We start from the raw sequence: 144,179 nt of genomic DNA on the forward strand, positions 1-144,179 counted from the left end.
TTACCCGATCCATGGTGGAGGAACACACAGTGATGGGAAAAAAAAAAAAAAAAAAAGACTATATAATGAAGTTCATGCACATATAGCGCCTGTTGTGAATTTGCTCTGAGACAATATGAACAGTGTCATCGTGCAACTTGCATGTTTCCAGGGGGTCAAGTGTTGGAAATTCTATTCAGCATGTACCATCCTGCCTGGTTTTAAAATTAAACCTAATTATTCCTCCTTTTTCTGATTTTAATTTAACTCTGAAGGTAATATGAATCAATGAAACAGGATTTGATGGATTATAGGTGAACATTGCAGATCCTGTTGTGGGACTTTAGCTTAGTTGGCTTGACGACTTTTACTTTAACTACCATTTGTATCAGCACATTTACACTACAGAGATCTGTGGTGGTATTGAACATTTATTCTTTTTTGTCTGCGCTCCCTTCGATTAAGACTTTTCTTGGTATCAATCAAGGCCTCATCAAAAGAGACGACTGGATGAATGTTGGGACAGACGACACGTCTTCTCATTGTCTTTAAGATCACATCTGGGCTGCTGCATACAGACCCGCGGTGGACACACCTTGTGAAAGCAATGTTCTTCCTGCCGCTCAGATGTCGTCACCACCTCCAATGACTCCTCTGAAGAAAATCTCTTCATCTCAATGTTTTCTCTGACGACAAACACGGCAGTCGTCTTCCTACTCGGCTTCAACTTTCCTGATTTCCTGGAGTCCATCTTCCCTTAGTTTCTTCTTTGTCGTCCAAAAATTCTCCTCTTATCCTTTCTCTTTATCTCACCTTTTCCGTCATTGTCTTCACTGTTTTTAAAACTCACAGGCTGAATGTTTCCTCCTGACTCTCCTGAGGTGAAGGCGCTTCTCCAAACACCAAAACAGCTGAGATCCATCAGAGTGTGAAGCTCAGGTCAGCTCACAGGTGTGCCAACGGGCCGTGATTGGCTCAGTGGACAAATCAGAAGCAACGACTCATTGACACGTTGGTAAAAAGGGCCGTGTCGGTTCCTTCACATCTTTAAAAAACAAAATGTGGCCTGACTGTCAGTCGCATTACTACGGTGCTCAGGGAGTCTCATTGAAACTGTCGTTAACGTGGTTCAGGTGTAGAAAATGTAGATATTTAATATACTTGTGATGGACTCCATTAAAAACTCCCTTGCACATATTTTCATCATTGACTTAAACGGGTTTATGTAAAGATATCCTAAGATTTCTCAATGCAATGTGAGAAACATAAAGTATTGGTTTCTTAACTCGGAGGGACAGATTTGATTGGAAGAGACAATTATAATTGTGTATTTATATAATTTAAATGTAATCAACATGTCCAATCTCAGAAATTCATAGTCTGTAGGTTCAAAAGGTTTAAAATGATTGTTTCTCTCTGTGTGTTTGTCCTGTTATGACCTGGTGGCCTTTCCATTATTCACAATGTCTTCAACTCGGTGTCGCTCAACATGTCCTTTCTTGCCTGAAACTTTTACTTTGAAAAGTCTGGTAAACGTGCCTCTGTGTGTTTTCATTACAGAAAAATGAGGAAGCTTTTCACTTTCAGAACCGACAATTAAAACCTCAGTCAGAGCCGCATAGTATGTTTTTCAGGCATAAAAATGCATATCTGTTTGTTGTGACTGCGAGAGTAAAAATGTGTCTTTCTGTCTATGTGAAGCGGCCATTGTTATGTGGAGTGCACTTAACTTTAAAACATGCTCTTGTATTCATGTATTTCAATGAAGGTAAAGTTCAATCCTCAAACGTTTCTATAGCAGTTTATCTGCAAATTTAAATAACTACAATAATCCACATATTCACAAATATAAAATGTCTGTTTGTTAGTTTTAGTAAAACCGTGAATTTCCAAACAGATGCTTCAAATATGCCTATTTGTCCATGTGCCACGCCTTCCCGCTGTTTTGTGGCCCCTTCTTTCATACCTGAGAGAAAATGACTGATGTGGGAGGGGTTTGTCAGCGATTACGGTTCACCTGCTGCTGCACCTTTTAGCTAAAAGCTCACACACACGAACGAATGCATACACACACCAATTAACTTCAAATTCCTGATTTTTCTTTTTTTATATATGTGGGGGAGCTTGAACACCTTAACAAAACCCACACATGCACAAAAAAGAACATACAACCTCGACACATAAATACCTCAAAGCCTGGATTTGGAAAAAGTTTGTATCACTCTACTGAGTGGAAATTCCCCTTTATGAGAAAATTGTCATCCATCCCACACCTCACTGGTCAAACTGGAATAAAAAGGTGTGTTGAACTGAAAATGCATAATTATTACTTCTATTACTAATAAAAGGGTTTGTGCATGACCATCCAAGTTTGTCTGGTTCGAGATTTTATAACACGTTGGATTCTCACGGATAGGTTGAGGTTTTCTTTCCTCATTGGAAGACAAACTTATCTCTTTCCTGCTCATCACCATGAAGCTGATCCCTTTTTCAATCCTCTGGATATTCTACAACTCAGGTACCTTCTCTGATTCATGGAATTTTGTCTACTAGACAGCTTTGATTCAAAATGTATATCAGATGTGATCATATTCGGAAAATGTAGCTGCAGTCATGTAGAGAAAATTCTTCGTTTTCTTCAAGAACACATTCAAGTGTGATTAATCTGAGAAAAAGAGATTTATATTCTATATTATATTAGTACTGTAGCTGTAACAATGTTGTGTTAGAAATTGTTTGTTCGCAGTATAAGCGGCCATTCAAAATTTAAAAAATGTGAAAGTTGGGTAAACTGTCCTTTGAAAGTACGCATGTATGTAATACATGTTATTGGCTTTATGATAGTTTCAAACTGCTTTTTTTCTTCCTTGCAGCTGGAGCGCTCAATTGTTCAGTCTGTGCAAATACGCAGTGCACATCCCAGGACTCTGTTGAATGTTCCTCAGAGACCATGTGCATAACCGCTGCCATTCAAAGTAATTTTTTCATATTTTTTTTAATTGATTGACAGATTTTTTCTGAGGTTATGGGCAGTGTTGGGCAAGTTACTTCCAAAATGTTATATATTATATATTATTAGTTACTGTCATTGAAAGTAATTTGTTACATTACAGTATTATTGACTTTTATGTTACTTTCAGCAAAATAAACATGTTACAAAAGTAACAGTAACCTATCGCTATTTGCGATAATGTAGTAATACAACATACTTTAATGTAACTAATTCCTTTCCAATGACAATAACTTATATTATGTATTACATACTTGAAGTAACTTGCCCTACACTGCACTCCAGACATTATTCTTGCTCGTCCTTCTGGCCGTATCATGAAGGGATGTGCATCATCGGCTCTGTGCACGAACGTCGGCAGTCAGGCCTTTTCCATCGACAAGGCCTCATCAAGTACACTTGTCTCCAGCCGGTGTTGTGACACTGACAACTGCAACTCTGAAAATCTACCTGGTGTGTACAAAAGATGGTCGCATATTTATGATAAAAATAAATCAATGCTTTTCATGAGATTAAGCAATATTTTCTCTCCAAGTACCTGCCACACCGGCGGCAAACGGTCGGGAGTGTTTCTTGTGTAACCCGGAAACCAGTGACTGCTTTCCTATTGTGACCTGTCAAGGAGTAGAGGACCGCTGTTTCGAAGGAATTGGTGAGTTATATTGTTGAGGGGAAAAAAAAAAGCAGAAGTTATCAGAACAACATTCCAAAAGTTGAAGAATTTAAAGGATGACGCCAAATCAACAATAATTGCAGGTCAAAAGTTCTTGAAAAAAAATATATATATATACTTTTTTTTTTTTTTTTTTTTTTTAACAGTTGGAATTCACAGTGATAAATAAGTTCATTACTATTTTTTTTTTTTTTAAATAAGTGAAAGGGGACCAACTTTTTTTTCCGTCAGTACATCGTAGAAAATCTGATTTTTGTTTTACTTTTACAAAAGTGAAGATGAATCAGTAATATACATTATACGGTACTAAGCAATTTGGGCAAACTACATTAATATCAAGGTAGGCAATTCAGAAACATTAACATTGGCATCACAGACAAAATCTTTAGTAGCTTTGATATCAATTGTTCATTTTAATTGACAAGATTATGAGTGGAATATAAATATCAACATCTTGTTCAAAGCACACATCTATATATTGTCATCACAAGAGTCAGACAAGGTTGACTTTTTCCAAGCAAATTAGGTCAAGTTGTTAGGGAGCATCATTCATTTCTCTAGATTAAGAGGTCTTTTTTAAATGTTCCATATCTGTGAAACTAAAACAAAAACGACTACTTCATTATCTATGTAATAGAATAACATACTTTTTACTCACACATCTGAAGTCGGTTTTTTTAGATGATTCTTTCAAAAGAACTTCAAGATATTTCCTGAAATATGTGAGGTAAAATGTGAAAAGAAACGAAATCACTGAACCAATTTTTTTTTTCATCCACAGTGGGATCTTTTCCAGTCCGGGGCTGTATTTCTGCAAACTTGTGTGCAACTGCTGCCAGACTGGGCACAGTACCATTTATAGAAGAAGACCTTACTGGATTAACCTGTTGCAATGGCAATTTATGTAATGATGGGCCCGCAACTACAACAATGACAAACATAACTACGTCACAGATGACAACTACAACAACAGCACCGACCACAACTACAACCTCACCGACCACAACAACAATAACTACTGCAACAACGGAACCGACCACAATTACATTAACTCCAACAAACACAACTGCTGTGTCACCGACATTAATTACAATAAACACAACTGCTCAGTCCTCAACATTAACTACAACAAACACAACTACTGTGTCACCGACATTAACTCCAACAAACACAACTGCTGTGTCACCGACATTAACTCCAACAAACACAACTGCTGTGTCACCGACATTAACTACAACAAACACAACTGCTGTGTCACCGACATTAATTACAATAAACACAACTGCTCAGTCCTCAACATTAACTCCAACAAACACAACTGCTGTGTCACTGACATTAACTACAACAAACACAACTGCTGAGTCATCAGCATTAACTACAATAAACACAACTGCTCAGTCTTCAACATTAACTACAACAAACACAACTGCTGTGTCATCGACATTAACTACAACAAACACAACTGCTGAGTCATCAACATTAACTACAACAAACACAACTGCTGAGTCATCGACATTAACTCCAACAAACACAACTGCTGAGTCATCGACATTAACTCCAACAAACACAACTGCTGAGTCATCGACATTAACTACAACAAACACAACTGCTGAGTCATCGACATTAACTCCAACAAACACAACTGCTGAGTCATCGACATTAACTCCAACAAACACAACTGCTGAGTCATCGACATTAATTCCAACAAACACAACTGCTGAGTCATTGACATTAACTCCAACAAGCATAACTGGTGAGTCATCAACATTAACTCCAACAAACACAACTGCTGAGTCATCGACATTAACTACAACAAACACAACTGCTGAGTCATCAACATTAACTACAACAAACACAACTGCTGAGTCATCGACATTAACTCCAACAAACACAACTGCTGAGTCATTGACATTAACTCCAACAAACACAACTGCTGAGTCATCGACATTAACTCCAACAAACACAACTGCTGAGTCATCGACATTAATTCCAACAAACACAACTGCTGAGTCATTGACATTAACTCCAACAAGCATAACTGGTGAGTCATCAACATTAACTCCAACAAACACAACTGCTGAGTCATCGACATTAACTACAACAAACACAACTGCTGAGTCATCAACATTAACTACAACAAACACAACTGCTGAGTCATCGACATTAACTCCAACAAACACAACTGCTGAGTCATTGACATTAACTCCAACAAACACAACTGCTGAGTCATCGACATTAACTCCAACAAACACAACTGCTGAGTCATCGACATTAATTCCAACAAACACAACTGCTGAGTCATTGACATTAACTCCAACTAGCATAACTGGTGAGTCATCGACATTAACTCCAACAAACACAACTACTGAGTCATCGACATTAACTCCAACAAACACAACTGCTGAGTCATCGACATTAACTCCAGCAAACACAACTGCTGAGTCATCGACATTAACTCCAACAAACACAACTGCTGAGTCATTGACATTAACTACAACAAACACAACTGCTGAGTCATCGACATTAACTACAACAAGCATAACTGGTGAGTCACCGATCACGACTGCAGTAATAAACACAACATCTAGAGCATCAACTACTTTCCCCCTAAATTAGAAAGTACAGTGATTGTTTGTGTTTGACAATAGAAAGAAAGAAAGAAAGAAAGAAAGAAAGAAAGAAAGAAAGAAAGAAAGAAAGAAAGAAAGAAAGAAACATCTTGTATATAAATACTTATTAGAGGAATTGATGAGAAAAATATGTTTATTATTCTATTAGTACTTATGAATTACAAACAAACAAACAAGCAAACAAACAAAAAACTCTTCAGACAAAAGCCTTTAACACTGAGGTGTCTTGTGATGTTTCTAAATCCCTACAGATCCAAATGCAGTTGTACATTTGGGCCTACGAATGAGGGTAACCTGTCGAGACACAAATGAAGAAAACATCTTTCTTGCAGTGACAAGGGTATGGAAAACAATCTTTTTTCTCTTTCTTTCTTTCTTTCTTTCTTTCTTTCTTTCGTTCTTTCGTTCTTTCGCTATGATATGATGAAGTTAACAATAGAAATATATGTAATGTCTGTGTTTCATCTCAATTTAGTTTCTTGAAGAGGAACTCTTGAAAGGGATGGTCCACACGGTCAGACTGACAAAAATGGATAAAGTTGAATTTGAAAACTGACAAATAAAAATGAAGGAGTAGCTGAGGCGGTGGCCGCGGCAGTGCAGTGTCTCTGAATGATGTGGGAATGAATGTAAAAAGCCAAATCCGGGAAGTGTGTTTGTTAAAAGGTCAAAGAACTTAAGTACTTCCCTTTTTCTCAAGTGAATCTGATTTGCTGAAAGATCATTAAGGGTTGCTTATGTGTAGAAATGTAATTTGCCAGGATGTCATATTCAGGAATTTTCTGTCTCACTTTGAACCTTTTAATCCTTTAAGGCCCCCCGGGTCACCTAAAGGTCTATTTGAAATCCCAAGTTTTTAACAAAAGCCCCACTATTTGGCATCATTTCACTACGACGACCTGGATCCTTAGAAAAGTTTGTCAACCTGAATACAATGCTCTCGGCTCACATATTTAGAAGCAATATTAATACCCCACAATTTTAACCGGGTTTTGGATCTTTAGCATTTTTTAATCATGTATCATAATAATCATAATACAGTCTTCATTCATTTGAACGTTCATGAAAGTTTTGGTTTTTTTTAATATGCCGACATCTGCTGGACAGATTTTGTCATAGCATTCTCAATAAGAGCAAGTGACTTGATTTAGATTTTTTTAAATGGGTTATCGATAGATAGATGGATAGATAGATAGATAGATAGATAGATAGATAGATAGATAGATAGATAGATAGATAGATAGATAGATGGATAGATGGATAGATGGATAGATGGATAGATGGATAGATGGATAGATGGATGGATGGATGGATGGATGGATGGATGGATGGATGGATGGATGGATGGATGGATGGATGGATAGATAGATAGATAGATAGATAGATAGATAGACAGATAGATAGACAGACAGACAGACAGACAGACAGACAGACAGACAGACAGACAGACATAGACATAGACATAGACATATACAGAGAAAGCCTGGAGCTCAAGCAACCAACACTGAAACACAGACAAACCGGAAAACAAGACACACAAAACAAGCACAATATAAACCAGTCACCAGGTGTTTTTCTTTTGACGTCCGTTAATACGTGGTTTTTTCTGTGGGCAGACTTCAGGTCACATGACTCCTGAGTTAATCCCTGGCATGAAAAAACAAAGCAAAACCATGCGGATTACGTTCGACGGAAATTGCCATTGTATACATATTCAAATTGCAACGCAGAGGAAATCTCCAGAAACATTTGCTTGTTATGAATAAGCATATAAGAAGTGTCTGGAGTATCTTCATAGGAAAGCTGCATTTTCTGAGCCTGGTTCTGTATGTTTCTTCCCATTAAAAGACAGTTTTTCCTTTCTACCGTCACTTATGCTTGTTGATGTTTAGTTGTTGTGTTGGACTCGGTTTGTATTTGGTGATCTAAAAATAAAAGTGAATTGAAATAACAAAACCAGGAGAAGAACCAGTATGTTTAGTGAACATGCTTTTGCTTAATTACAGTACACCACATTTAGCTTGAGGCAGTGTGACAGGAATGTGTGAGCGTTGACTCAGCCTTAAGAAAATCCGCAGTTCACTGACTGAGTCCCGGTTGCTCACTTTCAAGAAGCAGCATTCCTCCAGCCGACGACAGGAACGTTTCACCCTTTAAGTTCTTGCTCTATACACCGCTCTCGGTGGACGTGGCAGACTTCACTGGACCGAGGAGGACATCTTCATCGCTGTCAATGACACCAACCTCATCCTCACCGCAGGCCTCATAATGAGCTGAATGACGATGTTGCTCTTCGTGGAACAACTTCGTGTTCAGGCACTCCTCGAACAGTAAACATGAGCGCGCTGAAAATGTCAGGGACATGTCGACCCATTTCAACATTGGATGAGAAGAAATATCTTGAGACTCAGTCGAGCATAAGTCCTGTTCTGTTCCCCTGTCACGATAGCAACAACTCGTCACTGAAGACATTGGGATACGTAGCTTTATGCTGAAGTGGGGAACAGGACAAACAAGTGATGTCATTGAAATATATTAAATTACAATGTGTGCAGACAGCGCTTCAAGATTACATCCATGATGGGTTTTTTTTATGTTGCAATATCATTCTTTCTCTTTATCTATTCGTTGTAACGCTTAAATATGGGAACAATGTGGAATGACTGAGTTTAACAAAGTACTAATTGAAAAGATGTGTTAATTTGTATCCAGGGTATTCCATTCTTCACTTATAACTATGTGGTAGTACAGGTAAGGCAGCGCCATTAATGAAATCTGTTGTTGCATGGAAAGTACCGCACACCTTATCGTGGAAGAGACGGAGGCGTGTCTGTCCGGGAATACTGTAAACGTGAGAACAATTGGCAGCTCATTCCCGGCAGACGAAATCAAAACTGAAGCGAAAGCTGAGCGGCAGTGCGAACTTGTTCATCACCATGAAGCTGATTCTTCTGTCGACTCTCCTCTGGGCCCTCACAGCTTCAGGTAATTTGATTTATTCATTCAACGCAATGTGGTTGGAGGTGTCTGATTACAAATCACCCTTGCAGATGCACTATGATTTCTTGCATGAGTAGAACAAATGAGGGTAATCTGAGAGAAACACAAAGCTGAGTGTGAAGACGGGGAGCAATCCGAAAATGCAGCCGAATTAGTAAAACAAGCAGTATTTTTTTTACAACTATGAGCTTTTACATGCAGTTCTTTTGGGTATGGGTTTTTTTCTTTCCTGAAGTAGTTTCCTGGTGTTACAGAACATCAAACCATTGGCTTTGGAGTTTGAAAAAACAATTTGTTTGACTGATCGTTTTGGTTTTTTTTCTTCTCACAGTTGGAGCACTTCAGTGTCTAAACTGCAATGATACCCAGTGCTCAACGTCTGTCACGTGTTCCTCCGAGACCATGTGTATCACAACTTCTTCTCTAAGTAATCATTTCAGTATCTAATACAGTTTTATTACAATATGTTATTTTTACATATGCAATATAAAATGATGTGTTGCTTGCATGCATGGCAAAAAAAAAATCAACAAAAAAACAAAACAATTAATAACTTCATTTTTACTCTGCAGCCATGTTTGGAGTGACTCCATCAGAACAAATCTTCAGAGGTTGTGCGTCGCCGTCTCTGTGTCCAGCCACTGGGAACCAAACATTTTCATCCAACGTGGGTTTTTTCAGTGTACTTGTATCTGCCCGGTGCTGCGACACTGACGACTGCAACTCAGAAGCTCTGCCAAGTATGTACACGTGGACGGAATGCATATTTCAAAGTGCAAGAATGATCGTCTAAAATATTGTAAAATCTTTTTTTTTCTTTTTTTCGTTTTCAGCGCCGATCAATCAGACCATTAATGGAAGAGTGTGTTTTGTTTGCTTGCCAGGCCAGCCCTGCTCCTTTCTACTACCTTGTGAAGGAGTGGAGGACAGGTGCTTTAATGGGATCGGTAATCACCATTATCACTCTCACTGTTTGTCGATCTGAAATATATCAAACTAACACTCAAATCACTTCGTGGTGTAAAGTAACAACCAATGTTTGAGTAGAAAATTAGGCTCTTTTTTTATTTAATAACTGTCTTCTTACTCATGTTTACTCATCATTTTTTTCCACTTTGGAAAATCTTATCTTCAGAACTGTAACAAATATAAAGATGCTTTTAGTTATGAAAGATTAATAGATAAATTGTGATCGAATTTGAAATTATTTGATACCTGCTATATCTTTTTTTTTTTTTAAAGAAAATCTCAAATAGCTTTTCCATAATAACATAAAATGTGTCCTCCATCCATTAGAGTAGAATAAATTACTTTAGATTAAATGGGCTCAGGTTAGAATGTATTGGTTAACATTGTGGTGCGTCATATTTGAGTAGATCAGGTTGAATTAGATGGAAGACAGTGAGATGACTGCAGTGTGAGCAGCTCACTGCTGGACATTCAGGCTACACCACACGTTTTCATTACAAGTCATGTTATTCTTAAAAGAAAAATATTGCTGGAAAATAGGTTTTTAAATGCTTTGAAACTAAACAAATGACTTCTCTTTTCTTTCCACAGTGTCAAATGGTTTTAGCAACATTACAGTTGCTGGCTGTGTTTCTCAAAGCATCTGTGACGCGATACCAGATGACGCAAATCTACAATTTTTCCAAAACATTGGGGGTTTTATCAGTGGAATGACCTGTTATGAGGCCGATAGGTGTACTGATGTGACTACTACTGTGGCCCCAATGTCAGCAATGAGACCTTCTACCAATATGACATCTACTACCCCAACAAATGTTGACATTGGTAAGATGAGATGAGATAAACTATCTTCAGTGTGACTCAAGTGATATCATCTGAGAAAAAAAACCCACATTTTAATGCACCCATATGAAGGATTTGTCAAATACCAACAAAGTATATTCAAATTATATTATTCAAATATATCTCACCATTGAAAACCACTGGAAAATAGACATCAGCAATGGCTTTTTACCCTACTCTTTCTCGGTTTGCTGGTGTCACACTGTATGTCATACAAATTTGGCCACTCTGAAAGTATTTCAAGGATTTCAGTAAATCCAGAACTAGTTAAAAAAAACAAAAAATCCCGATATCAACTCAGATCAACAGGATGAGTATAAGTCAAGTTATTCTACCTGCACAGCACTGACACATCTTACTTACTAAAAAAAACCAAATAAGTGAATTACAGACTGATGACACATAAAACAATGGTCTAATCGAATCAGGTTTTTTTTTTTTTATTATTATCATTTGCTATCTTTGCCTAAATGATTCCAATCCTTTGTGTTTCAGGGTTGATCAATCCGACACCTAATGGTCAGAGCTGTTTCTTTTGTAGCCCTGAAGGAAACTGCTCTGGAATCCTTCCATGTGAAGGAGAGGAGGACATGTGTTTTAGTGGAATGGGTAAGACTTTTCATCACGTTTTTCCTTATTTTTCTTGAATGAAGAATACGTCTGGAAAAAAGGTTTTTATTACTTTGAAACTAAAATTATTTTTCTGTTTCTTCCACAGTGGTAAATGGTTCCAGCAACGTTACAATCGCTGGCTGTGTTTCTCAAAGCATCTGTGACGCGATATCAGAAATACCAGAGCGACCATTTTTCCAAAACATTGGGAATTTTAGCAATGGACCGACCTGCTGTGAGGGCGATAGGTGTAATGATGTGACTCCTACTGTGACCCCAATTTCAACAATATCTTCTACAAATATGACATCTACTGTCCAAACGTCAACTCCTGAGATGTCACCAGGTAAGATAAGATAAACTATGTTCTGTCTGACTCCACTGACATCACAAGAGAACAAATAAGTTTTACTTACTTACTTACTTACTTACCAAAACAAGAGAAATATGTGAATTGCAGACTGATGACACAAAACAATGATCTTATAGAATCAGGTTTTTTTTTAATCATTATCATTTGCCGTCTTTGCCTAAATGATTCCAATCCTTTGTGTTTCAGGGTTGTTCAATCCGACACCTAATGGTCAGAGCTGTTTCTTTTGTACCCCTGAAGGAAACTGCTCTGGAATCCTTCCATGTGAAGGAGAGGAGGACATGTGTTTTAGTGGAATCGGTAAGACTTTATATCATGTTTTTCTCACCGTCTTTTGTCGATCTAAATTATGTCAAATAAATTCCCAGATTGGAAATCACTCTGTGGTGTAAAGTAACAGTGGATTTTTGAATAGAAAATGTTTTTTTTTTATTAATACATACATACAAAAATGGTTTTAATTATAAAAATAATCAAAATATTGTGTTCAAATTTAGAGAAATCATTTGAACCCTCCTTTAATTCTTTTTTTTGTATAAAAAGAAAAAATACATTCAAATTGCTTTCCATATAGACAACAAAATGGGATTTCTATCCATTAGAGTAGATTAAATCAGATCACATTAGATTTGATTAATTGAGCTCAGGTTAGAATGTACTGGTTAACATTGTGGTGCGTCATATTCGAGTAGATCAGGTAGTATTGGATAGTAGAAAGTCATTTGACTGCAGTGTGAGCAGCTCCCTGCTGGACATTCATGTACATTACTTTACAACACTCAGGTTTTTCATGACAAGTCATGTTTTTCTTGAATGGGGAATACTTATGGGGGGGAAAAAAAGGTTTTAAATACATTGAAACTGAACATATGTTTTGGTTTTTTTTCTTCCACAGTGGTAAATGGTTTTGACGATATTACAGTTGCTGGCTGTGTTTCTCAAAGCATCTGTGACGCTAGATCAGAAGTGGCAAATCTATCATTTCTACAAAACATTGGGAATTTTAGCAATGGACCGACCTGTTGTGAGAGCGATAGGTGTAATGATGTGACTCCTACTGTGACCCCAACTTCACCAAGATCTTCTACAAATATGACATCTACTACACCAACTTCAACTACCATGTCACCAGGTGAGATAAGATAAACTATGTTCTGTCTGACTCCACTGACATCACAAGAGAACAAATAAGTTTTACTTACTTACTTACCCAAACAAGAGAAATATGTGAATTGCAGACTGATGACACATAAAACAATGATCTGATAGAATCTGAGTTGTTTTTTGTTTCTTTTATTATAATCATTTGCTATCTTTGCCTAAATGATTCCAATCCTTTGTGTTTCAGGGTTGACCAATCCGACACCTAATGGTCAGAGCTGTTTCTTTTGTACCCCTGAAGGAAACTGCTCTGGAATCCTTCTATGTGAAGGAGAGGAGAACATGTGTTTTAGTGGAATCGGTAAAACTTTTTATCATGTTTTTCTCACCGTCTTTTGTTAATCTAAATTATGTCAAATAAATATACATACATACATACATACATACATACATACATACATACATACATACATACATACAAAAATGGTTTTGTTTATAAAATGTATCAAAATATTGTGTTCATATTTAGAGAAATCATTCAAACCCTCCTTTATTTTTTATCTTTTTTGTAAAATATATATATACATATTTGAGTAGATCAGGTAGTATTGGATAGAAGAAAGTCATCTGACTGCAGTGTGAGCAGCTCCCTGCTGGACATTCATGTACATTACTCGACAACACTCAGGTTTTTCATGACAAGTCATGTTTTTCTTGAATGAAGAATACGTCTGGAAAAAAGGTTTTTTATCACTTTGAAACTAAAATGATTTTTCTGTTTCTTCCACAGTGGTAAATGGTTCCAGCAACACTCCAGTTGCTGGCTGTGTTTCTCAAAGCAACTGTAACGCGATACCAGAAATATCAGAACAACAATTTTTCCAAAACTTTGGGGATTTTAGCAATGGACCGACCTGTTGTGAGGGCGATAGGTGTAATGATGTGACTCCTACTGTGGCCCCAACTTCACCAAGATCTTCTACATATATGACATCTACTACACCAACTTCAACTCCTGAGGTGTCAACAAGTAAGATGAGATAAACTATGTTCTGTCTGACTCCACTGACATCACAAGAGAACAAACAGACCGACCTGTTGTGAGGGCGATTGGTGTAATCGTATGAATACAACAACTACTGTGCCCTCACCTGAAACAATTACACCCCCTACATCACCCACTTCTACTTCACCAGGTGCGATAAAATTTGATGAACTACAATTTTTGACTGATTCAACCGATATTACCAGCAGATATTATGTCAGCGCATCAAGAATCTTATAATTCTAAATGCTTACAAGAACCAAAACTTATTAACTGCTCTTATCTTTTTTTTTTTTTTTAACATAAAGAACATACACTGCTCATATACTCCAAAACCAGAGAAAACGATGAGTGAAAGATTTCACCTCGAAGCAAACCTCGATAGCCGCGGCAGCTACAAATGGTCATTCAGAATGTTTGTGTTTGTGTCGTTTGTTATTTGTGTCCTAAAAGACTGTTAAAGAGATTCTGCTTGGGCGATCTGCTCCCCAGAATAAGTAAAGCGTTTATTTTCAGGCCCGATGTTCACATTCGATCAACATCTGGGCCTACGGATAAGGATCAGCGCCTTTCGGGGGATCAGAAATACAACTATCATTGAAGCTGTGAGAAAGGTATGTACAACAAAATACGGCGATTGATGAAGTCAACAGAAGGAAAAACTTTGCATCTCTGTGTTCAATCTCACTTCAGTATTTGCAAGAGAACGTTCTGAACGGGACAGACCATACAATCGACGTGATATCAATTAAAGAAGATGGGTCCACCTCATAGAAGAACCATGTTAAAAGGATCCAGGATGTGAACTTGATCATGGAATGTAACACGACACAGAAGAAAAATATATAGATATATGCTTAAACTGTGAACAATGAAGAAGAAGAAGAAGAAGAAGAAGAAGAAGAAGAAGAAGAAGAAGTGTAATTTACAAGCATTGTAGATATTAAAACATGACTTTTATTACACATAATTCCATTTTTTTTTTATCTTGTACATGCAGAGGTGCTTGTGTATAAAAGGTTTATCATGAGTAAATTCTTTTTTTTTTTTCAATATGTTGCTGCCATCAAATATTTTCCTGGACCAGGAAATAATGTAAAATGTATCAGCCGAAATGTTGTTTGTGTTCTTTTGGGAATAAAATATGAGCACATGAGATTTGCATCCTGATTTTATACACAATTTAGCACAACGTCCCAACTCTTTGACATGTGAGTGTATCTGACTGGTGGCAAGTCCCCACACAGGGAACTTCTGTCCGCAATTACCTGGGTTGTAAATTGAACAAATTGAACACGTGCATGTAAACACATTTTTCGGACTTACTTTTGACGAAGAGCTCAGTTGGAAGCCGCATATAAATAAATATCCTGAAGTCAAAATTAGCAACAAAAAAAATTAATATTGGCATAATGTGTAAAATCAGATCAGTATTCAATCAAAATTCACTCAACTTATTATATAACTCTCACTCTCCCATATCCAAGTTATAGTGTGGAAATATGGGGAAATAATGTGTTGATATTAATAATTATATATTTTTTATTTTATTTTACTTCAGAAGAAGGCCATTAGACTCATAAATCAAGCTGATTATTATGATTATGATCTACACCTCCAGGCCAGATCACTGAAGAAGAAAGGGTCTCTATAGTTGCTAAGTCAGCAAACTAGTCCTCCTGCAACATCCACTTAGCCAACGAACGCTAATAATGCTATAAACCACTTCAAAGTTCCAAGTTATAGCAGGACAAACTTCTAGATGAAACATCTCTATATGTAACCTTACCAAAGGAGCCATATCACACAACCTTTCAACACTTTTACATGGTTCTTAATTTTTCAAAGAACATTGTATTCAAAGCTTTTTGCCCCAAATTCAGCTTGTCCTTGATTTTCATCCAGTTGAATATTTGAGCATTGGAGCCTCATTCAGAATCTGCTGGTTTTCAGGGAGCTGGACTGTCTCCGCCCCACATGCCCATCTTGGGAAGAGGAGGAAGTGCTTCCTCTCCTGGTGCCATGTGCTATTGTTTACATTCTGCTAAGTTATGGAGAAACACTGTTCAACCTAACCAATAAGAACCAGAATGTGAGCCAGAAGGAGAGGCTCCTGTGAAGAAGTTGTGAAGATGCACTTATCTAACTATGTGCATGCCACACTGAGATCAGATAATTTAAGGATCCTCTACTAATGATCATAATTAGTAGTAGACAGGAGAATATCCTGAACCTCCATTTAATGATAGAAATAAATAAAAAGGTCTCACCTCACAATTATCAAGCCCATACACACACCTACAGTCTCTATCAGCACAAGTTTGCAGTCATGAACAATACCTCACAATAAGTGACTAACCAGCCTGCTGCTTCGAAAAGTAATATGAAGGCATATAAATCTGAATATTTTACTTACAGTTCCCACACTGGCTTTATTAGAAGTTTTGCAGGGAATCCAGGGTTGTTCTGGCCATGTTGTGCCCGAGCAGGTGTTCCAGGGTGTTAACGGAGAACTCCTCCGCAGGACTGCAACCTAAATTGTAAGCATGGTGCACAGGATTCCTATAAAACTTTGGGAAGTCATGTTGTAGATCCCCATTAAAAAAAAAAATTCATCCACTGGGTAAAAATCCACTCCTCTGCTCGTTGATACAATCAATAACTGTGTATCTGGTGTGTTTTCGCTGGTATCTTTCTACCACTGAAGGTAAACACCTGCAGTTGTCACCAGGTGAAAACAAACATCATGCTGCTTGTGGGCGGGTCACAGGGTTCGGGTCAATCTGGATGGGGGTTGGCTAAAAGCCTGGGTGACGATACCATAAGGGTTTACTGTCGGGAAAAAAAGCATTAGAAAGTGAATTTTGCATGATGTGGCCCTTTTAACATTCACTATTAGGTTCCTCTGCCCTGTCAAGCAAATACAACAAATGACCGGCAGCAGTGGTATACAAAACACTTTCTTTTGCTCTTCACAATAAAACTAAATAAAATGCATCGAAAGCGTTTTATTATTTACTTGTATTCCTTTACGTATATTCAGCTACTTTAGCAGATTTAAACCATTTTTAAAACAAATGAACATGAATTTTAACCATATTTACATAATATACTTTATTTATTTGTTCTTTTGACCTTTTTAAACTGTAACATACCTTATGAACTTTATAAATACAGTAACATATTTGTCTGGGTTACCAATGTCATTCTTTTTCTTCATTGATTCTTTGGTACGCTCAAATTCTGGAACAATGCGGGATGATTTCATTTTCAAAAAGTACTAATTGAAAAGATGTGTTAATTTGTATCCAGGGAATTCCATTCTTCACTTATCATGATGTGGTAGTACAGGTAAGGCAGCGCCATTAATGAAATCTATTGTTGCATGGAAAGTCCCACACACCTTATTGTCAAAGAGGCGGAGGTGTAACCTGAACACACCAGACTCTGCAATAGGAATAACCTAATTACATGACCTGTTTTTTTTTCAACTTTTCATTTGTTTGTATTCTGTTCTTGTACTACCTGCATTACTGTCCACTTCCTGTTGTAACAATTAAAATGTCCCCCATTGTGGGACAAAACATTCTTATCTTATTGGATATTTTAAGACTTAAAAGGTAGCATAGACTTTTTAAAAAAAATTCTTAGCTTTATTTTACTTGGACACACAAGGTGGAAGGATATTGAATTATTCAAGAGGAAGGTTGTTGTTCAAACTGCGGTAATTCTAACTTAAGTAATGGAAACAAACCAAACGAGAAGTGAAGTGAATGAGTTTATTTTCATGAAACTCAGAGGATTAAAAAAATAAATAAAAACAGACACAGGAGCCACTTTATTTTCACAACACTTTAATAACATGATTGTCTGCGGTCATCCGGAGCTGAAACGTCTCGTCATGCCGGACGTCCTCCGAGTAAAACTTAAGACTGCTCAGCCGGAGGATAAAAATAAATACAAAGAGTTCAGTTGGTCAGCAGGTGGCGCTGGCTGCAGGTCAACAGGTGAGGCAGGAAGTAGGAGGCCGCACCGTCGTCAGGTATGAGCTCCAGAAACTCTGCTGGGCTCATCTCCATGGCAACCACCACCAGCGTCTCTGTGGACGCGTAAAACACACAGTAAAGAAATTGTCATACGACTTCCTGATGCTCCCATTTTCATTAGGAACGATTTACTATTTTCATCATATTCAGTTTGTATCCAAAGAGTATTTATTCTTTATTTCTCATTTGCAATAATAAATATTAGATGCACATTATGTCGTCACCAACTTAGAAATAAGATACTGGAGCTTTTATCTGTTTATGAGTTGTACAGTTTTCCTTCATTACGCTTGAGGTTTGAAATCACATTAAAAACGAAGATTTTGAAGGTGAAATACGGGAAACTACAACACGAAGTATGGAACATGTTCATACCTTTGAGAGCAGCTAATAAGATGCTGTTATCCGGGGAAGCTCTAGTGCGGTTACAAAGCTCTGGGAGCAGCTTCTGCCACCATAAAGCCTGAAAAATGTGTCAAGGAAAGAGGATTAAACACAAAAACACGCAAACTCGTCGTAGTGCAAGAGACACATACAAACCAATTTAATCATGAGTGGGTCTGACCGGTAAAATAGGAGCTTAATAGCGGCTTAATACACATTTTTTGCACAACAGCACAAGTAATTTATAACATAAAGCTAATTTTAACAATTCTCCCTGAAGGTAAAAAAAAGTAAAATGTCTAAAAAATACTTTAATACTGATGCTTCTTCTTCTTATGTTACTTTTAATTGATAATTTTAGGTTCATGTTGTCATAGTAATTTCTACACTTTGCAGTGTCAGTGACGGATCCTCCGTGGGCCATTATTTTTGACCTCCCGCATTCAAATTGTCCACAGTGAGGTTTGAAGAACCCACCATGTGCTGGTCTTGCAACTGGTGATTGGCGAACGCGATGATGGCCTGAGGACACCGGTCCAGCAGCTTCTCGATGCTCCGGCCGTACTGCCCCCTCCTGGTGGTGCAGAGGAGGTGCAGGCTGAAGCCCCAGATGGTTTCCTCCGACAGGCGCTCCAACAGCGGCGAGACGGACCCCACAGCGAGCGACGGACCACACAGCAGAGACTGGAATTGAAGAATCGATGCCAATAAAGACACTTCACAGTACAACACCAATCACAATTCCCCAAACGTCGGGATGCTGTTTTAAATGTAAAAGAACAAAAGGTGCAATCTGGAAAACTCAGACACCTGAAGTATATACTGTTAACATAAAATATCAACCTGCCAGGTGTTGAAAAAGACACTCTTTACCATTGATTGGAAAATATTAGCTCAATTTGACGGTAATCCTCTGGGAGGTGAGGAAACCAGCAGCTGAGACTTGAAGCCAGTAACCAGTAAGAGAGCGCACAAGTAAAAAGGTATAAAAACACACATTCAAAGCAGAAAATAAAGTGTCAACGACGCACATGACGAGGACACCTGAAAACAAACCTGTAGTTTGTGCAGCGCCTCCTGGTGTTGCGGGCTGGCAGTGTGAGCAGCACTGAGAACAGTGAGCCACGGGTACAGGGCGCCGTAGTGAGAACACGAGTTGATCTGACACACACAAAATTGAGAAACTGTTTAATGCATTCTGTTTCCAACACCTCCTGTCAGCTGGAATGAGTCACTAATCTTAACTTGGTAAAGTATAGAGGTTGGTATCGAGGTTATATGATGATCGTTTGTTACCGCCTTCTGTGTTTAAATGCATTTTTTTCTTTTAATTTTTAGATGCCGACACATTCCTGTCCTCAGTCACTTGAGCTGACCTCAGTGGACTCAGAGTGAAGGCAGGTCACATCCCAGACAGATTACATTAACCCATTAACCCCCCCCCCACTTATCACTTGTTGCAGTTTCAATTCTTTTTTTTATGTATTGCTCAAAATCACATTTGAACTCTCTGCAGTCTTTTAGTCCAGAACAAATAACCGTGCTCTGCTTTGCCTCACCATATCGTCGGCGCTCTTCAGTGACCTGCGTTTTGGAGCGGCGTGAGTGAGACCGGACGGCGTCTCCGAGTTGGTCAGCCGGTCGATGTAAACAGACGACAGGCGGAACAGCAGCTCCTGGATGACGGCTTCCTGCGAGGACGCCATGAGCATCGCCTCCCAGAAATCCACCTGTAAGCTGTTCGCGCAGCTCAGCTCCTGTACATGCACACACACGCACACACACTTGTTTCGAAAGTGGGTCTGATAAACACGATCTCTACTGAAACCCGCCACGACATTCACACACCTTGAATATGTGATCCGCCTGCTCCAGCTGGACTTTGTTGTTCTCGTGTAAAGCCACCATCGCCGCCACCAGCAGGCCCGGCTGGGACTTCGCCAGCTGCCGGGACAAAGCTGTGGGACGGACATGCGTGTTGGGACCCCCTCCCCCGCCGTGCAGGAGCAGCCTCGGCTCCTCGATAAAGCCGTACACGAGCATCATCTGAACAGTGAGGAGACGTCCGGTCAGCCACCATCATCTCCTCCACACACTCTTTTTTTATAATACAATCAGTAATAAAGGTTCATGTGTGGTAAGAGTGAGTTTATACACACTACAGCTTCAGAAATATTGGTATTTAATACATGAAATGTGTTTATATTGTTGGACAAATGTAAATTTGCTGGGGTTTTTTTTTATACACTTTGAAATAAATGACCATTATTAGTAATGCCGAACAAACGGCGCACTCACCTCGGCGTGTCTCTCCATCAGCTGCGTGTACTGCGGCAGGTCGTCCAAGCGCAGCATCATGGTTGCCATGGCAATCGTCATGGGCACCGACACGCCGGCCGTGTCCTCCAGGCGTTGCAAGATCTGCAGCGTCCGGCCGGCGCTGGCGCGGGACATGCAGGGGCTGGCGCACACGCCGACGAGCATCGAGGGCTCCGATTGGCTGAAAATGTGGATGACCTCATCAGCCGCTTCCTGCAGGTGCGCAAAAGTCGTGTGTGGGATTATTTGGGATTCATCCATCAAATGAACCAGGTAATCACATTTTTCTTCAAGCTCAGGAAAGGATCAAAAGTTAAACCACATTGTCACGAGTTGTGATGTTTTTTTGGTACCTGACTGAGAATGTGATCCGTTTCTTCCAGCAGGAAGTGCTTCAGGTAAAACAGGAAGCCGGGTCCGTAGGAGTGAGGGCTGCTTGGATGTGGGCGGTTCCTAGACATGATCTCTGTGACGGACAGGCCGGACATCCTGTAGTAGGGCAGAGCCAGGTGGCAGTCCTTCTGACTGCCCCTGGCGGAGTGAAACGAAAGAGGAGGGAGCTGAAACACACGGCTTATACCGGAGCAGATGTTATTTTCAGTCTGACTGAGAGACCAAATTACATGAACAGTGAGTTAAGTGAGTAACAGACATGCAGGTTCAAACCGGTTCGTGGAAAAACTCTGTTGAGAGTGACGACGTCTTCCACGTCAACCAGTTGCACTTTGTAAATTTTCTTAAAATGCTACGTTAAGCGACACAAAAGACGACAACGTCGAAATGGGAAGCAATCCGATGTACCGTTTACATGGACTCTGGTCAGATTATTACCTTCTCCAATCAGAGAGCCAATCGATATAGACAGGAGTGTTTAAAAGAAGCCATTTTAATCAGATCTCTGTGTTTAATCAAATCCCTTATGGTCCATGTTTCTGCAGCTTCAGTTCATAATTCTCACTTTAAACTGACCTGAGAAAACCACACAGACACTTGTTGCTCTCTTTTGATCAGTTTAATTTTAATTATTGCCATGGTATGAATGTTTAGTGTTGCGGTGATGCCTCAGATTACATTCTGATTACTTCATTAGCCGTTTTATTCCAAATGAGGCACGGTGAGATCATTTATCAAACTCGAATCATGGAATGGACAAATCTAGTAAAGCTGTGATTTTCTGCATCAACTTTCCACTTGAGGCGATGATTACAAAGCCGTTTCTCATACATTCCTGAAGGCCTTTCTCCTGCCAGTGTTGTCCACAGACTGTGACAGGCAGTGTGACAGTGATGGAGCTGCAAAGCTTAAAACATTGCTATCGATAAAGGCTTAACATTATCAAGAAAATATGACATGTTTTTAATTATTTTTGGATTAATGCAACTAGTTGACTGTTTGTTTGTTACCTGCTGAAACTGTCTCCCAGCAGGGCGCAGTTCTGCCGGAAGGCTTCATCCAGTTCTTCTCCGTCCGTCTCCGCAGAAGCGTTTTTATCTGCCGGTCCGTCGGCGGCCCCCTGCGGTGACGCTGCGGCTTCCCCTCTGCTGTCCCGCTGCCGTTTGGACGTCTGAAGTAAGGAGGCCCGCAGCAGGAGGTGAGCTTCGCTGAGGAGGTGTCGGTGGCTATGAGCCTGCGGGTTGGTCTCCAGGTAGCGCTGACTGTATTCATCCTGACACAGAATGTAGCGAGATACATGCAGATTCAAGACACTGAAGATAAAACTGATTCCAGTACAGTGAGTTTCATTGAGCGTGTCCTGTTACCATCTCCTGGTAGAGAGTGAGGGGGGAGACGGTGTCCACCACATAGATGTTCCACCCGTGTCCCACTGAACTGGTTTCCTTGGCAGAGGACGTCGTCCACTTCCTGCCCCTGAGGTCGGCACGTTGCACAGGGAGGTAAACGACAACAGCCCAGTTGGAGAAATGGCCACAGCTCTTTATTTCCAGGAAGTGGAAACGGTTTCATACAAGACGATAACAGTTTACTGGGCTTTGCTGAACGTTTCCAATAAAGCCAGTGATAAAGATGTTCAGTGTAATCCTGAGTGCGACAGGGTCGTTATATTTCTGAACATTAACTTCTTGACAGGTAAAAACAGCAGCTGTGAAATTATAAACTTTACAAAACGGTTAGTAAACGGTTAGTGAACAGGTTAACCTTTCGTTGCAGACTCGTTTAAATAGTCGGGACCCATCAATCAGCAGATTACAGCCATGAGAAGCCAAAGGTTGGCTGATAAGACGCCGAAGTTCACACTGAATTTTCATCAATAAAATGCAGGAATTATGATTTTTCTTTTCTGATGTTCTTGTGTTACGCATCCAGTAGAGGGCGGGTCATTTATTCTTTCATTAGTGCCTCTTCAGCAGTCAAATAGCAATAATGTGTAAAAACATTTTGACGGAGAGACGACTGACAAAAAGTCACACTGGCGAGTATTCAGTGATTCAATGAGGTTCCTGAGAAGTGCTTCTTATTTCAGCCTCCTCATGCATGTTAACAGGAAGACCAGAACACCGGAAACATTTCTCACTATGACGCCGTCCAGCCGAAAGCCATTTGGAAGTGTATAACCTAAAACACACAAACGTCATTGTACAACTGGATCACATTAGATCACACATGTACTCAGTGAAAGGGTCCTTGAGTGTGTATGTGTGTGTAAAGGCAGGCATAGTAAAAAAAAAAAGCAGCCTGCCTTTAATTAATTTTTAATTTAGTCTTGACGTGATTAGTTAGTGAGCGAATAGCACGCACACGCTCACACACACACACTGGGGGCAGTTAGGCAGGTTATGTTTAACTAGGTTTAGGTGCTAAAACACAAAGTCTTGTCACTTTCAGATCAAACTACATTCAGTCAACTCAAATTAAAACCATTCAGTGTTTTTTTTGGTTTGTTTTCTGTTTGCTTCTGGATAAGAATTAAAGCATGACTTAAAAAAAGAGCTTTGCTGGGATTTGAGTGATTAAAACCTTTATTAGATACAACAAAATTTGTCAGAGGATTGAAATTGGAGTTGATCACTGGGAAAAATATTGAGATTAAAGATTCTGTGATAAAATGTATTAATACTAGATCATGTATGCTGGTTCTAGGCAATTCAGAGAACATGCATCTACAACTTTTATGAACTTGACACTGAGGAATACAACCGTTTGTTTGACCACAGTTAACAATATACATTTTTATAAATAAATGCAAAACTCCAGCATCTCTTTCTGAGTGATTTTCTTATTAAATTAATGTGAATAGAAATGAATCAGTCAATTTTCTCCTTGAAATTCATTTGGTTAATCCATCATGGTGAGAATAATTTTTGATTTTTTTTTAATGGGAGTCGGTTCAGTAGCTTGACCTGAAAGTGCCAACAGACTGGGATGGGTGGGGTCTCAGGGGGGTGGGGGGGTGGGGTGGGGTGTCTTACAGGAAGGGGCGTGACAGAAGATTCTCCAGAGCTGGCGATGTGGCGGGATCGATTCCCACCGCAAGGAAAATAGCAGTCAGCGTGTTGTGCTCTTTCATATCGCTAAAATCACAACACACACAGTGAACAGGTGGTTTGCAAACGTCCGTGCGCCCGCAGGCTGTGAAATGACGCTCATCATCCTCAAGGTTTAAAGCTCTCATTCAAATCCCTGTTTGCATCATGGGAAGACTTTGCTAATCTGACTGGGATCCGCAAGAGTATATCTTTATTATTTCACAAGATAAAACCACATTGCATGACCCCCCCCCCCAACCAGAAAATCACAAGCAGGAAAAGCTCTTCAAAACTGAGTTTGAACATAAAACGACTGTCGATTCAAAGGCATCCAGCTGCAAATGTACCTTAAAAAAAGTGAGTTGTGTGTGTGTGTGTGTGTGTGTGTGTGTGTGTGTGTGTGTGTGTGTGTGTGTGTGTGTGTGTGTGTGTGTGTGTGACGTACAGGCCTCTACGCTGCGTGCTGCGCTCCGGTTCCCCCTGCGTCTCTGAGTCAGCGGTGGACAGCAGGATAACGTGGCGGCCGTAGACGCACACTGACCGCAGGCCGATGAACAGCTGCATCCTGAGGGCGCACACCTCCAGACTGCTGGGTGGACACGCCTGGCACAAACACACACACACATATATATATATATATATACACTAAATAAGGAATAATTGCACTGCTGCACCCCATGTTGTTTGGGATTACAAAAGAATTCAGTGCGAGTGCACAGAACTACAAATACAGCCATGACAGGGACACAAACACATTAATAAATGTGCTATATCAAATAAAATAGCAACTCGAAGCCATAATAGAAGCTTATGTATCAGGAACTCCTTCCAAAATGTGGTGTCCATACCCGCATGGTGGTGTCGATGTAGGGGTCTTCAATCCTGGCTGCCACCGCTGCACAACGCACCGTGAAGCACTGCAGCGCACTCCTACCAGACGCACAACAGGAAAGTCACTATTACATGTACTCCACATGCCAATATCAACATTATATGAGAAGCAAAACAACAAAGCATAAAATAAATAAATGTAATAATGATACATGTTCACAAAAACTAAGGGAAATCTTTATTAACTGTAAAATTCATCTATACATTTTGTTAGTTTCTATAAGGGCAGGAAAGAGAACATGCATCTTAGGATCACAAGCTACTATCAAGAGAGATAAAAACTCCTCAGGGAGTCATGTTTAAAAAAAATATATAATCATATTTATTTGTATAGCCGGTTTAAATGAGTACAATATAATTGAAAAGGCTTCACAAGGACCTGACAGAAGCCGGACACTGACTGTAAATATATCTTTATATATATATATATATATATATATAGTAAGTTCATAGTATTCCGGTAAATTGATTGCGGAACAAATAAAAACAGGAGACACCCATCACATCAAACAGGAGGAGATTATATAATGACAAACATTAATAAACCTGAAGTATTTTCTGTGCTCGTCTTGTGATGGATTAGCGCTCAGTTGTGTCGGAGGGAGGCCACTCTGACAACAAGAGGGTGTGAAACACTGACGACGTCCGCGCCAAAGGCTGCAAACGTACTTGGTGATGACGTGCAGCAGATGGTCTGTCAGCACCGCCTCCAGGACCTTCTCTGGATACTGATAGGACGAGAGCAGCTCGACGCCACCCTTCAGACTGTAAAGGTAGCCGGCGGTGGGAAGAGAGAAGAAACAGAACGTACACGCTGGCTTGTCCACAGACACCGACTGGTTACCTGCAGGCCCAACAGACAGTGAGACATTAAATGTCGAAATGGGATCAGAACACAACATTAAATCGAAACCATCCCCGAAGCATTTGACAAATGTGAAATTTGTCAGTTGTGTCACAAGCTCTGGCTTGTTTGAAGCATTAAGTCGAGGAAAAAGTAGAAAGTCGATGTTTTTAGCATTTCCTGAGACGGGTTAGTCGAAAAAGTCAGAAGCAGTTTAACTTGTAATCAAAGATCACAGAAGTAACTAGAGTTTGATGCATTCAGTGGCAGCTAATGGTGAACTGACCGAGGCAGACTCTCTCTCTCACACACACACACACACACACACACACACACACACACACACACACACACACACACACACACACACACACACACACACACACACACACACACACACACACACACACACACACACACACACACACACACACACACACACACACACACACACTCTCAGGTGAAGTTGGCAAATTCTGAATATAAACTTAACTAAAACAATCCATTAAAAAAAATGTTAATGAAAAATTTGAACTCTACTCAAACATATTCTGGGAATAACTGCGATATCCAGTTATAATAGAATAAATACAAATGAAAGAAAGGCGTTATTAATCACAATAATAAAAAGTGTGACTCACAATTTTAGTGGAAAACGTCATCATGCGTTTCTACCATTTCTTAAGTCAAGGCTATCAGAAGGTGTCAAACCTCTCAGCCTGGACTCATGACTCTTGCAGAGCCTCGTTCTCACACAGCGATAACAATCCACCTCACTGTGGCTCGTGTGTGTCGCTCACCGCTGTGCATCGGGTAGAGCTGCAGGGAGTGAAGCTGCGTCTCCTCCACGCTGCAGCCTTGGAAGAACTCCGGGGAGAAACGCCTGCGTGGGACATGGGAAAAAAACGGCTGAGTCGTGGTCACGGTGTGGAGACCTTGGCGACAGACTCGGACCCACCTGAAGAGAACGTAGGACAGGGAGTACTGCCGTCTGTCCTCCAGCCCCGTCTTTTCAACGGTGACGGGGACGTCGCAGTCTTTGGCCCGATCGCCCAGCAGCTCCTGGTGTCTGGGAATGAGCAGGAAGTCGACCTGGTCGTCGAGGTAGTCTGCTGCACATACAGAGACAAAGCCTCAAAACACAAAGTCACAGTGAACAAGCAGAAAGCTTGAATACATTAGCACCATTATGTTACTAAAACACATAAAATCTTTGCCTGTGAAACCTGTGAGATCTCCAACATGACCTGAAACTCAAAAAAAGGTCAAAAAAGTTTCTCTGTTTAGAGATTTATTCATAAAAGGGGATAAAAGTTTTAAAAAAGGGAAAAAAGAAGAAAAGAAAAAAAAAAAAGTTCTGATTTCAGTAAGAAAATTCACTTTGTGTAATTTGAACTGGAGAGTGATTCACTGTTTAATGTGATTCCACTGAGCAGAAGTTAATGTGAGTATAACTGCTTCATTATTACAGCGCGTTTCATCCCTGCATTCAAAATGTGTCTGTTGTGGAACAGAAACTAACAAATAAAAGAAAACAAAAAAAAAAAAAAGAAAAAGCAGAGAAAAACTTTTTTTTTGAGTGCTGTTACCACTTTTACTCGTGTCCGATGATTCTTCCAGAGTTTTAAGCTCAGATGTTGTTTCCAGTTTTACTACCAGAACCTCCAGCTCTGCCTGCACAGCCACATAGCCTCCGCACAGCGCCACCTGGTGGACAGCAGTCACAAATATATTTAGAGTTATTTTTAATTCAAACTTGCTTCAATCCATTCAAAAATGCTTTTATTTGAAAACACTGAACAAATAGTTATATAATTTAATGAGTCACTAATGCTATTTACAGCTGCTTCGGCACACACAGTTCAACAAAGTCATTTCAATAGTGTATGCAGAAATATTGACCTTTATCTACTTTGGGTTATATACCAAGAAAGAAGTGGACCGTTGAGTCCAGCTACCTGCTTGGGCGTCAACTTTGGGAGATGAAGGATGACACAACGTTCAAAATCCAGGATGGAAAGATGCTGGTTTGAAGTTTGACCTATGAGTAGAAAAGATTTGAGTAGAAGAAGCAATAAACATGCCAATATTAATATGTATCATCATTAACCTGTTAACAGAGTAAATATCAAGTGGCTGGATAAAAAAAAAGGACATTTTCACTTGATTTACTCGATCAAAGAGTCCAGATGTTTAAAAAACTCTGAGGTCGTGTTTTAGCAATTGAACTGAGATTAAAATAAAAACAATTTTTCGTTATTATGTTTTTGATTTCATGTGTTTTTCATGAGTGATCACCCACTTGCATGTTAAACGTGAAGTAAGTGTACATACGCCAGTTGGCCACCAGGGGGTGCTGGAGCACACTGTAATATTCCCTCCTGCAGATTTGATTTCTCAAATTGGATATGGTGTCTGAATGAATCCTGTTAATCCAGTTCAACCCCGCAGTCCTGATTCGGAGCCGCTCTCTTTACAGGATTTGAATAAAAGATGCGTCATGGAAGTATCATCGTCTCTGTACGTCACTTGCTGGATTGTAAAAATATCACATCATTTCAATTCAAACGTCCCTGAAGCCTTGGTTCGGACATTGAATCCTAAATAGTGTTTGAGCTCCTTACGTGAAAGAAGCCACTGTGATTGTGGGTGAATGGGTGAATGATTTGAAACATCATGTAAAGCTTGTTTGGACCGCTAAAGCCACTGAGAAAAATAAAGTGTGTTCCGTTACCTTGATTGGAGCTCTGATGAGTGTTCGACCAGGAACTCTGCAAGTTCTGCTGATTCTGCTTTAATTCCACATCGACAAAAAATATATAATTAATTGTAGTTTAGATTTCAGTGAAATTAACCCTTGTGCTGCTGGGAGAAACCAGCCAAAGCCACTAAAGCCACAGCTGAACTGAAACTTCTTACCAGGTTCTGCTGGTTCTGGGTCCTCAAAGTGAACAGAACCAGAGAGTTCTCGCAGCCCACCAGAAGGTCCCCCGATATGGGGCAGCAGGCCACGGCGACGGGACGCTCCGACAGCGGGATCTCGATGATCTCCATCTGCACTCCGCCCCACACCGACGCCCCGCGCAGCAGGTGGCCCAACAAACGCACCCCGACGCGGGATTTCTCCTCTGCCTGGACACAAAATCAAGAAACTATTTAATAAAGTAAGTAAAAACTATTTTATCCAATGAGTGGGGGGGGGGTCGCACTGTTTTAGGAAGAGTGGCGGATATAGCATGAACTTAAGCTCCTGAGTATTTATTGTTTTACATTTTGATTTTCTTTTTTTTTTTTAGCTCTATGCTTAACCTCTTATGAGGCAAGTGATGGTATTTCTTCTCCTCCAGTGGTCGTGGAGGTTTGTCTTCATAATGTACTTGTCTCTTTATGCGAATGTGAACATTTATATGATTTTATTCATACAGATATTGAATCATTTTAGTGGCCTGGCACATTTAAGGTCATTTTGTAAATCTGATCTGAAATCAGCTGCAGACCCCCGTTAGAAATCAGTCTTATATGCAGCGTGTGACGTGACACGCGACAGTGAAGGTCAACTTGTGTGAGGAGACACTTGTTTCGGGAGTTGTAAAAAAAAAAAAAAAACTTCTTATAACATAACTCTCTGTACCTGGTATCTCCAGTTGGTGTAGGCTCGCAGGTAGGTGGCGCTGTTCTTTTCCTCAATGGTCACCAGGTAGTCTCCTGGAGGCGCAGAAGCACCAAGAAGGCAGCAGTTAAACAGTTACCGGTAAATCTTTTTTTTTTTTTTTTTTATTATTATCTTTTTTTTTCTCTGAGAGCAGCAACTTATTCACTCTCGACACTTCAACTCACCGCCGCCTATCAGACAAAACCACCTCTCAGCATTCAGACACGTCACATTATGAACTGGATGCGTGAAAATTATTCTGTGAGTGACAATCAGCTTCTATCCTCCGGAGAGACTTTACCCATCGTGCTGTGGCGGATGCTCTTCACAGTGCCCATGGTGGCAAAGCGGCAGATGAGAGGGCAGCCGTCTCGCTCCAGACTGTAGGACTCCACCTTCATTTAGGGAAACACAACAGAATGCAACAGCCACCGACACGTAGAAATTAATCATTAAAATCGGTTTTAAATGCAACTTCCCTGACCATTAAATCTGGTGTATCTTTATCCACCCAAGCTGCAGGACCTCTCTAAGTCAAATGTTTGTGTTTTTGTTGATGGTTGAAATCTCAAACGTCACGTTGGCAGATTTCAGTGACTTTTATACTTTATTTTTCACACATTTAAAATGTCACATATAGAAACTCTCACATTGGCAGAATTTACTACAGATATTTGGATGTTTCACTAAAATTTCTAATATTTCTGCTTTTTTAAAGATTATTCTGAGCTCTTCTATAATGGCTCCGCAAAGCTATCAGAAAATCGAATGTATTAAAAAAAACTTTTTTTGTATTTGGATATTCCAGTATTTTTTTTTTCTGATCAAAAATTGCTGAAAACAAGATAGAGCAGTTAAATAGGCTAAAATCACAGCAATAGATTGGAAAAGTTAAAATAGCCCCACCAAAAAAACAAAACCTTAAATACAAAAAAATGGAAAAACAGACCAATACTTCTAAAAGACAGAATGGCTAAAACTACAAAAACAAACATCCAAAAGAACTGGAAAAAAACTACAATTAAAATGGGTAAACTAGCTAAAGAGAGAAAAACACTTGTAAAGATAATATGAAAAAATACAAGTAAAATAGCAAACACTGCGGCTAATATGGATAAAACTACAAAACATAGCATAAAAATAAAGATTAAACTGCTAAATAAACTCTCACAAATGATCCCAAGTTGTGTTATCGATACATCAGATATGTAATCCAGATTTAAAGGTGAAAACAAGTGTTACTTGGTCGACAGAGAAGTAAAGTGGTCAGAGGAGGTGGCTGACCTTGCATCCTCCAGTGGCCACCACAAACAGAGCTCCTCCTCCGCAGCAGACCAGCCCCGGCTCCTGCCCCACCTGCAAAGACGGAAACAATCCTGGGTTCACGTCGACATTTCAAAACCGCCATCTTTCCTCTCGCGCGACGAAACGTACCTGGACAATCTGCTGGGAGGCGAACGGATGGCAGTTGTAAACATGAACCATGTTTGGTCCTTTGTTTGGAAACGTCACCGTCTGCTGCTACGTGTTCCACTTTTCACTCCTCCATCTGGACTCCCGGGAGGTTTGTAAACATGTTGATACTGTGAGAAAAACAACCCAAAACAAGTATTTGAAGAAACGTTAGAGAAATGTCAACATCAAAACACTTTCAGCTGTTGGCAGATAATTTTTTTTCTGATGTGTTAACACCATTAAATCACGCAATTTCTCATTTGTGCAGATCATTTTTACCTTGATTTATTGTAAAGCAGGCAGAAAATCGGCATATGTAAAATAAATTAATAGATAAATGGAATTAGTACTACAAATCATACAATTAAAAACAGTTTATTCTTCTATGGAGAGAGTTCAGGTATCTCTCAAACTCTCATGCACGAGCATTTTAAATATGACATAAACTTGTAAAAATAAATGTACAACAGAGTTAATTCATGTGCATGAAATGACATATTTCAATTAAAGTAACTGAGTAACTTCCCCAGTTATTCAGCTGGGATCCGAGCATTCACATCAGTGATGCAGAAGTGAAATACATCATTACTATTAAAGCCATACTGTAAGAATACATTTGTGAGAAGATGCTTCAGACATCCTGAAATTAAGAAGGCTTTTGCTTGGGTTCTGGGTATATGAAATACAATACTACTGTTTATTATATATATTTTTGAGATACATAAAGCCATTTCACCTTCTGTGCACCGGGTTACAGTCGATCCAAAAAGCACAATTTACTATAAAGCGAACAAGAGATGTATTTCCAACATATTTCACGTGGTGAGTCTTGTTGTGTCGAGCTGCCAACCAAGACTGTGAAACTTGACACTGTCTTCCATGGGAAAGAAGTGAAAGTGAGGAAAGAGAGAGTTTGGGGAAGCAGAGTGGAAGTGACCCAGGCAGTGTTGCACGAGCAGAGTTTGCACGAGCTGCTGCATCATGTCATGCGGAGACAATCCGGGATGTGGCCGTTAATCCGCATCACATGCCGCCGCGTTCTCGTGAGCTGCTGCTGCTGCTTTCACTTCAACACAAACGACTTCACACTCTCGTTTTAACCACAGCGGGTTAATCAATACGACCAAAAAAACCAAACAAACAATAGTTTGTAAAGTACCTGTGTCCGCTGGAAATGTTCAGTTTTTCCTCCTTTTCCTGCTCGACCGCCTCTGATAAAGATTATTGATCTCTCCACTCGGAGTAGGAAGTGGACTCTTTCCACAACAACACAGTGCCCGCCCCTCCCATGGACGCTGACTGGCTGACAAGGCCGGCTCGCGCTGTGTTTTGCGTTCTGATTGGTTATGACGTTTCACGCACTGAGACAGCGGCCTTTCCCCTTTATTGGATAGATAGATAGATAGATAGATAGATAGATAGATAGATAGATAGATAGATAGATAGATAGATAGATAGATAGATAGATAGATATTCCAATGAATTATTGCACGTGGGGATGCTAAGTTATCAACTATTATTATTATTTCTTCTTCTTCTTCTTCTTCTTCTTCTTCTTCTTCTTCTTCTTCTTCTTCTTCTTCTTCTTCTTCTTCTTCTTCTCCTCCAAACAAACAAGAGCCCTTCAAAAATACATTTACAAGCACATCAAGCATCACACCACGTGATTCCATGTATAAAATATCACTCAGGTGTTTTCAAAATGCCTCATGTTCAGGTAATCATCTGCACACTGCTGCTTCCACAGTCAATAATCTGTATAATCTATAAATGATCCGTCAAACAGCATTTCCTACATTTTACCACATGGGGGCAGAAGTTGAACACCAAAAATAATAAAATAATGAAGCGACTGTAGAATGAACAGACGATGAGTTGTGTGAACAAATCTGAACATTAATTTTCTTGACACTGGTTTTATTGCTTTTTTAAAATTAATGTGTAAAGAAAAACTGCATTTTCAACCTTTTAAATTCAACTTTAATTCAAACTTAAAGGTCATACCATCCAGCTTTTCAACACTTTCACATTGGTCTCATTGGTCCAGAACTGTTGTATTCAAAGTTTATTGCCCCAAATCCAGCTTTTCCTTGATTTACCTCCATTAGAATATTGGATCATAGAAGCTGCACTCAGAATCTGCTGTGTCTGTGTGTACTGGACTGGCTCCGCCCAAACACGCCCATCTTGGGAAGAGGAGGCCCCCATCCTGGTAGCATCATTCCAGGTATGGGGATGATTATTACTGTTGGAAAACCATTAGAAAGTGAACTTCGCATAATATGACCACTTTAAATAATACAATTGTGATTCATTTTATGTAAACAAACAGAATTTTGTTGTTGTAACCTAAATAAATAATAACCCAGAATAAATATATTGTGTTTGCCAAATCTTTTGAACATAACTTATCATGTTTGTTTTGTGGATTTAGAGTTTTCCATTTACTCTGCTGCAGTTATGTCAAACATGTGTTCTGTGGATGGAAATCAGCCTGGAAGAGAGCACCTCCTCATCTTCCTCCTCCTCATCTTCCTCCTCTTATTCCTCCACCTCCTCCTTCTAATCCTCCTCTCGCTCCTCTTCTCTGACTGCCTCATGAAGGCATGAATCTCCGGGCGCGGAGCCAAACTGAGCTGGCCTGCTCCCAAACATGAGAGAAACACCAAGCGGACCTCATAATGAGATAATAATGACAATATGGAGGAGCAGCGGAGTGAGCTGGAGCGCAGCCAACATCCACTTCTTCTTCTATTTTATTTTCAGAGGTTTTCCTGAATTAATTTTTTCCCCCTGAATATTTGTGTGGTATTATAAGAAAAGTTTGAAGTCCTCCATAATTTATGTCATATTTTAACTTTTTTTTTATCAATGAGTTGAGAGCTCATTCTTTTCTACACTGCATTATTTTTTAAATTTTTTTTCTTTTTAAAAACCTTAATTTTATAAATATGTACCAAGGCCCTTGGCAGGTGCCATATCTGCGATATGCTATGTGTTTGTGGAGGCATGCAAATAAATCTGTGCAGGTGCCTTCTTCTGATTGGCTGGAATGTCGGCACCCGGCCCCTGACGTCATTAGTTTATACCGGTGCCTTTCTGGGATTGGCTGGGCGTCCAGAGTACCTGATCCGGAGTCCACGAATTCCTGAAGATGCATCCCTCCGGAGCTTTTGGTATTTTTTTTGTTTGTTAATTCGACACCGGGAACTGCTAATTGAATGAATTGTGATTCTTTTGAGTTTTGTAATTTTGTGACAGAGAACTATTTGCTCAGCCTATCATTTGGTTTTGCTTGTTTTTCGTTGGCTGTGACTGATTTAGTTTGGACTGTTGGTTCCTGTTTACTGTTCCCCTGATTTTATTTACTAAAATAAATCCTAATTTTCCCTGGTTAAAGATTGTTTCCATCTGTCTAATGTTACACCACGATCCCGAGCCAGCCAGGTCGTAACAGCAGTACAATTTATAGATACATATTTTGACATTTTAATGACTTTTAATAAGACATGTTTGAGTTTTCTGGGCAACATGGATGTATTAAGAAAAAATCATTTGTTAATATATTATCCATTTTCGTGAAAGTTTTATTAAGTAAATAATGGATCAATGGACTCTACATATGTATTCGATTTCTTTTTTTAAGTGTTTTGAAATTAGTTATAAACATGTTATGATCTTTATCCGAAAACACAAAAAAATATATTTATGAAGCAAATGGCAAAATGCTGAAACTATTTACGAGTTTAAGGGACTAATGGACCTGTTTGATTAAAAAAAGTGACTTATATTAAATAATTCTGTTGTCAAAATAAACATAAATTATGATGGCTTATAACATGAAATAACAAAATATACATAACCAAAACAGTAAAATGATTGAGTGGAATTTTTTTATTTGGTGGTGAATTCATCAGACACAGATTCATACACTTCTTTATGTTTCTTCTCTGAAAGCATTTTCAAAGTAAAGTCAATTTTTATTTTTTTAATGTTCCTGCTCATGCAAAAGAGGCCAATGTGACCTCTGATCCCTCCTTTAGCTCTCAGCCAATCAGAAAAAAAAGCATTCTTTACATCAGGACTTTATAAGCATCCAATAAGAAAATATAGAAAAAGCAGGGTTTTTTTTGTCTTTAAAGAATAAAGTATGTAGACATTTGAATGTAGAAAAAAGTTTGTCTTCACTGTAAACCAGAGACACGCCCACAAAACCAACAGCGGAACTTTTTTTTCTCCACATTTTCCTTCAGATATCACATTAAAAATAATAATAAAATAATAATAATAAAAAAACAAAACAAAAAAATGTTTCCACTCAGGCACAGAAAGAAAAAAAGCTGAGAAAATAACACCGAACCATCGCCAACAGAACGCACAGGACTACAGGGACCAGAATGCAATTGTGACCCAAGCAGGAACAGAAAGGAAGAAAACATCAACAGCAACAACAACAACAACAAACATCCGACGGGTTCCTTCAAACCTCGCAATTCATATCTCATATGAATTTTTCTCAAAAACAAACAAATGGCACAAAATGTTGTTTCTTTTTTTTTCTTTTAAATTACGTTTTCTTCACTTCGAGTCCAAGTGCTACATCGTCCGTCCGTCCGTCCTCCATCACAGTGCCATCATTTTATATCTATATCTATATATAGGATATATTTATATATACTGCATTTCCCAGCGTATCCCTGCTTGCTCACCGACAAGGACATGCTTCCCTCCATCAGCGGAGATGGGGAGACGGCATGAAGACATAAAAACAGACAAGAAGAAGGTGTGGGATCGGATGAAAAGTTTCACCTCCACCACACGGTGTCGCTGTTCGTCAGTCATTAGAAATTCAGCACCAGTGGGGGGGAAAAAGGCCATTTTTGATTGGTTCATTGTATTTAGCGCAGAACATTCATTGTTCATATTTTACAACAAAAACAACACAATTAAAAAAAAAAAAAAAAAAAAGGAAAATAATGTTGTACACCCACAAATGACCCGGCCTTCAAATCCAAAGTAGGCAGGGCCGAGCTGACCCCTCCCCCCCTTAGCTGCTGTTTGATGTGACTCCCGCCCCCTTAAAGAAACATCAGATAGAAAAGGCTAACAAGAGTCTTTGGCAATTTTACAGAAATAAAAAGGCCGTCAGCTGAAAAGATGTAAGATTTTTTTTTTCTCTCTCTCTCTCTTTTTGGTTGGCTCCGTTTACACGAGAACGTTTTCCAGTGAAAAGTTTTGTCACATCTGTTACCACGACAACGACGCTCGGAACCACTGAAAAAGCAATTTTTTTGGAAAGTGAAACTTTTTGAAAACTCTATAACTCAATGAAGGGGGAAAATGCAACTTCAGACTTCGTCAAGGTGTTAACGGGCAATAAGGTAACTTTTCATTAACAACAACGGCGACCTGCAGAGCGGCGGGACCATCAGTCCACGTTCTCCTGGTAGATTTATAGTTCACAGTCACCTGGAATATCAAATCTGACAGTCGCTCGTCCACACAAATGTTTATAGTGCGTTGTTTACTTTGCCCAAGTCTATGCGGCTTCACTACATAAACAACCAACAGCGACTGCTCGTAGCCCTACGAGCTAATGACACCGTTTTCACTGTTTCTGTCATTTCCGTGTAAATGGGCATCGTTTTCAAAACAATGCCGACAATTTTCTGTGGAAAAACGATGCATTTTCACTTCAAACGTCGTCGTGTAAACGGGGGCCTCCGTATTGATGTTGAAGTTCACAGTCACATAAATGTCCACAATAATGAAATTAAACAAACGTCTAAATGCCGAGATGCTGATCTAGAAGATCACTGAAGCGACACGAGCCGTCTTATAGGGACTGTAAAGCAATACTAGCTTATTCCATATATGCGACGCTTCGCAAGCTAGTCCAGGTTTTTTGTTTTTGGAGTTATACAAGCTCTTCCTATCCATCAATTATTTAATGCTACAGTGGCCCAATGATTTTTTCACGTTACTTTTACGTATATTTTAGTTATTTGGAGGTATTTTGACATTCTTATTAGGTAAGTAAAGCTGCATCAGTCAGTCCCATCTTTGAAGCCATGCTAGCTTGACCACGAATGCATGAATCTGTGAAGCTCTCCACTAAGTATTTTGAAGTTTTGCCATATTTTGGATTGGTGTTAGTCTTTATTGACGTTTTTTTATTTATTTATTTATTTTTAGATTTTATATAAATTTATTTTAGGTGACTGTAATCATCAGCTTAGAAAAAAAGAAGGAAAAAACCCCCCCAAAAACAAGAACCCCCACCCTCACCCCACCACCCCGGTTGGAAATTCTGAGACATAAATGCAGACGTTTGCAGGAGGGATTGAGTCGGTCCGTCTGTCTCTGCTGGTGTTTCCGTTGCAGACTGCATCATGTCCCGTCTGTCAGCGGAGAAGTCCAGGAGCTGCGGTCAATAGCCGTCCATGTAAACACAAAGGATGATGATGATGATGATGATGATGATGGGGAAGATGAAGTCCTGTCCGAGAGGCTGAGGCCGGACTCCACACAGCTCCATGTTTCAAGCCCATTTGGAGAACGTAAAGAAGGTTTTGTGATTCCAAAGTTGACTTCTTTTTGTCTTTTTTTGAATGGACACACGACAACATATCTAATAACGCTATAATTACAGCTGAATGAGTGACACGGCCCCCATATGTTGAGTAAGTCCTGCAGCATGAATACAGCATTTCGTGTTTGCACTCGCAAGTATGGCTGTTTGTAATACATGCAGATGTTGTGTGTTCATTCTACAGGTGGAGAGACGTCATAAATTTGCTGATAGTTAGAAACGAACATGTGCAAATACCAACAATCAGCAGAAACAGGTGCACAATAGTTTAGAAAATTTGACGTTGAGCCTCAACGAATGCTGGTTATATCGAGTTTTAAACCTGAAGGGACTGAAATTGTTGCTTTGTACTTAAATACTGTGTTCTAAACACATGAACTATCAACTACGGCGTGCTGGAAGGGATGGAAAGGGTCAGTAAATGTTCATTTCAGCCCCAAGTCACACTCTGAGTGTATTTTATTGATGCCTGGGTTTGACGCAGACGTTCGCTTTGAGGCCAAGTGTTTTAGCGTGCAGCAAAGTCAAGATCCTCAACTTTTAGATAGAACGTCATGTGATTTTTTTTTTTTTTTACATGTCTTGTTTCTGACCTCCAGGTGGCGCCATTACAGCACACAGTGAGTTTATGATGGAAAGTGGCTCCTCGCCAGCTGAACTTACAGTGGAAATGCTTTTTACTGTGTCGCTTAGTTCTTTTTAGGGAATAGTGTAGGAAATATCAAGAGCCAACAGTGTAGAGCTGTTTTAGGCTGTTGACGATGTGATGAGTTCACATCTGCAGAAGCAGAAGGTTACTGGAAAAGTTGTATTTCTTTATGCTCATTTTCATAGATTTTTCATAATTTCCGCTCTTTTGTGGTATTTTGTAACCCCGGAGCCTGGAAATAAAAGAAAGAAACTTTTTGTATTCCTATTGTCTCATATGTTCTTTGATAGTCTTTATATCTTTTCTAGAGATATGAAGAAGATGAAGAAATGCCTTAGTTTGCTGGCTGGGTTTGTTTAACTCATTGTGTGGGTGTAAAAGAGAAAATAGACATAATCATTTAAAAATTATGTATTTCATTCACAATAGAAGATAGTATGAAAGGATAACTTTAGCAAATTAAAGCCAGTTAATAATAATTTTTGTCAAATGAACTCATGGACCCAGAATTGAAAGATTGCGTCAGTGTTCTAGGGAGAAATCGCTAAACACGTGACTTTAACGGTTCAACACACGACAATATAGATAATATAAAAATGTTTGCAAAAAGTGTTTTACTACTCCCTCAGGGTTCAACTTCCAAATTGATATTAAGATTGTCTAAAAAAAAATGTATTCGGAATTCCAGGCTTCAAGATAACAACAAAACTTCCCATTAATGAATAAATTAAAGGAGTTACAAATTAGTGTGAACTACCCAATGGTAGATATGTGGATTTAAAGTACTTGAACTGTTGTTTTTGAGCTGTTTCTATCATGAAAAGCAGGCAGTGCCCCATTTTAGGCCACACCCACACAAAAGCCCCACCCACCGAACGTCACACCCACTCTGGGAGACGCGGCTTTTTTAAAATGAAGAGAAGAAGATATGCAGATAAGCCTTTGCATGTCTGTTGTTGGGTATAGTGACATCACTTGTGATTAGATAAAGTTCGCAACATTTTCTGGAATCTGCTGATCTGAGATGAAACCATTTTTTTTTTTTTTTTTTTTAAACCGTTAATCAGCCTTCACGTCTCACGGGAGGAGGAAACATGGGGAGTCGGTGGAGTCTCAGCTTGTGTCTCTGCATCAGGCTCCTTTGAGTTTCTGACAGAAGTGACCTCAACGGGGCAGCGAGAAAAACGAAAACCCTCCCCTCCGAAAACGCCACCGGGGGTCGACGCCAAGGTCCAAAAAGCTCCTCCTCCCGGCCGCCGGCCTCGGCCTCCTCCGGTCGGCTGAGACGCCGTGCGTAAGAGTTCAGGTGCTGGCTGGGAAGGAGGGGGAGGCCGGGCGGCGCCGTCCAGAGCAAAGGGGGGGTGCTACGAGGAGGCGAGGAGGACGAGGAGGAGGAAGGCCAGCAACATGGCGGAGGGCAGAGCCACGCCGCAGCCGCCCGTGGTGTCGTCGGTCAGGAACGGCTCCGGAGACTCGTACACCGAGTCGTCTGGAACGGGACAAAGAACAAAGACTCAGAAACCGCTTCTGCTGCAGTAATCCATAAAGTACTCCCACTACACTACATTACCACAGCACCATAAAAGCTATTCTGACAAGTAACTAGTTATGGAACTTATAAAACTACATATAATAATATTGAACTTATGGAACTAATAATAGTAATTATCAGTGAGGCAAGTTGTTTTATTAAGTATTTATTTGTATTTGCAATAACTACAAAAGTAACACTATTTTTAAAAGATAAGTGGCTTGTAACTGTCAATTACCGAGAAAAACAGGAGTTATTTTCCAATATAACTCATAATTAGTAACTGTAAACCCCAAGACTTTTAACAAATTTGGCTAGATAATATACATTGCATAGTAATTCATGGGTTACTACACCAAATAACTATTTCTTAGTTGCAGATATTAATAAAACAACTCAAAAACGTGGAACAAATTAAGAATTGTGGCACGCTTAAATTAACACAGCAGCTAACTAAATATATTAAATATCCGCAGTCTGTCAAACACATTACACGTAAAAGGTAATTATATTAAGAAGGTAGCTTCTAGACGGAGAAGATAACTAGACACAGAACAAACTGAAGTTGGCTGATGTTTTCCAGATGCTATTTATTCTTTTTAAACTAACAGGACCTTGAAGGTCAAAGACAAAAATTCAAAAAAGTTCAAATAAACAACAGAACGCTAATTGGGTTGATAACATTTTAGAACCTAAAGGGAACTCAAGTTAATTAACAGACACAGGGTTTTCTCATGGGAGAAGAATTCCTTAAAGAGGCACCGATATTGTGAGCGGGACCGTTCTGTCGCTGTCCGGATTTCATATTTGTAAAACATTGATAAGTTTTATAAAAATCTAATACTAACACAGAAATTAGTCCTTCACTGACTTTAAATCACAGGCTAATCTGATGCAAAATGTTAAAGTTGAGCGAATAATTCTACCCAGAAGTCAAACGTTCTTGGAAGCTAATTACTTTTTGCCAATGAAAGTTGGGAATGTTGTGTTTAGAATTGATGCGGTAAAGGGAGAGAGACAGATACAAGAACGGAAAAAGAGTCTGGTGGTTGAAAGAGTCCAAGCCGAGCAGGAGAACGTCCTCCCGAGTTGGAGATCCCGAAGTCTTTCAAGAACAGAACCTCATTTCCATCCGATATTAAGTGTTTTCCGAGACCTTTACGACTTCTGTCCACGAACCAGTAGAGGGCGCTCACCTCTGATCACTGCAGATTCAAACCTTGGAACGGATTTCTTAACATACTTTGTGTCACAATGAGGATCACAGTGGGTGAAATAGGAGAACAATGCTCATGTTTGAGTAATTTAGAGAGAATAAAGTTGGAGTCTGTCCAGAAAGGCAATTCTACGCTTCATATTTGAGTCTGTAAACAGAAACTTGTGGGACTCACTGGTTGGTTTGACGTAGATTTTGAGCTTCAAGCAGGGTTTTCCAGCCAGGTTCGGATGAGGCGACGCTGCAGCAAAACACACAAGAGCAGAGATAAAGATTAAACACTCTCCTGTGATATGAAACAGCTGCACAGGAACATTTTACTTGGGAGTTGAAAATCAGTTGGAGGAGCGTAACAGAAATGTTTTCTGGATGTTGATCTTTATGACCCAGAGCCACAGCGGCAGCGGCGGTGTAGGTACCAGATCTGTACGGGGCGGGGGCTTGTACCCCACAATGTCACACACAATATGAACTACGGCAATTCTACATGGACAAACTACAATCCAGGATGGCTGGATGGACAGATAGATGATACACAGACAGAAAAAACAACAACAAATCCAACAAGTAAACATGCATAATCAAATAGGTTATGTTGTGGAAATGTGCTTGATGCTCAAAAAAACACTTGGAAGGGAAAAGAAAAAAAGGAAGAGGGGCAAAAAAGACTTCCAAAATTATTTACATAGTGATTTGGAGAAACTTGCAGCCAGTAATAATGCGAGACGTCATCAGAAAGCGTGGCTGCAAGCCCCGCCCCCAGACAGATCCGGGAGCCCTCGACAGGTCTGGTACCTACAGCAGCTGTTTGACTTGCTGTTCATGTTTCTGCTCTCGACCCGCAGCGCTGTCATTAAGTGTCATTTAAAACAAACTGCCCCGTGTCTCGTCTCTGCTGGATGCCATTCACTCCAAATCAGACACAATTTAGCAAATGTTTTCCAGCTTGGATGATAAATTACATCCAGACGGAGGAAAGGGCCAGCAGCTCGTGTTTCTGTGGGATTTCAAAGCTAATTTTGCTGCAGAAAAACCCCCAAACAAAAACGCTTTCTTCGCTAAAATACCTGCAAATTAACCTGCCGTTAAACCTGCTAATGAACCTGGGGAACTGGCTGGTAAACATTAAAACAATTAATTGTGGGAAAGAACTTAAGGATCATTCAAATCAATGCAACTTGGGAGCTGAAAGACTTTCCGGCGTGCCGTGAAACGAAAAACAAACAATGTAACGCCATGTTGATGAAATGGAGACGCAAACTGTGACCTGAAGTGACGGGGGCAGGGAAAAATAAATACGCAGAAGAGAGATACGAAAGCTAAAACAAGCTCGATGAGACATTACTACATTTATTTACAAAACGATTCATTTCAAGTACACAATCTGGACAATATTTACCTACAACCTCGTTGATTTGTAGTTCAACAACGACTCCACTACAAAGCTTGATCCACAAAATAACAGGAATCTAGAAGCTAATAGAACCTCTGATAATGAGTTAAAAAGATCTAACTGGACTTAAAAGGAAGGGAATCTCTAGAAGGTCGACGGGCTGACCATATTTAGATTTGTGCAAAAAGAGAACACTTGAACCTTGAGTTATTTAACTATTCAGTTTTATCAATTAAAAAAAAAAGCCCTGTATAGTTAAAAAAAAAAAAAAGTCGCGTAACAAAATCTAGCATCGAACAAAATTTAGATCAGCTTTTCAGAGCTTATTCAACATGTTTTATTATGCCTGCAATCATTTCTTGTCCACAATCAATGTTACAAAATTGTTATAAAACTATTATTATTATTATTAAGTGTAGACAATGAAAGCACAAAGCTCTATTTTCAGGTTTTACTGGATAAGTAGCCTAAATAAATTAAATATATATTATAACGTGAAGCAGCATTACCCAGAATGCCTTGGGTAGCATGCTACCGATCAAAGATTACTTATGACAGATGTGTTACTGACCTTGCAGTTATTGTTTGCTATGTCCACTGTTTAAATATAGGAGTGTGACTGTTGATGCAGTTTGTCATCATCTCTCAGTGTGCGTTTCATTGGCTGTTTGTTCAAAATTAAAGGGCATAATTCCTGGCGTTGAGTCATGTTTGGGCCACTGGATCAGCCAAAGACTCGAGGGAATTTTGGACATTTGCTAATATAACTCAGAAGTTAAATCGGAGCTGGGAGGTTTTTTTGAGCCCAGAGAGAGTAAGAGGTAAAAGCTGACGATAACAATTGAAACTTAATTTGGACATTAACTGGAAGCCAGCCAGCCTCGGAGCTGACTGAATTAAGAGGCTTAGAAATGGTAACTGATCAAGAAATATTGTTATTAATTGAGAAACATTGACTCCAGAAGCGAGATAATTCCAAGACAATAACATGATCTTGACCCTGAAGTATGCTCTAGTAAGAGCCTGACCTGGAACACATGCCCTTAGATCCACTTAGATCCAAATGCTAATGATCAAACCCAAAACTCAAGTAGATTTACGATTCACTTATAATCCACGTGTCAGAATCTTGTTAATTCAAGCAAAGTAGATTTCTAAGTCCACGAGTGAGAGAATCTTGGTGGACAATCCAATCTAGAAGCCCGTAATCCAGGACCTTTGACTTCTATCTGCCGTTAGTGCCGAGTCATCGAATATCGCACCACCATCACGCGACCTTTCTAAGCTCCGACACGACAGATTACGCGGACGTTGGCGGGGCCCGGCAGGAGTATCGGCGGTACTCACAGATGTAGTAGTACTCGTGTCCCGGCCTGAACTCGAAGCCCAGGCTGAAAGGCGTGAACAGCTGGAACTTCTCGGAGAACTTGAGCGGCCCGTTGGGACTCTGCGGCCGGTTGCACTCCCAGCGTTTGAATCCCTTGCGGTGGTGGTCGCAGGTGGTGTATCCGTCGTAGTTCACCATGTACAGTATGTAGTGCTCCATGCGCTCGGCGGGCTCCGGCGTCTCGTAATGAGGACAGTAGATGTCCAGGTAGTCGTTGATGGCCACCTCCACTGTGTACTCGCCCCGGAAAAACCTGCAGACATTGTAGACATGTTGGTTTTGGAAGCTTATTGAAACACCGAAACCGTTCACCTATAAAGGACGCCAAACTATACTAGCCTGAATAGGCATTAGTTGAGAAACAGTGCGTAGAGCTTCAGCTCAAGTATTTGTGCATCAACATGTAATGAACGACTGTGCCTGCTTAACAGTACTGGCCACACTCAGACCTCGTGACATCATTTACCCTGAGACACTGTGATCCAGCGCTTCCAGAAGATAAGACGACTCATCACAACAATGATCTCGCAATGTCTGTTTCCACTTAACGAAAGTGTCAGGAACTTTAATGAACAAGGTAAACCTGAGCGCCGTGACGCGAAGCGCCAACTTCCAGAGTAATAAACAGCCCAAACTTCAGCAGCAATTAAAATTTGATGGAGATGTTAAAAGATAGTGAGTAGAGGATTTAAAAAGGCTCAGAGTAGCACAATAATTTAAAACACTTAATAAATTCTGCTGAATATTTACTCGTATTAATCAAAGTTTTTGTTGAGGACATTGTGAAATTAGGCACTAGGAACATCCCTGTCATGCATTAAAATAAATACAAAAAACACCATGTGCTCTGTGTTATCAAATATATATGAAACACAGGCACTAAAACCAAAACACAAGATTTCTTACAAAAATACGAAACAATTCATATTTTATAGAAATCACTGTTAAAAACACAATTTGATATTTTCATAGTTGTATTGTCACAGTGTTTCTGTGTTTCTCTGCGCCCTCTATTGTTTTTTTCAAGCTGTCAGCCCAGGACTCTCACACACACACACACACACACACACACACACACACACACACACACACACACACACACACACACACACACACACACACACACACACACACACACACACACACACACACACACACACACACACACACACACACACACACACACACACACGGAAACCATTAATCTCTGCCTGTGTGTGTGTTTGGCTTCAAACGGCCCGAGGCCTCGATTAATCAAAGCTAACTGTTTATCAGAGCGCCGTGGTGTTTACAGGAGGGAGGCTGGACTCGCAGCTGGACTCCTTTCCGGTCTGCCGTTCTCTCCTAAATCACAACGTCTCATCAGCTGGAGTTTTCTTTTTTCTCTGTGTTCGGCTGCGAGTGAATTCACCATGCCAAGAATACGTCAATACATTTGTTACCTTCACCGACGAACGTTGGGCGACCAATGAAATAATTATGCGTTTGTCTGCTTGTATTTATTTATTTGTTTGTATGTATTTTGCCAACTTTTTTGCAAAAATCCCTCACCTGATTTACATGAAATTTTCAGGGAAATTTTCAAAGAAAGCAACATGACGACGTGATAAACGTCGTAAAGATTAGACAGGACTGCAACGGCGTGAAGATTAAATGATTAAACATGATGGCGTGATTGACTGATTGATTGAAAAGTCAATTTCGGATACGTGTGCACAAATGAGATTATTCAAAATGGCAACAAAATTAAATAAAATCACATAAAACCAATAAATATAACAGAGCAAAGAAAACCTGTGAAATTGTACCAGGCCAGTGAATTTACTTTTGATGAAATCATAGTGATTACATATGATGACATGACGAACGTCATAAAGACGAACGCCGTGGAGTAGATTACATATTGTAAGTTTTAAAAGTATGAGAAAAAAATCTCTACACAAACATTACTCATAAAACTATAGTACACAACAACACTGCTTCAGTGAAGTATTGAGAACAGCTGATTCATTACTTCCACTCCTACTCAATCTCCTTGCAAATTGAATCAGATCCTGAGTCAATATGCAATGAGATGCTTCCTACCCAAAGGAGACTATGAATAGACTCATATTACATCGTCTTAGTTTCCCCCCAAAAAAGTACAAATTAAGTTGTTTGAGCAGTCATCGTATCCCAGCAGCCTTTGCAGTATTTATACAGTAACAACAACAGTGTGGAGTGACGGCTGGGACCGGTTCAACTCCGCCGAGACACAGCGGGAGAAGGTAATGAGGCCGATACAGGAAAACAGGCATGCAGACAAAAAGCCGGTGTCAACACCCCGCCCTCGTGGGAATCACCGAGAGAGGAAACGAGCGCTCCCTTCCACAGCAGGTCGGTCCCAGCAGAGGATCCAAACCGAGAGGCTCACAGCTGATTTTTTCTTTTTCCCCCCCCTTTACATCTGAGGACATCCGAGTGGATTTACATCCACATTCTTTGTGATTATACTTCCTCCAGTCTTAAACCAAATCCTCACCCTGAGGGTTACTGACTGACCTCAAGGGGGCGCACTTCTTAGTACCGAACTGAGACCATGTGGTATTTTCACTTTTGGTGTGGCCCTGAAAAACTAAGGAAACAAACATGAACCAAGCTGAAACCGATTTTTTATTATCTAATAAATTTACCACAGTAGTTTCTAAAGAAGTAACTAATAGCTGTAATCACGTAGTGTTATTAAAGTAACTTGCACAACACAGTACGAGTTGTATTTACTGATATGAAGAATGCGGTTCCTAACAGTAGATAATCAACACTGTTTGCTATTGTGATATTTCAGCCTGTTTTCTGTGCGTAAACAACAGACTTCTCCGACAGAGGATTCTGTAGCGGCTCAGTTTGAACTTGGAATCATGCAGCGGAGTTTGTGTTTCCTCTGGATTCATCTTCACAGCTGCTCCGACACACTGTTGCTGCAATTTACATAATTTAATTTAGCAAAAACACACCGGCCGTCAGACTCTGACAGATGCAACAATTGATCTCACGAAACACACTCATCAAACTTCACATCTCTCTGAATATTCATGGCGTTCCAAAAAAAAAAGACAACAACAACCGTGGAGCTGGAAATCTTCATTCTACATTTGTCTTCTATGTAGAGGAGGAGGAGGAGGTGCAGCAGGGTCGCCCAATCAACCGAGCTAATTTGGATTTTGATAATGAGGTTTGAACCTACTAATTTGGATTTTCAGGGTTCATCCTGATTGGCTGAGCCGCGCTCATGTAATCACAGCTTGTTTTAAATTCAAATAGAGTCTCATTTAGCAATAATAATTTCTAAAAAGGAGTGTGATTTGTATGTTTGATGGTGGGGGGGGGTCTGTGACGGCCGACTTGCCTCCAATTAAAAACCCAATAAATCAAACTCACAGCACTACTTTTTGTCAATACAGGTAGTAACTAATTACTGTAATACAATTACTTTCTGAAAGTCTCAGTGGGTTTGTTAGTGTTGTTGCAGGTGAAAAGTGTTGTGAAGCTGCTGTCTCCCTTTATGCCGCTATTAGCATTAGCATTAGCAACAGCTGACATTCCAAGTGAAGAGGAGCAGCGGTACGATTTCACTCAACTCCTGTTTACCGGATGAACTGCTCAGTCGTCCTGGCAGCAACTTGAACGATATCCTCCAGTAAGATACAACAACATTAGCTTGTTTCCATAGTAGCAGTGATTAGCATTAGTAGCTTTAAATATACGCAATGCTTTCGGTGCTAATGAGTTAGCGTTTGCTAAAGTCCTCAGTATATTACTGCTGTGAGGTAACTTATCAATCACATATTAAAGTTACAAGTAAATATCTTCACTACATTTTGGATAAGTTACAAGTAACTAGAATCATTATTAAATAACCAAACATTGCATTACCAGCTTTTTACTTGCGAAGACTAGCAAAGTAACTACACTAATTTTTACACAATAGGTAACTGTAATCAATATGAAGTACTTTACCAATTAATGGGAAAGTAATCTGAATAATAGGAACTAGTCAAGTAACCTTATAACTTTTTATACAATATATACCTAGCCGATTGACTGTAACTCAAATTACAATACAAAGTATGTAGCAACTTTGTATTTGCAGTAACTCGTCAGGTAATTCTACTGCTTTTTATAGATTATGTACCTAAGATAAATTGCAAAGTAACTTAATAGAAACTAGTAACTATTTAAATTACTTTTACAATAAGTATCTAATAACTGTGGTCATCAGTTAGTTAATTACTTCACTACTTATTGAGAAAGTCAAACGTAATCTTATTAAAGTAGTAATTTTCATTAATAACATTAATATCGATATTGTGTTCATAGTTGTTGTTTCTCTTGGTTTTTCTTGTCCTGACTAAAGTCCTGAAGTACAGCAGGAGGTGAGGGCTGATTCTTGGTGGTACAAACCGCTTGTCGATTTAGAACGAAAAACGCTGAGTCAGCGTTGCCCTGTGGGATGAAACTGCATCATTGTAATAAATCTAAACACCTTGTTTGTGTCTTTTTATCTGCTGAGTCACAGCGCTGATTATTCCCGAATGACCTGAACGCAGCATGGGAGGAGGCCCCCTGATTGAGTTTTGGGCGGGTCCTGGCGGAGGGGAGCCACTCTCCTCCACCTTCGCGCTCCTCGTCTCCTCAGACACCATTAGCAAAGTGCACGCTAACTCGGTTACCGCGCGGATCGGGTGACGCTAACAGGCAAGTGCGTTCACTGACCTCTGGACCCCCCCGGCTCTTACATCATCACTCATCTGCCTAATGGAGGGGGGTGTGTCCGAGAGAGGAAGGGTGACCGGGGTCAACACACTGCAATATAACATGTTGCAACATATACATTGCAGAAGACTGACGGAACTGGGATGAATTACATTGGATTCATATTCTGCTCATTCAGAACGACACAATTTAAGCAGGAAACTAATTTCCCTGGTTCTTAAGAAAGACTTTGCGATTAAATAATTAAATATATTTTCATGAAATTACCTTTCCTCGTCGAAATATATCTGGTCGTCTCGTGACACAATGTCAGTGCACAAAGATCAAGGAAAACAAATGATTTCAGTTTCTGAAACATTCAGATGGGCAGGGACTGGCAACTATTTGTTTGTTTGTTTGTTTTGTTGTTTGTTTGTTTGTGTAAATTAGGGATCAAAATAAATGAGCTAAACTTTGGCCTACAGAGTATTGTGTCTCCACATCTCTGTGTTCTCAGGGTTTGTACAACAGCAGCTATAAAGAATCAGTAGAAATACATTTCCTCTCTGTGCGCGCACACACGCACACACGCACACACACACACACACACACACACACACACACACACACACACACACACACACACACACACACACACACACACACACACACACACACACACACACACACACACACACACCATGAAGACATGTGATTTACTGTTTAATCTGTGCAGCTCTGTGAAGGTCGGCCCGATTGGGCCCGGGTCCGGTGTGGACGGGGCCGGGTCGAGGTCGTTCGTCAGAGCAGAAGTGAGCCGCTGACAGATTAATGTGGGGATGTGCTCAGACAGAATCAACGCAGCCTTAATGGGAATCACAGGAGGAGGAAGCAGGTTTATTCTCCTCAGGTGGTCCCAGAAGACAGACCACAGAATACTGAGCTGAACTGGGCCAAAACATCACAGAATACTGAGCTGAACTGGGCCAAAATATCACGGAATACTGAGCTGAAATGGGCCAAAACATCACAGGATACTCAGCCAAACCAAGCCAAAACATCATAATATACCGAGATGAACCATGTCAAAACAACACAGAATACTGAGCTGAGCCAGGCTCAAACAACATAATATAATGAGCCGAACCAGTAAAAACATCATCCAAGACTGAGCTGAACCATGACAAATCATCACAGAGTACTGAGTCAAACCCGGCTAAAACAATATAATATAATGAGCCAAACCAGGGCAAAACATCATATAATACTGAGCTGAACCAGGTCAAAACACCACAGGTTGGTGTGCCAAACAAGGCAAAAACATCACAGAATGAGGCCAAATAAGGCAGTGAAACAAAACATGGACAAAAATATTTAAATGTTAAATGAAAATAGGAATTGATTGTTGATTGAACCGGCGGGAAAATAAATAAATAGCTAAACTAACAAATTGTGAAAGTATTAAAAAAAAATAGTAAAAAGGCAGTTTTGCATGTCAATGGCCCTCTGGTGGTGAAAGTGTAGGTAATGTAGCTTTAAATTTAAAAAGTTTTAATCCACACAGCTGAAGAAATGAGCAGTAAAGACTGACTCTTTTGCTCTCATGCTGTTTATCTCCTTGGCTTTGTGACTGGAGCACGGCTGGATCACCTGTGCTGCTCCCTCTAGTGGTTAAAAAGATCAACAATGCAGCTTCAGCATTTTTTTCTTTTCTTTCTTTCCTCTTGCGTCTTTATCTGGAGTCCATCGTGGAGCACCAGGTTCCCACAGCGGCGGCAGCATCATCTTTATTTCGGTCCCGCGGCCACGTGATGGCGGCCCTCCGGAGACACTCGGGGGGTCCATTGTGCTCCTGCGTGTCGACGTAACCCGAGTGGGTCCTGACAGGCTCGCCCACAATACCCGCAGTGTTTCCCTCAGGTTCAGACAAGAAGCTACAAGCAGACAGACAAAACTATCTGATCTGCAGTCCAGACACTCGATACACCCCCCCCCCCCCCACCCCCAGCCCCACACACACACACATTTTATAAAGAGGTTTCCCTCCTTATAGAACTCTCCCCATATTGTGAGGACAAGCACCAGAAAAAAACTGCTTACTTTCTAAAAAAAAAAAAAAAAAAAAAAACATTTGAAAAAGTAACTTGGCCTCACCTGAACTGAGCAGTCCAGTCCTCAAGGTGGCGCTACCCGCCTCATCTGTGTCTGTTTGACCCAGAGCTTTTTAGAAAGTCATGAACTCATTCACCACTTTCCCCCCTCTTCCTCCTCATCCAGTTCACGCTGCCCCCTTTTAATTCTTGTCCTCCTCTTCTTCATCCCTCTCTCCCTACTTTCCCTCCTCTTCTTACTTCCCCAACTCATCCGCCTTCTTTTCCTCTTTTTCTCATCCATGTCCCCCCCTCCTTGTCTTCCTCTTCCTCAGGAACCTTGGTGAGGTCAATCAGCCTCCTCCTCCTCCTCCTCCTCCTCGTGCCTCCATTCCTTCCTCGCTCTGCGTTCCTACTCTGAAAGCAGCCTGATTGACAGGAATAAAGATAATGGGAGTGCCAGGCCAGGCCAGGCCAGGCCAGGCCCCGGGGCCAATAGGGGCCACCTGACCCCGCTGTGTGTGTGTGTGTGTGTGTGTGTGTGTGTGTGTGTGTGACAGGCGTCACCTCTCACATCAGACACACAAAGCGGCAGCGCCATGGTATTGTTCACATTGTTTGTAACTGGAGGGGGTGGTCAACAATATTCGATGGGTGGGGAAGGGTGGTTTGATTGACAGTTTTTTCAGATTGTGCCCCCCCCCTCCCCCCATCTCTCTCTGTGCCTTGGTCTTGAAAGTGTGTTTGTTCAGACTACCTTTAAGTCTGAGACACTGAGGCATTGTGGGTAATCCTCCCATCCTGTGTGTTTGGGGAGGTTGATGTCAGCGAGCCGGCCAGACCCCCAAAGTCTCTCTCACACACACACACACACACACACACACACACACACACACACACACACACACACACACACACACACACACACACACACACACACACACACACACACACACACACACACACACACACACACACACAGTCCATCATGAGTCGCCATGGTAACTGCAGTTTCCTGGAGTCATGTTACAGGGAACATGTGTTCCCCGAGTGTTTCAAACATGTTCACAGCACATGACACGCATTTCTTATGATTAACAGCCCAGCTCCAACTCCTACCGCAGCACTAATTCTACCGCAGTACTGATGTATAAAGTACTATTGCTCGTGCAATACTACAACTCCTGCAATACTACTACAGCAAAACTAATTCTGCAGAACTTCTATGGCGCCATTATGACCACGAGTACACTAGTAAATAAAGTCGAAAGTTGAATTAGCTGCAAGAAACCTCTGCAAACACCCTGCTCAATAGTTTTTACTTTTTATTTTCATTTAAAAATGAGCCTGTCTATATGTGTTCGTATTATAATCATTGCTTCTTTAAAGATTGTATTATTGATTGAGGGAAAAAAAAAAAACGAACAAGTTTTCTTTCAAATTTTTCAAAAACCTTTTAAGTTTTTTTGTTTTTTTTCCCCCCCGATTGGTTCTTAATGAGGACCAGAGGTCAAAGATCAGATGGTGTCTTTTTTTTTTTTTTTTTTTAAATAAATATAATTTTCCTTTTTTCCCTATGGGCGAGCTTAAAATGTGTTGTTCATAAATGAGGAAAGGCTTTCCTGGAAAACAGCGAGTCAATGTAGAAAGTTTTGAAACGTGACTCCCCCTCTACGCCTCCCCCGGGTCTGTGGAGGATTTTGGGGGAGCTCACAGGAGGACGGGGAGGTTTTGCGCAGCCAGCTGGCAGCGTCTTTATCGCTCTCATTAGGTGCAAGTCGGTTCTCACCTCTCAGTCCTGCTGCGGAAAATCCTGCAGATACAGAGCAGCTGGTCGTAGAGCGGCTCAGAGGCGGCCACAGTTTACACTAAAGAACCAATTTACAGCCGGAGACACGAGACCTTGACCCCCCCCCCCCCCAGCCCTCCTCCACGGTTAGGTTTTATTCTCTTTTATTTTGATGGGAGGTTTACTCAAAAATATTCACTCCGTATCCCGTTTCACCCGAGACCGAGGCCCCTTGTGTGAACGTGAAAATTTATTTTTTTGGGCTTGCGTTATGGCTGCAACTGAAGACATAACGTTTTGAAAACCGTCTCCAAGATGGAAGTTTTTTGAAAATGCTCCGTCTCTGTTGAAAGGAGGGAAAATGTAAACTTTTTGAAACGTGCGTTTCGGGTGATCGGACCACACGTGGCGAGCTCTGACGCAGACGGTTTACACTTGTCTGTATCGCCACGCCACCCTCCGGGAATGCATTTGCAACACATGCTGTTCACACCACAAGTCCTATGTGGCCGGGCGCGTCCCTGACGACCCCCGAGAAGTGGTTTGGGTGTGAAAGCGTTTCGGTTGCCCGTTCACACGTACCTTTAAAGACTCGCCACTCGCGGTCTGACCACCAAAAATGCCCAGTGTGAACCGGCCCATTGAGCCAGTGTGTGTGGTTTCATGACAAAAACAACCGACATGTTAATCGCTACGCATTTTCACTTGAAACGTAGTGTAAACAGGTGCTGATTTTACACACTTGAAGTGCATTCTGGTTGTAGTGGGAATTTGGAATTCCAGAGTTAATCGACCAGGTGGTTGGGAAAGTGATTCTCATGTTGCTGAGTGACTACATTTACATGTGATTTCTGTAAATAAAATTGAAGCTACTGTACGAGTTCCTGCAAACATAAAGTAACGAGTCGCTTGGTTGTTAATAAAGTGCAGAGAGCTGTATTATGTCACATTAGCTGAACTGACAGCGCTGTGTGGTTTAATGAATGATTCACTTATTATGTTTAGCTGAATTACGTCATCTAGTGGGAGAAAGACGCTATACGAGCTCGATTTCTGTCCTTTTTCGAAAAGAAACAGTGATGAATGACCTGGAGAAGAAGCAGGAGAGATAAAGACAAAAAGACAACAGCTCTTCGCCCACATAGACTTCACTAACTGAAACACTCATGGCTTTACAGTAATTACTCATGTGTTACAGCTCACAATATTGTGTCGTTTCATAACATGCTATTCCCAAAACACTGCTTTAAATATAAACTCGCTCAGATAGCGTCCGCCCTCAGCTGGCGGATGTAAAAGCTGCACTGCTGATTAAAAAATCATAACTCCTTTTCAGCCTCTCTGACCTTTATCCCACTTCTTCCTATTCTATAATACAACACCACAACTGCAACACTACTGCCAGTGACTTCTGCAATACTACCAATGAAAGAAAATCACTCCATTGCTTTTCTATTGCTACCACTGCAAAATATTTACCACATCACCGCTAATGCCACCATTACTATTCTGCAATGCGACTTAAATATAAATATAACTGCAGAACTACTCCAATACTTCTACCACTACTACCAATCATTACCACTCTCCGTTCCTGCCGGGCTTAAAGCCGACTGGCTGTAAACTCAGTAACGCGATGTAAACGAAGGACTTAGCCTACAGATTATTTGAGTGAAAGTGTTAAGATGACGAATGCGTATCGCAGTGAGGACAGGCTGCACGGCCCGGCCTGCCTCCCACAGATTTTGAACCTGTCGCCCTTAAGAAGCTTGAGGGGCGAATATCTCCTTATCTTCTACATACATGTCTTTACATGCGCAGCGTAAAACCCCCTGCCGAGCCTCAGAAATTGACACTCATGTTCAAAGATTATGACATTAACGTTTAGAAGACTTAAACTGACCTCGAACTTCAATTTGACCGTCAGAGCGGCGTCGGCCTCGATTCAGGAAAAAAAAAAAAAAACCCAACCTGGTTATCAGTGTTTTTCCTGTTTTCATCCGACATGAGAAGCTTAAAAGTTCACATTTGACCTCTTTAATTAAAACCTAATTTTTTTGCTGATTAATAGAGGATAATATTCTTGAGCAATGTGACTTTTCTAATGTACTTCAAAAGCTTCAATTTCAGCTTCTTTGAGATAATTTCCTTGTCTTAATTACTTCATCCATCGTAACAATAAAAGATGGTATTAAAATATTGAGACGATTTCCTTTGGTTTGCCGACTGATTGAAGTCTGATGTCCCTGAAGACGTCTGTCACTTCTGACAACATGTAACACATTTACTTTGTTGTGTTGTTTACAAGTTCTCGCTATGTAAAGACTCACACATGGTCTGTTTTTGCTGCAGTGTTTAATCAGTTATTCACTCATCAAGAAAAAATATATAAAAAAATAGAGCTTTGTTTTTTCTGGTTGATTTAATTAGTTGGTAGTTACTGATTGCGTTGGTTAATTTCGTCGATTGTTTTTTTGTTTTTTGAGTAAATCAAGTTGGTCGGTCAGTAGATTGAAGTCTGTGGTGTTCAGGAACACTGTCATGACCTTGGTCAATGGTGACATTGAACGCACCGCGACACGCCGCCGCTGCCGTCGACAATTTCAGGGCCAATATTTTCCAGTGTGTCGTGTTGTTTACCGGTTCTCTCCTTGTAAACACCCTCACGTGGTCTCCGTTTCTGCTGAAATCATTCATTATTTAAAACCACCACGGATGCTCGTCTCTGCTTGTGTTGCGGTTTCTGTTTTCCCGTTTTGCAAATTTCAGATTTAGGCAGGTTTTTTTTTTGGTTTGTTTTGTTTGTGTTTATATTCAGATTAGTGCACCTGATGGTGAAAATATTTCCCCGCTGAGCTCTGTCCTCAACCTCCAGAGGCTCCTTGAGTCTCTGTGTGTGGCCGTAAACAGACTTAAAGGCCCACTGAGCTCCTCCTGAGCAGCAGCAGGATTTATACCACCCATTACTCCTCATTCAGCACCGTCACACTCTCAATGTCCACTCTGTCGTCCCTCTGAGCAAGAAAACAGGAGGAGGAGGAGTGATAGCACAACCTCCTCGTCCTCTGTGTTGGTTTACTTACAGACTGCAAGCCTGTGGCCTGTCAGGAGCTCTGTCCGACCGGCTTTAATACAGTGACTAACACAACGGGTTTCATTCAGACAAAAAAGCCATTTCATAAACTGGACATCAAATCGCGGCCTCAAGTAGTAGGACATGCCTGGCAGAGCTCTAATGGGACCTGTTCTTCCGATATCAGGAGCAGAACAGAGGGAATTACAAGAAGTCTCCTCAGTAAAACAAATACTTTCGTTGCGTTTCGGGTCGACGCCGACATGACAATGGCGCTTGAAGCCTTTGAAAATGCTCATATGCACTATGGCCACGGTAAATAGTTGTTTTGCACATGTGTCAGTAGATGGTCAATAACAAAAATGGCGGCCTCCGGAGTGTCATGACTCTCGGGCCATATTCACCTAGAGATATTTGCCATTAATAATGTTTGTAGCATATTGTCCTCTGCATGAATGCGCGTGATTTCATTATAAAAACTGCTTAACAGCACCCACTATTCGCCCAAGATAAAAAAATCTTCCATTGTTTTTCACTGTTTCTGCTGTTGTTGTGTAAACGTGAATCTTTTCTGAAACGAAAACACACAAAAATGATGCATTTTCAATTGACATGTGCTCATGGGCCCTTGAAAATGTATGTATGTTATCATGCCAATGGCTACCATCAACACTACCGCTGCTACTCCTAGCATAAACAGTGTCCTGTACGGGGTGGGGGCCAAAATCCCTCGAGCGCCTCAAAGTTACTGTCATTATAATTACTACGGCGACTCAATCTGACCTTCTGGCTTCAAGCGGTGCTGCTCGCCACTGTCCACTGACATGGTCCAACAGCAGCCACTCAAATGGAGTAATGGAGTATTAAAGTCACAAGGAATGCCTCTGGACATAAACTTGTACCGAAGTACGAGGTCCAAGAATCCCCCGGCTGCACCATGAACCCCCCCCCCCAGCGGTAAGCCACGAGCCCCAATGAGCCTGAATGACCCCTAATGAGCTTCAAGGAGGAATCGGGGCTGAAATAAAATGCACCAACGAGGAAGAGAAAAACATACACATTTTCTTCTCCCACCAAAATTTTAAAAACACAAAAACCCCCAAAAAAAGCCCAAGCTGAGTTTTTTTTTTTTTTTTTTTTTTTTTCTGAAGCCCCACCTCCACCCCCAATCCTCTGTCCTCCTCCTCGCCCCTCCAGTGCAGCTTTGAACGCGGCCCTGCGGCGGGCGTAATGAATGCAGCGTGGCGGCTTCTCTCAGCTCGTTAGCACTTCAAAGCTCGTCAGGTGGTGTGAGGAAGAGGAGGAGGAGGAGGAGGAGGAGAGGGTGGGTTAAAATGCTGTGTGTGGGGAGGAAGGGGGGGCAGCAGTGGGGAGTGTGGGTTTAAAACAAACAGCGACATCGGTGACCTTCAACAAGTTTGTTTGTGTCGGATCATCAGGGGGAAAGGTGGGAGATAATGGGAGTTTTTTTTCTTCTTTTTAGCGAGTGACTTCCCGTTTTTAACTCGTCTTTTCATTAACACTTTGTTCTCTTTCTTCATCTTTTATCATTCATCTTTCTGCTCCTCATCTCATCTATTCTTCCTTTCTTCATTTTAGTATGTTTTAAAAATCTTTTGTTAACTTACTTAAAAAATGTTTTTTTGCTTTTTCCTTTCCCTTCATTTTATTTGACGTCTTTTGGTTTACATAAAAAAAATGAAATATGGAATTCTTTACTGTCTGTTATTCCCAAATTGTTTTCATTTAGTCTTTTATTCCTCCCATTTTTTTCCTTAAATTGGTATGATTCTTCCAACCATCCACTCCTCCATCCATCTTTCAATTTCTTTATCACTACTCCATTCTCTTTCATCTTCTCTGTCCTTTCTGAGTGTGTGTGTCCCAGTTGGTTCCGTGGCTCATCTTTCAATCCCAAAGTTGGGGGTTCAATCCCCATCTCGCTGTGTCCATATGTCTAACTGTCTTTGGGCAAGACACTGAACCCCCAAATTGCTCCCAATGGAGGTCGAGTACCTTGCATGGCAGCTGTCACCACTGGTGAGAGAGAGAGAGAGAGCGAGAGAGTGAGAGAGCGAGAGAGAGAGAGAGAGAGAGAGAGAGAGAGAGAGACGAGAGAGAGAGAGAGAGAGAGAGAGAGAGCTGCCAGACCAACTGAGAGGTTTAGGGCCTGTTTACACGGCTACAATTTGAAGTAAAAACAGCAAACTTCAGTTGCAACTTTGGTGTTTGTTTACATCAAAGCAGTGACCGGAGCCACTGCGAACACACCTTTTTGACAACGCTTCCAATGTCCACAGATCGGGGGGAAACGAGACATGCACGAGTAGATGGACAATTACAGCGATGGCTGTCTCCAGAGTGGCAGGACTTCCTGTTGGTCGAGAGTTCTAGAGTTGCATAGCAAGTCGTCTGTCCATACATCTGTCTGTGCACTTGCATTGGTATTCTCGGCATGCATGTGTGTGGGTTCATGACAAAAACAACCAACAGCGCCAACTCATGGTCATACAAGCTAACGACATGGTTTTTCAGTGTTTCTGCTGTTGCTGTTTTCAAAACGTTGCTATGTAAACACAAAACATTTCTGAAACAAAAAAAACGCATTTTCACTTTAAAGTATTTTTGCGCAAACGGGACTCTAATCAGCTTTTTTGTTAATCTTTCATCTTTCTTTTCTCTCATTCTCAACTTTCATTCCCCTGTCTTCTACTTCCTCTTCAAGATCAACCTTTCCAACTCCCTTCCTCTCCGCCTGCTTGTCAACACAGATTGGCTCTTGGTCGCCGTCGCCGTGGGAACAATGAACAACGATGTGCGGTGAGCTGACGAGGACGTGGACAGCGGCAGACGTTAGGCAAAGAAGCGAGAGAGTGAAGGAGTGAGAGGAGCGATGTGTTTGGTTACAGGTTCCTTTGATTGACAGGCAGGTCCGGCCAATTGAGACGAAACTAACGGAGCGGGACGCGGTCACCGGGGCGACCAAGAGAGGAACTATCAGAGCTGTCAATCAAAGAAAGTGTGTGTGTGTGTGTGTGGTGGTGGTGGTGGGGGGGGGGGGGGGTGTATATGTGTGTGTGTGTGTGTTTAAACATTCTATCATCACAGTGAGGGTATTCAGTCTGTTCAAACTAGAGTTCAAGGTTTACGGTGAGTTCAGAGTCCCCACAAGAACTTAAAAATATGTGTGTGTGTGTGTGTGTGTGTGGGTGTGTGTGTGTGTGTGTGTGTGTAGGATCTCTGTCAAGACTGATTTTTGAAGCGTGGCCTCCCCTCCCATGATGCACCTCTCACCTCCGTATTGGTGCTCACCTGTCGGCCACCTGTCAGAACTGACAAACGCTGGTATTGTAATTTTTTTAAGGACTCTCGAGTGTAATGAACTTTCCAAATATGTGAACTCCAATCTAAAACAGAGAAGAAGATCTCTATCCTAAAAAACTTTCACGTTTTCCAAACTGTCCCGAACAAAAGCTCCAAAGTTCACAAGTTGTCCAAAAGGTGGGCAGACAAGAATGTCGGTATAAACTCAGATGATATGTCATTGCTGTATATTCACATTTAACTCAGCAAAGAATAGAATAGATATGGAAAAGTCAACTCAGTATTCTGAACCAAAACGTATTCTGGTTGCTTCCTATGAGAATAGTTAATTTAAGAATCGAGTTATTTCCAGACCTGTAACACCTTTTTTTGAAATATGTGTTTATGTGTATTAAATATATTAAATATATATTTATGTTTCACGGTTTAGACTAAATTGTGAAAAAAAACAACTTTTTTTTTCTATTTTATTTTTACTGAATTTTGACTTGATGTAATTTAAGTTTAAATTGGAACAGTAACATAAAACTCGTCACCCAGTTATTTTAATATATACAGACAGAACACCAATTACATTGATTAAACATTGGCTGATTATTTAAAATAAAAATTATTCAAGCTCCAAATTTATGTGTTCGTTACAAATCTTTTGTTAAACATTTCATCTGGGATGAGATGGTCTCCTGAATGTTAAAGGACCCTGTACAGGTTTAATCACTTTAACCTGCTAACACATCTGGTAAAGGAAACTGAACATATAAACAATATTTTAGGGAGTGCATTGTCCTTCATCCACCAAAACCCAGACAAACACTGTGTGCCAGTCCACCTGCCATTTGTTCAAAAATGTTTAGAAATTACATCGTCTTCAACTATTTATAGTCTGAAAAAAATCCACCAAACAATATATATATTTGAAGAAGAAAAAAAATCAAATGAGTACAAAGACTGCATCACCCATGAGTTTTATCCAGGAAAAAAATAAAACATCTGAAACAGACACAACAGCTCCAAGCAGCTTCGCAATGCCGGTGATGTCACACACATAAACACACCTGTTTCCAGGTAGAAACAGCCGAAGAATCAAAAAAAGCTGCGCGGAGACAAAACAAAACCCTCGTGAGACGCAAAATCCAGACGGGGCACAATTCCCCGAGCCCTCATAACGAGAAAGAGAAACACTCCTCGTCCCCCGACGCAAAAAAACACAAACACACTCATCAGGATAATTAGTGTCGCGTTTTTTCCCTCATTAAACGCGTCAACCAATCAAATCAATCTGTGACCTCATTAGTGAGAAGGCAACAGTTTAAATCATCAGAGACACACACACACACACACACACACACACACACACACACACACACACACACACACACACACACACACACACACACACACACATTTCTGGTGTCTTATTGGTACACCATAAACAACCGATAATTTTGGGCCACTCTCGTCTGCCTTGATTTAGCAGTTAGAATTATTGGCACAAACATGCAACAGCCCTGCTTTTTGCTTTTCAGTAATGTTCAAACAGCTCGCTGGGTTGGCGAGACGGACAGACAGAGCTAAAGAGGTCCGGGGTACTGAGCTAGTTCAAGATCAATGGAGCGCTCCTCCAGTAAAAAGGAGTTAGTGAAATGGTAACAGCTTTGACTTGCGCTAATGCTGCAGCTGGTAATTGGCTCAGTGAGCAGGTGGGATGTAAGCCGATGCTCTCTAATTCAGCTCCGTCAGGTGGATTAGAGAGAGTAAAGCAGCTCCAGAGGTCATCTCTGTGAGAAGAACAGAGCAGCAGGAGCTCTGCAGTACAACAATAATCTTCAAATATGACAAAAATCTATACCTGTACATTTGTCATTTTTGCCTCAGTCACCAAGAAATATGGAGTTCTAGTAACCCGTCCGGGAGATGTCATGCAAAATTCCACTTTAAATTTCAGTCTGCACACTCGCATACTTCACACTTGCGCACATGCCTGTCATACAAATGCACGAGGTTTGTTTAGGAATGACGTTTGTACATTTTGTCATGGCGGAATAGTCGTAGCCGTTCCCCACGTACAGTAACAACACCTGTCCGCTGCAGAATTCCCCCTGCGGGATCAATAAATGGCGCAGAGTGCAGCACATACAGTGGAGTTTATATGTAAACAGCGTGCAGCGTGCAGCCTGCGAGGCTAAAACGGGAAAACATCTGTCAGAGCTGCTGCTGTTTGTAACCTGAGCCCCTGATTATGTGTAAGATGGGAGTGGGTGTGTGTTCGTGTGTGTGTGTGTCCACTCTTGTCACCAGTCTTGGTTTCACCTGCTGCCGGACTCTTGAGAATTTCAGCACACGCACAGCAGCCGTGTTTTAATCCACTTGTCATTGTGTTTCAGACGGAAACTTCGCACTCTGGTCTGAAGTTCATGTCGACATGCCGAGACTCAAACTCTTCAGACCCTTGAGCTTGAGCAGGATTGAACCAGCTGTTGTTCCACCGTCCGCCACAAACTAGACTAAACTGATCCAACACTTGATTATACTAGACGAAACATTTGTCCCGAGCCACTGGATAACAATCGCATTAACAGGCTATAAGAAGCATAGTGATTTCACGTTCAAATATAAAACGGATCTATATTCAAACTCGTCTCAAAAGGTCTTGTAAGTTAAAACAAAACACATACTGGGATGATTTTCACTATGGGGGCTCACGACACCACTCTACTGTCTGACAAAGTTCATCTGATAAAAAAAACCCAAAAACGTAAGAAGCTTTTTTTTTTCAATTTAATATAAAACTAATCCAAACCATGTCTGAAACAAAAAGAAGTCCAAAATTGCTCAAATCCACTCAAAAACTAGTTAAGAAGATTTCTTGGGGAAACAACTTTCACCCACAAATAATCTATAACTCTAAAAACGTCTTAACGACTCGTCTTTCAAAATGACAACTGATACTGTTCAACTTGTCCTCAACCAGTGTGAGGATTGTTGAGAAAAAGTCCAAAATTAGTTTGAAATGAGCGTAAAACTATTTCAAGACTCGTCTAGAACTGGTCTAAATCCCTAAATGTGGACAAAACTAGTTCAAAATCAAACCCATACGAAAAACATATTTATAAACTAATATTATTTTGAAGCCAGTCTGACAGTGGTCTAATTTTTCTTTCTAAATTCTAGTTTACTTCATTCAAAAGTAATAGCAACAGTTATCTTGTCAGAAAATCTGCTTATAGTCCAAGAAATTGTGCAAAACTATTCTATGAAGCCGTTTAAACTTTTGCCAATTAGAAGTTATAAGACACTCAAAAAAGTCTTTAAAAAAAAAAATTTGACATTTGACAGTCAAACGTCCTTTAAAACTTTATTAAATATCTAATCTAGTTTGAGTCAATCAAAACTAGTCTAAAACCTGACTGAACCCGGTCTGACCCGGAGTATAAATCTAATTTATAATGAGACCCATCCTAATGGTCGAAGTAGTTTTGTTGTGGTTTGACTCTGTCGTGTTTGTTGACGTTTAGTTCTGCTGAGTCGGGCGACGATCACAGCAGAATCAGGGCGGAGCTGATTTTAATGACATGTGAACTATTTTTGTTTTTCTGTGTTCAAACAGTCAGTCTGACCTCCACAGCAGGAGGCCCTGAGGGGGCTCCCATGCTCTTGGAAGGGTGTGTGTGTGTGTGTGTGTGTGTGTGTGTGTGTGTGTGTGTGTGTGTGTGTGTGTGTGTGTGTGTGTGTGTGTGTGACCGTTAATTCTCCTCCTCAATAGAAAAGAGTCTCACCTACTGAGGGGGCGGGGCTTAATCCGAGCTGACAGGTGTTCAGGTGAGCTGCACCCGTCTCAAAGCATTGATAAAAACTAATTTTAATATATTGAGAAATAAATTCTGACTTGACGACTTCAGTTCAAAACATTTCTTAAAGCTATTTATACAACTTGGATCCATCGTGTTTTTCATGGCTTCAAATAATTATGCAATTTTTAAAAACTGTTTGCTGTTATTTTATATTTACTAGTTCTTCTCAGTGTGGTATATTTGTACTTCCATTACACTTTGTGTAGTTTGATATATTTCTCCTGCAGTACTTGTGTCTATCCAGCTTTAGTTCCACTATTTTGTAGATGAACTGGAGCATTTCTAGGTGTTGTAATGTCGGTGCACATTGATAAATACCTTTATACTGCAGTGATTGTAGTTTTATGAAAACATTTACACTTTACAGCAGAATACATTATTAGATTGCAGTTATTGTCCATATACTGCTGTAACAATGATTTCACGAGTATTTGTTGGTGCGCTGCAGTTCTTGTAAAGTGTTTGTAATTGTAGGACAGTATTTTCACGTGCAGTATTTATATTGATAGTATTTATACCGACACCAAAATGTATGTGTGTCGCTGTATTCCATACAAGGATCGCCATTATTTGTAGTTCTCCTGCGGTATTTCCCTGATAGAAGTTCTCATGTGGTAGTATTTGTACTTGCGGTGAACGCGGGGGTCCGGCAGCGGCGGGACGTTCTGGTGTTGTGGTGTAAAAAAGTGGGCATCCTCTCAGGGAATACTGGGAATGATGGCAGCCATTGTTGACGCCGGCGTGTGATTGGTGGAGCGTGTCAGCCGCTGACAGCTGGGACAAAGAGGGAGAGGACGGCAAGGACGGGGTGGGGGGGGGGGGGGGGGGGGGGGGGGGGGGGCAAGGCGGAGCAAGGGGGTGGGGCCGCAGGGGAGTCACGGTTGACCAAGTAGAACTAATCCAGGCCTTCCTCCCCCCCCCTCCTCCCCTGGTGTGTTGGCGGGGTCACAAAAACTAACCGAAGCCAAATTTGAACCCCGAGACTGAACAAAACTCATTAAATACAAGTTGGTTTTTTTTGGTTTATTAAATCCCAAAATAAAATCTGGTGTCAGATTTCACTTGTGCCGACTAAAAATGTTTTTAATTAAATTAAAGAAATGTATAATTTTACATTCAGCTGTTGACTTTAGACACATTTAAGAAATTTCACACAAAATATCATATTGATTTTAGTGCACATTTTGTAGAAAATGAAAAAACAAAACAAAAAATGAAAAAACCTCAACAAAAACAGCTCTAGATTTTTCACTTTGAAAGAAAGGTCACTGGTTGAACCACAGAATAAACATCAATTCTGAATCGAATGGCCACTTCTGTTGTTTTCTTGTTTTTTCCAGTTAAAATGGAACATTCTTCCTTTTTTTTTTTTTGTTAATTTTACTTCAATTGGCCATTTCTATTCTACTGGGGAAGCTTATTTAATATATACAGGAAATGAGCTGGACTGCCTCACATGATCATTGTGGCGTTGCCGAGCTGCTGTCTCACAGGCCGACTCCTGCAGGATAAAGAGGCCGAGGAACAAGATTCCTCCGTGATGCTCGGAGGTGAAAACACGACGCTGGTATTCCAAAAATAAGGCGTCGGTCTGCACGCGCTCAGTGCGACTCTGCAGCGCGGCGAGGTTTCATGTTTCACGCTCCACAGTGCAACAAATCAACCGCCATTGACCTTTGACCTTTGACAACCCCCCCTCCTGCCCTCCTCGCCACAGTCGAGCCTGCAGCTTCAAAAAATGTGGTTTTTATTTCAAGTAAACTGATCAGTTTTGTTGTTTTCAGTTCCACCGATGTGGTGGAAGAGAGTAAAACTGTACCGACGAGTGCCAGAATGTGACAGCTCCCTCTAGTGATCGTGGAAATGATCACAACAGCAATGTTGGGATCAAACACCGAGCTATGAGAAAGACATAATGTTATCTCAGATGTTGTGTTTCTAGTTACCGACATCTCAGTCAGTAATTGTAAGAATTTTACATAAAAATCACAATGTTGCTTAAAAAAATGTATGCAAAAACAATAAGTGTTTTAATTTTTCTTAAATTCAAGTTTTCTCAAAATAAAAAGTTGCTCAAATGATTAAAACTTTAAAAAAAAAAATTTATGTAAACATTTGATGGAATAGTTAAAATATGTAATGGCAAGAATATGAACCATACTAAAAACGAAAAAAAATTTCAACAAATGTAAATTTTTTTGGAAAACCTTCTGAATGTTTGACATAAAAACAAAAATGTGTAGAACCATTGTTACAAAACTAAGATTTTCTTTAGAAAATTGCCGTGTAATCAAAAACGTTTAAAGTTATGTTAAAAGAAAGAGCTTTTTTTTTTTAATATTAAATTTTCACACAAAAAATGGGTTTTAATTTGACTAGAAACAAAAAGTTTTTTGCTCAGTTTTCACAAAACAAGGCCCACAGAATATTGGGCCAAATGTATAAAAAAAAGCACAGACATTTAAAGAAAGATTAACGTGAATAGTTTCAAATCTTTTTCTTGGTTTCCTGGATATTTGTTCGTCTTTAGCTAAGTTGGTGAAAAAATAAAAGAAAACAGGCCAGAAAGGAAAACGTATTTTTATATAAATGGTTAAAAATCATCAACTCTTGTGGGATTTATGTTTCACCGTAAACATTTTTTTTGTAAGTAATTTGAGGGCTGAAACTAATAATGGCATTTGATAAAAGAGAATAAACATTATGAATCATCCTTTTTAAAGCCTCCGGGGTATCAGATTAAAGCCGTGTGCTGATCATTGATTATATTGTTGTTTCTGTTATTTAATATCAAGTAACCCAGAGACGTCTGAACCAAAAAGTTTCTGCCCAAAACTTCCAGAAACATGCAGATCAGGTCTGTTGGGGTTCAGGATTCAGTGGGAACAGTGTGTCCTCTCACTAACCCTCCTCTGGCTGAGGTCGGGGGGGGGGGGGGGGTTCTGTACCCCCCCCCCCTCATCGGCCCCTTGGATTGGTCACAGCCATGCTGTTGTTAGCCCCATCCCTCCTGCGGGGGCAGATGGGTGAGAATCCCTCAGAAACACGGTGGGTTCAGCAGGTCGGGGCGTCCCGCTGATCGATGAGCCGCAATCACTGAATCTTCCCCAAAGTGGACCAGCGTGTAATTTCCATTCATTTACTCGGCACAGCCCCCCTGACACCCCACCACCCACCCCCACCCACCCCCTTACTGCCCCTCCAACCCCCGTCCTGATGAAACCCGAGGCGGCGGCCCGTCTGTGCACAGCTGCTGCGGCGGCGGCGGCGGCGGCCCTCAAACCCTCTGTGATCCTCCTCATCCTCGCGCTGCGGCTGAAGCGGGAGCGCCGCAGGTCCGAGGACCGACTCGCCCACTTCCAAATGCTCCGCTGGCCGGATCTCGCACCGCCAACAAGCAGCTGCCGCAGACACTAAATCTGCGTGAACCTCTGACACCCACGCTGCGTCTGGAGGAGCCCCGGAGGCCCCGGAGGACGGTGGCCGATAACTGTCAGCTTCTGTGGACGGGGCGAGGGGGGGGCAAATAAAAGGTCCTCACAGTGTGTTTGGTCTGTACTTTGTCATGGGGGTGGGGGTGGGGCATACACAGACTTAATGACCTCCACACCTCAGTCTGAAGCTTAATGCAACAGCTTAATACAGTTTAACATAGGACTGGAAAAAAAAAATCGATTTGATCGATTTATCGAATTTGTAGCTAAAAACGATTTAAATTTTGCAAGTTTAAAGAGTTTCCATTGTTGCACTTTTGCTCAAACCCAGGTTAAAGCTTGAATTTGTTGAATGACGGCGTCTCATTAACTTTTTATTTTGATATCGTTTATATGCATTTTTAAGGACAATCACAGCAATAAAGTTGCACTTTTGACAATATATCTGATGTCTGCAGTCATTTTTTTATGTGCATCTCGAGAGAAAAAAAAACTGAAACTCGAATTTTTATTTAAAAAAAAATCATAAATTGTTTGGGAAAAATTCTTTTTAGGCTAAATTCGCCCAGCCCTAGTTTCTTATCACGTCATCTCAACTCTTGCTTATGGTGGTAACACACTAATGATTAGTAACAATAAGTAACTCAGGCCCCATTTTCACTACAAAAAAACTTTTCAAAACCTTTGAAAACCACTCCCATGGCGGAACTCTTTGAAACTCCCTAACTGTGTGAACAGGGGGAATACGCCACTTTTTCAAAATACTGTGCACGCAAACCACACCCATAGTAAATACTGTAGTTCTTGTGCACTAGTTGAAGGACAACAACAACAATGACTGACAGTGCGTATTCTCCTGGGATTTGGTAGTTTTATAGTCAGGAGTGACCTGGAAGAGCAACGCAACATTGGCACGTGTCCTAATAAGTTGCTGTGTTATATGTATGTTCATATGTATTGCTCTCTGTGCGCACGTGTGGTTTTCATTTCAAAATAAAGCGACAGCCCGACACACTAACTTCATCTTTTCAAGAGTTTCTGCCGTTCCAGTGTAAACCCGCATCGTTGCGCAAAACTTTTCTGAAGAGAAAACGCAATATTGTTTATTTTCAGTTGAAATGATCTAGTGTAAACGGGGTCTGAGTTATATCTCCAGAGCTGCTCTCTCGCTCTCTCTCTCTCTCTCTCTCTCTCCCTCCCTGACAGCAACATGAAAGATGTTAAACCGTAAGTAACAGTCGCATTAGCCCACTCACCTAAAGGTCAGCGTCGTTTTAAAGGGCTGTCTGCAGGTTGGGGTGGGGGGGGGTGGGGGGGCTTATCTCAGCTGCTTTGCAGTCGTTTCCGCCCACAAACATCCAGATCTTAGAGCTTCTCCTTCCCATCAACTAATGTAACTTGAACTGAACCTATTGAGTGAATCCGTTATGGGACTGACCCCGGCTCACGGAGAAACACTACAATAATAAATAACGCAAGGTGCCAGAAAAGCAAGTCCTGCGTTTTACCTCCTAACTGAAAAGGATTTTTTAGACAAATATTGGATGGAGTCCCAGTCAGGGTTTTTTTATTTTTTATGGTGAAATCACAGCTCAAGGAATATCAGATATCAACAAAAGAAAACACCGCGGAATGTTGTGACCTCTGCCTGCAGCTGCATCCTTTAAGAATAAAGGCGCCTCCTTACAGTGGAGAACTACGGCTCCTGTCGAGGGGTGGGGGTGGGGAGAGGGGGGGGGTCCCTGGAAACCCCCCACCTCCCCCTCACCCCCCCAAACCCCGGTCTCCCAGCCACTCTTATCAGCACCCCGACACGGCCCGGATTACACAGCCCCAGTGGCTGCTGGGAGTTCTGCTAATCTGACCGCTCATTATTATTGAAGACAAATCCTGCCAGGAGACATGAGGAGACACGAGGAGAGGCTGAGACGGCGGAGACGCTCGCCCCTCGCCTGCTCAGCACTGTGTCGCCGTTGTTGCCGTTTGGCTCTCCGAACCGGCCAATCGGCTGCGACGCTTTCAAATTGATTAATTGGGCTCAGCAGATTGACCTCCCGCCGACCCGACCCAGGGACCGTGTCCACGCCACCGTCCAAAATGTTTCTACAGAGCTGGTAAATCCACTGGGTTGAGAAAATATCTCGCAAAAGATCATTTTGAAGATTATGGTACTTTTTTTTTTTTTAATCGTGAACTGGAATTCCTCATTAATTTTAAATGAACATTTCATTTATTATCTTTCACTTGCTTTTTCACAACCTTCCAGCTCCTCTGCTGTCGACCCAAACAAACTCTACGACGACCCTTCAGAGGACAGAGGACCTCCACAACTGCCCTACAGCTGCTCCCCAACTGACCCCTGCCTCGACACCACGAGCTCAATATCTGTCCTCCAGCTCTTCAACTGTCCTTAAGCGCTTTGACTGTCCTCAAGCTCTTTGACTGTCCTCAAGCTCTTTGACTGTCCTCAGGCTCTTCCGACTGTCCTTAAGCTCTTTGACTGTCCTCAAGCTCTTCAAGCGTCCTTAAGCTCTTTGACTGTCCTCAAGCTCTTTGACTGTCCTTAAGCTCTTCAACTGTCCTTAAGCTCTTCGACTGTCCTTTAGTTCTTCAACTGTCCTCAAGCTCTTCAACCATCCTTTAGTTCTTCAACCGTCCCCTATCTCCACGTTGCTCTAGTTCTTCCACTGTCCTCTAAAGGACAATTGAAACGCCACAAGAAGCAGCACAAAGTTCTGACACTGAAGGGTCTGACTGAACAAACAACGTAATGTTCTTCGCTCAGCTCCTTCTGTCAGAAGACGTTTTGTTCGGCTGTGCCAACTGTCAACGGTCTGGGCCAAAGTATCTTCTGCTGTGTGGTCCACAAACTTTTGTGATTGGTCAGATTTTTCTCCTTCACTTCCACAATCCAGCCTCCAACAATTTGGGGCGTCTATTTACGCACACATGCTCCGGCTCGCTAAATGAATGCATCTACACATTTTTCATCAGATTTAGCATGTAGCCGCGCTACTATGTGAGTCATAAAGCTCGTTCGCATGTAGCACAGATCGGAGTTTACGTGATGCCCCTGAACGCATCACTCAGGTCTTTCAGCTCCTGCATTTAAATACCAACATTGCAGCTCGGACGCAGATTTCTCTTTTATTACTGAAACAGTTCAGCGAAATGTATTTCTGAAAACATTTGAAGCGACTAATAAGCTGTGCAGTTAAACAGTTTATCTCACAGAAGTGTGCCTGCTGCGAGGGGGCGTGGCCTGCGAGTTTGCCCAGCTTCTTCTTGAAGTCTGATATGTCCTGACCGAGGCGACATTTTTTTCCGCTGCTGGCTCGTGTCAGCAACGGAATTTTCGTCTTGTCCATTTGGGACTGTGCTTTTACCCTACAGACGTCCTCTCGCTCCACACCCGTCCTTCCAACAAACCATCCCACCTACCGTCTACCGTCCAGCTGATCCACAGCCGCCCTCCAGCTCCAGCTGCTCAACACATACCATCCAGCTCTACAACTGCTCTTCAGGTCACAACTGCCTTCAACCCTCAACTGCTCCACAACCACAATCAAAACATTGGCTTTTTTTTCTTCTTTTTTGTGTGCAATGGCTAACATTTTGGCCACAAGATCAACAAACTACTCATTATCAGCTTATAAACCACTAAGTGACCTCAGTGACCCCCAAAAGTACTATAATATAAAGTAAATTTTCTAAATGAAATAATAATAATAATAATAATGTAAAATTGGCTCAAGCTCTTCCTAACATGAGTTACTTCTATTTATTGTATCACCAGTACCATTTATATAGCAATGATAAAAACAAACAAACAAAAATATCAGTTTGTCAGTTTGATATCCACTACATGTTGCTCATATGGAATAGTTGCATTGTTCTCTGTTCAGTTGTGTTGAGATGACTCATTTTTTTAACCTATATAAATTTGAATTGAATTGAATGTGTGCTAATTATTTGCAGTCTCTCCTGAAAATGTATAAATTCTGAGGGGGGTAAAAAAAACCCTCTACTTTCAGTAATCCAGAGAAAACAGGCGTGAGACTCCAGCCGGGAGCTGGCTGAGGTCAGAGTTGAAGATTCGGGTACAGATTTTCAGAGTGGGCGGCAGGTTCCTGTGATGTCTCGCAGCCAGTTTCTCCTCACTTTAAACCCGATATCACCACCTCCGAATACTTCCAGCTCGTTTTTCTGTTCCGGACTGTAAATTCAGACGACGTGAAACCGGAGGCGGTGAAACGTTACTCCGCAGTTTTATGTCTGCTGAAGTGAGAGAGGAAACGAGGCAGAGGATAAATTCAAAGAAGGGGAGGGAAAAAAAAGTCTCACAAACCTTCAGAGGAGCAGCCGGCCGACGGGTCACAGCAGGAACACGCCGAGAAAATAAAAGCAGAGACAGAGAGGCAGAATTACTCCAGTGAACACGGAGAAAACGTTTTCAGGCTCATTCACACGACCCTCACTGTACAATACAAAAACTGGAGCCAAGATTCCCCCCCCCCCCAATATTGTTCACCTTTCAGAGTAATTATCTTCACTACAGGGTGGGGTTTTTTTGTGATTCAAAATACCCACTGGAGAAAAAGAAACAAACTCCAAACTCATTTTCACATTTTTTTGCACGCCAATTATAGGATTTTAGTTTGATTCTGGATTTCTTGGATTTCCAAAAAAATAAGTCCCTGAAAACATTAATTAACATTTTACTTTCATATTGCATTTTAATTTCATCACCCTTACTCTTAATGACATTTTTATTTGATAAAATACGAAGAAGCGGTCACAGTGGTCACACAATGTTCATTGTTTAGCGCTATATCCTTAACGTTTTGCCATTTCTTTTATGGATAAGAGTGTTTATATTGGAATTTGTAGGTAGAATTAGGTACACTGACTGCATCATGCATGCAAATGAATACATGTGTGCCAATTCATGCCAAAGAAAGAGGTGAAGTAAGATTTCTAATCAGCTTCATAAGTCATCTAAATTGTTAAACCAAATCAGAAAGACATTAAAAGCACCTGTTATTGAGGGGAATCTTTAAAAGAACTTGAGTCACACTTGAAAATCAGATCTAAAGGTTAAATCCTGATAAACCAATGAAATGTTGAGTTCGGGTTGGGAAAATAAATGTCATGTTTGTGATGTGATGTGACGTGACGTGCATACCAATGTGTTATGGATCATTCGTTATGCACAGTAACTTTGCAACCACAAACAAAAACATGACTTAAGAGCAAACATTATATGTACTAATTTCCTTCAAAATTATTCATAAAGGATGGGAATATTTGCTGCAGGCTGCACTGAGCTTTTCAACCTATAGGGGGCACTGCTGGAAGACCACCTAAAGTCAGTAAAACGACATGTTACCCCCATGTTTATTGACTAATAAAAACAATACAAAGCTGGGTTGCCAAGTGACTTTTTCATTTTAATGACGAGTGATCTAACTCAGCTCATTTTTAAAGAACTAACTTTAAACAGCTTTAGATTTATCAGCTTTAATATAAAAAAAAAATACAAATCTTGTATTATGTTTGTGTGAGGTCTCAGTATATTAAGATATTTGTCAGATAACAGGTTGAGCTGTGGACGACCTTTGACCCCCGAGGTCCCACTGAAATTTAAAGCAAACTGCAGATAAAGAAAAGTGAGCTGTCAGACAGGAGGAACAATAAACAGGCCACCACGGGGATTACTTCGAGCAGGGAGTGAAACCTGAGCGCCGTCGGTTTGTTTGATGGAAGAGGATTCCCCATTTCTCTCTCAGCTGACTGACGCCTGACACAAATCGCTCTGGCTTTATCTCAGGGGCCGGGAAACAAAGACACAAACACGAAGACGCTTTGTTTTCCTCCGATTTACGAGGTTCGACACCAGCCTCGTTTTCACTCCCACACACACACACACACACAGAGCAGCTGTCTGACATTTACCACCAATTTATCTCCTTTATCAGCTCTCAATCATCATTATTCACTACCACTGAGACACCAAGAGTTTACAAATGAGGCTAAATTACTGGGATTTCAAAGATCAGAGACGGAGGGGGGAAACAACTCAACTCTGCAAATGATGATTATCATCAAAAATGCAGGAAAATCATTAGAAATGGAGACTCTGTGTCAACTCAAAGACTGGAATGCTTCTAAAATGATTTTTTTGCGCGACATGTATGAATCAAAAAAGTATAACGAATTATATGTCAATATAATTGTTTTCATGCCTCAGACATGTGATTTTAAAATGCAGTCTGGGACCTTTGCATATGTCATTTATGGATAATGATTTTCTTCCTTTGGGAACATTTTGGGTTCAATAGATCAGTTAACCATGGTTAAGATGCACACACAGCTGTGACATACATGCACTAACAAAACAAATGTAATACTATTATGTATTAATTAATGAGTCTGGGACCTTTAGGCTGATTATTTCAGCAGATTTATACATTTCTGAATGAATAATTCTGTATTTTATACTTTAAAATGTGAATAAAGATTAGATTTTTATATACAAATTTTTTTTAAATGAAGCAGTGCGAACAAACCTTGATCATCATGAAGGACTAAATGAGCCGTAGCAAATTCACTTTGAACTCACTGCCAGCAGAGCGGAACAATCAAGCAGTTAAAAAAATTGATTACATGACAACAACATGAAATAACTGAAATTGCTTGTTGTCTGTAACAATTCTGTTTATTGTAACATTTTTTGTGCATTACAGCGGTTGACGACTGACAATTGTGAGTAATTTGTGGAAGAAAAACAAATGTGTTTTTTTCAGAAAGAGTTGTATTAATGTGCGAGATTCCACAAGGATCAGTTCCAGGACCCTTATGGGTGTTAATAATGTAAGTTAAACAAACTTGCAGTATTAAAATGTGAAGCATGCTAATGTCTGTGCTTTCAGATCAGAAAACATAATGGTTCCTTCAATATATGGAGTTCCACAGGGCTCGATTCTAGGACCGTTATGTCTTAATTTAGTTTTTTAACTCACAGTGCAATTAATGACGTGTTTTTCCTTTATAAATCACTATGTGGACTATAATGACCTTTTATCATGTAAAAGAGTGTATAAAAAAGTTTTAACAGAACTGTGATGTATCCAAGGACTGAGCCAAAGAATTAGGCTCCTATTAGGAATGAATTCCTAAAACATGTCAACATTATTTTTCTGGCCATCAATCAATTATTGAAATATACAAGATTTATGAGACATTAGAGAAAAATAAACATCCACCTTCCATAACTATAATGTTTTGTTCAAATATGTATTAAAAACATGACATTTTGCTTATATTATACAAATATACAAGGTTTTTTTTTGCTTTACGAAGAAAAAAGTACAGAAAATGTGAGAAAACTACAATTTTGTCACTTTGTATTTTGCTGCAAGAATTCAAAACTTAGCAAACCTAGTCAAACTATGAAAAACCTGCCTTGTGATACCACCACTTCTCATAAGCACATGTGTTGAACAAAACAAAAACTAATTAACTAGCTTCTAAGAATGAACAACAAAAAACAAACTGCTCATTACTGCCAACCAATGAAAAAAAAGAAGCATTACACTAATATTACAAACTACATTAAAATGGAAAAGGCCAATTGAAACTTGTTCAATGATATATCGGTTATGTGTAATCCCAGTGCTTTTATAAATCAGTTTGTATAAGTTCAAAGAAAAGTGTCATACCAATAAAGTTTAGATTTTATTTCATACAGCAACTCCTATGAAATGTCTCTTCCTGCTGGGTTGGGTCTGATCCGTTTGATAAACTCTGTTCTTGCCAGCTCTCCGTGTAAATAAAGATACACGAGCTGCTTGAGGCCGCAGCAGTCACATGACCGCAGCGCCGCGGAGAAACCCCCGCTGCATTGTGGGAGCTGCGTCTCTTTGCGATGGGACTCGGACTCGCGCCCCGGTCGAGCCCGTCTAATCTGAGCGAGTTCATCAACGACCTGCTGCGGCCTGTTTGTCAGAAACCGTCCCGTATAAATGTGGCGTCTTACCACAGCGGGTCCACCGGCAGCCAATCAGAAAGCAGGGAGGGGGCGGCGTGGGGCCGAATTAATGAAGAGGACACCAGAGCCGAGAGAAAAGGACAGGAAGGACACGCCAAGTACTAAAAATACGCAGAGTATTCACAAAATGCGCAGAGTACTCACAATAGAGCGTATACATAATAGTACAAAACTACTGATGATATAGACTCAGTGAATTCTCACAATATACTGACAGAGTACACAGAAAACTCACAGTATACACAGAGTACTAACAAAGAACTCGCAATACACATTGACACTTTGCAATATATAAAAGAGTATTTACTAACAGAGTAATGGTGGAGAACTCTGAATAAACACAAATTGCTTGTCAGAGCAGTTAGAAAACATAACATGAAACACCAACACCAAAGCACACAGTCGGTATGGCTTTGGCAAGTATATACTTCAATTTTCCTGGCTGACAAACAGTACTGTGTATGTACTCTGTATATTTTGATTCGCCTATGTACTGGATGATTCTTGTCTTTGCCTCCTCTCTCAGAAGTTCAGGTCTCGTGGGACCGTCCCTGCAGTAACAGACATATGTCACACGATGACTAAAGAACAACGTGAAACCTGCTAAAAGTCATCTGGGTGAGGAGACACACGCTGGGAACCCCCCCACAATTCCCCCAACCCCCACAATTCCCCCCAACCCCCACCCCCGGAAAGGCAATGATCTATGTTTATTGTCTGGTTGTACTGACGCTTCCAGCAGCGGCATGAGGAAGTCCGCTTTACCCTGAAGACTACGCCTCATGTTGGCCGTTGCACTAATTAATTCATTGTGTGTGTGGTTTGTGTCCAAACACTAATTGTTGGGCCCTGCTGGTCATCCAGAGCGACCTGCTGTGATTACACAGCATCACAGGGGCCGGCTGATTAATATGGGACTAATTAAGACGACATAACAAGGAGGGGGGGGGCTCCCCGAGGACGGAACATTACACAGCTGGGAGGTCTGAGACTTCACCTGTGGACACAGTGTGTGTGTGTGTGTGTGTGTGTGTGTGTGTGTGTGTGTGTGTGTGTGTGTGTGTGTGTGTGTGTGCGCGCGTGTAGCACATGCTTAACTATACTGGACTAAACCACCAGCAGAACCAGAATGGAACAAACCAACTGGTCCAAACTGGAATGAACCAACTGATCCAAATTGAAACAAAGCATATGATTAAAATTGGAACAAACCAACTGATCCAAACTGGAACAAACTAACTAATCCAAACTGGAACAAACCAACTGGTCCAACTGGAAAAATGCAACTAATCCAAACTGGAACAAACCAACTGATTTAAATTTGAATAAACCAACTGACCCAAATTTGAGTGAACTAACCTAAAGTGAAATACACTGACTCATCTAAACACGAACAAACAGACCGACCCAAAGTGGAACAAAGCAAGAAAACCAGATTATAACAAACCTAGTAATCCAGAATAATATAAATATGCCATCCAACTGAAAGAGGAGCGGACGTTTATTTTCAAAGTCACGTAAATTCTGTCTTGGTTTCATTGTTTTGGTTTCTATATTGTCAATAAATGTTGGTTTGTGTGTCAGTTTGTGGACTGAAGTCTTTGTTCAAAGGAAAGCAGAGTTACTCTCAGTGGAAAGTTCATGTTGTGACCAACGTCATGTAATCTCGGTCTGATAACTAAATATCAACACAGTCCTAACCGGCGCTGACACGTACGTGTGTGTGTGTGTGTGTGTGTGTGTGTGTATGTCTGTGTGTGTCTCAGTTTACAGTGGCCAAACAAGAGAGATGTGTGTTGGTTTACATGAACTCGGCAGGACCAAACCAAAGCAGAGCGGACAGAGAGCGAGACGGAGGGGCAGAACAAAGACGCTGTTTGTGGACTGTGTCTAAATAAATCAGCTCCTCTGCAGCGCCAAGCTGTTTTCACGCAGGTCGGAGGACCAGCGGGAGGCTTCAGTTCACCGCGACGAGTCTCCCGATTCTTCACTCCGGCCTCATTCCTGACGAAATGCCGCCACAGAGCTCGTCTGCTTCTCAGGATTTCTCACCTCTGCTTTGTCACAAACAGCCACGATAGGATGTGTGTGTGTGTTTCTACGTGTTCCTCTTATAGGAACCAAGGTTGTTCCAGAGTTTGATATATTTTTGATGATAAATCGGTTACCCCTCGCTGGACGCTAGAACCCCTTAATACAGGGGTGCTCAATACGTCAATCGCGATCTACCAGTCGATCGCAAAGGTAGTAATAGTAGATCGCATGACATTAGAAAAAAAAAATAGACGCTGGTGTAATGAAAGTAATTTACCTTTCCGAATTACGAGTACAATCGAACGCAGCATCAGATGACAGCTGAATTTTTCTGACCTTTAGGTCACCACCGCACATGCGCAAACAACGACGCTAAGTGTGGCAAAACTAACAAGCTAGTCAGCGAGTTACCGCAAATTTGAAGCCCCCCCAAAAATGAGTGGGGGAGCTGGACCAAGTGAGAAGACGAAGACGTATCACTTTCACGAGGAATGGGAGGTGGACTTTTTTTTCACGATGTCATTTTCGAAGTGCGTTTGTCTCGTCTGCCAGTCGACCATCGCAATACCAAAGAAGGGTAATCAGAGTAAACTCAGGTAATTACAAAAAAATGTTCATAGTTAATTATGTCATGTTGCACAATATTAGCGCATACGGTTTTGCAAGGTACATCATTATACATTGTAAATATAAAGAATCCTATAATATATTTGAAAATAAATATGTTTTGCATTTTTGCAGTGGGTAGATCACTTTGACTTTGTCATTTTATAAGCAGGCTGAAAAAGTGTGGGCACCCCTGCCTTAATATATCTCAACACATTTCGAATTACAATAAATTATTGTTAATGCTATTTGGGATCCACAGACATGTGGAAACCGTTGCTCATGTGCAGTAATATTTATGAAACGATTGAAGAAGCAAGACTTTGGGGAAGTTGTGGGTTCGCTGGTTCGAGCCACGAGTGGATAAGGTCACTGCTGTTTGTCCTTGAGCAAAACCCTCAACGCCCATCAGCTCCCCGGAGCTGCACCGCCGCAACAAGAGGGTCAGGCGAAAGGTGAAAACTCCAGTTGCGACATAGGGGATGATTTACAACAACGGAGCCACCGAGAAACGCAACTTTTTGAAAACAGAGCCACTGCGCATTGGGCACCACGGTCGTAATAAATAGTTGTTCTGCACGAGTGGATAGACAACAACAGTGTTTACCTGCCGGGTGGCACATTCATATTCACTCCTAGGACTTGGTGGTTTTATGGCTAAGAACATAATAATAACAGTCCAAGTTCAAACTGTGGCAGACAGGACATTTTAAATCGGGCTCTTTCAGAGTGAAAGTCACACTCAAACCTCTAAAATCAAACACGTATCTGTGTTTAACACCGGGGATCTACTGGAAAAACAAAGGAGGCATATTAGTTGGTGGCTTTCTCTTTAAAATTGTAAGTCATGGAGGTCGATTTAGAGAACAGCTTGTAACTGTTGCAGCCGTTTGTTTATTCTATATTATTTCAATTTCTCTTTTATAAAGACGACACAAATCCACTTCTACACCAAGTTCACGCACTGAGGTAACGAATACGGACACAGTTTAAAAAGTGGTTTTTGCTTCCATTCTTGGGAACTTTGTACTCGTGTGGCGTTCAGGAGCTCCTCCTCCTCCTCCTCCTCCTCTGCAAGCTGAATCTCAAGGAGCTCAGAGTCGCCGGTTTGATTCCCGCTGAGGCGCCTCCGAGCCTCTCTGGCCACAAGAAAAAGAGAGGAGGAAGGTTTCTCCTTGGACTGCTGATGAATGACAAGATGAAGGTGTGCCCTGTGTTCCCAGCATGCAGTGGGAGATGGTTGGTGGTCGGATTTTTTTCGGGGGGGGGGGGGGGGGGGAGGAGGGGCTCCACGGGCGCTGCTTACTTTTGAAGGGGGGCGAATACGATGCTGCAAGGCATCATGGGAGGACGCGGAGACGGGGGGCCTGTTTGTGTATTCATGGAAGACTGAAGTGATTTTCTTTGACCCGACAGCAGGGCTCCGCCCACCGCCGTCCCTGAGGTGAAGCCTGATGGGAGCCGCATGTCCGAGGCCCTCGGACGATTATAGAGTCTGCTTGTTCACACAATGTGTTCAGAAATCAAATTTTACCCAAACCTCCGCATTTATACGACACTTTTGACATGAGATCGTGGTTCATTATTATGTATGGGTCTTAAATTAATTTAGAGGGACGAATTTCTTTTTTAAAAAACAGACATGAAATGTTTGAGCATATCAACTGTAGTAATGTATTCATTACAAAATATTTGAAAATGTGGGATGAGAAATCATTTAAATGTATATAAATAATAAGAATCATTCAATAAGAATATGGACGTTAAAAGCTAATTAAAATCTAAGCATGAATTCATGGCCTAAAAATGTATATTTAATGATACACATTTTTACATGGTTGCATACAAACTTAAACAAAGGTCGAAATTAACGATAAATACTGAATATGAATTAAAGAATAAAAATGATAATGTTTTTTTTTCCAAATTTTAAAAGAAAAAGGAAATTGAGGAGCAACTTCCTATAAAATATTCAATTTTTTTTGGTAAATGATTCATAATTTTAAGTGTTTCTTAAGGAAGAAACATTTAAATCATAACTAACAAAACATGTTAGAAAACTTTATTCAAGCTAATGAATCCTTAAAAAAAAAAAATGTAAAGAAAAAATGTAATTTACTGTATCTTAAAAAAAAGCATTTTTTAAATGTGAAATGTGAGAAATGCTATTTTGCATTCTGAAAAGACAAATAAAAATAGTAACTAAAATAACGAGGACCAAACAGTCCTGCTGCAAGAATGAATGAATGAATGAATGAATAAATAAATAAATAAATTCATTAATTAGTTTTAATCTATGCAGCCGTTTGCTGTTTTTTTTCCCCAAGTATTGTGTCGCAGATTTGGTTTCAAAATAAAATCAAAGTTCAAGTTTACTTTGAGAAAGTTGGTAAAACTGTAACAGTAAAAATGAAAAATAATAAAAATGAAAGACAAGATGTCGACACCAGGTGAAAAATCCAAAGCACAACAGTATCCCTTTAAATGGTTTGAGCACAAAAAAAGTGAATTTTTACCTTTGATAAAACATGTAGTTGTCGCGAAATTGGCAGGTGGAGGTGTGAACCCCCAAGAAGTGACTTCAGATATCATTAGGAACAGGGATAAACATCTTAATTAAACACCTTAATTAACAGAAGAGCTTCCTCACCGAGACCCCCCAGGGAGGGCAGCAGGAATCACAGGATTCTAGAAGGTGTCTTATTAAGGCAACCTCAAGAAGACACCTTCAAGAACCCAGAGCAGAGTTGGGAAGCAGCCTATCGCTTATATTTTGAAAAGTCTTGCCATATCAGACGGGGGGGGGGGGGGGGGGTGGGGGGGGGGGGGGGGGGGGTCCATTTTAAGAGGAAATATCCAAAGAATAAGTTTAGTACTTGCGATGTTACATTCAGGGGCTCACAGAACTATGGATCAACTGTGTTTTTCAATATCTCCAGATATTCTTATGTCAAAGTGTTCCCCCCCCCCCCCTTCTGCTGATTGCATACTTGGTGGAAATGGAGTTTAACGACAGAATTTGAAGCATTTTAGCATAACAACGTGCAAATGCGTGGATAAGAAGGAGGAAGACGAGCTTGGAAATGCGTAGTCCGGCTCCAGGACCGGAGCTGCTTGCTGCTCCTCCACCAGGAGGACCACTGCGAGAGTAAACGCTCGCCTGCGGCATCATGGGAAGGGGAGCGCGCTCGGCGAGCCTCCCGCTGCAGCAATCAGCCCTGAGACGAGCCGAGCGGAGACGAGCGGGAGGCCGCAGAGGGTTTGTTTGATATTCATGTGGATGTGCGGGAGCTCCTTTCCTATTCATGAAAAAAAGGATAAAGCGGGCGGCTGAATCGGGTTCGACTTCATCTCCCGAGCCATCAGCTGCAGAGCGGGAGGAAAATCGAAGTACTTTTACTTAATAACACTGATTCTCATAAAGTAACTGCTGGTATCTACATAAACGGCACAGTAGGACCCGACGACCGCCCCCACAGACCTCCAACGGTCTCCTGTGTTACCAGCACATCAAGCAGAGAGGGTGGGGGGGGGGGGGGGGGGGGGGGGGGCAACGCTACTGCTTTCCCTGATTACATTCAATTATGCACAAACGTATAGGCTCATAACTGTTTACATATGTTGTAAAAAAAAAAAAACTCAAGTCTCAGGGAACTTATTCGGTTGAAAAGCTGCAGAGCTGCTCACAGTTCTGTTAGCATTAGCGCTACTTGGTAGGAGAGGCCTCCAGCAGGACTGAGCCACACAGACCGGCTTTCACTTCCTGTTCACGTGAGACAAGGAAATTAATCAATTAAGGATTATTTTCCTGCTTCTCACACAAGAAGTCCCCTCGAGTCGTACACAATGCACCTGGTATCAACGCGAAGACAACCACTTCACATCGCCAAGTCTTAATGCTGAGGCTGATTGCTGTGAATATCGCTGTGCATGTTTGCACAGCTGGGAACCTTGACAGTTACCAGGTGGGAAAGTCCCCATTGCCAAGTTGGGAGCAACATGAAACGATCCACGATCAATTGTTATATCGATAGAAAAAAAATATTATTATTTCTGTTGAGACGATATTATTCACTTTGCTTCTGGACGTGGAAATGATGCTGATTACTGGTCATGTACTGCTTCATGAAACGATGCTTTCTCCGCCGTGGTAATAAATATTTTCTTCACGGAGATGCACAAGAGCTGGCATGTGTTGTCAAGTCAGGAAGGCTTCCCAGAGTTCTCTGAAACTTTCCATTTTCCCAGCGTGCTTTTTCCCTCTTTAAAGTCAGAACTTCCCAGCGACTAATGAATAGTAGGTTAGTCAGTAGCTTTTTTTTGATAACTTGTCACGTTAACTTATGAAACAGAAGTAAATATTTGTGAATGAGACAGGCCTGGGGCTGAAGCCAACTCACACACCGTCACCAACCATAGTAAACTTTGATTAAATGTTTTAATGATCCAGTAAAATCTAAAATCTACCTTTACCATGCTTAGTTAGTTATTATATAAAAAGCAATGAGTGCCAGGTACAGCTAGGTACGTTCAAACCTCTCTCTTAAATCCAGTTTTTAAAGTTGTGTTGTATTTCATGGAGCGTTCATGGAGCTGGGAACTCGGAAAGTGGGAAAGTTTCATTTGCACATGGCATCAAGGAACAGCAGCAGATCAGGCTGAGAAAAACGTAGTTTCTTGTGAGCCGGCTATAAGCTGATGAAATCTGGTGAGCTGAGTCACGTCACTTCAGCTTCAGAGACCTTTTAAAAAAAACTCAAAAAGTAGGAGTTTGACTGAATTCACATGGATTATTCCCACTTGGAAAATGTACCAATCTACTCATCTGTCTAGAATCATGAAGAATTGAAATCAAGAAGGCGCTTGAACACATCAAAATAAAATAAAATGTAAATCTTTCTTCTTTTAATGTTAAACAAAAACAAAATCCTGTTATATTGGGGCAAATTGGTGTGTTTGTGAATAATTATGGGAACCTATTTTTACTTTGAGTGGGAAAATAAAAAATCCCCCAAAAATAAAATAGATTAAATTAAAAACTCAGAACGTCCAACTAAATTTGTGAAAAATTTCAGATTCAGTTTCAAGATGCAAATTTGAAGTTACTGGAGTAGCCTTTCTATGAATGAGTAATTGTATTACTAAGTAAGCTTGGTAAGTTAGTACCTGCTTTAGAGCAGTTCGTGGACATTCCCAACTTCAATAAAGTTATGATATTAATATCAGCTATGAAAATGAATTTCATACGTTGAAATTATGATTAACAGTCAATTTGGAGAGGAATCTGAATTGTAGGGAAATACTATGTTGGCCATAATAAAAACGCTCTCAAAATACAACCACTAGCTGGAGAGAGAAACTAAATCAAATCAAATCTGTGAAGGCACGATTGTTCCCCTTCGCCCAAGTGTTAAAAAAAGAACGATGCTTCAACTTCAACATTTTCTCCATCACTCCCGTGATTCCGACTAAACTGCTTCCGACTTTCTCGGCATGATGGGCTGATGTTATCCAGAAAAGTTTCAGTAAAATTACGAGGAGCAAAAAAAAAAAAAAGAAACTTTCCTCAAGCTGTCACATCATCTGTGACGGATAACTCCCATTAAACGTTGTGCTGACAGGCGAACCAGCGCCCGGTCATTACGCTGCAGAGAGAGAACTACAGCTCCCAGCATGCCTCGGGGCTCCAACAGACAGGTGCTGAGAGGAGAGGAAGAACAGCCGAGACCCTGAACTGTCATCACCCCGTGTCCTGAGCGACCCGACAACTCATCACCACGGCAGCATTCTCCTCCGAGGAGCCGGGGAGGGAACGAGGGAGGAGGAAACCAAGGACAGGAGGGAGGGAGGGAGGGAGGGTGGAAAGGCAGCTGTTTTCCTCGTGAACACCTGCCCGTGCACGGTGAAGACGCATCCCGCAGGACTGCAAAGGCTGCTGGGAGACGTGATGAAATAAGACTTGAAATCTCAGTCGGTAAAATGAAAAAGAAAAAAAAAAAAGGCAAGACTTTTTTTTTTTTTTTTTTTAGCAGCTGGTCAGATTTAAAAACTTCAATTTATATATTTAATGAAGGAAAAACTATGTCAGATCACTTCTACAAGCAGCGGCAATACAATGAAAGGCTGGTGAGGTGATATATTTATGGAAACAGGCCCCATCAATTATTACTGGCTGCTGAAAACAGTCGGCACGCCGTCAGCCAATCAGAGCGACGCCTCGCTTCCGTCCAATCAGACAACAGGGATCACAGTAACCAGGGCCAAACAGAGACCTCTCGTCCCGTCTCTTTTCTCCCCGTTCCCTTTGATTCCCTCCCTATTCTTTCCTTTGCTTCCCCGCTCTGCACCAATATTGGGACGATTTTTTTTTTTCTTTTTAAATCCATTAAAGGATAATAAAACATAATTAGTCGACTGTAGTGTCATAGTCATTGGAGTTATTTTTCATACACAAATAAGCCCAGAAAGTATAAACATGTGCTGGACTTGGGGTGTTCTATTTACTGGAATGTCTCACAGTGACTGGGCCACAGGTCCGTATGTGGCCAGTCACTATAACCGATCGTAACGGAGACACAGTCCGTTGCCTGTGGTCAGTTTAAATCCTTTTGTTGGTTGTCTGTGGTTATTTTGCCTTCAGTAATAACAGTGGGATATTTGATTATATATGATCTCTTTAGCAACAGTGATCGTATGCCTTTGCCCATTGTCTGTGGTTACTTTAGCATCTGTACTCCATTGTCAAATCAGTGACTGGACTCCAAATTTAACTGGCACATTAATGACTGTAGGGCTTTTCAACGCTCAGCCAGAACTGGATGGATGGATGGATGGATGGATGGATGAATGGATGGATGGATTCTAGTATATGTAACCCTTTGTTTGCAGTCACTTGGATGTATGTAATTCATAATCCATAATCATTTCAGTGCCTGTACCCCATTATTGGAGGTCACATCTATTTCTTCAGTCGATACGCCACAGTGATTGCATTATCTGCACTCCAATATCCACGGTCAATTTATATCTGGGGACACTTTTGTGTCTGCAATTCATTGTCCGTGGCCACTTCAGTGTACTGTCCATTGTTTGGGTGACCTCCAAGTCTGTAATCTATTGTCTGAGATCAGTTTGATTGACATAACAGCACTTTGGATAGTTGGATAGTTGATCAGCGGCGGTCACCTCGGTGGCTCATGCATATCTTTCATGGTCACTTCAGTGCCAATTTTCTATTGTTTGCCATCTGAAAATAAAGTGGGACATTCATGTCCCTGTTCATTTCAGTATCTCTTTTTGATTGAGAGAAAGCTTAATAAAAGAACTAAATGTATTTTTCCCAATCATTATTTTCTTTGTCGTAACCAAGCAAAACAAGTCTCACAATGTCCACAGATGCTTTTCTTCACGCAAATTCAAAAAGCCAAAGCGGATTATTTTGTTACATTTGACAAAGCCTTGGTAATTATTTTTGCATCAAAGCATAAATTAAGAATATTTCAATTGGAAAATTATCCAATGAGTGAAGAATGCAAGACGTCATTCAGGTCATGTATGTTTATAGGTGTGGCTGCATGCCTCTATGCATGTGCTTGGCCTCAGCTTCCATCAATGTAAACCCGGTTAAGGGCTAATCAGAGCTTAAAACACTCGTCTTTTCTGCTGCCATGTTTACCTTTGCTGCTTGAATTGCAGAAATATTAGGTTTTATTATTAACACATTGCATTTTTCAATGCAGCCACGGCACAGACAAAACACACACCGAGGCAGGGTCATCATGAGACATTTCAAAGACTCGAGTTTGCTCTGATGTCCAATGAGAAACAGAGATGGAGTAAAGAGCCAAAGCGTGTCTTCACCGCGAAGGAGATGCTTCAACGTCTTCACTGTGAAATACACAAAAACAGCTCCAACTAAATGATGAAAGGAAGAAAAATTACACCAAACAAACATCTGTTGGAAAAAAAAAAAAAAAAAAACTGTCTTTCTGGTGGCCATTCAAACTGTCAGTCTGCAGACATCAACTAAAAACAAACCAAAAACACCCATTAAAAATCAATATCATAAAATTGTCAGGAGAAAAGTTACTTTCATTCAGGATAGTAGTGAAGTAGGGATTAGTTGGATTTGTTGGCTGCAGAGTTATGTTGTGTGTTCTGTCTTTTCCCACTGTGCCTCGGGACTTCTCGTGTTCTCAGTTGTTCCATTCTGTGTGGTTTGTGCTCAGGTTTTAGATTTGCCTGTAAACATTTCATCATTTAGCCGATTATCTACATTATGTCTCCCACCTCTGTCGTGTTGGATGTCGACCCTCCATGTGTTTCACCCTGATTACCCTCAAGTGTTGTCAACTGTTTCTTGTCTATATCCTGTGTATGTTTATGTTGTTTTCAGTCCTGACAGTTGCAAGCTTGTTCTTCCAAATCTTGTGCCGTTATACCAGGGGACCCCACTCACCGGGCCGCGAACCGGTACTGGCCGGTGGATCATTGGCAACAAGAGAATAAAAAGGTTTATTTTGAAAACGTACACTTACATTTCCGTAAGTCTGCATTGATTTTTATTTTGATAAATGCTTGACTTCCATCAGCACTTCCTGTGTTTTTTTTAATGCATTGTTAAGCCCTCTTTGTTTGTGTCTTTGCGACAATGATTCCTTAATTTATGCACCTTTGCTTGTCTAAAGTCTTACAAAGCCTGATCTTAACCTTAAGGACCTCACGCTGTGCTAGACAATGACTGTAAACTTGGTCTCAGAAACTAGAGGAATATTACAAGTTGCCTTCCAGGGTGTACACCCTGTACATTGGGGAAAACAAGTGTAGGGGCCAGCTCGTCCCTAGGCTGATAGCGCCATGGCTGTTGTCTCAAAGTCTGCCAGCCGTCAACCTGCTATTTCCCACTCAGCTTGAAAAGATGGCACCACGACGGGGGTTCAATTGTACTGCAGCAGAGCTCACGCCAGGGTTTGGCCAAGTCGCCACCCCATATCTTGTGTCTGGAAGTGTTTGATGCTCCCAAGGTACTGTGGATGCCCAGTAGAGCTGGCAAAGCCGCCCAACATCTTGTTTCAGGGAATCCATGCCACCAAGCCAGTGCACGGGGCCAAGCAGAGCCTTTGTTACTACTGACATTTACATTAGTGGCAATGCGAGTAATGTAAATGACAGTCAAGTTGAACACACATATCGCCTCTGGAGGAGTCAACACTGCTGTAGAGCTACAGAGGGCCCGACTGTGACGGATCCCAAAGAGCCCACCTTTGCCCATTTCCAAATGTTTCCTGGAGGAGCCACCTTTATCAGTCCCTCTGCCCCTCTCCAATGGGGTCCAGGAAGACTTAACCATGCCGACTCTGATGCATTTGATGCCTTCCTCTGACCATTTTACATATCTGTCAGTCCTTCTGTTGATCTCTGGGGAGGTCCGGAGGGCCCACCACCAACTGTTACTATGCCACTGTCTCAGGGGCTCCAGGAGGGCCCTCCTCAGTCTGTTCCCATGTCGGCCTCATATGGGGTCTGGGAAGACCCGCCTTCCTCCCTTCTTGTGCCGATCTCTAAGGAGGTCCCAAAGGACTTACCTCTGTATGCTCCAACCCTTATCGGGGGCCACATGCCCCACTCAGCCAACAGGGGGGTTCTTGGTCCAATGCTTCAGCCATCCGCTCAGTCCTCGGAAGAACTCTCCATCTGATGCCATTGGCCTCCCGGTCGGTCCCCAAAGGGACTTTTCCTACGATACCATCAGCCTTCCGCTCAGTTCCCAAAGGGACTCTTTGTTTGACGCCTTCAGTCTCTCGCTTGGCCCCCAGAGGAGCTCTTCATACGACACCATCAGCCTTCCATTCGACACCAGAGGGCCTTTGCCATCTCCCTGCCCTGTTTGCAGACCACAGCATCTCCTTTTTCTGTCCTCAGGCTATCTCTCCTCTTTTTATAAAAAAAAAGAAGAGTGTGTTAATAAGAGTATTCTGGGAGAATCTCTTCCTAGGATTGACCATTCATGCGTCAAAAAACAAATGATCATTTAGTGTTATCCATTCTTCTCATTTTGTTCCCCCACTGTAGTCTGCGTATGTACAGTATGTATCTCAAGTCTTATTGGTTGTGTATTCATATGTGAATTCATATTCAATCATATGTTCATGTTCCATGCCCTCAGTAGTGGTACAACTTCCTTGTTTCCATGTACATATGCTTTGGAAACTTGTGTTTTGGATCTTCCTCATCTGATTTGTTGCCACAATAATTTACTATAATCAGAAGTAAGCTAAGCCAAATTTAGACCCAAAATAACACCTAAACCTCTGCCTGTTTGCTGAGAACTATATCTGCATTTGGGTCCTCTACCTTTGTCCCTTACAGAACTGCTTCCAGAAAACATGTGTGTAAAGTGTCATTTAAAAAAAAGGTTAAAATTCGTCAAAATTTTTCTGATAATGCTTAAAAAATACAGGAAAAGAAAAGAAAAGGGAGGAACACAGTTAATACAATCTGGTAGAGGGGTGAAGAGCAGCAGGTAGAACATTCCAAAATGTTCTTCTCGCCAAACATTTGTCCAATGGGCAAAATGTTCAAAACATGAAAAGATGAAAACCTTCTATCTGCAAAAAGTCATGAAAGTCTTTGACCACAACCAGGAAAACCATCTTCTGTGAGCGCTTTCAAAAGCTGCAAACAACACTTGTGAACACTTGGGGAAAAACTATTGTTTGTGAATGATTCTGAGAACTACTGTCTCTGAACATTTCTGAAAACCAGCGTCTGCGGACACCTCAAAAATCAGAGTCTGTGAACACTAATGGAAACCATGGCTTGCCAACACTTCTGAAAGCCTTTGTCTATGAAGATTTCTGTAAAAGATCGTCTTTGAACACTTTCGGAAACCATCATCTGTTAGTGCTTCTGAAAACCATTAACTGTAAATACTTACAAAAACTTGACTGTGAAGACTTCTGGAAACCATCATCTGACAGAAATTATACACTTATTTAGCTCTACTGATGTCAAATCAGGAGTCTGGGTGGAAAAAGAAACCAGTCCTACTCTTAAAAACTGTCCAAGTGGCAAACGAGACTGTCTTTATAATAGAAGAGTCCAAGTAATGAAGTGTTGTAACTACACATCAAACAATCTGGAAGCTAAACTTACCATATAGCTTTAGTAATTGTGTGAAAGTGATTAGATGAATTACTTCTGGTGTAAAAGTAACCCTGTAGTAAGCTGATGAAACGCTACAGTGGAAGAGCCTGGGAGCCCAAGTTTTTACCATTGTAAAAGTATCACAATGTTAAAATGAAAAAACTGCCAAGTAAATTAACTGAAACAGTTCATTGTTAAAAAAACAAAAAACAACCCAATAACATTCCAAGTGTAAAACTGCTGTTATTCCCACGGTGTAAAATCTGGGTGCTGATTGGTCCTGTCATCTTTTTTTTAATATTGTACTTTTTGTACTTCTTGATCAAACTTTAATGTTGACGTTTTACTGCCTGCACTATGTACCTTTTAATTGCAGCGCTGGAGACCAATGCAGCATTAATTAAAAAGAGAAAACAGATGAAACAGTTCTAATCCGATATCAAAAAAGAACATTTTCCATTCAGACTCTAACTGCTGGGCTCCCCTAATGCTGTCTCAAGTTTTTTTGGAAATTCAGAGCCATTGTGCAGAATTTTTATGTAATTTTCTTTATGTATTGTTTATGATGTTTGCTAACAATCTTTATCCACATGCAATTTGTTCCTTATTCATTACAATGATTCGCTTTGCGTGTTTTCGGATAAACTTTTCCCAGTAATAAATATATAAATACTTGGTCATATCCTGCTGAAGTGCTTCAGAGCCAAGCATCAAGCTGTCAATCATTCGGCTGACCCTTCACCCCCGACTTCCCCCGGCCGACCCTCCCCGAGCAGCTGCCGCTCGGCTCCTTTCTTCTCATTGTGTCGTCCTTTATTTTGGCGAGTGCAGGCCTGAGCTGCTCGGCCATTTCCATAATCTCCATTAAACACTTCAGATGGGCGCTTTAGGAGCGCCGCCATCTGCATAATCCCATTAACTCTGGAGCTGCAGCGACGCAGCCGACACAACGCCGTCACCGCCGCTGCCGCCACCAGGAGCTGTAGCTCAGGTGGAAGAGAAAGTGGCAGAGAAAAGGCAGATTTAGCTGGTGTCAGATTTCTGAATGAATAAAAGAGGAGTAAAAGGAGAGGCCTGACAGTTTGGGGCGGCGACACAGACTGAGCCCAAAGCAGCTCTGATGAGACGAAAATTAAAATTAAAAAAAAAAAAAAATCTTTGGCGTCTGAAAGCTTCATCCCGGTGTAAATCTGCTGGTGCTTCCCCCTCCGTCTGGGGAAAAGTCCGCTTACAGAGTTTCCTGTCTCCCCCCCCTCCTCCCCCCCCCACCCCCCGTTCTCCTCAAAGAGAAGAAAAACAGATTCACGCTTTCTGATGACAAGAAAAGTAGGTCAGATTTAAATTCAGACCAAATCCGGGTGTTTCACCGCTGCGCTGAAGCTCGTAAAACAGCCACTCACTCGACTCCACGCAAACCTGACCTCACTTATAAAAAAAAAACTACCGCCTGTGAAGGCCTGACAGAGTTTAGGTTTCCCCCAAACGCAGATTTTTTTTTTTTTTTAGGAAATCCAGAGGGCCAACGACGGAAATGAAACATCTATCAAAGATCAAAAGGTCGATAAAAAGCAGGAGAGTGGTTTGGTGATTAATTAACCGCAGACGCCTCCTGAGGGAAACGCTAATGAACCACCCAGAGAAAAATAACTGCTTCGAGATGGATGACGAGGTAAAAAAAAAGAAAAAAAAAAAGGGTCAAAACATGTCGGCTATAAGCTGTCGTCTGAAAATACTTTATCCCAAACAGGCTTTTTATTGCAACGTGGAGAAACTCAACACGCCCAAGTCTCGTGCTCCGACTCGCTGTTGACTCTTTCAGGATTTAACAAAAAGAATCATCTTTCCTGAGACAAAGCCAAGCATTTCAATGTGTCTAAACAGAACCAGATGAAGAAGAAATGCTCCCCAAAAACCTGGAGAAAGCGGTCATTTCATGTAAAGCTGATGGACGATTAGGAGGGAAATTGAAGCGCCCCATCCAGGACCCACCATAGCGCTGCAGGCACAGGTCAAACAAACAACATCTAGAAGAGCTGGTCAAGTGATACAAATATCTCTGTATTTATGTTGTATATTTGGTAAAACACAGTTGTGGTACATTGATGAGATACTATGGAATTATATAAAAACTCCTCTCGTACAATAAAAGTCATTAAAAGCATAATTTGGACTCAGGGAATGAGACCAGATCCATCAAAAGTAACAGTCACAACTACAGCGTGGAACATTGGATGGTTTGGTTATTGTCCAGATTAAATCCAGGTTCAATTCAACTCCAGCCCTGTTAAGAATTTTTTTCCCCCCCTGTTCAGCAGTTTTGGTGCAGATCCAGTCAAGACCAAGATCAGTTCAGGTCCATACAAGGACATCGTCTTGTTCCTAGTTTAGATGTAGTCCAACTCCAGTCAAAGTCAATTTCTAATGGAGTTCGGATCCTGTTCCATCTTCAGTTTCAGCCTGATCATCCAGTCAAAATCAAAGGTCTTGTTGAGATGAAGTTCAAATCGTGTCAATGTCCTACCAAGACATGTTTAGGTTCTGTTCCTCTGAGTTTAGATTCATTCCAGATCCAGTCAAGACCAGGTCCGGGGCCAATCCTAGTAGTTTTCACGTCAAGCTCCCATCCAGCTGATCTCCGGTTCAGTCATGGTTTAGGCCCAGTTCAGGCCCGGTTGTCCTTCTGGTGACGTGCAGAACAAAAGCCCACCATGTGGCTCCGGCACTGATTGGCCTGTTTTCAATGATTCATGAGACGACTCCAAGCAGGAATTCCACCTCATTCATAATGAATAACAGCAAACATTAAAGAGACTTTCTGCTCCGACGTGAGCTCACCGTGCTCTGCCGGGGGGGAAAGAAGACTGAAGGAACACAAACACTGACCAGAGCGAGAGAGAGAGAGAGAGAGAGGAAGCTGTGAGAACAGATGGAGAGAGCGAGAGAGAGAGAGGGAGAGAGAGAGAGAGAGAGAGAGAGAGAACCAGTCAAAATCAGTCAACCTGATGAACATAACCATAAAAAAAGCTGATCAGAACCAATAAGAACCAGGTTGACTGATACGGATATAATCAGACAATACTAGTCAGGACTAGTTAAACTGATGTGCGCTATCAGAGTAACCAGGCTGAGCCGTTTAGACACAGTCAGCCTTGATGCGTTGACGGGTCACACGTAAAGCACAAACCCAGTCAGAACCGGTTATATACCAGTGAGACCGACAGACATAAGCCAACAAATCTGATCGCAACCAATCCGAACGAGCTCTACCGAACTCGATGAGTGAAAAATCAGCTCTACTGATTTATAAGTCAATAAAACTGGTCACACCAAAGTACACCGATATATAAAACATCAGAACCAGCTGATACTGATCGGCGGAATCATTTAATAACAATTACAACTTGTCACATTAATCAGAGTCGTCAAGTCAGAACCAGCCAGATCCCTTATCTGTTCATCTACACCAGTTCTATGCAAATGGGAGTGAAATGGTGCAATGAGAAAAAAAAAAACAAGTCAAAAGAAATCAGCTTGACAGAAGATGACAACTTAAAGCAGTTAGAAACTGTCAAAATTAAGTAGTGTGAGCAGGTTAGACATGTATGTGTAAAAACCAGGAGGGGGAGGTCAGGAAAACCACAGCATGAAAAGAGTTCCAGGAAAACCATTTGGATCCAGTTAAAAATAGTTGGACCCAACATGAACCCGATAAAACTAATTGAAACCAGTTGAATGGTGAGAAAGACCCCTGGGATACCATTTAAAATACTTGACTGGTCAGAGTAAAAACAGGGGGTGGGTTAGATAACCCTGCCCAATATATCATTTTTGGACACCCCCAGTTGAAACCAGTTAAATCCAGTTGAAAGGTTAAAATGAACTGTCGGATGCGGTAAAACCTGTTGGATAGTTTACAAAAGAAAATGGCTGGAAACGGTTAAAATCAGTGAAAAACAAGTCAGAGTGACAGGATGAGAAAGCGTGGGCACAGTGAGGAACCCCGTCAGTGTGAAACTGTAACGACAGCTCAAACGGTCCCTCTGATCTATGAAATCCCCGTTTTGATCCAGTCCTCTGTCTGATGTTAACCTGCGGAGCCACCTGGTTACCATGGTGATCTGGCCCGGTGGACAGGAAGCCCCCGGTCTACTTCTGTCAGTAAACAAACTATCAAACTGAGAAAATCCTCAACGTTAAGAAGCAGCGCGAGGATTTTCTTATTAGGGCCTCGTGAAACACATTGTGTGTGATGATCACGCAGCTGTGGATTCTTCACACACACATACACACAAACAAACAAACAAACAAACACACACAAACATCACGATTGTGTCGAGTATGACTGCACATCTAAAAAAGCTTGGCTACTGTCTTTATCACAGATCTCTGAGCGTATAAACTCTTCAGATACCAGAACTCATTGGACACCTGATGCGCACACACACACCCACACACACACACACACACACACACACCAGACGGCACGAGAGCCACCTGAACATACATCTGAAGTCATGAGAATTCCAGAGAAACGTCTGAACACGTCACAACCATTTACACACACACACACACACACACACACACACACACACACACACACACACACACACACACACACACACACACACACACACACACACACACACACACACACACACACACACACACACCTCAATTTGTCACGGGGACTGTTCCTCCTCACAAACACCTGAATTCCCCACAGTTGCGTTCGAGTAAACATGTAAAACGAACCGCTTCCAGAAACCGAAGCGACCCTTCGCTGCGTGACTTCTGGGGCTGCGGCGGGCGGCTGTCTGCCGTTTGCGTGACTCGAACTTCGCCGGGTTTTATGTGCCGCGGGTGTTTTTGGTGTCGGTCACCTCTGACCCCCCTCACTTCATAAAATAAAACACTTCTTTAACTGTGCGTCCGGACCCGCGTCTATTCCCGGACGAGTGTGTCCTCTGGCAGATCGTTTGGCTCCGACGGCGATTTAAAAGTAGTCATTGCACATTATTTTTTACAGCGCGGTCGGAGCAGCTCATCAGACACACCGCTGAGTCAGCAGCTGTGTGCGTGTGCATGTGTGTGTGTGTGTGTGTGTTTTCCAGCCCCACATCATGCATGTGTTTCACTTTCTGCTCTGTTCAGTCTCAGATGAAGGCCGGGTGAAGCTCCGACTGCGTGCCAGAAGAGGACTCGGCGCTGGAGGCTGAGAATCACACAGACCCGTAAACACGTGAGGAAAACTGTGGAGAAGATTTCGACTCGCGTTAATAATCCCGACTGTTGGACCTGCTGAAGCGAAGCGGATGCTGGGAAATCTTCTCTGAATGGTGTCGGAGCTGCAGCAGGCAGCGGGAGGCGAACAGAGACACTGCAGATGTACGCACCACAACACATGCTCACAAATGTCACTTTGTGAAACCACAAGATAACGGCGCTCGCAAAGGACAATTGGCAGAATTGAAAATTTTCAGGACTCGTGTCAATGATAAGGACTGCTACCGCTAAGTGCTGAGCCATATAATTAGTATTACTACAAATGGTGCAAGTACACTTAAGTATTGATACAACTGGTAATTGTTAAATGGTCAGTATTAGTGCTGATAAGTATTGGTACACAGAATTAGCACTAGTAGGAATGATTAATACTAACATTCATGATAAACATCAGTCCACCTAATAAGTATTGGTCCCTACACTTAACAGTACAAGTGCTGTGGTTTTATTTAATTTTTTTTCCAGATTTCACAATGTGATGAAGTTTTAGTGTTGTGTTTTTGCAAAACAGGCGATAACCTGCAACTTCATTCAGTTTGTGGGCGCTGCATCAAAAATCTCTGTAGGTTTTGTTTTTTTTTCCCTTTTTTTTGTATTTCCACACAAGTGAGAAGCCTCTGCAGTAGAAATTATGTCTAAACTAACCTGACACCTGTGTTTGAATACTAATCTTTATGAATTTCTGATACAAATGTGTGAACAAAATGTTAATAAAAGTGTCTGTACAACACGAGGAGGAGGAGGAGGAGGAGGAGGAGGTGGGGTACAGAATGGCTTCAGATGAGGATGAGGAGGGTCAAATGAAGATAAAGTCAGCTTCAAAACAAAACATAAAAAAAACACAAAAAAAACTCCCAAATAACCAGTCCCCCTCCTCCTCCCCATTAACTCTCCTCCCGCCCCGCTGGGCTGTCACCAGGCAGAATTAAAACGCTCCTCATTAAAATCCACCTTCACATCAATGTCAAACCTGTGAGGGAAAATAAAGGCGTTTTTTTTTTACATTCATGCCATGTTTCAGCTTCTGCCCTCAGAAAAGACAGCAAATTTCAGCTTTTATTTGGAAAACTGACAAATTTCTATTCTGACCGTGGACCCTAAAGTGAAAATAGTTGAAGCTGCATGTTGTACGAGATTCGGCACAGTTTTATTTCACATTACGACATACTATCTTTATCATTTATTTATTTATCGATTAATCTGAATACAGCTTCATTTTATCCTAATGTTCTGCTCTTTCTGCATGAGAGGATACAGCAGAGCAAAACAATGCGGCAGCTTCTGGTCCAACACAGAATATTTAATTTATTGACAACAAAAGAGACTGAAAATGCCCCACTCACACAAAAAAAAGGTGTGAGCAGAAATGCAAGCTTGCACCACAAAGGAACTGAACACCTCCCCCAACCAACACAAGAAGACAAGAGTAACAACTGTGACCACAAATGCACATAAAGTCTGTGATGAGTCACAAACTGCAATGGAAAAAAACCCAAGCAAAAATTCACAAAAGATGACCGTTCGTCACCAAGTAACCAGAGAGACGCTTAAAAAAAAGTGCAAATCTGGAAGCCAAAAGAGCCAAACATGGAAGAAAAACTGTAAAATGGAGTTTAATGACAACATGGTAACGTAATAATACAAATATAAGAATAAATGTAAGCATGAAAAGGAGAATATATGCCAAAACAAGACTCAAATAGGTTCAGAAATGGATATAAAAAGTCATTAAAAGACCGACGCTGGATGAAACCCATCGAGGAGCTCATGTAAAATGACAAAAATGCAAGAAAAAAACAGCCAGCTTTTAATGTAAAAGACAAGAAGCATAGTCAAATTTGCCATGACTCAAGAACATTCACAAAAAATACAAGAAATACCTACCCTGAGTTCCAAAAGTACCACAAAAAGAACAAAAAATGCCAAAATGGTAATAGGAAAAGACACAAAATGAGAAAAATCTCTTTACAATCAAAAGTTAATATGAATGAAAATAAATAAAACTGAATCATTAAAGGAAAACTGTTAAAAAGTAATGCGAATTTACCAAAATGTGCAGATAATCCAATCTGATTAAATTACCAAGAGACCAAATGAAGCTCAAAGGGAAAAAGAAGTGCAAATGTGAACAAATTTCAACAAAAAAAAAAAAATTGGAAAAATCCCAGGAAACAAGAGAAAATTAGACTCTAAACACCAAAAACCTACTGGAAAAACAACACTAAACGGATGAAAAATTTTGAAAATGTGGCATAAAAAGCATAAAAAACAAGGCAGAAAAATCTCAGCAAATAATATAGCGTGCAAATGAAACAAAAGAAAGACAAAATATAACCCAAATCAGACTTAATGTCAAAGAGAAAAACGAGAGAAAAACCAGAAATGCAAACAAACTAAAAAGAAGCCACGATACAAGAAAATAATCACACAAAAAAGGAGCCAAAATCATGCAAACGGAGCACAAAGAAGTGCAGAAATGCATTTGTGAAGACAAAAAAAACCCAACAACAACTGCACAAATCACCTCTGAGGAGTAAGTGCCTGCTTTGTGTGTGTGTCTGTCCTCAGTGGGTCAAACAAACAGGGAAGGAGGGGGGAACTTCTACACACATTAGCCCCGAGGCCCTCTTGTTTCTTAATCCGTCTGTCTGGGACCGAACTGTAACTGTGAGCTTCAATAAGACGATGTGCTTCTCAGTGCAAGGACTTTGAGGATGATGATGATGATGATGATTTGAACTGGAAGTTAATTATAATTCATCATGAATAAAACTGCATCTATTATTATCATGCAGTGAAAGAAAAACTCAAATAGCAACAAAAAATATATCAGAAAATGCTCAAAGATGATACAGTTAGATAATTAGATAATAAGTATGTGTGCAGATCAGATAAAAAACATGAATATAATGTCTGTGTTAAATATGATTACACTATTCTCAATAAATTAATGTATAAATTCATAACTTACAGCGTTTTTTTCCCCATAGTTTACTGTGTGTGTGTATGTGTGTGTGTGTGTGTGTGTGTGTGTGTGTGTGTGTGTGTGTGTGTGTGTGTGTGTGTGTGTGTGTAGTGATGATGTCAGTAAAGGTGTTTAACTGAGCAGTAAAGAAGAAGGAGAATCTGTCAGTGGGCAGCAGGTTTGAGGCCTGCAGGAAGGAAACAGGCTCCACGCGAGAGGTGCTCGGGTTAAACGCCAAAGTTTGCTCAAAGGCACTTTGGCAGAAAGTGGAAGACTGCAGGGAACAACCCCCCCCCACACTCCCACTCCCACCACACACACACACACACACACACACACACACTCCATCCCCACTGACTGGACACGAGGCCTGCAGCAGTGAGGAGAGGAACCTAAATGCAGCATCACCAGGAGGAGGAGGAGGAGGAGGAAGAGGAGTGAGACGAGCTCCACTTGCACTGAATCACTCCCCTCCGTGTCTCTGCTACGTCCACAAACACACCTTTTGTTTGGAGCGGTCGATAATTCGGATTAACACGGCCGGGAGGACTCACTAATCCTGTTAGAGGAACACCTGAGCTGCAGGCTAATCCTGTTTACACACACACACACACACACACACACACACACACACACACACACACACACACACACACACACACACACACACACACACACACACACACACACACACACACACACACACACACACACACACACACACACACAGCGGTGTGTTTTGCAGTGTAATTGGGCAGATAAAGCCTGGTTAGGGAGGGTTGTGGTGATTTTTGGTGCATTAGTGTTTGGTGCTGCAGGTGGTGTATTCCACAGGTGAGAGGACAGGTGCAGTTGGCGGCACGTTTGGCACATTAGTGGTTTAAAGTGGAGTCTAAAGCCTTCAGAGCCCCACCGCTGCACAGTCTTAACCCTTCAAACTGCACTTTGCCCAAAAAACCCCAAAAACAAACACCGATTTAGGACTTTTCTTTTACTTTTTAAAGTAAGTTAAAAGAAACACTATTGGATGACGTCGATAAATATGCAACACAAAAATTCTGAGAAAGTTGGAAAGCTGTGAGAACTTTAAATTAAAAGAGAATGCAATGATTCTCTAAACTTTTTTTTTTTTAATTCCCAGTTGAAGATAAACAACATAAAAGATGCTAAAGCTGAGGTCACGTTCACACATAGCCGGGTATTTACAAAACTGCTGTTTCCCCATCTTCATTTTTCAAAAACCTACAAAATCAGCATCCTGGTAAAAACAAAAAAACAAAAAAATGGCAGAAATAACTTTCTGTTCTTTCAGGGTCGTACATTTGGGCAGATTTGAGAAGTGAAGCTCTGAAATGTGGCGTTAAGAGTACAAAACAAGTCAAATACAAGAAAATATTGGCTGGGAATCGCGTTAATCAAAGCATGGGGACATATTGGCACCATTTTGCACGGAATATCACAATTCTGACTCGTTTTCGTCGTCATGTAAACGGTGCCCAAGACATTATATCAGCTGAAACACGAGCAACAAAGGATTGGAAAAGTAACAGTTGGAGAAGAATTCAACAACCAATTAGACTAATTATTAACCCGCCGGGTTACACGACTGTTCACAGCTGTTCTACAGGTACCAGGAGCAGAAAGAGACGATGAGTGGCTGCAGGAGTATAGCGAGTAACCAGGGATCAGTGCAGACCGACCATGTGCTGCAAGTGATGCAAAGTAAAGAAATAATCGTTTAATAATAGGTTTAAAAGTGTCTGCAATGTAAACAAAGGTGAGAAAGATGGCAGAGTGACAGGCTAAAGGGAAACATGAATGAGCCAGATAGAAGAAAAAAGAACAACAAAATATGGCTTCAGTAAAGTAATGGACAAGATTAAAGCTGAATGCAGGTTTTGCAGTGAAAAACTAGCGAATGAAAGTTTGAAAGTGCAGCTGATCAGGCGACCAAACACCCCAAACTGGAGTGTAAAAAAAGAGATTAAAGAAACGGCATTACTGGAAACGGTGCAGACTAAAGTTTGCTGAAAGATACGTTTATTGAGAATGCATTAATGCATTTTAGAAAAAGTAAAAAAATTATAAATGGGAGGATTATCTTTCAAACTAAAATTCACTTTGCTAAATTAATAAATAGTTTAAAAAGTTGTAAAACTTGCATTAACATTTTCTTCTAATTTACCGTTTTTATCTAAATCATCTATGATGATAAAACAATAAAAAAGAAAAATACATAGATTCTCAACATATCCAAGTCTAATTTGCTTCTTTCATCCTGGTATTGTCCTTTTAATTTGATCAATATTTGATATTTCTGAATCAAAATTCAAACTGTATAACATGCAATGACTTGAATAACCACAGACGTCTCCCTTTTGTTGATTCACATTAAAACAGAAGGAGTGTTTATTTTTGAAGGACTCTCTGAAACGTTGAAAACGTGGAAGCGCAGACTGCTGAACGAGAGACTCATAAAAACAAACGTGTGGAGAAAAGCCTGCGTTGTGGAAAAAGCCCGTCATGTCCCCAGCTGTCTCACATTCGGGGCAATAAAACAAACAAGTAAACAAGTCAGAGACGCATGTGTTTCTGACTGGGGCTCGGAGGCGGGGCCTTCCAGGACACCGACACTGCAAAAAGCCAGGGTTCAGAAACTTACAATGCACGCATTAAAACAGAATAAATAATTATTGAAGAAATCTCGTCATCTGCCAAAAAAAAACAGAAATCGCAGACTTCCCCAAACTTTTCAAAAGTAGTAAACTTATCCAGGTGGAACACTTGCATATTTATGAAAAATGGTGCGACTTTAGAAAAGTACAGTTTTCCAAAAGACACACAAAAAAATGTTGCAGATTTCTGGAGAGAATTTGGGGATGAACACAGAAATATAGTTTAAAGCCAAAGATAAAGCACTTTTTCTCGTGATAAAGTATTAGAATTTCTTCCTACTTGCTACTGGAAATAAAGCTAGAAATATCATTTTAGTGAGTCAACGTCAAACGACTGATTCATTAAGTTTAACTAAGGTTACATCACTTAGTGGGAGGAAGATGCTCTATAATCACCATGTGGGCACATCTTAAAGAAACATATCTAAGAACTGATGAAAATGAGAAGAAGCAACAAGAAGCCTTTAAAAACAAAAAACTGAGGTATAGAAATAGAAGGCTCGGTTCACAGAGTGGTTGTCTCTCAACCGGAAGGTTGCCGGTGCAATTCCCCCATCTCCCTCTATCCACAGGTCCTTGAACAAGACCCCAAATTGCTCCCACTGGAGGAACCGAGCACCTTGCATGGTTGTCACCTCGCACAATGCATTCTGGGTAGCAAGCAAACAAAAGTTAAAAAAGCAAAAGTTGGAAGATATCAGACAGGGAGACGTGGAGTCGTGAGGAAGAAGTAAAAACTATATATAGCACTACTTTGTGGTTGCCCGTTGGCCATGAGCTAACTAACCTAGCCACCACGGGCTAAAGCGGACTTTCGGTTTCGGTCCGGACCAATCAGTGAGCCGCGGTTTCTTCTTTACTTCCTCTGTGGTCAGTGTTGGTTTCAGCGGCTGTTGTGATCGGTTTGATTCCATCTCATACGTGAACGTGAACGTGAACGTGAACGTGAACGCCACCCGATCCTATATAAGTGAAATCTGTTTAGAACAATCAGTGTCTTTAAGTGATCGTCTTTCCTCACCAGAACTCCCGAGGTGGCAAAAAGGTCAAAAGTCGTGATCTGCTCTGACGAAGACGTCAACCCAACATGACCCGCGGGACGGCGTCTCGTTGTCCCTCGCGCCGTCCTGTCAGTCACACCGTTCCCACAAGTTGTGATAAAGATGCGACGTCGTGCCACGTAAGCAAAGTATCTGGAGGGTGACGGTATCCATCGTCACCTTCAGCCACTCTGCCAATACCGAATATCAACCCACATTCAAATATCGCATGACATCTCAGCGCAACGCATCATCGAGTCTCATTCACCATCCCATGTCATCACAGCGTAAAATACAGTCACACAACTTCACACTCTAATAAAGAATAATGTCACATTTCCAACCATGGCATGAGAACACACTAACATATCGTCAATATGACCCCAGGTGAGAATATAGTACCACTTACAGCTGTCAAACGACGCCTCAGTGTCATAGATCATCAAATATCTCAACCGTCATCGTCACATTTGTGATAATCACATGTCGTCTTTTCCCTGTGAAGTTCCACTCCGATACCCCGTCACATGACACGCGCCTTCACAACTGACTGTCCGGCGCCACACAGCCCACGCTCTAAGTATAACACGACACAACACTGTCACATACCGTCAACAATTATCACGCCACCATTGCGTCTGTAACCATGACGCCGTCACGTCCGATCAAGTGGTCAGCGGCTCTGACGTGTCTTCATAAACAACACGAATGGTAATGTGACATTCCACCATCACCCGCTGCCACACGGCCCCATTTTCAACACAGAACACCACATATTGTTATATTCCCCGTCATTCCCGCCCGAACCGATTGGATTCCTTCTGCCACGACAGCGTCACTCACAATGAAATTTTCCCCCTGCCGGCCCACATTCGACGGTCACGTGACGCCATATTGTCGCATCTTAAAAGTGAGCCGCTGCGCCAGAATCACGGCGTTTTCAGTCGCGACATGACGCAACACCCGAAATGGCCATGTGACGTAACACCGTCACGCAAGGTTTTTTTTTTCTCCACCATTTCACCGACTCTCAGGTCACGTCACAGCCATTCCAGCTGACATTCAACACTTTACTTTCACATTTTCAACACCGCCGTCGTCCACTGTGGCCTGGAAATCATTACGTGTCGCACAATGTCAAGTTTTCACTCGTCACGTCACACCAAAACTGTCAAGCGACACCGCGCCGTGGAATGACTGCATTTTCACAGTAAAGTGACACCACACCATTATATATATCATCGCAAGTGTCAGGAGGCACCACATTCCTCCGCATTCTCAAAGTTTCCTCACGTTATGAATAGTCATTCACTCGATACCAAACTGTCACGTCTTCTTTTTTATTCGCGTAATTTTGAGCCGATTCATTACGCATTAAACCAATTTAACCCCGATTTGTTCACCTGGAAAACCCCGAGATCAGTTGGTAAAATCATTTATCAGAGCACGATTGAGGGCGTGTAGAAAGCCTGTTTGGGTGGAGAGAGAGTGACACGCATCATAAATTACACTCTGGAAAAGAAAAAGAAAAAAAAAAGGAATCATTTACGGTATGATTAATTTAAATACTTCATCAATAATAGAAGGGAAAGGGGAAAAAAAAAACACATTTCGATGTTGAATACAAGTATGAATATTACGTCTAACTCCAGAGAATGACTCTGAGCTCAGATTTAATAACACAGTCAATTAAAATTGATCCCAACAGCAACAATGAAGTTGTTTTTCGAGGAGAGGCAGCAGCCAGTCGACAGCTCGGATCAGACACGCCACGTTTCTGCTGGGATTTATTTTGTTCTGGATTGACAAAAAAAAAAAAAAAACAGCAGTCGTTTTGACATCAAGTTCAGTTTAATGTCTTGGAAATAATGAGTTAAATCAGATGAACTCAACCTGAAAGCCGGAGGCGTCGATCCCGAAATGATAAAAAAAAACTGACTTTTATGTCAATTTCTCTGCACGTGGAGCTTCGGCAGCCACAGAACCGTTCTTATTTTAAAACGGAGCTTCAATGACATTGTCCCACTGAAACTATTGTACAGCTCAGCCTCTTCTCTATTATTAATATGACTTTTATTGTGTCCCAGGTAAATTTCTTTACATCCATTTCAACATTTTCAGACCGAACAAATCATTTTAGTATCAATTTATCGGTGCAAATAATCAATATTTTGTAGTCCCACGATTAGATTTATGACCGATGACTCTCGATTATAACGATAACAATTAAAGCAATACATTATATTTGTGTTTTATGCTAAGAATTTGTGACACACAGCATCATAGACACGCTCAGGTTCACGCAGCCTGAATTACGATGCACACTGAAGATCTGCCATGAAAACCTGCGACTAACATAATTATATTAAGAGTAATACAACTGTATGACAGTAGTGAGTCTGATAAGAACTAAAACGGCAGAAAATTAATGACCAGACAATCCCAAAACAGACGATTGTGAACCAAACGGTCAATAATACCAGGCCAAAGCAGGACTAATCAATACAAGATGGGCCAGAGCAGGACAAAAACAGTAGATCATTGTCGATTAAACACGACAGAAAAGAAAATGCAGCGACGAAAAAAAAAAAAAAAATCGCATAATTGTGGACCAGACGGGTCCAGAGTCCCGCTGAAAGTACAAGATGAGATCCAAAGAAGGACTAAAACATAAGAGCACGAAAACAGGTGTGAATCTGTGGAAATATTAAACCAAATCTGGACTTTAATGTGAAAAATACCACGCAGGATGTAGGCCAAACTCTATCGGGCAAATATGACGAAAAGGAATGGAAAATACTAGAAATATTTATTAAAAATATTGATTTGTTAGAAAACTATCAAACAGGTAAAAGAAAAGTAGAAACAACTATTATATTTAAAAAAAATTATGATAGGAAATGGCAATAAATATAATCAAATTATGGGGTAAAATATGAGAAAACTATGGGAGTAAAAGCATAAAAAATGTTGTAAAAATTATTATTATATAATCAGTTAAAAAAAACTTAATTAGAAAACTATTTGACCATTTAAGAAAAATTGAAAAAAATTATTTTTAAACTTACTATGAAAAAACAATTGGAAAAATTTGAAAAACATTTTTAAAAAATACATGAAAAATTCGACGATCTTGGTTCAAATCCATAAAGGAGTTCAGAGCAGCACTCAAACTGACATGTTGTCCCACAAAAGTTCATTCTTTTTTCTTTTTTTTTTTACTTGCAGCCTCTCGGCCTGCGCGCTGCTATCACTGAAATAAAACCGGAGTCGTTCGTTCGGGGAGTTCTGGTTGCCGAGTTGCTCGACTCTCCTGATCCGACCCGCTCGGCTCCTCCTGACACTCCTCAGGCCAAATCTAATCAGAACACAGGGAAAGGTTGCAGCTCCTCACCCCCACCTTCCCTCCTCCCGTGTGTGCTCCAGCCAGGACTTCAAAGTTCCCCCCAGTGTGTGTGTGTGTGTGTGTGTGTGTGTGTGTGTGTGTGTGTGTGTGTGTGTGTGTGTGTGTGTGTGTGTGTGTGTGTAGATCCAATGAAATGTGGGTCAGACATTAAAATGCATGAGCGGGGAGCAGAAAGCATGATGATGAAGTGCTGAGACACGAGGAGGAGAGAAGGTAAAAATAACTGGAGGAGCGGCTCTGACACAAACCTCTCCCCGCTGACGCCGCGCCGCCACGCCATTGGTCCAGGCCGACGGTGGGGGGAAAAAAAAAAAAACGAAGGCAGAAAGGGAAGGAGAGGAGAGAGAGCAGAGACATGCCTCCTGCAGCCCGGACGAGGTTCACAGCTCCCGTCAGCTCTGACAGAGAGCGCACATGTCTGCAGGATTTCTAAGAATAAAAAAACACAAAGTCTCCCTCCAACAGGCTTTATTTATTTTGCATGTTGAAGCTCGAAACCTGTGGCTTTATTTCACCACCTTTCATCAGTCCAATCAGGCGAGTGACAGAATCCTGCAGGAGGAGGATCCACTCATCAGACGAGTGCAGAAAAATGTCTCAAGTGTCAAAGACGAGCAAAAGTTCCTGACTTTCCTGTCAAAAAAAAATAATACAAAATGTAAATTCTGGCCTGTTTATTCACTTTACGGAGTATAAAAACTATTATAACTTCAACATAAAGGATGACGCTTGTAAAAAAAATCTGCATTTATCCGAAACTTAATTGCTGACCAAAACATGTCACATTATGTAGAGCAAAAAATAAAGTTTAAAAGTAAAGCTGAGGAGCAACTTGTGTAAAAAGTTTTCAGATTAGCGTAGTGTTAGTCTGCTAACGCTACGCTAAATCTCGCGACGGTCCTATAATACCTGCTCTGGTCGGCTAATCTGTTCCCAATCGCGTAAAGCTGCAAACACTCCGATAAGCCTGTAGCTAAGACTCCATTAAACCTGTAGCCGGCGCTCCGCAAACATGACACTCTTCTAAACTTGTTGCTAACAGAGTGCTAATTCTGCTACCGGTCTGCTAAACCTGCTGCTGCGCTGCTCGGGCCACGTTTATGGAAAAACTTTTTTGTTTTGGGTGTTTGTTTACATGAACATGGTGCTCCAAGTCACTGAAAACACAACTTTATGGAAAATGGCTCTCGGGGTGGAACTTTTTGAAAACGCTCCACTTCCATTTTCATGCGGAAAGCGCAACTTTTTGGAAATGTCGCTGCTGTGCGTGGCCGAAGTAAATAATTCCTCTGAAGAAAAATGTCTGCCTCCAGTGTGTCACGACTCCCAGTCCATATTCTACAGTTAGGCTAATTAGCTTGCGGCTAATGGGGAGGTAGCCACAAGCAACTGTCATATAGAGTCTTCACCCTGAATGCTACTGCGTTCTACGAGACGTCCTCTCGCCCCGTCCGCAGGAAAGTCCCCAGGTTGTTCACTTGCAAATCAACAGGAGACCCGAGTTCACTTGTTTGATCCGGATCGTAGTTCGGAAGAGCGTTCACACCCGCCCCCCCAAAACGAAGCAGTCCCTGAAAAAGAGCTCTGATCCGGATCAAGCAGCGCTGGTTTGAAGGCACACTTTGTTAAACCGAGGCCAGCTTTGTGGCCTTATACTACATATTTATATTAAAATAACAACCTCGGATATAAAATATGACCAAAAAAGTTGTCAAAGGTGCCGTTTTTCAACATAAACAGTTAAATATCGTGACATCAGTCCGAGATGCCACGTTCTCATCGTATCAGATTATGTCACGTCACACGCCCATCCCGATCCACGCTGCACGGTTACATCACAGCGTCGCCTCGCGCGGCACAAACTCTTCCTGTGACACCACACTATTTGCATTATAAAACCCGACAGACTTCTCCCGCATCACTCAGACGCTCACAGCCCCAGCAACCGTCTTCACAGTGACTTTCACACCATTCCCCTTTTTTAAAAACCGCCGCCGCCGCCGCCTTTCATCTCGTGAACACTCGGATAATTTACACGGTCTGTGGGGAACGTCTGAATTCTGCTGAGAGCGATGAGGAGCTAATGAGCGGTTTGATTCATCCAATCAAAAGAAACATTTATACTCAACACACTCGCTCACATTCAACCCGTTTAACATTATTTATGATTGATAAAATATCTAGACCAGTGAATATAAAACAGATTGTCAAAGAATAGGGATTTCCGAATGGCGGCGCCTTCGTGAACTTGGGAGAGTCAGACAAATACCAGCTGGGAAAGTCCCATTTCCCATCTGGGAGCAATTGCACAGTAACAATGATTTCTCAACGGCTGAATTTGAATCAAATGTGATTTTGCTCAAACTAGAAAATTTCAGATTGATTTTCGTGTTTACCTGCCGCTGGCTGCCGACTAGTATCCCTTCCACTTTGTGTTCTTCACCGAAATCCCATCCGATCTGACTGGCAAAAGTTTTGCAGAATTTGTGGAAATGGTTTGCCGAGTCGTCAACAAAACTCAAGCACAATATTCCATTTTGAGGGTGTTTTTTCTTTTCTTTTTCTTTTTGTGTACATGCTACTATTTTCACCAAAAGCCCATCCGCTTTCACTGGCAGCATTTTCGCAATTTTCTTTTGCGATTCTTATGGAAACGGTTTGTCAATTCGTTAACAAAAGTCATAACGCACTGTTTTCCACATGTTCTTTTTTGTGAACCTGCTCCCAACAGCACAGGACTAGTTACACGTCAAAAATCTGTCCGAAGAAAAAGATGTTTGCGCTTTGCCTCTTAAAGAGGCAGGCACATAAAATCACAAAAATACAAATGAGCATAACACCAAAGGTGCGACAGCTTCAAGCTATAAATACAAGACTTGAATTGAAATTCAAAGTGAAAGCGTCTTCCTACCACACATCAGTCTAAACAGGTGCATTGCCAAAAAAAAAAGAAAAGAAAAATTCTTCACAATTCAATTGATACAGTAAAATTTCCAAATGCTTCCATAATATATAAATATATATAAAAATATATAAATACTACCACTAACTGAAATATTTCAAGCCTTTTTGTTTTGTTCTCTAGCCTTGATATTTATAAGTCATGAAAATCAAAAATCCTACATTTCATAAAGTTACAATATTTTAAAAGATCAAAAGGTTTTTCTTATATTTTCTACAGGTAGAGACAATTAGTGCAGCTACTTTTAAATCATTTTTCATTCCAAATTTATGTTGCGAGTGTAGAAAGAAGTGACAAAGCTATAGACTCCTAAGTTAATTTTTCAACATGTGCATGTATAATATCAATTACAGGCATATAATAACCCTTATATGCCTGTAAGTGGACATTTCCCACTTCCCGGTAACTCAGAAATCCACCATTAAGTGTTAAATTGAATTAGTTCACAAAGGAAAAGTTCATTTCTTGAACAATTTGAAACTTACAACCATTATAGATTATTACAGTGAGAAAATTCCTCTCGAAAATTGTACTTGAGTTCATTTCTGAACCAGTACTTTCATAAATCAGTAGTTTTAGCAGAGAATTTCAAAAATAATCGCGTCTGTACTTCTATTGAAGTAGAAAAAATGAGAACTTCAGCCACCTTTGTTCCTAATCGCAGCTCAAACCAGCCGAGTTTTTGTGCACATTCACAGTGATTTCATCTCATTGGCGCTGCTAATCTTGTGTGAAGTGATTTTTTTTTTCTCCCACCACCAGTTTCAAAAGAGCCGGCGTTCCAGTAAAAACTCAAGAATTTAAGGATAAATGCAACTGCATTCAGCGACGAACCCCGTCAATTGCTAACAGTTTATTTCTCTGAACACGTCGGCGTGTTTCGGTGAAGAAAAGGGGGGGGGGGGGGGGGGGGGGGGGGGACTTCCTGTCCGTCCGAGGCGGCGCTCGGCTGATCCTCACTCGGGTCGAGGTCAGAGGGTTTGGAGTCGCGGGGAGTTAAGATGCAGAACAAAATGGCGGTTATAGCAGCCGTGCAATTCTGCTTCTTTCTATTCCACCCCCCCCAAAAAAAAGAAAAAAAAGGAAAAAGAAACACAGGCCGCCATTTTCTTCTGCAGCGGTGCAGAGTGGCGGGTGGGGAGACGAAAATCGAAGAAAAGAACAAAAAGACAAGGAGGAGGAGGAGGAGGAGGAGGAGGAGGAAGAGGAGGGGACCTGATGAAGTCACTCAAGCAATCAGACTTGACAACTTTTTATGTGCGGATTCATGAGTGGCGATGATGAGCGGCCAATTTGTGGTGAACATTATATTCAACATGCACGCGAATTTTTAAAATGTGTGCGAGTGATTACATTTTTTGCGCGTATGACACGTTTGAGGTGTTTCTGCTACAAGGACCTGTAAATGTCCACCTCTTGCTTTGATAGGCAAGTCACTACAGTCCCCCCCCCCCAGTCCGGAATTGCAGGCTCACTTTTGTAAAGCTGGCTCCTTTTCAAAACCTGTACTTTCATGTACGTAATCACAGAGTTCCACAATTATGCTACTTAGTGCGATGAAGGCTGAAAATCTCAGTTCAGATCAAAAGACGCCTGGCAAGCATGAGCCTGCCAGTCTACTCTGAGGGCAAACAAAAAAAAACAAAAAGACCACAACTCGCAGACAAAATGCACAGGTGAAGGTCCAGCTGACTGAGAGGTCAGCCTGAGGGGGAGGTGAGGACGACCTTTCACAGCCCCTCGTGGACACGCGCACATATTTACACCGTGTTGTGCAGAAGATGTCCTCACAAACACACTAATATCAACACGCGTACACACACTGCAAATGCTGCCATAATAGCCCCGTAATTTACAACCCCTGTGATCGGATTCAATGAAGTTTCCTCAAAGTTTGAACTCCTCGCGAGCTGCTCGGGTTTAATGTTAAATGCTGTCGCTGATGTTGAACGACACACTTCATCCTGGAACTGAAGGAGAACAGCCAGAGAGAGAGAGAGAGAGAGAGAGAGAGAGAGAGAGAGAGAGAGAGAGAGAGAGAGAGAGAGAGAGAGAGAGAGAGAGAGAGAGAGAGAGAGAGAGGGAGAGGAGCTCTTTAAAAGAACAGCCCGCAGAGTCGCTGGTGTGCAGAAGTCGTTGAAACGTGTTGAATGTGTGCGCGGTCGATTCCTTCAATATGAACATGTGTTTTCTGCCGTTTCACTCACACGTCTACCTTTATTAAATCCATCAGGGGCTTTTCTCTCTCTTCACTCAGCTGTTTGCTTTTTCTCAAGCCGTGGGAATCTCTCTCTCTCTCTCTTTTTTTTTTTTTCCCTCCTTCAGGGATCTCTAATGAAGTTACCAGTTTGATAGGTTTGTGGCTTCAGGGAGGGAGACGTGGAAAGACAACGATTCAGCGAGGGAAATAGAAAGACAATGCAAGAGGGAAGTAGAAATGTGAGCTGGACAGAGAGAGAGAGAGAGAGAGAGAGGGATGGAAACAATGCAAGAGAGAAAGACAGAAAGAAGCTGCAGCCACAGAGGAGCGCTTCATTTCCTCATGATTTCATTTATTGACGACGAGCAGTGGTGGAAATATTTTGGCTTGACCTGCGAACAGGGAGACGTCTCAGGAGGGTCTGAGGGCGGAGGACCTGCAGCAGGACGTCACAAAAGACCTCCAGTCTGCAGAGACGCGCTGACCTCAGCAGAAAAAACCCAGGCTCGCCGGCAGAAACGAAGCCTGCACAGTTCAGCCATTCATCAGGACCAGCATGATCACATTGCCCCGCTCAGACAGTGACGCTGAGCAGCAACTTCCAGCTTGAGGATAGAACAGCAAAAAATGCTGAGCAGCTCAGACTTTCCCGCCTCTTTTTTACCTTTTTGACTTGAAGATTTCTGCCCTTTGGATCAAACGTATGCAGCAGATCAGAGCTGAATGTTTGTTTGAGCACAAAATGTCACAAAATACTCAAATTACAGTAAGATCGTCCATAAACAGGCAAATAACCGGCGCAATTTCACATTGATTTTGGTGGAAACATGACTGAATTAACAGCAGCGATTCCTCGGAGGTCACACGAGGACGCGGCGTCAAGTCTTCCACCTTTCCCCCCGCAACACATGTCAAACCTGCAGTTTATTTCCTCCTTTCTCTCATAAATCTGTGAAAATCTCACAATTATCTCACATATAAAAAAAAAGAAAAATCACTAAGCTGCCATCAACACCTGTGAGCTTCATCCTTCTCGCCTCACCTAGCGCCGGAGCTGCTCCCGATATCATCTGCAGCTCGTTGAAAATCCTCGCAGCACAAGCCTCTCCTCCACTAAACATTCACACCTGCAGCTCCTCAAGTGCTCATGAATACATGAACTCCCACCTGAGAGAGTCCACAACAACTGTTCCTGCCTGAAAACATATTCTCATCTCAATAAAGCTGTTTTTTTTTTTTTTTTTTTATCCTAGTCGAATAAACATCTTTTGCTTCGTGCAAGAAAAGTAGCTAACTATTAAAAGAGCTTCATCTTCTTTTAGGATATAGGGAATTTCCAATTAGAAAAAACAAAACAAAACATTGCTGTGACTTTTGCTGGCAACTCGCTCAACAATATTTATCACAAAGGAGGAATTTTTTGCCAGAAGACGAAAGAGGAAGCGGCTCTCAAATCATCTCTGCAGTCTTGTATCGCATCAAAGTGTTAAAACGTGTCCCGAAGCTTTGGACCCGGAACATCGTCTGTCACTATGTTAGCATGGAAGCACTCCCACTATTTCCTGTCATATCTTCTCCTCCTGTCGGCTTCAACGTCAACGTTGTCTTGGTGCGAAACCAGGATTGTAACTTTCAGACTGTCCTGACGTCAAACAAACATATTAGTCAGAAAAAAGTAACGAGATTAATTAATCGTGCTGAAAACAACGTTAAACCCCCCCTGAGGACACGTTGGTCGTCCTGCAAAGTTTTAGACTTTTTTTTCTTCCGCCAAATACGGATTTTTACACGACTTTTTTTAATAAAAAAGGACACCAAGACAGTCACGTTTGTAGTCCTGCAGAATATTTTAAATTCCAGACGTGTTGCAAAGTGTAAAATGCTCTTCTGTGACTTTTATTGGAAAATGAATGAAAAATAATTCCGAAAAAAAATGAATTTTCATAGTAAAATCAGAACTGAGTTCGAGATGAAAACAGAAAAGCTCATCAACATCTGTAGTTCTATTTTGCATGATTCAACGTTTTCAAAGATAAAGAGTCATCACACGGCAAATTCATCATAAATAATGATAATTAAATAAGTATGTGAGATGAGGTTTAACAGTTAAAGTGTTAAAGGGGGGGGGGGGGGGGGGTATCACGCTGCTACAGTAAAATACAAAGCAAAGTGAATTTAGATTATAAGACTTCAAAATGTCTGTCCGAATAAAAAAAGCCATAAACTGAACCTGAGATCGTCTGGATGTAAGAAGTCGTCTCAGGTTAGGAAGCAGCTCAACCAACCGGAGCACTTAAAAGCCGACATTTAGGATTCGAGTGCAACAAAAAAACAGAAAAGTTGCTTTTTAAATGCATTAAAGCAGAAACAAATATGATACGCAAGAAAGAAACCTGATAAAATATTCAGCTCTTGTGAGGTCATCTCAGGTCACGAGGCAGCTGAAGGATAAAAATGCTAATAAATGGACAAGAGGCTCATTTTCCTGTTTATATCCGATAAATAGATAAACTGCAAATAACAAAAAGCACAAAATTGAAATAAAAGCAAGTGGATGTGCGAAATGTTAAGTCAGGGCTCCACCAATCAGACGGGCTCAGAATTCAACCAAATTCAGTTCCATAAGCGTTTACAAATCAAACTAAACCTCGTATGAAAGGCGGGAATTAATTTGCGACTCCAGCGGCCAATCGGAGCGCTAGAAACACACACAAATGTGAAAAGGTCCCTTCAGGTCATCAGACAGCAGCACCAATCAGAGAGCTCGGAAGTTTGTCACATTGTAAAAAAAAATTATTTTTTTTTATTTTAAAAAATGAAATTGAGCCGCCAATCAAACGTCATCAAATGTTAGAATCACATGAGGTCACAGCTTGACCAATCAGACACACACACACACACACACACACACACACACACACACACACACACACACACACACACACACACACACACACACACACACACGCACACACACCTCTCTCACAACCTCACAGAATGAAAATGAATAGAATGAAATCAATTGGAATAGAAATTAATACAATAACCTGTAAAGGAATTGAGTGAAACTAAAACGACCAAGACTATTATGGGATGTAATTAAAACTAAATGCAATACAAAGGACCACAATAGGGGGGGGGGGAAGAAAGAAAAAAAAGAATGAGACTAAATGGAATAAAAATGAATGCCGTGTATGTTAATGAATGGAATCTAATTTATTGTAATGAAATTAAAATATGGTATTAATCCTAAGAGGAAATGTGGAAGCACACACCTTAGTAGTAAAAGTATTGAGTCGTTTTCAGAGAGACCATAGAAACACGGGATCATTTCACACATTTCACTCAACAACCGTTTATTTAGTGATAAAATGTTGATTGGTTCGGTTATTTAGGAAAGCGAGGTTGAAAATTCTCCAATTTTAGCGGAAAAAGGCCTTTTCTCCACGTGACAAATGCTGAAAACCGTCAAAATGTGATGATTTTTATGTCTAATTAACCGACAAGACACATTTTTACAGCATGCAAGTCGTCTCTGTATGAAAATGAATACTCCTGGTTACCCCCCGTTCTCTCCGTTTCGGGCTGAAACAAAACAAGTCGACATCGACTTCATGTAAAACGCATTCAGATGGTTAGATTCCACAACTTCACACCTCTGAATAGGTCACACTCACACTAAAAGGTGAATAAAGCTGATTTGTCGCATTTCTTTTTATGTCAATTAGTCCATGAACTGTGACCTGTGCTGGCTCCTATTGGAGGATTCAGATCCCAGCCGGCCAATCAGAGGAGACCACGGCGTGATGGAGACAGTAAAGGATGAAAGAGGTCAAAGGTCAAAGAGATCAAGGCCTCTGCAGGCACATCTTTACTACGTAATATGGGAGTTCATGTGTCGTTGGCAGGAAAATATCAGAGAGACTGACGAGGAAGAGAATCAACTGTGAGGGAAAAAACGCCTCCTGTTGTTATTCTTTTCTGAAAATGGTTCAAAAGTTGGCGATTTGAAATCCCATTTCTCACTCTCGCACTCCCTCTCTCATCATTTCGGCCACATTCAGAGTCGCTGAGCAGCTCATTTATTCCTGAACTGAACTGGAAACACTAAACGTCAGTAACGGTGACAAGTTCATAATCTTCTATTTCACTACTGAACGACAAAAAAAACCCAAAAAACCTCCGTATGATCCAACATGACCAAAATTATACGTACACTGATATGACAAAAGTAAAAATCTCATCTAAAAAAAATCAATCTCAGTCTTTTTTGCCCAAATAACAATGAACAAAACCCTGAAAACTGGTTTCAACCCGTTAACGTGCAAATCACCATGTGAATGAATTTTCAACATAAAAGTCACACACCGTATCTATATTGTGAACCTGCAGCGCATGACGAGGTGAAAGGTGCATTTTAAACAAATTGACCGGAGGTAAACTACAAATGGAGAAATATGTACGATTTTTGTCAGTTTGACCTTTAAAAAGGTTTGATTCTGTGTCGCCGGTATGAAGGAATAAATGGAAACGCGACATGACGTTACGATCGAAGAAAAGATGAAACATCCGGGGGTTTTTCAGTCTAAAGATGGAAGAAGTTGAGTTCAACCTTCTCACTCCAGACACAAAATGGCTCTTTTTTGTTTATATGTGATGAATAATCTGGGAGAAAAAAAAATAAATATATATCCCCATTTAACTATGTGGGTTTTTTTCTTTTTGTGGAATTTTTTTTTAGATATTACTGTTTATCAGAATTTTCCAAATTTGAGCATTTTTTCATAATAAAATACTGTATTCATTAGTAGCAGTAGCCTAGAAGTAGCAGTATTAGTAGCAATAGCACCATTATACTAACTGACGATGTAAAGAATGTTTGAAATTTTTGAAATTCCAGACTGAAGCGGAGAATTTTTATTTTCACGTCCTGCCACGTAGGCAGCAGCAAAACAAATCTGAATATAATAATTTGATTCCACAAATGCTTTGACCTTGAAAGATTTGTTTGTATTACTTTAGAGCAAAAATACATTTTCAAAAGTTTCTGTTGTGGATGAAGACTATTTTAACGTCAACAGGATATTTTCAGATTTTCTTTTTTCACATTATTTTTGATCCAGTTGCTTTTTCACACTCGTTCTTCCACTATAAACGCAACATTTCATAGATTTTTTTTTTTTTTTGTGGTGTATTTCTGGACATATTTCAGTGACCAAATGAAGTGTTTCCACCATAAAACATCAGAAATGATTAAAAAATAAAACTGGAAATATTCAGTCAACGTGTCAAGAGACAAAGAAAAGCATCAAATTACCACGATAAGCATCAGAACCACAAAAATCCAACATTCTTTCATTAGAATTTTTAGAAAATCGACCAAATGGTTAAGATTCCTGTTTTCTAGCTCACGTTTGACTCAAGCCTCAAAGCTTGTCTCATTTTTCAAACAGATCGGGACAAATAAAGGAATCTTATATAAAATTGCATAAAAAAAAAAAAAAGAAAAGGAAACAAAAGTCCAAATTGACATTTTCTGGACCATTTTAATGAGCTGACACAAATATGTCACATGTAAAGAGCTGAAACCTAAAAATATATATTTTTTAAAAAGGCAAAATACTAGGTGGGAAAATACACAAGAAAATATTCTAAAGATCAATTCCACATTGGTCCTTTTTTTTTTTTTTTTTTTTTTACATAAGCATAGTCTGGTCTCTGTTTTATTGTTTTACAGGCAACAAAAGCTATTTTCATTTTTTTTTTATATGTTATATGTTAAGTTTTTTGTTATGATAAGAGATTAGTCATTCTTAGCTCATCAACGGTCCAAATATACATGAAAACAGTCAAACTATGATGTTACGTGTCATTTGAATCATATAGATTGTAAAATTTTAGTTTCATAGATTCAAATTCTAAGTAGAAATCTGCAAATTAGTCACTTTTTGGATCAGGAAAAGATAATTCTGCCTTTAGAAACGTTGCTGATTAACAAGCAGGGGAATATAAATCAACTACAGCAGCTATTAACTCACCTTTTAAATCATTGTTCTCCACTGATGTGGTCTACACTTAATGCTGTAAATCTGATTTCTGGCTGAAGAAGCTGGAAACTAAACATATTTCACATTTCTTAGCCTCTAAAAGATGGAAAAGCTTCTTAAATACTTCATATTCAGACGTACTTCGATGAATGGTTCTGAAAATGTTGTAATTTTAACTGAAATATCTTTATAATCATTCTAAAATGTTTGATTTCTTCATTAAGTGCGTTTATTCTCCACCATTAACTGACTATCTTCACAAAATGAGACATTTCATGTTTAATCGATGAGCACAATCATTGACTGATTATAATAAGAGTAATTCGCCTCAGGACAGTGAGAATAATCATTAGCAGCAGCACTGGGATCAATAAGTCTGCACGAGAGCATGAAAATGCTTTTTTTGTTCAAGTAAAAGCTGAAAAACACACAATTTCAGTCTTTTTTGGGGGACAGAAAATGATTTACAAACTGACAGAAAGTCTACGATATCTTCAAATCATCCGTTTTGGCATTACTCTAAACTGAAGAAGCTCTGAATTTCACAGTTATTTCTCTTCATTATGCTTTTTTACTGAGTAATAGAATCCTTCAATGAAAGAAACATACAAACTAAGAGCCTGGAAAGCCATTACCGGCTGCTCCACTCTGCAAATATTGGACCTTATTGATTAAAAAGATGTTTTTGATATCAGAATATTTGAATATTAAGCAAAAGAGAAATATTCTGCAACTAGTTTGGTCCCACATTTAAAAAAAAAAAAAAAAAATATCACCATTTAAGTTTTCTCAGCCAAACAAATATTAAAATTGTGAAGATTAATCAAAGTTTAACCTCCAATCATTGAACCAACCCCCTAATCCAAAGGCAAACACTAATACAGACCTTGAAACGCACAACCAGCAGATTGACTCAACAAAGAACGGATGGTTCTGATGAAAATATGGTTCTGATATAATCACATTCTATTTTGCTATGACTTTGTTTAAAAGAAAAAAAAATCTCATAAATACTTTAAAATTCACACAAACCCTACAGGTTCAGCCTCTTGTCTTTTTATTTATGGTTCAAAAATAATCTGAGACATCAGGCAAGCTCCAATCTTCACATTTTCCACTATTTAAGTTATATATCGAGGAGAAAAATCAATAACAAGAGAAAAGCACAAGCCTGGAGCCTCGAGAGAATGAAAATAATGAGAAATAACAAACTTTAACCAAGAAACTGAGTCCATAAAACATCAAATAATAAAAATAAATAAATAAAGGTGTCTTCATTCATAAACAAATGAGCTTAAAAAGTGGCCAGAAACTAAAATAGAGTGTAAATTAAAAAGCGTGTGTTTATGTGTGTAGAAACACGCTGTTGTGTCAGTAATGCAGTAATAACACCGTAATACAGCAGCAGGAGCCTCGTTCAGGTCATTTCACAGACTTTTCTCACTTGTTCTCCACAATGCAGAAGAAAATTGAGCAGAAAGTTGGTGATTTGTGTAATTTGTAAGCTAAATACAAAGTCGGCCCACGATGGATGGAATTTGGGGAATTTTCTTTCTTTGAAATGCTTCCAGGAGTTTTAGAGACAAAAGGCAGGGTTTTTTTTTTTTTTTTTTGCTTCATTAAAAGTGTATAAAAGACAAGAGCATCGTGAGCCCAGAGTTTATATGTGAGATTTTAAAAAAAAAATTTGTATCTTGAGTAGAAATCAGAAAGTTTGGAGTTTAAAAAGGCTCATTGCGCAACGTCCCCGCGCCATGGCACCGGTTCTACCGGGTCCGCGAGCCGCCCGGGTCCTACCTGGGGTTGGAGCTGTTCCAATAGACCGCGTACCGGTCGGAGATGAGGCGATCGTCAGTGACGGCGGAGCAGATCCGGAGCAGGAGGCCGAGCAGCGGGAGCAGCAGCAGCAGCGGAGGCAGCGGCGGAGGCGGCCGCCCGGAGCGCTCCATGAGCGGCGGAGGCGGCTGCTGCGCGTTGCGCTGCGAGCCGGCGAGCATCCGCGGCTCCTGGGTTCAACTGTGAGGACGCGACGGGAGGAAGACCAGAGCCAGAGCCAGAGCCAGAACCAGAACCAGGACCAGGACCAGGAGCCAAGCACATGAACCAGAGAGGAGTCTCTCCGCTCAGAGCGCGCCGGGCTGCAGCGGCATCCTCACGCGGTTCAGCCGGTTTCCACCCAGCGGGGATCCTTCCATCTCACGGTGGGCAGCTTCTCCTCGGAAATCCAGCAATTATCCTCCGCGTCCAAACTTTCATCCTTATCAGCCCCGAGTCAGAACCGGGTTCGTGGACCGTGTGCGCGCGCGCCGCCTCCCAGTCCGTCCATGTGCGTCCGGTCGCCGGCTGCTGCGCTCTCGCACCCACACGTTTTACGCGCAAGCCTGCGCTCGAACCCGGGGCCCGCTTCACTAGAGTGGCTTTTTTTTCCGAACCGGTGCGCACTTTTCAGAGTTCCACACACTGCGCGGGGTTCCCCCGGAGCTCCTCCACCGCCTCCTCCTCCTCCTCCTCCTCCTCCTCCTCCCCGCTGCTCCCTGGAAGTTCAGTCTCCGTCCTTCACTCAAACTTTCCCTCCGTCTGCAGCCGAGACCGAACCGAGCCGGGCTGAGAGCGGGACGGGTCCAGGGGACGGATCGACCGGAACAAAAGAGCAGCGGCAGAAAGAAACGAGAGAGAAAGTTTGTTGTCGGCAGCAGGAGGAGCGTTTGTCTCGGTTACCGGCTCTGCTCCAGCCCGCTGCTCCCGGTGCGTCTTGGAGAGGCGGAGCTTGAGGTTCACGGTGTCCTTCAGCTCCTCCTCCCTCCCTCCCTCCCTCACACACGCACACGCACACGCACACACACTCACACTCACACTCACACACACACACACACACACACACACACACACACACACACACACACACACACACACACACACACACACACACACACACATTCAATATGGAAACACGCTCATCCATAACAATCACAAGATTAATCAAAAACAAATTTTTAAAACATGAATCACAATCAATTTATACTACATTCTGATTTTATTTTAATTTATCTGTGTTATTTAAGAGTTTATCCAGACTGGGTGGTTCATTCCACATGAAAGAAACACCAAAACCTGGATTTTCAGCAGGTCAAACCACCGACACACTTTTATTGTGAAAATACCAGGAACGAATCGAGTTAAAGTTGAATGGTAACCACACTCGTCCCTCATCTATAAACTCGCTCTTATTCCCGCTACACACTGCGATTTTCATGCAAAACATGACAATCGTTATCTTTGGTCCCGACGTCACAGTGTGGATCCAGTGTCCACAACAAAAACTTTTTTTTTTTGGGGGGGGGGAGATTTTCTCCAAACATACAAATGGATGTCGCATGCTTGTTACGTTTTATTCTTGCGCAATCACGTCAATTCACCGACATCGTAGGCTGCGATTCAGCTCGAGTGTTTGTCCTGCAATCTGCACACAGAAAACTTCCTGTTCCGCAGTGTCGTTAGTTGTGAACTTACACCATTGTTAAGGCTGCACAGTGTGTCGCCGACATTAGTGCAAAATTCATCCTCAAGATTGAATTTCTGAGACTCTTAAGTGAGTAATTTTTTTTTTTTTTTTAATCTCGCCGGTCTTTATAAGCTGCACCTGCTGTTACACCTTTGGTTCTGTATTTAATGTATTTTATGCTTTACTAAAAAAAAAATGTGTTATGCTCCAGTTTTTGATATTTCATCTCCTGTGGTGAAGCTCATGGGGCATGGAGTTCAGCATTCTACATCAATGTCTTTAACATTTTGTTCACAGTGTCAAACACCGTCAACGCACTTTTATTTCACTATGTCTGTAACTTCATATAATCTTATGGAAGTTTGTGTTTTACGCGATCTGTCTTGTTAATGACATCATGTGCCTGGAGAGATGAAAACCGTAAAAACCCACAGTGACGCACTGAACTCATTCATTTAATTTGAACTTAAGTCAGGAGTTTGCTCATTTTGTGACATAAAACAAATCTGAAAGATAAGTTGTTGATCAACTGAATTAAAAATCTGTGTAAATATGCAGAAATTAACTGTGACGTTGAATGAAGTACATGAATAAAGGTTCAATAAAAAAAAAAAAACATCTAGAAATGCAACAAGCAACTTGGTGATCTGAAATATGTTTGTCCTGCTGCTGATGCTGCTTCAATAGCAATAAGATCGTTATATTTCACTGCTGCATGCTTCCATCGTATCGGAAGAATTTAAAGTCTTTATTTGAAATCTACTGCAGTATAATCGTGTGGGCTGGAAAAACGAACCCTCTGGTGATGCTCTCTGTTTGACGAACCCCCCCCCCCACGTCTCTCTCACACACACACTCACACACACACATATTCGTCTCCTAAATAGTACTGAGGATTGAACGCCTGAGACTCGATGAAGCAAAACTAAACACACAAACCGATGAGTTATAATCACACATAAAACACAACCTCTTTAGGAAAGAGAAAAGAATAAATGTTTATAGTTTTACAGCATTTCCATCTTGTCTTCAGTTTCCAGTTGTATTCTCGCTGTTGTTGTTGTTTTTCCACAATGTAAAGTTGTTTAATTCTCCAGCACACGTGAGGCTCGCGATTTTTGAATTCCTTAACTTTTTGTTGATTTTTTTTTTTTCATCCTCTGATTGTTGTTAGTTGTCGTTTACTTCTTTCCGCAGAGGTTTATGGTTTTACTTCACGTCTGTTTATTTGTGTTTGTTGTCGTCTCGGCGATAAGTTGCTGTTTGATCTGACAAATCTCTTGAGGGGGAAATCGAACCAGTCTGACCGACGAGTGCTTTCTTTTTCTTTCTTTTTTTTTGCAGCTTATTGAAAATAATTTACCAGTTGATTTGAACAAGATTTAATCGTCCTACATGAAGACCTCCTGGCTGTCTTTTTGTTTTTATTTGTGACGTGCGGCTTTGTATTTCCACTGTGGGGTTTTTCCTCTGACGCTCAGCCGGATCTCCAGCAGCAGCTCAGACGTGAGCGGCGGCTCCAGTTCTGTGAGGGCGGCGGTGAAGCCCTGTGATGCATTCAGGAGCCTCCTCCTCTCATCCAGTGATTCAGCACTCATAAATATTTCAGAGTGTCAGCTTTGGAGGGAAAGGCGGGAGAGGGAGGAGGGTGGAAGGGAGGGGATAAGGAAGAAAAAGAAGAGGAATACAGATGAATCTTTAATTCTTGCTTTTAAAATGGGCCCAAAGATTAATGGAGCCGCACTATTAAACTTTCAGAGGGTCCACATGAATAAATGCAGAAACTGCCGGGCGTTCGACAACCGCTGACCATGTGCACGTAGGGGGAGAGAGAGAGAGGGAGAGAGAGAGCAGGAGGAAGGATGAGGGGATTGGTTACTGCACCGCAGGAAAACCACATCACACCAGTCAGTTGTTATTAAAGTTCCGGTGGCATCGGCAAGCGAGGGAAGAAGAAACTGGGCAAGAGATCCGATTGGTCGAATTAAAACTTGAAATCCAGTGTGGCTCCGCGCACCGTTGTTGTCCAAACTAAATTCATTTTTGACTTGTGATTTATTTTTTTTTTGGTATGTTTTTCGTCACGGTTGTTGTTGTTTGTGGGTTTTCCGCCAGTATATCAATATTGTTTCTTTTTTCAGTTGATGATCTAAAGGTTTGTTTCTGTTTCACATCCATGGTTGTTTTTCTTAGATACGATCGCTCGTCGGTAATTATGGAATTCCTGGCTTCTGTTTGCTAGTTACTTTTTAACTGGTCCCGTCTGTGTGTTGTCATTGTTAGTTGTGGCTTACTAGTTAGTGAGCCTGTAACTTAGCAGTTATTGAGTACTATTGGTTATTTCAATGTTTCTAATTCACTTTCCACTTGATTGTTGGTTACTTGTTAGTTTATGTTGGTATATTTTCTCCTATTTACTCCTGGTTCTTACCTCTTACTGCTAATTGTTACTACTTGTGGGTGAGCAATTTGTATTTTCAGCCCGTGACAGTTTTTAATCTGTGATCGTCTTTGGAGTTTGAACAACTGTTGGTTTCTCGTTTTGATGAAACGTTTCTATGAATTAGTTTAACTGGAATTGAATTCTGAAAGACAACTTCTCCACAACAGTACAACTATAACTCCAACACACACACACACACACACACACACACACACACACACACACACACACACACACACACACACACACACACACACACACACACACACACACACACACACACACACACACACACACACACACACACACAGCTGAGCTGGCTGGCAGCGTGAGCCGCAGCACAGTCAGTGTTGTCAACATGAGTTTGTTAATGAAGCAGTTTGATTTCACACTGAATGAGTTTCAATTAATTACAGCTTCACTTAATGAAGGTAATTAGAGTCCAGGCAGGGAGTCTGTGTGTGTGTGTGTGTGTGTGTGTGTGTGTGTGTGTGTGTGTGTGTGTGTGTGTGTGTGTGTGTGTGTGTGTGTGTGTGTGTGTGTGTGTGTGTGTGCGCGCGCGCGTGCGCTCCTCCTCTATAATTGTCTTTGTGTGTTTCAATCAGGTCATTGTGAGGGACAACAGCATAAACCGACCGCAATGTTATTGTGTTTTGATTCTTGTGCGTGTTTTTATCTCCACGTTTGTTTTGTATCTTTTGAACTTGTTTTGTGTCCCTTTGCACTTTGTGATTCTCTGGGCATTATTGTCTCTTTCTTGTTGTTTTGTTTGCTTTTGCGGTTGTTGTGTCCCTCATTAATTGCTTGGGGCGTCTTGGGCGTCGCTCGGTGGCTCTTTGTAGTGGGCGATTTGAGTTTGTTGTGTCTCTTCCTGTTTGTTTTATTGTCGTCCTGTTTTTGTTCTCTCTCTCTCTCTCTCTCTCTCTGTCTCTCTCTCTCTCATTCTTTGTCTATTTGGGGTTGTAACTTCTTGAGGTCGTTTGTGACCCTTCGTAGTTTAGTGGTTGTCTGTTTTTGTTTGTGTTTGTTTTGTGTCTCGAGGGAAATCTATACCTTTGCGGTTGTTGTCTTCTTCTTTCAGGTAGTTTTGTTTCTCAGTCCATTTTTTTTGGCTTATTTTTTGTATAGTCGTGATCGTTTTTTTATTTATTTGTGGTTGTTTTTTTTCTTTCTCATGTTTTGCATCCACTGTTTGTAGTTGTTTTGCGTCTCTCTGGTAGTTTGTCTTCTTGTCTTTGGTTGTTTTGTGACTCTTGCGGTAGTTTGTCTGTCTGTTTCCCGTTGTTTCGTGACTCTCCGGGGTATTCCTGTCCGTGTTTGTAAGCCGTTTGGCATCTCCCTCCGGCATCAGCGCCTCTTTGAGGTTGTAGAATAGCCGGGGTTGCTGTTCTGTTTGTTGGTTTGTGGAGAACCTTGGACTTGGTCGGACCCCCGCTGAGCGTGAAGTTCAGTTCCGTTTGTCCTTGCTGAAGGAGACGATGTGTCTCTGTGGGGGTCCGACCCCCGAATCAGACGCTCAGACGGACCATTTAATGGCCTGTCTGCTGATTCCTCCATCAGCCTTTAATTCACCCGCTATTTGTGCGTGTGTGTGTGTGTGTGTGTGTGTGTCTGATGTTGTGAAGACCTGTTTACGCACTCTCAGTCTTAGTTAAAGTCTCTTGAAGCAGAGGTTGAAGTCTCTCGATAAGCACGAGGCTCACAGAGCCTGTTATTGGTGTTGTTGTTTTGATTCGACTCCGAGTCAATCTGGGAGTTTGCCGCTATCGATCTTCCCGTTTAGTAATTAAACCACTTTCTAAAACACGGTTATTAAGATAGAATACCTTTGAAATGTTAACATATTCCTTGCAAATGAGTTTTATATCATCACTGCTTTGTTTTTATTTTCGGAAATTGTTTCTATCGTTTCGTTTTTAACTTTTTACTTTCTTCGCTCTTATTTTTTTTTTGTTGTTGTTGTATTATTTCATTGGTGGTGGTAACTTTTAAAACTTTTTTTTTTTTTTAAACAGGGAAGTCCCCATAAAACCAATAACAATTCAAATAATTACTTCAAAATGTAATTTTTTTGTTTTTAAATCAGGGAAAGTAAAGACAAGTGTTAAAATTGGGTAGCTGTGTATGTGTGACTTTAGAGTATGTCCTTAAGAAATGAATGGAAGCCTAACCTGCACACACACACACACACACACACACACACACACACACACACACACACACACACACGCACACACGCACACACGCACACACACACGCGTGTGTGCAACACCTTCCAGAGAGAATTAAGGGGTTAATTATCCCCCAGAGGACACACAGCAGCTCCACCGGCTGAAAGCGGCGGATTATTCACGTCTGGTCGCGTGTGGGCAGAATTACCTGGCGGCTCACGGCGAGACGTTCTCCAATCAGAGCCGCCACAGTGGCGGAGGCAGAGTGGGGGGGGGGGGGGGCAGATGAGGTGCTGCCAGTGATGGAGGCCAGTGAACCACACGCTGCATAATCCGCCTTTTAGGCAGAGGCGCAGAGGCTGTCAAGGTGGACCGGTCGCTCGCAGCCGTGATGGAGCTGTCAGCCGGACGGCCATTAGCGCCACGCTGGGCCGCCTTCACGGCGCCCTAAAAAACACGGCCCTCCGCGCTCACACGTCAACGCACGCGTGACTGCTCGCCGAGCCGCACGAGACGCTCTTTCGGGCGGCGGGAAGAGCACGCTGACAGGCCGGACCCGGTGTTTGTCCACGGGAGGAGGAAGCGGAGGTGGTAGTTAGCGGCCCGGCTGATGTTTTTTGGGTGCCGGATGGAAAGCGGCGGAATTAGCATTTAAAGTAGTTGCCCACCGGGCATTAGCACACCTTGGTGGGCTCAGCCAATATGTCTCCTGCTGGTCACAGAAATCTCCAAAACTATACAAAAAAAAAAAAACGTGAAATCAGAGCAGCTCAGGGGAGGAGGAGGAGGTGGAGGAGGAGGAGGAGGATTCAATCCCTTCATCGCAAGAGTGGCAAAACATAAAGAACTGGGAGATCATCTGTTGGCTGGAGGAGACCCTAATTAAACATTAAATCTAACCTCTACCTGGATATAAAGAGTTCGCCACGGCCTCTGCTCTAAAACGGACACAGTGGCCATCAGGTCACACTTGATCAAGGGTACAGCCTTTTGGTTAGGTCCGTTTGATTTTACTCGAACTGGCTCACACACGTTGGATTAGACAAGGGTGGTTTGGGTTGGTTAAACATGGATTGGTTAAACTGCCTGAGATTGATTTAAGTTAGTTGAAAATGTTTTGATCTGGCCTGATTTGACAGGACATGGGGTCTTGGCCCGAAAGAAAGAGGGTCACAGATTGAAAAAAAACCCGACCAAAATCTGTTTTTCGTAGACTTCACGTTGAGACGTAGAGCCACACGTCGTCGGCGTAGCAGTGGAAATGGAGCCCATGTTCACGTATGAAATTTCCTTGAGGGGGGGTGTTGAGGATGAACAGCAGGGGGCCAAGCACCAAACCCTGGGGGACGCCTTGCAGCACAGGAGTGACGGAGGATGAGCAGCTATTGGTGCTGATGAAGTAATGTTTTTCTGAGAGATGTGACCTGAGCAGGGAGAGAGCGGTACCGGTGATATCGAGGGACGAGGGAGAGGCGGATGCAGTGGTTGACGGTGTTGAAGGCGGCAGTGAGGTCGATCATGATGGGGATGTTGAGGACGCCAGAGTTTGGGGAGAGGACGATGTCTTTTAGCAGGGCTGTTTCAGTGCCGTGTTGCACCAGGATTTTTGAAAGAAAGGGGAGGTGGAAATTCATGATGTCGGGGTTGGGTCCAGGATTTTTAAGGGTGGGGGGGTCATAGCTGCAAATTTGAGGGGTTGTGGTTCTGATCCAGAGCTGAGGGACGAATCAACGACTGGAGTGATGAGTGGAGAGACGGAAGCGAGACAGGCCTTAATATTTACACAGTTGTCGAGTTCTGCTGGTTCCGACCGGTTGGATGTCGTCGAGTTCTGCTGGTTGAAGGAACATCTGATTTGGCTCAATGATCTCTGATTGAGTCAAACCGGTTGAGTTTACACTGGATTGGCTTGTTCAGACTATTATAGACCCGTCAGTCTTTGGTGTGGTTGAGGCTGATTCAGACGGGTTGAATTTGGTTTGCAGATGGAAAAACAAAATGAAAAAAATATATATATATATTCATATCGGGTATTTAAAGTTTTAGATGAAGCCTGGCTGTTTTGCCTTCGCTTCATTTCCTGAGCTGAGAGGAGGAGGAGTAATGGTGTCATGGCTGCAGGCGGTGTCACCAGGAGGAGCCGCCGCCGCTGCCGCCGCCGCCGCCGCCATTTCCTCCTCCGTTCCCTTCTCCTCCACAGATTCTTTAATCACAGCCTGCAGCCACATCAGAAACAAACCCTCCTCCACTCCGGAGCGAGGCAACCACCAGGTGAAGATGAGCACGTGGACGCACCGCTGCAGGCTCTGATTACAGGAAGGAGCCTGCTGCAGACTGAACCAATGAAAGGCCAAAGGTCGACATGCCTGCAGACATTCAAAGAAATGGGAACGTGTCGTACATTCGAATAAAAAAAAAAAAAAAACGCAAACTTGTATAACTAAACATAACGAGAGAACGTCGGACCCGCGTGAAACTGTGTGTGGAGTTTTTCCAAACAAAAATACAAAATAGAGCCATTTTCCTGAGGTCCAACAAGAGTTGATAGTTACGGAGGCCCTAAAAGAACGTGATTAAATGCTTTTCTCCCTCCTCTGTTTTGTCGCGATAACGAGTTAATTTCAGCGGTTTTCTCGAGATAACGAGATCATTTATTCCACAATGTTGAGAAAACAAACTTTGTTTTAATTTAATCATGTCCTTTTCGGGCTTCCATAGATAAGAATAATATAAATGCACATTCGTATTGTTTTTTTTTACACATCCATAAATCAATCTGATTAAATTTGTATGAGATCATGTGAGCTATTGGTCATGTTGTATCGGACTCATGGTCAAGGTTTGGCTGGATACTTTATTGATAATTGGATTGATATTGATAATTTATCGACAGTAAATACTTGGACCGGCAGAGAACAAAATAAACCAGACCTCCGTCATCAGATGGTTCAGCTGAGAAAGCCTGATTCATTTTAACTGTTCAGACTCAAATTAGCATATTAATATTTCTAAATTGAACACGAAACATTTCACACGACGTAAAGTGCTTTACACTTAACTGAACAGAACTACAGACTAATGAAAACGATTTCTTTTTCCTCCAAATAATGGTTCCTAATTTCTTCCCCTCTTCTTCCCTCCTCCCGATTCTTCCTCCTCCTTCTCTTCCTCTCTTCCTTGCTCTTGCCTCCCCCACTCTTAAGGATGACGGACAGTTCAGAGGAGTCGGAGCGACGCTGTCTGACTCCATTCTTCTCTTCAGACTGATTAAAGATTTTAGCCTTTCACTCCATCTTTGATACTTTTTTTTTTCAGTTTTTAATCTTCATCCTCATTACAAAACAGGATTATTTACCCCTCCCTCCTCTCCTGTTCTTCACCTGCTCTTCTTTCCTGGGTTTGGTTTTTGTCTGTGTGTGTAGTGTGTGTGTGTGTGTGTGTGTGTGTGTGTGTGTGTGTGTGTGTGTGTGTGTGTGTGTGTGTGTGTGTGTGTGTGTGTGTGTGTGTGTGTGTGTGTGTGTGTGTTTCCTTCTCAGACTGATTAATCCTCCCTGTCTGGCTCAGTTTACGTTTCACATAAAAGACTGGTTCAGTTTATTTATGTTATTTCCTCGCTCGGTTATTGTTCCGTCTCAGTTCACACTGTTTTCACTGTTTTCTACTGTGAAGTCACACCACATGAACACATTTCACCGTTATTATTGAACTCTTCTTGTTTTCTTCTATGTTTGTACTGTATGTAAATATTTCCACCTGAAGCTTTTGTGTCTTGGGGGTCCAGGTCCTGGACCATCATTACGGGTGATGAAAGTCTAGAATGTCAGACCAGACACACACACACACACACATGGTGACCACCAATGACCTTGACAGGCTTCAGGCGTGACGGGAAGAATGAGATTAATGCAAATGGTGGACGAAGGGAGGCCGGGTTGAGGACGCTGGGCGGCAGGAAGCGGCCTCTCAAACCTAACTTCTGAGATTCAAGCTGAAACAGCAGATTCCAGGTTTAGAGCCAAACCCTCTGACCCCGGCCGGTACATGAGGGCCAGACCGAATAATGGTATAGAGGGGCACTAACTTCCGATTCTAGAGTCAGGAACAGAGAGGGGGGGGGTAACCTTACACCCACTAACAGCCTCCCAAACAAACCCAGTAAGTGTGAGGATTTAACTCAGATTATCACTCTGCTCAGATGTTTGCTTGCGGTTGCAACTTGTGAGACATTACAGCTTAATGCTTCAGTGCAATGCTGTATATATTTCTCATCGGTAGTGTGGAAGGAGTGGCTCTCCAACCTCTTCGTGTTTTGTTTAATGACATTCCACTGCATCCCTAATAAATTAAATAAATAAATAAGCACGCACGCAAACACAAAATCCAAAATGGGGAAAAAGCATGTCTGTAGACCAGCGGCTCCAGCCCACTAAACTACCGGAGAGCGTCAGATTTCCAAGCGGTGGTCCCATACCGTTGATGTGGGTGACATAAAATATATCTCTGCCATCAAGGGCGTGAAGAATCGAGAGTCTAGACAGTGAAACAATCCCCCATTTGGAGTTGACCGGTCAACTCTTTCAATTACCTTTTTTTTTTCCGCCAGCGCCAGAGACCGGCCATCGAAGACTCGCTGGTCTTTCACCAGGTAAGTAACCTCTCATCTCATCCCGGCACGCTGCAGTCATTGGTGCTCTCTCGGTGAAAGTAGAGTCCACACCTGCCGCTTGGTCTCGTCTCGTTGAAACGGCGGCGGTGGCGCTTCAACCCAGCTGACAGGAAGTGGCTTTATTGCATTCCCCTCTGTGACAAAAGGCAAAGGTACATGGCATTACAACATTTCCACCTTGGGGTGTCTCTTATGAGTACATCTCTTTTATTTTTTTTAAAGGAGAACTTCATTTCCTGTAACTAGAATGTAGAATGTCCATCTCCTTTTTCTTTTTTTTTTAAGCAAAAGATGTTCCACTGATAGAAGTGTGGCGCTCGGCTTTCTGTTCGTTTGGCTGCCGGCGTCCCGTCAGAGGTGAAGTTGTGTAATTCAGTGGAGCCACATGGGAATCACCGCCCGCCTCTGCTGCTTTCTGGAAGAATCTCTGATGTGAAAACTCCTAACCGGCGAAGCCTGAGATTTATAGAAACTGTGGACTTAAAGCGAGATGCTGAAATATAAACATCCCTGCAAAGTCCCCTGGTGAACTGCGGTCCATTATTGCTAACAACTATCGCTGTGTTTCTAGATCTAACAAAGATGCCCGCGGAGGATTTCCTCATTTTTTTTAGCAATGATGCCGGTACCACGTCACTCTCATATGACCAGAAACAAGTAACCTCAGTTGATTAACCTGCTTCGTAGTGACGGTTATCAGGATCGAGCGTCTCGATAAGTCCAGCCAGGAAACGGAGAGAGAGCCTGGTTATGTTTATCACGCTTCGTAGTGTTTCTGCGGTTGTTGTGAAAACCAACAAAGTTTGGAAAACATTGCCATGGAAACTTGAAACTTTTCTGAAACAAAAATTTTAAAAATGATTTACTTGCGTAAACGTGGTCTTAATGGCCTTTTATTTATTTTTGTCTTAAACCTCTTTGTGACTGTTATTTTTCACTTTTTGTTATTGTTTGCAGTCGTTTCATTTCTTTCAGGTTGTTTTGATGTTTTTCATCTGTTTCTTCTGTTCTTTGTTTTGTGTCTCTTCGTGATAAAATTTGGTCTCTGTGTTTAATTTGGGAGCTTTTGTGATCTGTTTATTTTTTTTAAATTTGTATCTCTGCAGTTGTTCATTTATATAATAGGTTTTTGTGTAACATTTTTTTTTTTTTTTTTACATTTTTTCCCTCCCTTGCTGCTGTTTCCACTGTATTTTCGCTGCTTTGAATGTCTCCGGCTGTTTTGTTTTTTTGTATGAATGAATGTGTGATTCTGCGTTGGGCTGAAGTTTTGGGCGGATTATGCTAACTCTGCTCAGACTGGAAGGATTTCTGATTGACAGCCATGTGAGACCAAGCTGGCGTGCCGGCCGTCCCCCCCCCCCCCCCCCCCCCCCCAACAATCCCTCTTTGTTGGGCTGCGTGTCGCCGGTCCAACGCGGTGAGAAGAGGAAGACACGGATATGAACTCCCTCCAGTCTGTAAAGCCTCAGATCGTTTCCACGGGACTGAGTGTGAGAGGCAACGCTTCACTTCTTTCCTTCTTCTCTTTTATTATCTCCTCCTCCTCTTGGTTTATTAACTCCTGCTCCGTCCTTCCTTCCTTCCACAGACACACAACATTCATGTAATATTTCAAACACTTTAAATCTGTCAGACTGAATAGAAATTGGGATGTTAGCATGAAAAAAATAGGGTTTCTTCTTGCAGTCGCGACAACCTACAAACTTTATTGCAGAAACAGTTTTTCTTTTGAGGTTCAGACAGTTTCTTTCAGATATTCATTGAAACCTCCTTTAGTTTATCATTCTTGTCTTTAATATGGAACTATTGTCCTCTCCTTTATAATATATTTTGAATGCGTGCTTTTCCTGCCTCTTATGGGACAGTGTTGATAGTACCCATGTATTTCAGCGTCCACAGCTTTTCCAGAGATGTCAGGAGCAGGAGGGATTGCTGGAGGACCTTTGCTCTTGTGCAGTTCATCCACAGGAGGAGGAGGAGGAGGAGGAGGTTGAGTGTCTGCTGTCGTGAAGGGAGAATTTACTGCAAGACCTGTGACTTGTGGGAGCAGTTCACTGCTCTTCACCACATATCAGGTGCAGAATAACTGTGCTGTACACATTTGTGTAAAATAACTGGGAAAATAACTCGACCATCTGCAAAACCTTCTTCACTTTTTTTTTTTTTTTGGGGGGGGGGGCGTTTACACGACACCAGTGTGCGGACGCACTGTATCTGAAAAGTTTTTATACCGGCTCCCATGGTGGAAACATTCTTTCACTGCAGAGACTGCCGGAGGCAATGGAGCGCTATTAATGCGCATGCGCATCTCTCTCCCTCGCTCCCCACTCCTCCTGCTCGTCCACTTGTAAACAAACATGGCGGATCCGTCGTGGTCGCGGTTTGTATTCTTGTTTTATCGTCCATAGCAGTAGTTTTATCGTCGAGACTCACCCCTGATAGCATCCGATTCGTCAGCAGTTCATACGGATGTCTGGTTCGCTCCATTTTCTTCACCTTGATAAGCGTATTCTTCTCTGCACACGTCTATGCAGTTTCAATACAAAATCAAGCAATAGCGCCCTCCCTTGGCCCGGCATACTACCTACATCCTTTTTTCTTTTTTTTTAATTAAACATTAACGTTTACAAACTTTAGTAGTGCTAAGCATGCAATCATCCACCACAAATAACATAAACATCGTTGTCAGTGTGTCCGCTGCTGCAGTGTAAACACACCTTTTTTATATTAACGGGTTTAGATGGAGCGTGAAACTTGTAAATAGAGTCCAAGGTCACCAGATGTGCTGGTGACCTCAGCTTCCTGGTTTTATCTCCAATGTCATTATAAAGTAATGCCACAAAATAACATGCAAGTTTTTTGTTTTCTTTTAAGTTTTTCTGGACAGTAGTGGCTTTGTATCAACTCTCAACAAAAAACTTTTTTTTTCAAGAAAAATAAATAAAAAGGCCAGATCTAAAAATCTTTACAATCACATTTTAGAGGACTCACATCACTTGAGTTCAGTTTTAATGGCCAAAATGTTATTTATCCATTTTACTTTATTCACTCGAATTCTTTATCACATGGAAATGTAACATCTCAATAACACAAAGACACACGAGACCTCAGACCATCGTCACGGTCGCCTCGGCTGTCAGCAGCTCCCATTCCTACTGGAAGGGCGCCCTCTGTCGGTGGAGATGTGTATTCCACCATCACAGGTGGTGATCTTTGGACAGTTTACTAATAAGAATTTACTAATCAACACTCATTGGAGGCAGTTGCTGTTATTTGCAACATCTCAAAGTAATTTCAATACACACATCTTGTAACTTGTACCCAGGGACTAAATAATCACCAGTAAAAAGTTACTTTAGCACCTTTATTTTAAAAAGGAGTAATCACCAACTGTAATCCCTGCCCAATAACGAGCTACCGAGAAACTAAAATATTACATTTATGATTTGCAATAAAAGCAAGATACAACTTGATGTCACACGGGAAGAAGAACAGAGATCAGTTTTAGTTAAAAAGTCATTTATTTCGTTTTGAATTTTTCTCTTTGCAACACAATCGACGTGAGGCTCAGAACCCCTCACACACTTCCATCAAATAGAAAACACACACCAGTCACCTGGAGAAGACGCCGTACGGCCCGAACGCTCCCCCTCTTCCACCGCCGCCGCCCAGTCTCCGGGCGCGTGACGCATTCAGGGGAAACGACTTTAGAGTCATGATCTGTTTGTTTCTCTCCTTTTCTCTTTCCATCTTCTAAATGATATTTAAATCAATATTTAAATATACAAAAGCTCACATCCAGTACTAAAGCATCCGATTGACAAAAATTACATGGGGAAAAAAAAAAAGCCAATAAATTGCTTTTGCCATCGGTTCAAAAACAATTTGCAAGTCTAAACTGTGTTAAGGTGATTTTCCAGAAAGGAATCCAAAGGCGAGGACGAACTCTGAGAGCGTGAATGCACGGCGGCCGTGAGAGTGGCGGCGGGTCGGCGAGAGGAAACGTTCGGACCCGATGTTTCATCCGATCGGCCGGAATGTGTAAATAACCATTGAAATCAACAAAACCCAAACCAGCGTCTCCTGGTTCCTGAGGAGCTGACGGAGGAATCGTCGCCGGGTGTGCGACTCCCGAGTGACTTCTGCTGTTGTCGTGGAGACGGAATATTCACGGTGGATAAATAAGAGGATTCCCAATGGAAAATAATCAAAACCAGGTCACAGTTTTTTTTGTTTTTTTTTTATTATTTAAAACCAGAAACCTGAGGCTGGTGGTTGGTTTGTTTGCATCTAGAAGGCCGTTTGTTTTGGGGTTTTTTTTTGGTTTTAGCTGTAGTGGATCACAAACTTATAAATTAAACTCCTCAAAGAGGCGACAGAGGAGAAGAGAGCCCCGATGGGAGAGGGAAAAAAAAAACGGCAAAAAAGGAAAAACATTTGGATTGTAAAAAGGCAGCCGAGCTCACCGACGTGCAAACAAACAAAACTATTAGGAATGATTAAAATATTGCTACAATATTTGATTAAATCTTGATTGCATATGTTGAAATAAAGACGTGGAAAAAGGAATCAAAGAGGAAAAAGAAGGGGGGAAAAAAGCATCCATAAAAGACCCAGCATTGAGTTCACATGTTTTTACGCTACAGTAACCAGTAGTTCGAGAAGAAAAGGACTCAAAAACCAAAAAAAACAAACCACCAATAGAATATATCTGAAACACAGTAAACCTTTCAATCTGTAAACCTGCTCCGCCAATTCACCGAGGCGTCTGTGAGGCGATTGTGACTCCAGGATTAAGGCACAGGTCGGTCGTCTGGTGGTCTGAGCAGAAACCTGCTGCACTTAAGTATCAGCGCCGCCCGAGAGCAAAGCAGAACGGGTCAGTCAAAACGGGGCGGAGGCCAGAGGAAGAAGAAGAAATTAAGAAAAAGACGATTTCACAATCTGAGAAGAGGAAGAGGAGTCTTGATAAAATATCGAAGGCCGACTTTAATCCCGGGATTGAAGTCAAAAGGCAAGAGCGGCTAACGTATCCCGGCTTTAGCTCAGAATACCAGGTCTAGTCACTGACGTACACTATATTGCCAGAAGTATTTGCTCGGCTCGCCAGATCGTTGACGATCACTTCCACGACGACGCGTGAATATAAAAAAAAAAAATCAAGCAGCTTGCCGTGCAGACTGTTTCTACAAACATCAGTGAAAGAATGCGTCGCCCTCAGGAGCTCAGAGAAGTCCAGTGATCGGGTGTCGCCTGTGCAATAAGTCCAACTGTGAACGTTCTTCACAGTATGTGGAAGTCACTGGCAACAACACAAACTCCACCTTTTAAGTTGAAGTGAAAGGAATTCTGAAAGCTTCAGCAGACCAAGACATTTTTGGACTTTAATTAATTAATTAATATAGAGGCGGTCCCTTCCTGTTCCAACATGGCTGCTCACCAGATGCACCATAAAGACATGGGGGACCCAGTTTGACGGTCCCGACCTCAACCTGATGAAACCACCTCTTGAGAGGAATCAGACCGGAGACCTTCTCATCCCACATCAGCGTCTGAACACACCAATGCCCTCCTGGAAGAACCGTCCAAAATGTGCCACGTGGGGAGCCTCCCTAGAAGAGTTGAAGCTGTTCCGGCTGCAGCAAGCGTCATATTAAATCCTCCGGTTTAAAAAAAAATGGGACGACGCTCGAGTGTGAAGACAGGCGAGCAAAGACTTCTGGCAATATAGTGTATTTTTTAACGTTAAAACACTGACCTTCACTTTTTCTTTAAGTGGCCCAAATCCTATTTAAATTAAAACAAAAAACTAAAATTAAAAAGAAAAACAATAATTTAACTTCACGGTCGTTTCCGCAGACGAATGTTGGAATGACGGGAGTGTAGTGGACGCCGCGGCGTCCCGCCATCAGGGTGGTGGCGACGGAGGCTCAGATGGAGGACTTTGAGAAGGAGACCCGCAGGTGGTGGTTCTCCCCCAGGTCGTGGTTGTGGAACTCCATGAGGCACTCGATGGCCTCCTCCACCGAGCTCATCTGGATCAGGGCCATCTTGTGGTCCTTCCTGCGCAAAGAGACAAGAAGGCAACAAGGGTCTCAAGGCGAGCGAGTGCAGAAGGAGGGTCACCACGCAAGGATGAGCCGTTTGGACAAAGACTTTTGCAACAAAAACAATGAAAAATGTGAAATTCAAAAAACAGAGCATGGGTAAGCCTGGTTTGTATTCACACAGACAGTCCTTCCTTGAAGGGATCCATCATGAATGCAGTTCTTTTTGTTCCTTCCCTCTGGTCCCACGTGCTGCACCACACTGCCCCCACCAGGCCACTCCTGGTATTACCCAGATAGCTTTGCCTCCTTTAAAGCTTCGAAATGTAACCAAAGCATGCACGTAATGAACGCCCGTGTATTTAGATCAGTATAAAGGTTTTGGAACTTTAAAATGTCGGGGACAAAACGTCCAGGATGGCTACAGGTCAATTTAGAGTTTCCGATTGAGATTTTGGGGGTTTCGGGTCACTTTATGCTGTTTGGAGGCTCAATTCTAAATGGATTAAAAAAACAACCCAAAAAACAAAACTAAAATGTTTTTAATGTCCAGGCGGGAAGTGACGGACTTACTGGAAAAACTTGAAGGCCGTAACTCCGGCTCCGGAGCTGGAAAACAGCATCTTGAGATCATCTTCACCCACGGAAGGGCTGAAACCACAGAGAGAGTGGAGAAACGTTTCAGGTCACGCGAGTCGAGAAAGCATTCCGGAGTTCAGACCGAATTCAGTTTGCTCACGGGATGTTGGAGAGGTGCAACGTGGCGGAAGGCGGGAAGATGTTGGAGTAGTTTTTGGATCCGGGCTTCTTGAAGCGGTGCAGCGGGGAGTTGCTGTAGTTCTTGGTCAGGCCCTGGTCCTCGTGTCCCTCCCGGGGCAGCTGGACGCTGGAGTGCTTGGACAGTGTGATGCGCACATTCTTCCCGTACAGCCGGTAACCGTTCAGGTGGCTCATGGCTGCAAGACGAGAGCAGAAGAGCTTCGATGTCGGGAATACGTTATTTACAAAACGACGCGCGTCGGTTCAGTCAAGACTTCAGATGTAAAATCTACACGAGGAGAATTCGCTCAACTGAACAGTGTTTTTATAACCGAGGATTATTTTGCTGCCGTGACTTAATCACATTTAATATTGAAACATTCCAAACGGTTTTAATTGATTTCCACAGCATGTCCTCCTTCCTTATTCTGAATTTAGAAATATGCTAATGAGAGACACATTTTTTGTCTTATTTAAAAGGGCTTGTTATTAAAATACTTTTAAGACTAATTTAAATTGTAAAACAATGTTTGAGGCCAAAACGGGTACAACAATCAGAGGCTACGTATGAAGCCTAATGCCATCTTTCATAGCAAATAGTTCACTTCTGAAAACACTTTCAAACTACCTGCAAATCCAAAAAGTTGTTCATGAAATCAAAGAATGAGATTTAGTGTCACTCGTGGCGACTTCATATGGACATGCCCAATAACTTACAGTATTAAACACCTGATTGAGCAGCAATTAATCATTTCCCCGTGCTGCGAGTGTACTCTACCTCTACATGTGAAATCAGAGTATATTTAATCACAGGTGATTCAAAAAGCTGTGTTGAATTAAGAGGAAAATTTAATTTGACGGTCCTCCACAATTCAGAAGCACAAAAATCAATGGAACCCTGAACCAGAGCAACAAATTAAACTGCACAAACCCATTTCATATAAAGAAAATCAAGACAAAAACATTCTGGATGTGTCAAATCACCGTTGTGAGATTTCTTCTAAAAGACATCAACGTCATCCACTTAATCGTTTTTAATTTATCACAAAACTCAACAGTATGAAAGCTTTTTTTTTTTTAGAGAGTCGGAGGGGCGAGGCGGGTCGTTACCGAGCTGTGCCTGCGTGCGGTCCGACATCTGAACCAGAGCATTTTCCTTCTTGTTGAACAGGATCTTCACTCTCATCACGTCACCGTAAACACCTTGACGCCGTCACAGTGAGGAAGGAGAGAGAGAGAGGAGGAGAGGGAGAGGGAGAGAGAGAGAGAGAGAGAGAAACCCAAACAAAAACACTTTGCAACAAATCACACAAAAACAAACTCGTCCAAACGTGAATCTACACCCACTAAACTCTAACGGCTGTGAACGACACCGGACTGACGGCAGCCTGCCAAGCCACTGACCCTTGGTCTTATTGGTCAAACGAATGAGGTGGTGATTTAACCGAGAAACACTTTTTGCCTCGGCACCGTAGTGCTGGAGGTAAAAAAAAACCTGCAGGTAGGGGGGAATAACCAATTGGTGCATTTAATTTGAAAGGCAGGAGCTCCTTGGTGGTTACGCACGGAAAATACAAGTGAGGAAATTAAGGGTCAGAGGAAATAAAAAAAAATAAAATGGCAGATTACACCATGTAGGAGCTATGAATTATGGGAGTTGACTAAGAAAACCAAGAGCAGCTGATTCAGCACTGAGGACATGCAAACTGAAAAGGAACCCGGCATGCAAACTCAAAAACTGAGACTCTCTTGAGATTAGATGGAAAAAATAAAATAAAAAATATCACAATAAATGCAGTTCCTCGGCAGCTCATCGCGTTCATATCTCAGGAGACGCCGATTGCAGTGGTTTTCCCAAATTATCCACAAAATAAAAGTAGATTTTTTTTTTTGTCTGACCACACAGATGTTCTCTCCACACTTTTTACAATAATAAAAGTCTCTCACTTAAAGCCATTTTCAGACCGAGCTGGAAAATTGTGCAACTTTTTTGTCCTCTGAAAAGAAATTTGGCAAATGTCATGTCTAAATATGCAGGTTTTACTTTTTAAACAAGTCGGAAGCAGTTTTTATTTGTACAAATTTGCCGGGATAATTCTTGGGGGAGTTTCCGCCTCAAAGCTGGAGCACCAGCAGCAGACCACCTTGAGTTTACCGAAACTACAAAAATAAAAGTCTTTAAACTCTAGAAAGTGTACTTGGCCACTGTAGGGCAGCACAACAAACTGAATAAAAAAAACAAACAAACTGTAATGAGTTAAAATGCACAACTTAGAACAAAGACCTCCTGGTTGCATCTCGAGTTTAATTCATTGTATTTTCTTCTGCACTGCAAAATCTCAAAATCTTAAGTTTATTAGTCTGGTTTTTGATCAAAATTTATTATTTTGATATAAGAAAAATTCACCCATCAAGTAATATTTCCACTTTTTTTTTGTAAGACAATGCATCTTATATTGTTGAAAACAAAATAGTTTCAAGATTATTTGACTTGACAAGATTTCACATTTCATAGATTTTTCAAGCTGAGGTTCCATTTACATGATAGAATAAGCCAGAAATGCTAAAATCAAGATTATCCAAGACACTAAGCTTGAAAATACTTTAAAAAAAAAAAAAGTTTGTCCTGCTAATTTTAAGATCTCAATAATTGAAAGAAAATGTTCACTCATTCTATTGGCTGATTCCTCCTCCCCCACTTATTTCAAGGTAAAAAGTACCTTGAATTAAGTTTTGTTTTCATGTCTGGAGGGACATTTCCCAGCCCCTTGTGTCCTCCAAAAGCTGGTGTCATAACTACAAAGCCCACAAGAGGTCGCCCTAAAGTTCAACTGAAAATCCAGCATTTAATTCAAGTTAAACTAATAATTATGTCTCATTTTAAATGTGGTCAACCGATAAATACAGCAGCCACAGAGAAGAGATGTCACTAATCCAGACACTGAAAAAAGAAAGTGAACCTATAAGCAGATGCTAATACTGAAAAAAATATTTGAAAGTTTAAGGGGAAATCGTTTGACTATTTTTATCCCTTAAAAAGCAAACTTGTAAAACCTTCACAATTCTTCTCACCATTTGACCTCGTCTCGAAACCACAGAGGGACAAACTGCAGATATTGTGAATAAACTCAAATCAGCAGGCAAAATTCTGACAAAAAAAAACCACTCACATTTTAATTATTAAAATGAAACTTAAAAAAAAAAAAAAAAAAAAAGAGGAAAAGCAAAACAAAAAAGAAACTTATGTAGGTAAATCAGAAACAACCAGTTGGTACTGATAATTCAAAATAAGAAGCTAGTGACAACATACCGAAGAGAATAAAGAGGCAGTGGGGCGTAACTCTCTTTAAAGACAGCAGAGAAGGCAGCGGAGGGACAGGACAGGTAAAGGTGGGAGGGCAGGACAGGTGGAGGGTCCGAGGCGTTTCCATGGCAACAAATTAAACAAGGGAAGAAAAAAAAAAAGACAGGTGAGGGGTCAATCAGAGGGTTAATTACCTTGTGGAGAGGAGGGGGGGGGGGAGAGCAGGTAAACGTCAAAACCAGCACATTTTCACACATGACTGCACAGGTGTGTGTGTGTGTGTGTGTGTGTGTGTGTGTGTGTGTGTGTGTGTGTGTGTGTACACAAGTCTGTTACTGTTCAGGAATGTGCACAGGCGCACATGCAGAGTTCAGGTGTGAAAGCATGCATGTGCAAGCAGGTGTGTGTGTGTGTGTGTGTGTGTGGACGCCTGGAGGGTCGGGCGGTATAGTGACTTTTACAATAAATCAACATTTTCCTCAAATTTAATATTGAGAAAAATACAACATTGTTTACATACACATCTTTTTGATTTACAATTTCAGTTTTAGAAGTCATTCCCCCCCCTCCCCGAAGGCCCCGCCCCCCCACCTGCACGCTCGCCACGCCAGCGTCTCGTTTGCTGACAAACACAGCGGCGGGCGAAGACGACGTGAAAGAGGAGGAGCTGGCGGATTTCAGCAATCCAATGTTGAGCGTTAAATACTGGAGTGAATCTCCACGCAGTCGAAACGGCACTTCACTGTATTTTGCAGCAGGATGTTAAAATTGTACTTTATTCCATTGCCGTTATATCACTGATATGAATTAAATGAGTTTGACCCAAATGGATTAAAACGACAAGCATCTTTTTTTTCTTTTTTTTTTAATCAATGCATGCATTTGCCCTCACAATTAAATTTTTTGTTTTGTTTTGTTTTAATTTGCATGTTTATTTGGTTGATAAACTTGCATTTTGCAGTTTGTGACTCTGACCCACAATCGTCTTTGCGCTAAAACTGAGATAAATGTAGACTTTTATATCGTATATCGCCATTTTGAGGAAAAAGAAAAATGAGAAATGTGAATTTTGAACCATATCGCCCAGCCCTACTGTGGAGGATCGGTGTGTGTGTGTGTGTGTGTGTGTGCATGTACAGGTGTGTGTGCAGTATACACATGTGTATTGTGAGCAAGAGGTGAGGTTTCACTTAAATATGAACGCATTAACATAACATCGAGTCCGAGGGTAAATGCAAAAGTTGAGAAACATTCATGAGAACAAAGTAAATTGAGAAACGGGAGTTCAAACTGTGATCTAAAAAAAAAGGTATTAATTTCTCTACATTAATTGATTACAAGGTGAATTTGTCTCCTGTCTATGTGTTCTACTGTGCAGCAGTAAAGAGTAGCCAGGGATCAGTGCAGAATAATAATATCAGGTGGAAGAGATGTAAAGTGCGAGTAAATATTAGACTTCAGCTGCAAATTAAACGCTTTACAGGAGTGTAAAAGAAATAAAGTAACGTCGTGCCAGCTAGACGGTGCAGGTTTGATCCAGAGGAGACGACCCCCGGATTCGGGGGGAGATGAGAAGGAGACGCTCGCTCACCTCGGGGTTGAGGTTGGTGACCAGCAGGACGCAGTGTCCAGTCGGGATGGGAGGGAATCCCAGCCTGGCGGCTCCGGGGAGGGAGAGGGAGGTCAGGGCTCCGGGCAGAGCAGGGACCGCGAGGCCTGGATACGGGGACGATACTGAGAGAGGTGAGAGCGCTAAGCAGGAATCCACCAACCGAAGGACACACCAACGCGTTTACTCCGTCTGGAACCCGCGGCTCCAAAGCTAGATGTATATCTTTAGTTCCTTTGTATTGGTTCGCTGATTTAGAAGAATTGATCCCATTATCTTTTTATACGTTTTATTTGCATACCAGTCTCGTTTTCAAAAAAAGATCCTCCTGGTTAAAAATTGGTAAAACTGCTTAAATTGCCATTTAAAAAGAAGCTTCAAAATGCTTAAAGAAAAATTGAAGAAGAAAAAGTGGCAAAAATGTTTGAAACAGTCAAGAATGGAGCTAAAACTGGTCAAATGGTTAAAACGACAAAACTCCCAGCTGAATCAGTTGAAATAGTAAAAAAGAAAAAAAACTCATTTAAATGGCTACAAAAGCTAAAATGGCCAAATTGTTTCTAAAGTGTAGTCATGAAATGTCATGAATGGTGCGGTGGCAGCCACCTTTGTTTGTTTAAAACTGATGAATCATCTCTAATTCTAAATTCTTAAAGATTCATTTAGAAAAAAAACATCATTCAGGTTACACCTGATGGCTTTAATGAGCCTTTAAGTATTTCACAATAAAAAAGATCTCACTGTTACAACCGATAGAAAAGTTTAAGGTAAATCCTGTACGTTTGCAACAAACTGCTTTTAGCCGTCAGACGACAACAAAGTGAACGATTTTAGAGTTCACAGCTGTTCCACAGGTACGAGGAGGAGAAAAAAAGATGGTTTCCACTTGTTTTACTGCTTCACTGAAGGTCAAGGCTTCAGGAAGTTGATCGATTGTTGATGAATATTAATAAATGCTGCACCACCATAGCGCTTAAAGTCCAAAGATTGTAACTGAAGGCTTCTAAGAATTTAACGCACAGCATTTCCTCAGAGTGGTCTGAAAAGGAAAACCCTCAAATGATTCAAATTCAGTGCAATTGAATTGAGCAGTTTTTCCGTCTTTACATCTGCAGACATTTCATGAATGTTCAATAACATATGGGTTTATCTAGATGGAAAATACAAGTTTTATTCCCCCTCACACTCATGGTGTCCCAGTTAAATATAAAAAAAACCGCAGTTAAATATTGTAATATTTGAGACGGCGTTGATGTCGATGTGACCCGGTGCAGAGGAAGGAGACTCACATGCATGCTGGATTGTGAAGGCTGGTGGGAAAGCATGAGTGGCTCCTGCGTACGGGGAGGCGGATATAATACCCGGCGCTGCAAAGTGAGAAAACACACACACACAAAAAACATTTAACACACACACACACACACACACACACACACACACACACACACACACACACAGGTGATCTTCTCGGGGGTTTCTTACTGAAGGCTGCCGCCATGGCCGGGTGCTCCATGGGCGGCTGGCTGTCTCCGGACGGCAGGTCCGGTCTGGTGAAGTCTCGGCTCTTCTCGTTGTTGTACTTGACGTTGAGGCTGGTGAGTTTGGAGAAGCTGATCCTCAGGGTGCAGCAACTGTTGTAGATGTTCTGTCCGTCCAGAGACTGAAACACAGCAGCAGCATCAGCAGTGGAGTTAATGTTGGCCTGAGGTGGAGACGGCCTGGAAGCCTCCTGGAGCCATTTCATTATGACCACTGGAGAATGCAGGGAGCAAAGCTCTCCATCATGGAACCCGTCAGTGCAGGGGTGTCAAACTCATTTTACTTGAGGGGCCACATCCAACCTGATCTGACCTCTGGAGGGCCCAACAAGTCAAACACAACATGTTAAACTGCAGATATGGACAAAAGTCTTTCCTTCTTTTGATCCTTTTGTAACTGCAAGAATTTGCCAGTCTATTCTGAAATATACATATTAAAGTTAATCAGATATTATTATATTTGCAAAAAAAAAACCCTCAGTCACTTGTATCTGGATATCATATTTTTTATTCAGGATTAAAACAATTTGTCATCATCTGGAATTTTTTTTTAGTTTACGTGTCTAAAGTATGACTTCACATAAGTTGGACTCATTGTTTTATTGTGAAAGGTGTTGTGTTATGTGACTTCCACAGATGCATTCATTCTAATTAAGTCAAATTCTGACCAAGGGTGGTTTTGAATGTCGTTTTTGCCAATCTAGTGTTTTTAGATCCGCCTCTGTCAGTTTTCATATTTATACTTTAAAAAAATAAAAATCACATGGCGGTTCTGGCCCCCGGGCCGCATGTTTGACACCCCTGCGTTAGTGAGTGGGATACGTTATGCAACAAGTAAACAATCTAATTTTCTGCTATTTTGGATTTATTCTAAATGATTTCTGAATGTCTTGTAAACTGGTTTTGTTCACATTTTTGAATCTAGTCTGGTTTCATTTGTATTTAAGAATAAATCTTTTTTTTGTCATTCAAAATACAAACTAGGAAATTTCATTATCAATGGCTCAAATAGCCACACGTAAGACACAAGAACGTACATAAAGTGTCGAGAAACTAAAGTTCAAAAACAGTAATAAAGTGATGAGGTGAATGAGAATAATGAACTGAAAAGTTCATTGCAATAATGTACAAATCAGTGATTACATTAACTTGTTCAAAAAATATATCCTATTTGCATAACACCTAATATAATATACCGAATAGTGCTTGTTCTTATTTTGCCCTTACTCTTGTTTTGTTAGTTATATTAGACAAATTGCACAGCAAAAACGATTCAAAAGACCAGTTTTAAGCAACGTTCTGAGTCGCCATATCTCCATAAAAATGCAATAAATGAATGACGTGCTGGACAGACCGGTCTGATCTATGGAGCTCCAAAACTTCCAGGCTTTTAAGAACATTACCCCACGATATAATGCGTTACGGCCGACCCACTCACCAGTTTGGCCGCCTGAGCCGAAGCGCCGTCCGGATACTGCAGCAGAGCCTGGAACTGGCTGTTCTTCGTGAAGACGATGATCCTCAGCACGGTGCCGAACTTTGAGAAGATCTGAGCGGGAAAGTTCAATAATCGATCACATTTCTTTCTTCCACGTGGCGACGAGTGTGGAGTGGAGTCGTTTCGGTATGTGCGTCACCTGGCAGAGGGCGTCCAAAGTGACGGGGTACGCCAGGTTGTCCACCACCACCCGAAGAACCGAGCTCGGCGCCGCCACAGTCGGGTCCACGTGAGACGAGGTGAGGGCTCGAAGAGCTGCCTGGGCCCTCTGGGAGCGACGGGGAAAGGGGGGAGGGGGTTAACAGGTTAACTACACATAATATACCGACACGGCGCGAGAATGTGTTCGTCTGCGGTACCTCCTGGTTGGGGGAGTTGTCGGTCTTGAGCTCCTTGTGGTTGGAGAACTGTACAAACACTGGCTGATGTCTGATGATGGGCATCACCGTGGAGTAATAACCCACCATGTTCTGAGCCGCTTCCTCCGAGTTCATCTCCAAGAAGGCCTGGGGCCAGACAAGGACCGGGGTTTGAGGTGGATCGCAGACAGAATATGTGGATTCAGGTAAACGCTGAGCGTCTGTACGATTCGGGGGGGGGGGTCGAGGCCATACCTGGTTCTTGGCTTTGAGCATGAGCAGGTTGGTGACGTCGCCAAAGGGCAGGCCCAGGCTGATGACCTCGGCCTCCGTGATGTCGCTGGGAAGCTTGCGGATGTGGAGGACTCTGGACGGCACGCTGGGACCTCGGATGTCACCTTTGAACTTCTTACTGTCATTGCCATTGGCTGAAGACCAGAGACGAGAGACGAGCGTCGGAACGGTGCAATATTATTAACTTTTCGGCGATCGAATTGTTCCCACGTTCGAAAATTAGGTCCACTTGACTCGGTTGGAGAATATGAGAACATGTAGACTCTGTACTGCTGCAGTTTTTTGTTTACGTGGCAGCCACAGCTGAAACCCTACATTTTACTGACTTTCCACTGTATTTTGCACTGACCGACAGTTACTTTAGTTGTAATATAAATATATGCACAGTACATGTCCTGTTTTAACCCTCATCTTAACTCATTTTAAATGCCTTGGCTTCTATAAACTCACGTTCTCTTGTTTTAAGTTTATATTCCCATCTCCATTGTTGGTATGCTCCGTATTTTATTTTACCTTATACTATCGCAGTGTAATTTTCCCAATTTTACGTAGCCATTTTGAATTGATGTTTGTGTAATATTCAAGTTATTTGTATACATTTTGCATTTTTGCTCATTTCTCTGGTTGCTCGTCACTTTGACGCTACTTTAACTCCATTTGATGATTTACAATTCCTCGAAGCCTGTTGCCTTCCGATGTCAAATCAAAGCCAGCAGCCGCTCAGTGATCCACAGCAAAATCTACGATTGGAACCAGCACCCTCTGGAGTTCCTTTAAAAACTGCCTCTCCAGCACATAAAGAGTTTCTCAACCCAAAACTACTGAACCCTCCTCAAAGCATTCTTACATCGCAGCATTCATTCAACACCCCAGTCAGTATTTAAAGCACGCTGCAGGCCGGCTGTGTGAATGGAGTTAGCGGTTTCCATTTTCCCGCATGCAAATTAACCTGAAGTACATAATTAATGTTTTGACTGTGCTCAGCAAGTACAGCACACACAGGTCAAAGTGTGTTCCCAGGATAGTTAAACTGACAGACCCCCCCCCCCCCCCCCCCCCCCCCCCCGCCCCCACCGGGGGTGTCAGCGTGTGCAGAGGTCTGACCTGCAGTGCTCATGATATACGGGACGCTTGAGACGCTGGAGAAAAGCTCGTCTGATCCTCTCTGAAAGCAGAAGAACACAACACGCCGACGGTCAGTG

General features: G+C 41.5%; 4 protein-coding genes across 7 annotated transcripts in view; 1 reads left to right on the forward strand and 3 right to left on the reverse strand.

Annotated features, from left to right (window-relative positions):
• Positions 1–11,948: 11,948 nt before the first annotated feature.
• On the forward strand, positions 11,949–15,367 carry LOC308137945 (uncharacterized protein). Its single transcript, XM_080506850.1, has 7 exons — positions 11,949–12,062; positions 12,276–12,389; positions 12,985–13,221; positions 13,438–13,551; positions 13,981–14,220; positions 14,752–14,849; positions 14,929–15,367. Exons 1-7 carry the CDS (start codon positions 12,020–12,022, stop codon positions 15,007–15,009), a joined length of 927 nt encoding a protein of 308 aa, XP_080362976.1. The 5' UTR covers positions 11,949–12,019; the 3' UTR covers positions 15,010–15,367.
• Positions 15,368–18,083: 2,716 nt separating this feature from the next.
• Positions 18,084–32,589, reverse strand: hps3 (HPS3 biogenesis of lysosomal organelles complex 2 subunit 1). Of its 3 annotated transcripts, none has more exons than XM_080506044.1 (25): positions 32,471–32,589; positions 31,291–31,439; positions 31,141–31,212; positions 30,158–30,251; positions 29,836–29,909; positions 29,124–29,336; positions 28,939–28,996; positions 28,163–28,245; positions 27,794–27,911; positions 27,163–27,313; positions 27,005–27,087; positions 26,030–26,204; positions 25,318–25,399; positions 24,915–25,072; positions 24,413–24,514; positions 22,745–22,853; positions 22,388–22,650; positions 21,338–21,515; positions 20,964–21,197; positions 20,514–20,711; positions 20,225–20,422; positions 19,722–19,826; positions 19,143–19,349; positions 18,657–18,744; positions 18,084–18,334 (listed from the first exon to the last, which is right to left on the reverse strand). In XM_080506044.1, exons 2-25 carry the CDS (start codon positions 31,339–31,341, stop codon positions 18,204–18,206), a joined length of 3,225 nt encoding a protein of 1,074 aa, XP_080362170.1. In that variant the 5' UTR covers positions 31,342–31,439; positions 32,471–32,589; the 3' UTR covers positions 18,084–18,203. The 3 variants fall into 3 exon arrangements, with proteins under 3 accessions (XP_080362170.1, XP_080362169.1, XP_080362171.1); XM_080506043.1 differs by having other exon boundaries at positions 27,163–27,316; XM_080506045.1 differs by lacking the exon at positions 24,413–24,514 and having other exon boundaries at positions 27,163–27,316.
• Positions 32,590–37,640: 5,051 nt separating this feature from the next.
• Positions 37,641–117,246, reverse strand: LOC308138024 (ephrin-A2-like). The gene is made up of 4 exons (XM_080506954.1): positions 116,582–117,246; positions 44,040–44,332; positions 41,475–41,540; positions 37,641–40,041 (listed from the first exon to the last, which is right to left on the reverse strand). The coding sequence occupies exons 1-4, from the start codon at positions 116,779–116,781 to the stop codon at positions 39,917–39,919; spliced, it is 684 nt and encodes a 227-aa protein (XP_080363080.1). The 5' UTR covers positions 116,782–117,246; the 3' UTR covers positions 37,641–39,916.
• A 13,848-nt stretch (positions 117,247–131,094) lies between these two features.
• Positions 131,095–144,179, reverse strand: part of LOC308137311 (polypyrimidine tract-binding protein 1-like) — a 22,744-nt gene continuing 9,659 nt past the window's right edge. Inside the window, exons 3-15 of one of the 2 annotated variants that reach the window (XM_080505938.1) lie at positions 144,082–144,142; positions 142,939–143,111; positions 142,684–142,830; positions 142,464–142,592; positions 142,265–142,375; positions 140,771–140,948; positions 140,578–140,655; positions 139,271–139,395; positions 137,686–137,719; positions 135,486–135,578; positions 134,356–134,572; positions 134,190–134,267; positions 131,095–133,632 (exon numbers count right to left, since the gene is read on the reverse strand). In XM_080505938.1, the coding sequence (XP_080362064.1) occupies positions 133,500–133,632; positions 134,190–134,267; positions 134,356–134,572; positions 135,486–135,578; positions 137,686–137,719; positions 139,271–139,395; positions 140,578–140,655; positions 140,771–140,948; positions 142,265–142,375; positions 142,464–142,592; positions 142,684–142,830; positions 142,939–143,111; positions 144,082–144,142 (1,557 nt within the window). In that variant the 3' untranslated portion in view covers positions 131,095–133,499. Of the gene's footprint in view, positions 133,633–134,189; positions 134,268–134,355; positions 134,573–135,485; positions 135,579–137,685; positions 137,720–139,270; positions 139,414–140,577; positions 140,656–140,770; positions 140,949–142,264; positions 142,376–142,463; positions 142,593–142,683; positions 142,831–142,938; positions 143,112–144,081; positions 144,143–144,179 lie in introns of both variants that reach the window. The other variant, XM_080505937.1, reaches the window with a different exon arrangement.

This window comes from Blennius ocellaris (genome assembly GCF_963422515.1).
Source record: "Blennius ocellaris genome assembly, chromosome: 12".
Lineage (NCBI taxonomy): Eukaryota > Metazoa > Chordata > Actinopteri > Blenniiformes > Blenniidae > Blennius > Blennius ocellaris.

Coding starts and splice junctions, on each gene's coding strand:
- hps3 (XM_080506043.1), bottom strand. CDS start 31,341: ATGGTTCATGTTTACAACTGCCATCCGTTCGCCTCCCAGCAGATTGTC. Junction 25,400..26,029: donor CTGCTGCACGTCATCACCAA/GTACGTTTGCAG, acceptor TGCGTCTGGTAG/GAGTGCGCTGCAGTGCTTCA. Junction 21,198..21,337: donor CGGATCACATTCTCAGTCAG/GTACCAAAAAAA, acceptor GCGCACCTGCAG/GAAGCGGCTGATGAGGTCAT.
- LOC308137945 (XM_080506850.1), top strand. CDS start 12,020: ATGACATCTACTGTCCAAACGTCAACTCCTGAGATGTCACCAG. Junction 14,221..14,751: donor AACTCCTGAGGTGTCAACAA/GTAAGATGAGAT, acceptor GTTTATTTTCAG/GCCCGATGTTCACATTCGAT. Junction 14,850..14,928: donor TCATTGAAGCTGTGAGAAAG/GTATGTACAACA, acceptor ATCTCACTTCAG/TATTTGCAAGAGAACGTTCT.
- LOC308138024 (XM_080506954.1), bottom strand. CDS start 116,781: ATGCTCGCCGGCTCGCAGCGCAACGCGCAGCAGCCGCCTCCGCCGCTC. Junction 41,541..44,039: donor ACACGAGTACTACTACATCT/GTGAGTACCGCC, acceptor GTTTTGCTGCAG/CGTCGCCTCATCCGAACCTG. Junction 40,042..41,474: donor AATCTACGTCAAACCAACCA/GTGAGTCCCACA, acceptor GTCCCGTTCCAG/ACGACTCGGTGTACGAGTCT.